Source organism: Heteronotia binoei, chromosome 13 (genome assembly GCF_032191835.1).
Source record: "Heteronotia binoei isolate CCM8104 ecotype False Entrance Well chromosome 13, APGP_CSIRO_Hbin_v1, whole genome shotgun sequence".
NCBI classification, from domain to species: domain Eukaryota; kingdom Metazoa; phylum Chordata; class Lepidosauria; order Squamata; family Gekkonidae; genus Heteronotia; species Heteronotia binoei.
In genome coordinates, this window is record NC_083235.1 from 7,125,676 (window position 1) to 7,267,344 (window position 141,669).

At 49.6% G+C, this 141,669-nt stretch overlaps 2 protein-coding genes and 1 non-coding gene across 3 annotated transcripts in view; 2 read left to right on the plus strand and 1 right to left on the minus strand.

Annotated features, from left to right (window-relative positions):
* Positions 1–8,845: 8,845 nt before the first annotated feature.
* Positions 8,846–8,916, minus strand: TRNAG-GCC (transfer RNA glycine (anticodon GCC)). Its single transcript has one exon. It is a non-coding gene; the product is annotated as a tRNA-Gly (tRNA).
* Positions 8,917–14,867: 5,951 nt separating this feature from the next.
* DNMT1 (DNA methyltransferase 1) lies at positions 14,868–120,880 on the plus strand. Its single transcript, XM_060251980.1, has 35 exons — positions 14,868–14,959; positions 28,235–28,277; positions 28,401–28,508; positions 29,753–30,035; positions 30,841–30,913; positions 32,811–32,904; positions 34,051–34,091; positions 36,557–36,608; positions 38,125–38,208; positions 38,304–38,413; positions 41,352–41,470; positions 44,185–44,277; positions 45,655–45,806; positions 48,588–48,775; positions 52,719–52,908; positions 57,104–57,201; positions 57,354–57,501; positions 61,072–61,187; positions 63,248–63,452; positions 67,034–67,167; positions 68,007–68,180; positions 71,247–71,468; positions 73,536–73,728; positions 76,038–76,122; positions 78,291–78,296; positions 79,637–79,771; positions 87,104–87,386; positions 90,693–90,834; positions 93,997–94,163; positions 95,749–95,926; positions 98,534–98,729; positions 107,109–107,272; positions 112,293–112,409; positions 114,049–114,139; positions 120,346–120,880. Exons 1-35 carry the CDS (start codon positions 14,913–14,915, stop codon positions 120,381–120,383), a joined length of 4,569 nt encoding a protein of 1,522 aa, XP_060107963.1. The 5' UTR covers positions 14,868–14,912; the 3' UTR covers positions 120,384–120,880.
* A 4,018-nt stretch (positions 120,881–124,898) lies between these two features.
* The window catches only part of EIF3G (eukaryotic translation initiation factor 3 subunit G), a 22,374-nt gene continuing 5,603 nt past the window's right edge, over positions 124,899–141,669 (plus strand). Inside the window, exons 1-8 of the mRNA XM_060251910.1 lie at positions 124,899–125,061; positions 129,060–129,109; positions 130,721–130,813; positions 132,053–132,141; positions 134,415–134,474; positions 136,270–136,374; positions 139,644–139,833; positions 139,930–140,037. Of these exons, the coding sequence (XP_060107893.1) occupies positions 125,042–125,061; positions 129,060–129,109; positions 130,721–130,813; positions 132,053–132,141; positions 134,415–134,474; positions 136,270–136,374; positions 139,644–139,833; positions 139,930–140,037 (715 nt within the window). The 5' untranslated portion in view covers positions 124,899–125,041. The remainder of the gene's footprint in view (positions 125,062–129,059; positions 129,110–130,720; positions 130,814–132,052; positions 132,142–134,414; positions 134,475–136,269; positions 136,375–139,643; positions 139,834–139,929; positions 140,038–141,669) is intronic.

The window sequence follows — 141,669 nt, forward strand, 5'->3', positions numbered from 1 at the left end:
GGGGGGGGGAGGTATCTTTTACTGCATCTGACATGGCTTGCAAAGAGGGTCTCCATCTTTTTAATGGCTCCAACATGCACCTAGAGTCGCCAACTTTCAGGGGCATCCCGGAGATGCCCCGGAATTACAGTCGATCCCCAGACCGTGCCACAACAAAAAGAAAAAGCTCTCCGTGTAAAATGCAATTTTAACTTCTTGTGAATAATAAGTATCAAAATACAAAACGAATAATATCAGTACATATCACCAAGTTAAAACCTCCTGCATTACTCAGTGCTCCTGCTGTCCTTATGTGGCTGAAAGCCACTAAATAACATTCAGTCTGGTATTAAAAGTAGGCGGTCCAATGGAGAACCAGTCCGCTTTGCAAGCCGTTTCGGAACATAAGAACATAAGATCTGTTATGTCTTGAAACGTAAGCTAATGTACCGCGTGCGATCGCTACAGAGGCGACCAGGGGAAACCCACGGGTCCCCGGATGTAGCTCGCTAGACACCCCGCCCATCAAGATCTGTGGCGGGAATTTAACTGGCCAGGATTGGACTGGTCAGACTGGGGGGCAGTTCCGGGAAATGTATATAAGCAGGACCCGGCCCGCGTGTTCTCTCTCTTGTAATGTACCACCAAATAAAGCATGTTGCCTTCAACCCGTCTCGTCACTCAGTACATTACAAGATCTCAGATCCTTCTTCCAGGGACCATTCTTATAAGTGTTGTACAATTTCCCAGGTCCAGTAGTGCCAAAAGAATTCCTAGCTTTCTCTAATTTGCACGCATAATAGCAGGAACGCCATAGTAAATCCTCATCAGCAATGCAGGCAATCCCCGGACCACAGCAGTCAGTTCCCCTGGCGAAAACAGAACAAAGTGAGGTAGGTGGGGGTGAGAGAGCTCTGACAGAAGCCGCCCTTTCAAGGACAACTCCTGCGAGAGCTATGGCCGACCCAAGGCCATTCCAGCAGCTGCAAGTGGAAGAGTGGGGAATCAAACTCAGTTCTCCCAGATAAGAGTCTGCACACTTAACCACTACACCAAACTGGCTCCAAATTAACACCAAACTAACTCCAAACTAACACGAAGTCCGGAAAAATTTGCAACCTACACTTGATGAATGAGTTGGAGGCGAAGGAGGGTGGGAAACTAGGAAAGGAAGGGGAAAGACACGTTCAGCCGCAGCGCAGGGGAAAATGTGGTGAGGTTGTTTGTCTCTCATCTTGGTAGGCGGCTGTGGGTCACACGTTCTACTCAGACAGACCTACTCAAAGGAGGTGGAAACAGTCTGACTGAAGCATACTTTAGTGCACTTTTCCAGAGCAGAGAATGACATTCTGGTCACTCCCACACGACTTAAGAGGCAACTTCTCCCTTGTCCAATTTCCATTTGACTTTGGAGCTTTCTGTTGCACTGTTTCCATGACAGACGATGAGACATGGCTGACCCCTGCTGGACACAGAGGATATCAAACTGTCTGCTTGAACAGCAGGTTTATGTATCCTACGCCTTTGCATCTAGAGCAGGGGTGTCAAACATGCAGCTGGGGGGGCCGAATCAGGCTTCCGGAGGGCTCCTATAAACCCCTCGAGCAACTGGCTCTTGTCTGCTTCCTTCTCCCTCTCTCTTGCTCCCTTCTACATCAGCTTGCTTTGCCAGGCTTGCTCAATCGCTTAAGAGCTACAGAGCAAAACCTCTATTTTCTCCATTAGCTGAGGTTTTTCTCTTGGGGAGGAAAGGGGGGGGGGAGAGAGCTTGCTTTGCTAGGCTCTCTCAATCGCACAGCAGAGCTACTGAGCCAAGCCTCTCTTCCTTCCGTCGGCTGAGGCTTCCCACCCCACCCCCCGCCCCAGTCCCATGGGGTAGGAAGGAAAGAGCCAGAGCTTCTTTTACCCAGTTCCCTGAATTCCATGGGAGAGATACAAAGAAAGCACCTTTAAGACCAACAAGTGCTAATGTTTTTAGGTTTTTTTTTTAAAACAAAAAAATCTTGAACTGTGTTTGTCTGTGTCCTTTATAAAGTTTATGGGAGGGATAAAGTCCTTTATAAAGTCCTTTATGGGAGGGACGGTGGCTCAGTGGTAGAGCATCTGCTTGGTAAGCAGAAGGTCCCAGGTTCAATCCCCGGCATCTCCAACTAAAAAGGGTCCAGGCAAATAGGAATGAAAAACCTCAGCTTGAGACTCTGGAGAGCCGCTGCCAGTCTGAGTAGATAATACTGACTTTGATGGACCGAGGGTCTAATTCAGTATAAGGCAGCTTCATATGTCCATATGTTTATATCTCTGCTAAAGGTTTAAAAAAGGGGGGGGGAGTCCCCTGTGCAAGCACCAGTCGTTTCCGACTCTGGGGTGACATTGCTTTCACAACGTTTTCACGGCAGACTTTTTACGGGGTGGTTTGCCCTTGCCTTCTCCAGTCCTCTACACTTTCCCCCCAGCAAGCTGGGTCCTCATTTGACCCACCTCGGAAGGATGGAAGGCTGAGTCAACCTCGAGCCGGCTACCTGAAAACCCAGCTTCCGCCAGGATCGCACTCAGGTCGTGAGCAGCGCTTAGGACTGCAGTACTGCAGCTTTACCACTCTGCGCCACGGGGCTACCTAATCTTAAATAAGTATACCTATGGGCTGGCCTGATATGACCCCGCCCAGCAATGTCTCATTTATGTCCGATCTGGCCCTCACAAACAAAAACGTTTGACACCCCTGATCTAGAGCCCTGTCTTTGTCATGTTCCCTCCCACTTTCCGACAGGGATATGAGAACTTGGGGATTTCCATTCCAAACTTGTATCCGATGAAGAGAGCTCGGCGTCTCAGTCAGAGAATCCGTTGCTTTTCAAAACCACTCCTAGGGTTGCCGCCCGCCCCGTCAGAAATCTCGTCCGACTGGTTTTGTTTGCCTCTTAGCTGTGTTCTTTATAGCTTGAACTCAGTGCCTGGGCACAATGCAGCTATTGAGTTGCCTCCATATTCAGATGAGCAGCCTCGCTGCCTTTTGCCGGGAGCGATAATTGCAACCTGAGGTCATGGCGTTCTGCTGTAACTATTTTTATCACCGGCCAGGACTTTAAGATTGAAAAAGGCTCCTCTTCCCCAAAAAATAATCAGTGTGGGCTGTTTACCAGTGGGGCGAGGCTGGCCCTGAAAGAGGAAAGTGGGGGGGCTCTCCTTCCTTGGAGGTTTTTAAGCAAGAAGCTAGATGGCCATCTGACAGCAAGGCTGAGTGGTAAAGCTGCAGTACTGCAGTCGAAGCTCTCTGCTCACGACCTGAGTTCGATCCCAGTGGAAGCTGGGTTCAGGTAGCCGGCTCAAGCTTGACTCAGCCTTCCGTCCTTCCGAGGTCGGTCAAATGAGTATCCAGCTTGCTGGGGGGGGGGGCGGACTGGGGAAGGCAATGGCAAACCACCACGTATAACGTCGTGATGCGACGTCACCCAAGAGTTGGAAATGACTGGTGCTTGCACAGGGGACTACCTTTACCTTTTATTTGTGAAGGTAAAGGTAAAGGGTAAAGGTAGTCCTTTGTGCAAGCACCAGTCATTTCCAACTCTGGGGTGACGTTGCTTTCACGACGTTTTCACGGCAGACTTTTTACGGGGTGGTTTGTCCTTGCCTTCCCCCAGTCATCTACCTTTTTCCCGCAGCAAGCCGGGGACTCATTTGACCGACCTCGGAAGGACGGAAGGCTGAGTCAACCTTCAACCGGCGACCTGAACCCAGCTTCCGCCAGGATCGAACTCAGGTCGTGAGCAGAGAACTTGGACTGCAGGACTGCAGCGTTACTACTCTGTGCCACGGGGCTCTTCTGGACTAGGTGGCCAAAATTGCTTAACGTAAGAGCCACATAGAATAAGGGTCAGATGTTTGAGAACCACAAGACATGAACATCATAGGGGGGAGGGAGGAAAATAGATGGGGGGAGGAGGGGGAGGTGAAAAGAAAGCAACTTTAAATGCATTCTCCAAGCTGCTGGCTGACTTGGCTTGGAGGAGCAGTTTAAAGAGACAAATGGCTTCTCCAAGGTGGTGGGGGCTTTGAGAGCCACAAAATATGTGTGAAAGAGCCACATGTGGTTCCCGAGCCGCAATTTGACCACTCCTGGACTAGATGGCCCTGGAGGTCCCTTCCAGCTCTAGGATTCTATGAAATCTGATGGGGAAAAGTACTGTCAGGTAGCCGCTGACTTATGCTGAATGTGTAAGGCCAGAGGCCCCATTGGTGTGCCTGCGTGCTCAAGGGAGCCCCCTGAAATCTGCCCCGGCACCCTCCGAGGAAGGAAGGAGGGAAGGGAGGAAGGAAGGGAGGGAGGAAGGAGGGAGGGAGGGAGGGAGAAAGGAAGGGAGGGAGGAAGGAGGGAAGGGAGAAAGGAAGGGAGGGAGGAGGGAGGAAGGAAGGAGGGAGGGAGGAAGGAGGGAAGGGAGGGAGGAAGGAAGGAAAGAAGGAAGGGAGGGAGGAAGGAGGGAAGGGAGGAGGGAAGAGAAGGAGGGAGGAAGGAAGGAAGGAGGGAAGGGAGTAAGGAAGGAGGGAAGGGAGGGAGGGAGGAGGGAAGAGAGGGAGGGAGGAAGGAAGTACCTCAGTTCTAAAATTTATATAAAACTCCAAGGGTTTGAATTTGGAGTACCGTGTGCAATTCTGGTCACTGCACCTCAAAAAGGATATTATAGCATTGGAAACAATCCAGAAAAGGGCAACTAGAAAGATTCAAGGTTTGGAACACTTTCCCTATGAAGAAAGGTTGAAACGCTTGGGGCTCTTTAGCTTGGAGAAACGTCGACTGCAGGGTGACATGATAGAGGTTTACAAGATTATGCATGGGATGGAGAAAGCAGAGAAAGAGGTACTTTTCTCCCTTTCTCACAATAAAAGAAATGGGCATTCAATTAAATTGCTGAGCAATCAGGTTAAAACGGATCAAAGGAAGTCCTTCTTCACCCAAAGGGTGATTAACATGTGGAATTCACTGCCACAGGAGGTGGTGGCGGCTACAAGCATAACCAGCTTCAAGAGGGGACTGGATAAAAATATTGAGCAGAGGTCCATCAGTGGCTATTAGCCACAGTGTGTGTGTGTGTGTGTGTATTGGCCACTCAGTGTGACAGAGTGTTGGACCGGATGGGCCATTGGCCTGATCCAACATGGCTCCTCTTATGTTCTTATGTCCTGATGGCACCTGTTTTGTGTGTGTATTGGCCACTGTGTGACAGAGTGTTGGACTGGATGGGCCATTGGCTTGATCCAACATGGCTCCTCTTATGTTCTTAGATGAAAGTGGGGTAATTTAGACGCGATCTTTCCTCTTGATAAAGTTCACAGCGGAGAAGGATATGCAAGACTGTTTCAACAACTTTTTCTGAACAAATACAACATCGTTTCTGCATTGGTAGATGGGGGGGGAACCTTTTTCTCACTGGATGGTATAACACAGAGTCAAAGTGGGCTATAGGAGAACCTCGAAACTGGTTCCAGGCAGGCCAAGGCAGCAGCCCCACCTGCTGGTGGCAAGGCAGTATTGCCCCATCTGTGTACCATTTAAAATGGCTCAAGGCTCTAACACAGGGGTGTCAAACACATTTGTTATGAGGGCCAGATGTGACATAAAGGAGACTTTGAGGGGCCGGGATATGTTCAGGGAACTGGGCAAATTAAGCTCTGACTCTTTCCTTCCTTCCCCAGGGGACTGGGGATGGGAGGAGCCTCAGCCAATGGAGAAAAACAGAGGTTTTGCTCTGTAACTCCTGAGACCTTGAGGGGCCGGGACATGTTGGGTTGGGCCGAGCCATGTCGGGCTGGGCCGCCTGTGTTCCTATTTAAGATTAGGTAGCAGAGATATAAATTTATAAAGAACACAGACAAACACAAATATATATTTTAAGAAAACTTAAAACTTGCTTAAAACATTAGCACCCATTGGTCTTAAGGGTGCTTTCTTTGTATTTCTCCCATGGGATCCAGGGAACTGGGCAAAGGAAGCTCTGGCTCTTTCCTTCCTTCCCCAGGGGACTGGGGAGGGGAGGAGCCTCAGCCAATGGAGAAAAATAGAGGGGTTTCCTCTGTAGCTCCTGTGCAATTGAGCAAGACTTGCAAAGCAAGCTGTTATGCAGAAGGAAACAAGATATAGGGTGTCCTGCCCCTGGTGGCCCCCGTCACGCCCCGCCATGGCCGCTACTCTCCTGGTGGCCTGGCTTGGGCCTGGGCCCGTTTAGGCTTCCCAGAGGTCTCGGGATGCGGGAGGACAGAGCTGGGTTACTTCACCCCTCTGTGCTCTTGTCCTTCCCGGCTGTACTTGGGCTCCTCCCTCTCTCTCGTTCGGCAGCCCTCTGGTTGCAGCAGCCTGTTTCCTCCCTGACCTCTCAGCCTCTGGCCTTTTATGCTGTCCTCGGCCCTCTCCCGTCCTCCCTGGCCCCACCCCCCGGATAGCTCCGCCCTCGCTTATAAGCGAGGATGCTGTGGTAGGGTTGCCAAGTCCAATTCAAGAAATATCTGGGGACTTTGGGGGTGGAGCCAGGAGACTTTGGGGGCGGAGCCAGGAGACATTGGGGTGGAGCCAAGATCCAGGCTGTGACAAGCATCATTGAACTCCAAGGGAGTTCTGGCCATCACATTTAAAGGGACGGCACACCTTTTCAATTCCTTCCTTCCATAGGAAATAATGAAGGATAGGAGCACCTTCCTTTGGGGCTCATAGAATTGGACCCCCAGGTCCAATCTTTTTGAAACTTGGGGGTTATTTTGGGGAGAGGCACTAGATGCTATACTGAAAATTTGGTGCCTCTCCCTCAAACAACAGCCCCTCCAGAGCCCCAGATAACCGCGGATCAATTCTCCATGATTTTCTATGGAATAAATCTCCATAGGGCATAATAGAGTTCCCAGCAGACACTTCCCTCCCCTCCCCCCGCTTTCTGATGACCCGGGCGGTATCTCAGGGCCCCTAGGGGTGTGGGAGGGGCTCCCGTTGGCGTCCCGTCGCAGCCGGGATGGGTCATAGGGAGAAGGAAGCAGATGACAGCCAGTTGCTCAGGGGCCTGATAGGAGCCCTCTGGGGGCCTGATTCGGCCCCCGAACTGCATGTTTGACACCCTTGCTCTAACATTTGGATCAAGCTGGTTAACCGTGTTTGTCTGTAGCAGCAAAAAGAGCTAGAGGCCAGAAGCATCGTAAAGACTAACAAAATTTGTAGCAGGGTAAGAGCTTCCGTGAGTCACAGCTAGAATGGGAGTCCATCTGTCCTCATGTCTCCCACCCTGGAGGTTCCCAACCCGTCAGCCCAACCCGCCACTTGCGGGTGACGTCATTGCGCCGGCGATGTTGCACGTTGCCACTCTAGGCGTTTCTGGGGGAACTCTATGGTTTCCCCAGACGCTCTAGCTATTTTTGAGGGCAAAACTCTATGGTACCCGTTGCCCCTCATGAACTTTTAAACATTATTTTGAGAATTTAATTTCTGTTGTGTACCACATTTTGGTCTCTGAATTTCCAACACAGTGTTGCCTCACACACGCAGGCGAACCGCAGGAGACAGCGGGTCACCTGACTAGGGAAAGACATAGCTGACCGCCTATTAAGAACTATGGTGCGAACTTTAACCATTCAGGATTGGACTGGACTTGGGAGGGGGTTGTTCCAGGTGCATGTATATAAATGGGGCCCTGGTCCCGCCATGTGTTCTTGTTGTATGGTCGCTAATAAAGTATTGTAGAGGTTGAACGTCTCCAAACCCAGTACTTTACAGTTTCCACAAAGACGTTCCGGAACTCCATTCCGCCACGTTCCCCGAGAAAAAAGCCCTGCCTGCTAGCCACTGATAAACCTCTCCTCTAAGAATCAGTCTCTCATTCTCTTTTAAAAGTATTTATACCTGGCAGATAATTCCACATTAATTGACTCACTGAATAAAGACATATTTGCCTCCTTGATGACTTCAGGGGAGCTCTTGCTGGGCTGTTTCTACACACACACACACAAAGCCCTGGTTACAACAACACGAAAGTATGTGCTGCAGGACAAAACAGTTCCGTTTATTTAAAACATCTTTAAAGCCATCCCTCCACCCTGCAGAACTCCCTGCGGTTTACAATAATAATAATAATAATAATAGCTTTTATTTCTATCTCGCCCTCCCCGCCTAGGCGGCTCAGGGCGGCTAACAACAGCTCATACGTTAACATAAATAATAAAACTTTGGATTTAACAATTAAAATTAAACATATAAAAACCAGTTAGTTAAATTAAAATACATAATTTAAGTTACATTATATGTATATATATATCTGGCAGCAATAAGACTGTTCTGGCGCAATGCAAAGAAAACAGCCGTTATTTAAGATTAAGAAAACCGCACACAAAAAAGACCACAATTTCAAAATCTCCAATTGGAACAGCCAATGGATTTTTTTTTACATGTCAAATTATTTATGGGGAAGTGGGAAGTAGCAGTGAATTCCCTGCATTGTGTAAGGAGCGGGGCTTTTTTTTGAGCAGGATCGCAATTCCAGCTCAAAAAAAACCACACACATATATTGGCTACTGTGTGACACAGAGTGTTGGACTGGATGGGCCATTGGCCTGATCCAACATGGCTTCTCTTATGTTCTTATGTTCATATGTCCCAAAGGACCCCAGGAAATGATTCTGCTGATGTATAACTTTTAAGCAGTATAAAACCTTGTGTTCTTTCTGTAATCGGGGTCAGATCCATATCTTCTGGAATGAGCTACATGGTCCTGATCCATGCGCATGTTATTTTAATAAAGACAAAGCTGTTTTCCTGATCCTGCCTCAGGCCTCATCTCTCACTGAACCAACCATCAATTGCCTACTGCGGGGGTTTTCCCTGCTACATCTTTTCTGGTGCATTGGCCGGGAATCGAACCTGGGCCTCCCGCGTGGCAGGCAAGAATTCTACCACTGAACCACCAATGCCCCGGCCAGCCATAGGCGGTGGCCGGGAGAGACCAGATTATTGGTAGGAGCTCCCGGCTTCATTTGGCTGACCGTCCTCTGTCTACCCCATCCTCGGCCGGGCTGAGCTGCAAGCCTAATCGGACCTGAAGAGGCGACAGGAACCAGCAGTGGTTAGAAGGCCTCTGGAGGGAGAGTATGAATCTTCCGGTTTGGGAACAGGACCCCTCTATTGGAGGCTGCTCGGTTACCGCCCGTCTCAGAGGGAAGACGGGACTGATCACCCCGTGGCAGCAACCTTTAAAAGCCTGCTGAAAAAAGGGAAGTGTTTTCCCTGCCAGCAGCCTTGAACCGGTGCCTGCCTAGTAGAAGAGCTGGGAAGGAATTTGTGGAATGTGAGAGTGCGCATGGAGTGTGGATGAGACGTGACATTTGCTGAAGGCAGCTGCCGTTTGTAGTCCAGTTCCCACTCAGGCGACTGCAGTGGGTGGCGAACGCAGGGAAGCGGTTGTTTGAGGCTCCTGTCATGTCACCCTCCCTCTTTTTTGTGTGTCCTAGCTGTCTTGTCTGTCTGGGGTCCCGGGCATGTTGAAAGGCTTGTTGGCCCTACAGTGCTATATGAGCAATGGGGTTAGCCAGTGGGCCAGACGATACGAATTTGGCCCGACTTCTCTGTTGACCTCCGATCCTACTGAGCTCTGGCCTAAGCTAAATGAAAGCCAAGAGTTCTTGGAGAATAGAGGATTTTTCTGTAAATACTGTAGCTCCAAGCCTGAGTCCGTGGAGTCGTGGTTGGAAGTTAAGAAGAAGTGTTTTAGCAATCAAGACATTAAATGACCCTTGAGAGATCTGGATCCCGGTGACAAGTAATGGGGGACATGTCATTGTCCCCCAACCATACCATAGGGGATAGAGGAGAGTGGAATTATCAAGACAGGTTCAAAAATCTAATTAGACCTTGGTTGAGTGGGTCTGGGACCTCACCTGACACCAACCTTTTGCGGTTGGAAGGCCAAGAGTAGCTTTGCCCCCATAGAAGTGTGCAAGTTTGGGAATATAGGACCTCTGCTCTCACTGCCTTGTTGCTGTATAGTCAAGATATTCACGACATAGGAACAATCAGTAGGTGAAGGCTTTGGTGGTTTGTGAGGCAAAAGGCAAGCCACCTGGCAGAGGCTTGGGCCCTTTGCGATCCAGATTGCTGCTTTGGGGCTTGGCCCGTGAGCTGGGTGAGAGAAGTGCTTCACGAGTCCCCTCAGTGGAACAGTTTTGTCTCCAGAGCATGTTGGAGGTGCCGACAAGAGACTAACTAGGGTTCCTGTGATATGTATGAAGTTGGTGCTGGGGTGTATACAGCTGTTGCGCTTGCAGGGGGACTAGCAGGTGGGGTGTTGTTGTTGTTTTTTTAATTCAGAGGTGGTGTGTAGGGAGAGGTCTTGACAAAAGCTCAATTGTAGCACCTTCCCCGAGAGGTAGGTCCTCGCAAAGCCTCCCTAATTCCCAAGGATCTATAACTTCCAGTGAATTCTGGTGGCAGGAGGCCTTTGTGCAAGGACTGCAACCTTGGAACCCCCAGGACATAGAATTAATAAAGGCTGCTTATAAAGAAGGTAATCGATTGCTTGTCGAGGCCCAACAAGAAATAATAGCCGCTAGAGAGGGGTCAGGGAACCCAGAGAGAGCAACTCGGCTATAGATGGTCAAGAAATTCTTTCAGGACTACGCATTCATCTTTTCTCTAATTGGTGCAGCTTGTTTAAGCTTTTCTATAATAGCCTATATCTGCCTTCGTCAATTGTGCCTTGCTCGCGCAGAAAGAGCAAAAGAAAGGAGAAGAGATGCTGCCCATAATATTGATTGTGCTACGGGAAGTGGCCTCCATCAGGCAGGTTTATTTATTTATTTATTTATTTATTTATTTATATTAAGATTTAATATAAATAAATCCAGAGCAGCGGTCCGAGCCAGAGCAAGGGGAGTCTTGTCATGCATGCCCCAGTGGGACAAACGTACCCGCTGGTGGTGACGCCACCGGTGCCAACGAGCCTGCAGGCGGCGAAAGTGATGCCATTTTCCCCAAACAGCGCCTAGTCTCGGGAGCACGCTGGGAGATCTCCTCCCCTCCAAGAGGCCGCTAAATTACTTTCCTATGGTCACACTCCTATCCTTCCTTTTCATGAGCCAATAATATATCCTTTTCATGAGCCAATAATATATCTCCAAGGTAGCTGATTTGTCCAAATGTTGGCTGTGTGCTCATACGCATGAAGCCAGAGGCGCCCTAAGCTGGGAACCCCTCCATGGCCCGGATTGGATTATATCATTTTCTAATTCTCCAGATCTGCACATAGGGTTTCAAACCTCTGGCCAGTGTGTCTTCCAGTGAACCAACGGGAGCATGATCTTTCGGAACCCCCATGATAGTTTTCGGGTGAAAAATGCAAGTGGCACCCTGATGTAGGATATTTGAGAGCAGAGGATTGTGAATATGTCCTATACCTAGACCCGAGTAAAGCCGGGTGGCAAACAAATGGTTCAAAGTATCTGGCATACTAGCAGACATTTGGGGAGGGACGGTGACTCAGTGGTACAGCATCTGCTTGGTAAGCAGAAGGTCCCAGGTTCAATCCCTGGCATCTCCAAAAAGGGTCCCGGCAAATAGGTGTGAAAAACCTCAGCTTGAGACCCTGGAGAGCCGCTGCCAGTCTGAGAAGACAACACTGACTTTGATGGACCAAGGGTCTGATTCAGTATAAGGCAGCTTCATATGTTCACACCAAGTGCAAGCAGAGTGATCCGTGGGAAAATTGCACAGGAGAAAATGCCGAAAAAGCTAAGTGGAATGGCATGCAGATCTGTCTTAATTGTTCAGTGACTGGAGAGCATAACTATACTTTACAACTGAATACCAGGGGCCTGGTGTGGGTGACAAATAGTGACAGCCCCACATGGGGAGGTTATTGCACCTCTGTCTGGTTCAGCAGTCTGGCGTACCTACACGTTTGTAACACATCTGCTCACCCCAAGATTCTAGCCCTGCTTGGTAACTGGTGCAATGACTCTTATACCCAAGCGGATGGGATATACACAGCCCTTCTGGGTGTCTATTGGGTTTGTGGAACTACGGGCTATAAGTATTTACCGATGTTCTGGAAAGGGATGTGCACGGTAGCCTACTTAACTGTTTCAGTTTACAAACGGGATGACATCATAGTGCACAAAGTGTTAAATCTTGGAAACCCGCTTAACCCAAAGCCCCCTAAACCTAGGGTACGCCGAAGTGCATTGGAAAGTGATTCCAATCACCTCCTGCAATCAGTAATACCCAGATGGGGAGTCCATGATTTGCACGTTTATACCAGGAACTTGTCCAAGATCCTGCAGGAAGGGTTAGAGAGCACTGCCTCATCCCTCTTTAGCTTGCAAAAGGAAATGGACGGCATATCTAATATAGTGCTTCAAAATCGAAGGGTCCTCGATCAATTGCTTTCAGAGCAGGGCGGAAGTTGTGCCTACCTCAGCAAGGTCTGTTGCTTTTATATTAATGAATCTAGCCAGATACTCACAAGTGTGAAAACCCTAAGAAGCCTGGTTAAGAGAGCTGAGAGTGATGATAAATAACTCGGGTGGAGAGTTGTTTAAGTGGCTAACCAGCTTGCTTCCAAATCTCAGCTGGTTGCGAGAAGGATTTATAATTTTCATTATCTTGATCTGTATTGTGTTCTGTGGATGTGCTCAGTGCCTCCCTGGATGTGCGCAAGCCTTGAAAAGAAGTTGTAAAGGTTTGCGAATCTCACATGAGAGGGTAGCAGTTGACCCTGTGTATGAAGTAATACTAACAAATCGTGGGAAGTATTTAGAGGATCAGGCTAAGCCGTGATAGATCAGACAAGCCTGAAAGGGGGGGAATGTGGCAGTTGTTAATTAAGGATAAAAATAAATTTGGCTATTGATAGGTAATTGATAAGTGAAAGGGTGAGATTGAACTGGTTGGACCAAAGAGAAGCAGATAAGCTTGCTTGAAGGGCGGTGTAAAAGGCGCTTCATGTGATGTGACATATGTCTGTTGTGTTGCGAAAAGCTGGCCTTTCTTGGAAAGTCCCAAAGGACCTCAGGAAATGCGACTGTGGTTAGCTAGCTAGCAAACTGATGTTATGAAAGGCAGCTTGCTGAAACATGAATATATGTATTGCACCCCGGGAGACGATTTCTGGAGAATCCCAAATCTGTTGTTTACTGAACCGGAAAGCTGCGGTTTAGCTTGTGTTAATGATAATGAAAGTTTAATACGGTCAAAGACCAATCAATTAAATACAAATAACTTAATAAGATACAGTCAGGCAATAGTAAAATGAGAATAAAACATACACAGTATAAAATATAATTAGGCAATACTATAATGAGAATAAAACATAGACAATATAAAATATAATTTCCTCCATGTAATGCCATGTATGGAAAGTACCAAAAAGGACTGATTGTGTCCTGCCTGTGTCTTGACGTGTTTCCAGTTTACTTGATTCTGCTGATGTATAACTTTTAAGCAGTATAAAACCTTGTGTTCTTTCTGTAATCGGGGTCAGACCCATATCTTCTGGAATGAGCTACATGGTCCTGACCCATGCGCATGTTATTTTAATAAAGACAAAGCTGTTTTCCTGATCCTGCCTCAGGCCTCATCTCTCACTGAACCAACCGTCAATTGCCTACTGCAGGGGGTTTTCCTGCTACGATACCATCAATGAAATTGAAATGAAACTGAATGGAATGTTTTCAACTGTATGAAATGTTTTAACGATTTTATTCTAACACTGTTGTTTTAACTGTTGTTAGTCGCCCCAAGCCCTTCAGGGGAAGGTGGGATACAAATGTAATAAAATAAATAAGAATAAATAAAATAAATGTTATGTTAATGTATATGTCAGGGGTGGCCAACGGTAGCTCTCCAGATGTTTTTTGCCTACAACTCCCATCAGCCCCAGCCATTGGCCATGCTGGCTGAGGCTGATGGGAGTTGTAGGCAAAAAAAATCTGGAGAGCTACTGTCGGCCACCCCTAGTATATGTTATATTAATAGACATTCCATTAATATAACATAAAATGCAGTAATGTGTAATACAACATGGTTATATTACATATATTTCACATTGTATGATTACACGTAATTGTATTTTATTTAATATTATTTATATTATTTTATTTATTTAATATTATTTATATTATTTTATTTATTTAATATCATTTATATGCATCTATTTATTTAATTTAACATTATCTATATGTATTATTTTTCCTTTATTTATTTAACACCATTTATATGTGTCTATTTATTATGTTGATCTAATATTATTTATATGTATTGTTTTATTTCCTTTATTTATTTAATATCACTTAGGTGTCTATTTATTTTATTTCGTATTACTTATACGCAGTTTTATTTCCTTCATTCATTTCGCATCATTTATATGTATCTATTTATTGTCTATTTGATATTATTTATATGTATTGTTTTATTTCCTTTATTTATTTAATATCATTTATATGTATCTATTTTTTTAATTTATATGGATTATTTTATTTCCTTCATTTCTTTAATATCATTTACATGTATTGTTTTTGAACTTTCGGCCTTCCCTCAGCCTTTTTTAATTTTTAATTTTATTTTAACGGCTCCTTGCAGCCGTTAGGAGCCGTTGCCGCCACCGCGCCCCCCCCCCTCTGCCGGCCACTTGGTACGCCCCGGTCGCTTCCCTCTCGGGGCCTCTTGGTCTCTCCCTCCCTCCAACCCCCCCCCCAGTCCCCAACTTGGTCGCGCCCCTTCCTGGCGGGCCTCTCTTGTGCCCCGTCAGCCTCTTCTTCCCTCCTCCCCCCCCCCGCGCCGCCGCCGCCAGTGGTCTCTCCCGCGGCTGGCCCCGCCCCCGGCTGCCCTCTTCCCCCTCCCTGCCCGGCGCGCGCGAAAAAAGCCTCCCCCCCGCCCGGCCGCCCCGTGGACCCTCCTCGCCCGCCTCGCCGCCCAGATGCCCGCCCGGGCCGCCCCGCTCACCCCCGAGGAGCTGCGCAGGCGGTGAGTCCAGGCCACGGCCCCTCCCTCGGTGCAGCCCCGGCACGGCGGGATCCCCCGGGAGAAGGGGGGGGGGCATTGCACTGGGAAATGGGGGGGCTGTTGCTACCCCCCCCCCCGGGTGCTGGAGCTGTCTCCTCTCTGCAAGACCCTGTCTCGGTCCCCCCCCAAAAAAGTAGGTGCTAGCCCTTCCCTTGCCCCCCTGGGGGAGAAGTGGGGTAGGGGGTCATTGCACTGGGAAATGGGGGGCTGTTGCTAGCCCCCCCCCCCGTGCTGGTGCTGTCTCCTCTCTGCAAGACCCTGTCTAGGTTTCCCCCCAAAAAATAGGTGCTAGCCCCCCTGGGGGAGAAGTGGAGGGGTCATTGCAGTGGGAAATGGGGGGCTGTTGCTACCTCCCCCAGGTGCTGGAGCTGTCTCCTCTCTGCAAGACCCTGTCTAAGTTTCCTCCCCTCTTCCCCCCCAAATAGGTGCTAGCCCCTTTTTTTGCCCCCCTTAAGGAGAAGTGGGGGGGGGTCATTGCACTGAGAAAAGGGGGGTATTTCTACTCCCCCCCCCCCTTCCTCGGGTGCTGGAGCTTTCTCCTCTCTGCCAAACCCTGTCTAAGTTTCCTCCCCTCTTCCCCCCCAAATAGGTGCTAGCCCCCTTTTTTGCCCCCCTTAAGGAGAAGTGGGGGGGGGGTCATTGCACTGAGAAAAGGGGGGTATTTCTACTCCCCCCCCCCTTCCTCGGGTGCTGGAGCTTTCTCCTCTCTGCAAGACCCTGTCTAGGTTTTCTCCCCTCTTCCCCGCCAAATAGGTGGTAGCCCCTTTCCTTGCCCCCCTTAAGGAGAAGTGGGGGGTTGTTGATGTCTCCCCCCTCTGCAAGTCCTGGGAAATGGGGGGCTATTGCTACCCCCCCCCCCCGTGCTGGAGCTGTCTCCTCTCTGCAAGACTCTGTCTAGGTTTCCCCCCCAAAATAGGTGCTAGCCTCTTGTCTTGCCCCCCTTGGGGAGAAGTGGGGGGTCGCTGATGTCCCCCCCTCTGCAGGTCCTGGGAAATGGGGGGCTGTTGCTACCCCTCCTCCTGGGGCCTGGAACTCTCTCTTCTCTGCAAGACCCTGTCTAGGTTTTTTCCCTTCTTGCCCCCAAAATAGGTGCTACCTCTTTTCCTTGCCCCGCTGGGAGAAAAGTGAGGGAGTCATTGCTGTCCTGTCCCCCCCCACCACAGGTTTTGGGTCTTGGGAATTGGGGGAGGGGTAGCAATAGCCCCCCAGGTGCTGGAATTGTCTCCTCTCTGCCAGCCCCCGTCTAGGTTTTCTCCCCTCTCCCCCCCAAAAGAGTTGCTAGCCCCTTTCCTTGCCCATCCTTGGAGAGAAGTGGGGAGGGGGGTCATAGCTCCCCCCCCAGCCTCTTGGCCTTGGAAAGTGGTGGCCTTATTGCCATCTGGGAAGTGGGGGGGCTGTAGCTGCCCTCCCTGTACCCGGAACTGTCTCCTCTCTGCAACCTCCCTTCTAGCCTCCCCCCCCCCTAAAAAACCCTTCCCTTTTCTTGCCCCCTGCATAAAAAGAAAGGGGTGTTTGCAATGGAGAGCCCCCAGCTTTGAGGGGAGAAGGAGGGGGCTTTCATAAGATAAGCCCCCACGCTGCTTATTGCCTAGTTGGGGCTCTGACACCCCCCCCCCCATGTGAGATTACCTGGGGGAGAGAGGTCTCTGTGCTCCTAGTGGCCTTTGCTGGCCTAGGAGAGGTTGATCCTCTCCTGTCATTTGTGTGTGGGGGTGGGGTTCTTTCGTTTGAAAGGGGGGCTTTAGTGCTGTGGACCCCTCCCGCTCCACTCCTCTGTCTCCCTTGGGCTTGTTTTCTCTGGGCTGCCCCCCTGTTATGTATCAATACTGGGGAGGGGTGGCTTCTTTATCAAGAATTGCCCCCCAATGGAAGCTTGGATCTCCCTTTTTCCTTAGCCTCTGTCTTTCTTCTCCAACTTTCTTTAGTAGAAACGCAAAGGGGGGGGGATTGCAAGCTCCTTCTTTGCCCCCCACCCAAAATCTCAAAGGCAGGGGGGGGGGGGTGTTTGTGTTGAAAAAACACTTTCCTTTGGGGTGCAAGTTGTTAATGTTTGGGGGGGTGCATCTATACACTTAAAAAAAGAATAATCGAACTCTTTTTCCCCCCCTCTAGTTCACTTCAAAAATGTAAAGTGGGGGGGGGATATGGAGTGTGGCCTCCTGTCAAAAAAAAATCTCAAAGGCAGCACATGTGCATTGAAAAGTGACTTTCCTTTGGGGAACTGAACTGTTAATACGTCTGTGGGAGATGGGGGTTTTTTTGGGGGGGGGAATACACGTATAGAGTTTATAAAGCAGCAAAACTGAGCCCTTTTTTTGGAGAGGGGGAATGTTCTCTGCAACGTTTTCAGGGGGCACCTTTCCTTCCCTCCTCCAGCGCCACCCAGGACAGGAAGTAGAAAAAGAGATTCTTTATCCGCTTGAAAGCGCGCCTTGGCGGGAACTGTCGGCGCTTGGCTCACGTAACATGCACAGTGGAGCAAGCCATGCTTAACACACCCTGACTTATGCATGAAACGGGGCGGGGGGTGGGGAGGCTAAGACTGTGGGTTGGGTACGTTGGCAGATTGCGAGCTTGCAGGGCGCCGGCCGCTGTGCCTTCCTTTTTGGCGCCTCTGGGAGCACGCTGCATTTCGATGGAGGCCATCCCTCCCCTGGGGGGGGCGGATTTGGGGGCCCGGCCAATCTTGACAATCGCTCCAAATAATTACTGGGTTTGCGTTTTAGTTATTTCCTCCAAAGCCAAATTGCCTTTGTCCTGGTTGCTTTTTGCGTGCCACGTTTTATTATCCTGCTGTGCCAGTGGCAAGAGTTTTGCAGTCCCCCCCCCCCTTCCCGCCAGCTTTGCTCCCGATCAGGTTTCTGAAGGGTGACCCCCCCCTTCCCTTGCACCTCCGTGGTAGAGTAAAACCATGGATTGTTCCCTCACATCCCCATGCATGCACAGGAAAGCTTATACTTTGGGGGAAAAAACTTCATTGGTCAAAAAGATGCCACTCACGTCCCCGTCCCCCCCCCCCCCATGACGTTTTTGAGACTTTGATCTTATCTCTGGAAATGTAGGGGAGAGATTGACATGGTCATTTAGAAAGGAGAATCCAGACGTCACTTCTTTTTTCCCTCCTCACCCAGAAGGAGAAAAAAGAATAGATTTGCTGCCCCTTAGTCGTGGGTCTCTTTACTTCTCTGATTAATCACTTTCTTCTCTTTCTCTCCGTGTCTCTTGAGGCCGGCGCGTTAGGTGAACTTGCAAAATGGAGGCCGGGGAGGTGTCCTTGTTAGAAGCGAGCTAGTTTTTCGTGTGCAGAGGCCGGTAGAGGGAAAGCATTCGGTTGCCTGCGAACCAGCCTTGCACCTGGAAGGCGACTCCAATGTGCGTCTTTCCCGCCGTCGCTGCCGCTGTGGATTCTGAGGCCTACTGCTGTAGCGTGCGCCGCATGGCCGTCTGCTTGCGTATCCGCTTCCTCTGAGAGCGACCCAAGCTGCGTCTGCACTGCTATTGTCTGCCGTCAGCTGGCAATCGGGGGGGGGGGGTGGCTGGCGTGTGTTTCTCTCTTGGGAGGGGCTCTTTTTAAAACTCTTTTTGTCCCGTTTTTAAATCCACAGCCTTCCTATGAGCATAACTCCTGAAGTGTGCATTCACACAGAAACTTGGACCTTAAAAAATTAGTGGTTGCTCTTAAAGGCGCCACTACACTCAAACTTTGATCTTTTGGCTTCGGACCAGCACTGCTTCCCCACCCAAAGCAAGCACTTCCAATGTACTTTCTTCAAACTAGAGTTGCTTCAGTTTTCTTCCCTTTTTTTTCTCACACACATACACAGAATCTTCATACCATCTCAGTTCATCCCATGCCAGTTTGGTGTAGTGGTGAAGTGCGCAGACTGGGAGAACCGGGTTTGATTCCCCACTCCTCCACTTGCACCTGCTGGAATGCCCTTGGGTCAGCCATAGCTCTGGCAAGGGTTGTCCTTGAAAGGGCAGCTTTTGTCAGAGCTCTCTCAGCCCCACCCACCTCACAGGGTGTCTGTTGTGGGGGGAGAAGATATAGGAGATTGCAAGCCACTCTCTGATTCAGAGAGAAGGGTGGGGTATAAATCTGCAGTCTTCTTATGGCGGAGAGGGTGGGGGGGAACAACCGTTCTGTTGCAGGAAACAACTGTAAAGTTTCCGACCTACTTTAAACTGCCTCTGTTTTAAAGTGAAGTTCTGTTTAGCTGCTTGGTTTTGCTAACAAACTTGCTTATAGGAAGTTGGTTTACACGTTTAGAGGCTGCTTTCGCTGTATATTTGCATTAGTGATTGGGGCGTGTCTATAGCACACTTCAGCAGTCTGTCTTTTGCCCAGGGATATCTAATGACTGATCTTAAGCTAATCAAAATTTCCAGGGCCTGTACGGGAATAAAGGACAATTGTTCTTGTTTCATCTGTCTTTGCCATGGGGCGGAGTCAGAAACACCAACCTGAGCTCGGTGCTCCGATCTATTGCTAACAATGCCAGAGAGCGCGAGAGAGAAATTACAGAGCTGTTAATCTAGATCAGGGGTGGCCACATGTAGCTCTTTCAGACCCGTGTGGCTCTCAAGCCCCTTCCCCATTGGCTGGCTTGGAAAAGGCATTTGTCTCTTTAGATCACTTCTCCAAGCCAAGCCAGTTGATGGCTGGAAGAATGCAGTTAAAGTTACTTTCTTTCCACCTCTCCCTCCCCTTCCTTCCCCACCTATTTACTTTCCTCCCTCCTTCCCTGTCTTGTGGCTCTCAAACAGCTGAAGCTCGTGTCTTGTGGCTCTCAGACATCTAATGTTTATTCTCTGTGTCGCTTACATTAAGCAAGTTTGGCCACCCCCCCGATCTAGATTCAAGTCCGGTATGCACTTGGAAGTTTATACCCAGAATTAAACTTTGTTGGTCTTAAAGTTGCCGCTGGTTTCGAAATTTGTTCTTCTTTTTCAGAGCGTAAGCTTTTGAGAGTCTCAGAGCTCCTTTCGTCGGGGCTTTTAACGTGTTGCCGTAAAACCCAAGAATCGTGAGGCATCTTGAAGGTTAACACGTTTATTATAAAGACGGTTTCCGGAAGTAACCATGTAGGCCTGAAGTGGAGCAGCTAGATTTGAGTCCAGTAGCTCCTTAGAAGCCAACAAGAACATATGAACCAAAGAACAGCCCAGCTGGATCAGACCGATAGTCCATCTAGTCCAGCACCGTCTCATGCAGTAGCCAGTCAGTTCCATTAGTCCTCCGGTCTGTGGACTGGTACTGGTCCGTGGCCTGTTAGCAACCGGGCCGCGAGTTGTATAATTATTTCGTTATATATTACAATGTAGTAATAATAAGAGTACAACATTGGATCGATGTCCTGGCCTCCGCTTTGAACGTCAGAGTCTCAGAGTGGCTCACAATCTCCTTTGCCTCCCCCCCCCCCCACAGAAGACACCCCGTGAGGTGGGTGGGGCTGAGAGAGCTCTCCCAGAAGCTGCCCTTTCAAGGACAGCTCTGTAAGAGCTACGGCTGACCTAAGGCCGTTCCAGCAGCTGCAAGTGGAAGAGTGGAGAATCAAACCCAGTTTTTCCAGATAAGAGAGCTCTGGCTGACCCAAGGCCATTCCAGCAGGTGCAAGTGGAGGAGTGGGGAATCAAACCCGGTTCTCCCAGATAAGAGAGCGATGGCTGACCCAAGGCCGTTCCAGCAGCTGCAAGTGGAAGAGTGGAGAATCAAACCCAGTTCTCCCAGATAAGAGAGCTCTGGCTGACCCAAGGCCATTCCAGCAGGTGCAACTGGAGGAGTGGAGAATCAAACCCGGTTCTCCCAGATAAGAGTGCTCTGGCTGACCCAAGGCCATTCCAGCAGGTGCGAGTGGAGGAGGAGGGAATCAAACCCGGTTCTCCCAGATAAGAGAGCTCTGGCTGACCCAAGGCCATTGCAGCAGCTGCAAGTGGAGGACTGGGGAATCAAACCCGGTTCTCCCAGATAAGAGAGCTCTGGCTGACCCAAGGCCATTCCAGCAGCTGCAAGTGGAGTAGTGGAGAATCAAACCCAGTTCTCCCAGATAAGAGTCTGCGGACTTAACCACCACACCAGACTAATAGAAATAAAGTGCACAACTGTATCATCCCGAAACCATCCCCCCGCCCCCGTCTGTGGAAAAATTGTCTTCTACAAAACTGGTCCCTGGTGCCAAAAAGGTTGGGAACCACTGCATTAGAGGTCTAACAACAGGGCAGAGAGACTGAGGCCATCCCCTGTTGCTGCCTCCTAGCTCTGGGATACAGAGGCTTCGTGTCACCTTGGCCTTTGATAGATTTATCCTCCATTAATCTATCTAATCCAGGGGTGGCCAAACTTGCTTAATGCAAGAGCCGCGTAGAATAAACGTCAGATGTTGGAGAGCCGCAAGACGTGAGCGCCAGGTGTTTGAGATCCGGAAGGAAGGAAGATAGATGGTGAGGAGAGGCGGAAAAGAAAGCAACTTTAATTTTAAATGTGTTCTCCAAGCTGCCGGCTGGCCTGACTTGGATGAGTGATTTCAAGAGAGAAATGGCATCTCCAAGCCAGCCAGTGGGGTGGCGGGGGGTTCGAGAGCCACGCAAGATGTGTGAAAGAGCCACAGTTTGGCCACCCCTGATCTAATCCCCTTTGAAAGTGTTCGTTCCTGTGACCCTCATTACATCCTCCAGCACCAAATTCCACCCACTCTGTGTAAAGTAGTCTTTCCTTTTGTCTGTCCTGATCCTACTGCCCTTCAGTTTCGTTCAAGTATTTGGGGAGAGGAAGAAAAAGTTATCTCTGCCAGCCCTTACCACCCCATTCATAATTATATAAACTTCTACCTTGCCCCCCCTCCCAGTAGTCTCTTTTCTAAACTGAAGAGTCCCAGACTCTTCCGCTTTTCCTTCTAAGGAAGGAAGACCTTTTAAGGAAGGAACACCAATCCCCCTTATACAGGTTTCCCTCCTCTGTGCTTTTTTTCAGCTCTGCAAAAAAGATAGCATTGGAAAAAGGGCAGAAAAGGGCAACCAGAACGATTCAAGGGTTCGAACATTTTCCCTATGAGCTTGGGACTCTTTAGCTCGGAGAAACGTCGACTGAGGGGTGACATGATAGAGGTTGACAAGATTATGCATGGGATGGAGAAGGTAGAGAGAAGTACTTTTCTCACTTTCTCACAATATAAGAACTCGTGGGAATTGCTGAGAAGTCAGGTTAGAACAGATAGAAGGAAGTACTTCTTCACTCAAAGGGTGATTATTACGTAGAATTCACTGCCACAGGAGGTGGTGACGGCTACAAGCATAGGCAGCTTCAAGACGGGATCACATAAGCATATGGAGCAGAGATCCATCAGTGGCTATTAGCCACAGCGTTTTGATGGAAATCTCTGTCTCAGGCAGTGATGCTCTGGATTCTTGGTGCTTGAGGGGGGCAACAGTGGAGGGCTTCTAGTGTCTGGCCCCACTGGTGGACCTCCTGATGGCACCTGGGGGTTTTGGCCACTGTGTGACACAGAGCGTTGGACTGGATGGGCCATTGGCCTGATCCAACATGGCTTCTCTTACGTTCTTATGTGACACAGTGTTGGACTGGATGGGCCATTGGCCTGATCCAACATGGCTTCTTATGTTCTTCTGTGATACAGAATGTTGGACTGGAGGGGCCATTGGCCTGATCGAACATGGCTTCTCTTATGTTCTTATGTGACACAGAGTGTTGGACTGGATGGGCCATTGGCCTGATCGAGCATGGCTTCTCTTATGTGACACAGAGTGTTGGACTGGAGGGGCCATTGGCCTGATCAAACATGGCTTCTTATGTTCTTCTGTGATACAGAATGTTGGACTGGAGGGGCCATTGGCCTGATCCAACATGGCTTCTTATGTTCTTCTGTGACACAGAGTGTTGGACTGGAGGGGCCAGTGGCCTGATCCAACATGGCTTCTCTTATGTTCTTATGTGACACAGAGTGTTGGACTGGATGGGCCATTGGCCTGATCTAAGATGGCTTCTCTTATGTTCTTATGTGACACAGAGTGTTGGACTGGATGGGCCATTGGCCTGATCTAAGATGGCTTCTCTTATGTTCTTATGTGACACAGAGTGTTGGACTGGATGGGCCATTGGCCTGATCGAACATGGCTTCTTATGTTCTTCTGTGATACAGAGTGTTGGACTGGAGGGGCCATTGGCCTGATCCAACATGGCTTCTTATGTTCTTTGACACAGAATGTTGGACTGGAGGGGCCATTGGCCTGATCGAACATGGCTTCTCTTATGTTCTTATGTGACACAGAGTGTTGGACTGGATGGGCCATTGGCCTGATCGAACATGGCTTCTCTTATGTGACACAGAGTGTTGGACTGGAGGGGCCATTGGACTGATCAAACATGGCTTCTTATGTTCTTCTGTGATACAGAATGTTGGACTGGAGGGGCCATTGGCCTGATCAAACATGGCTTCTTATGTTCTTCTGTGACACAGAGTGTTGGACTGGAGGGGCCAGTGGCCTGATCCAACATGGCTTCTCTTCTGTTCTTCTGTGACACAGAGTGTTGGACTGGATGGGCCATTGGCCTGATCTAAGATGGCTTCTCTTATGTTCTTATGTTATGCCTGCCTTTGCACGTGCAAAGGGAGGTGAAAAGCCATGTGAGACCCCAAAGCGAAAAGAAAAGTGGCTTTCATTGAACTCATAAGCTGAGTTGGTGGAGGTGAAGGTGCAGAGATGCCTGCCTAGTTCCGTGTGGCAGAAAAGTGTTGCTGAACGGTGCCCTTTTGGCTGGGCCCGAGGGGTGGGTGGAGCATTTTGTTCTTCTGCTTAGTTGACCCATCAGTGGCTCTTTGTGTGGAGTTGAGGTGGCGGCTCCCTGGAAACCGTCCAGAGCTTGTCTCAGTGAAGGGAAGGAAATTCCTCGAGTCCCTCGAATGGCTGCCCACGTCTCGGTCATGTTCCTGCATGTGCTGTTGTGTAGATGCGGCAGGGTAAGGCGGGTAATTCAAAGGCGGTCTTCCCTTTGAGGTCTTCTCTGGCTCCTGTCAGGGCTTGTGTGCCTGGGGCTATTATTTTTCAGGCCTGCGTGCCCTGTTGTTGCCAGTCCGGAGGAACGGGCTGGCGTCTGTGTGAGACAGGATGCTGGACTAAATGGATCCTCACTGGTCTGTCCCAATACGGCTCTTCTGATGTTCTTCTCATGGGAAGACCTCGGCCTCTCTGCCCTGTTATTGGCCCTCCAGAGGAACTGGGTGGCCACTGTGTGAGAAGGATGCTGGAGTAGATGGACCTTCACTGATCTGATCCAGCAGGGCTCTTCTGATGTTCTTCTCAGAGGAAGACCTCAGCCTCTCTGCCCTGTTGTTGGCTCTCCAGAGGAACTGGTTGGGCACTATGTGAGACAGGAGGCTGGACTAGATGGACCTTCACTGGTCTGATCCAGCAGGGCTCTTCTGATGTTCTTCTCAGGGGAAGGCCTCAGCCTCTCTGTCCTCTTGTTGGACCTCTAGAGCAGAGGTCCCCAACCCCTGGTCCATGGCCCAGTACCGGTTCATGGCCTGTTAGCAACTGGGCCGTGATTTGTATAATTATTTCATTATATATTACAATGTAGTAGTAATAATAATATGAAGACATTGGATAGCGGCGGCGAGGCTGCTACTAGGGCTCCCGAAGTGGGAGCACATACAGCTGGGGCTGCGCGGACTGCACTAGTTGCCAGTTACATACCGGATTCGTTACAAAGTGCTGGTTATTACCTTTAAAGCCCTATATGGCCGAGGACCTGCCTACCTGAGGGACCGTCTTTCCCCATATGAACCCCAGAGAGCACTGAGGTCAGCAGAGAAGAACCAACTGACCACCCCTGGGCTGAAGGAGGCAAAACTGCAGAGTACTCGTATGCGGGCCTTCTCTATCGTAGCTCCACACCTATGGAACCAGCTCCCGGAAGAAGTGCGGGCCCTGCGGAACCTTGAACAGTTCCGCAGGGCCTGCAAGACCATCCTTTTTGGGATGGCTTTTACCGATTAAATGACAGAGGGACTTGCCTAAGTGATCTTCGCCATCATGCTTATTGGAAATAGCACCAGAATGTTAATCTTAAATTAGACTGTTTTAAAGTTAGATATTGATTTTAAATACTTATTGGATAATCTGTTGTATTAGATGTTGTTAGCCGCCCTGAGCCTGCCTCGGCGGGGAGGGCGGGATATAAATTAAATGTTGATTGATTGATTTATATCCTGCCCTCCACTCCGAATCTCAGAGTGGCTCACAATCTCCTTTATCTTCCTCCCCCACAACAGAGCTGTGAGCTGGGTGGGGCTGAGAGGGCTCTCCCAGAAGCTGCCCCTTCAAGGACAGCTCCTATAAGAGCTATGACTTACCCAAGGCCATTCCAGCAGCTGCAAGTGGAGGAGTGGGGAATCAAACCCAGTTCTCTCAGATAAGGGACTGCACACTTAAGCACACATTTAACTACCACGCCAAAATAGAGTGCACCATCCACCTGAAACCATCCACCACCACCACCCCCGGGCCATGGAAAAATTGCTTTCCACAAATCCGGCCCCTGGTGCCAAAATGTTGGGGACCACTGCTCTAGAGGAACTGGTTGGCCTCTGTGTGAGACAGGAGACTGGACTAGATGGGCCCTTAGTGGTCTGACCCAGCAGGGCTCTTCTTATGTTCTTCTCAGGGGAAGGCCTCAGCCTCTCTGCCCTGTTGTTGGCCCTCCAGAGGAACTGGGTGGCCCCTGTGTGAGACAGGAGGCTGGACTAGATGGACCCTCCCTGGTCTGGTCCAGCAGGGCTCTTCTGATGTGCTGATGTTCTTCTCAGGGGAAGGCCTCAGCCTCTCTGCCCTGTTGTTGGCCCTCCAGAGGAACTGGGTGGACACTGTGTGAGACAGCAGGCTGGACTAGATGGACCCTCCCTGGTTTGATCCAGCAGGGCTCTTCTGATGTTCTTCTCAGAGGAAGGCCTCAGCCTCTCTGCCCTGTTGTTGTCCCTCCAGAGGAACTGGTTGGCCATTGTGTGAGACAGGAGACTGGACTAGATGGACCCTCGTGGTCTGACCCAGCAGGGCTCTTCTTATGTTCTATCAAGGCCTCAGTCTCTCTGCCCTGTTGTTGGACCTCCAGAGGAACTGGTTGGCCCTTGTGTGAGATGGGATGCAGGACTAGAGGGACCACTGGCCTGATCCAGCAGGGCTCTTCTGATGTTCTTCACAGGGGAAGGCCTCGGCCTCTTTTCCCTGTTGTTGGCCTGCAGAGGAACTGGTTGGGCACTGTGTGAGACAGGAGGCTGGACTAGATGGACCCTCACTGGTCTGATCCAGCAGGGCTCTTCTGATGTTCTCCTCAGGGGAAGGCCTCAGTCTCTCTGCCCTGTTGTTGGCCCTCCAGAGGAATGGGTTGGCCCCTGTGTGAGAGGAGGCTGGACTAGATGGACCCTCCCTGGTCTGATCCAGCAGGGCCCTATTGATGTTCTTGTGAAAGCTTCGGCCTCTCTACCTTGTTGTTGGTCCTCTAGATGGACTGGTTGGTCACTACGTGAGACAGGATGCTGGGCTAGAGGGGCTCCTGGTCTCACCCAGCAGGGCTCTTCTGATGTTCTTATGTGTTCTTCTGTCCACATTTGGTGGTGTTCAGGAAAGATTACGTGCCAGAAATGTCTTTCTCTTGCTGCAGGTAACATAAATTAAGGGGAACCTCCACATTCAGAGGTAGTAATCCTCTGAATCCCAGAGCCAGGAGACAGCATCAGGGGAAGGCTTCGGCTTCCTTGACCTGCTGTTGGACATATACAGGAACTGTTGGCCACAGAGTGAGACAGGATGCTGGACTAGATGGGCCACTGGTCTGACCCAACAGGGCTCTTCTGATGTTCTTATTCAGGGAAGGCCTCAGCCTCTCGGCCCTGCTGTTGGCCCTCCAGAGGAATGGTTGCTCACTGTGTGAGATGGGATGCTGGACTAGATGGACTGTTGGTCTAATCAAACAGAGCTCTTCTGATGTTCTTATGAAGGCCTTGCCCTCTATGCCCTGTTGTTGGCCCACCAGAGGAATTGGTTGACCACTGTGTGAGACAGGTTGCTGGACTAGATGGACGCTCACTGGTCTGATCCAGCAGGGCTCTCCTTAGGTTCTTATCAGGGGTTGGTCTTGGTCTTTATGCCCTGTTGTTGGCCCTTCAGAGGAACTGGTTGGCCACTGTGTGAGACAGGAGGCTGGACTAGATGGACCCTCCCTGGTCTGACCCAGCAGGGCTCTTCTGATTTTCTTCTCAGGGGAAGGCCTCGGCCTCTCTGCCCTGTTGTTGACCCTCCAGAGGAACTGGCTGGCCACTGTGTGAGACAGGAGGCTGGACTAGATGGACCCTCCCTGGTCTGATCCAGCAGGGCTCTTCTGATGTTCTTCTCAGGGGAAGGCCTCGGCCTCTCTGCCCTGTTGTTGACCCTCCAGAGGAACTGGTTGGGCACTGTGTGAGACAGGAGGCTGGACTAGATGGACCCTCACTGGTCTGATCCAGCAGGGCTCTTCTGATGTTCTTCTCAGGGGAAGGCCTCGGCCTCTCTGCCCTGTTGTTGACCCTCCAGAGGAACTGGTTGGGCACTGTGTGAGACAGGAGGCTGGACTAGATGGACCCTCACTGGTCTGATCCAGCAGGGCTCTTCTGATGTTCTTCTCAGGGGAAGGCCTTGGCCTCTCTGCCCTGTTGTTGGCCCTCCAGAGGAACTGGCTGGCCACTGTGTGAGACAGGAGGCTGGACTAGATGGACCCTCCCTGGTGTGACCCAGCAGGGCTCTTCTGATGTTCTTCTCAGGGGAAGGCTTAGCCTCTCTGCCCTGTTGTTGACCCTCCAGAGGAACTGGTTGGCCACTGTGTGAGACAGGAGGCTGGACTAGATGGACCACTGGTCTGACCCAGCAGGGCTCTTGTGATGTTCTTCTCAGGGGAAGGCCTCGGCCTCTCTGCCCTGTTGTTGGCCCTCCAGAGGACCTGGCTGGCCACTGTGTGAGACAGGAGGCTGGACTAGATGGACCCTCACTGATCTGACCCAGCAGGGCTCTTCTGATGTTCTTCTCAGGGGAAGGCCTCGGCCTCCCTGTGCTCTTGCTGGCCCTCCAGAGGAACTAGTTGGTAACTGCGTGATTCAGGATGCCAGACTAGATGGACCTCTGGTCTGATCCAGCAGGGCTCTTCCAATGTTTGTACAGTCTTAACGTTCTGCTTTGGTTTTTCAACAGGCTGAAAGACCTGGAGAGGGATGAAGATGGTCTCAGCGAACGGGTGAGTGTGAGCCTTCCCCCCCCCAGAGGGTGGCCGTTGTCAGTTACCCCCGCACACATCCATCCCATGAGAAGCATTTGTATTTGTTTGCAGCCGTGTAAAATATTCTGTCTTTGCCCTCAGGAGTGCATCAAGCAAAAGCTGCATCTGATGCACGGCTTCTTGCGAGTGGACATTCAGAACCAGCTGAAAGATCTGGAGACCAAGCTTCACCAAGAGGAACTTTCGGAGGTGAATTACTGTCAGCCTTGAGCAGGGCTCTTTTTTTGGTAAAAAAAAACCCCAGTGGGAACTCATTTACCTATTAGACCACACCCCCTGATGTCAACATTGTTTTGCACAGGGCCTTTTTTGTTATTTCCTAGTGATTCAGACCAACACGGCTGCTCACCTGGATCTAACCACTTTGTATAATTCATGTTCTCCACTGCTCTGAGTTGTTTCCAGTTTGGTGTAGTGGTTAAGTGTGCGGACTTTTATCTGGGAGAACCGGGTTTGATTCCTCACTCCTTCACTTTCACCTGCTGGGATGGCCTTGGGTCAGCCAGAGCTCTCTTATCTGCGAGAACCGGGTTTGATTCCCCACTCCTCCACTTGCAGCTGCTGGAATGGCCTTGGGTTAGCCATAGTTTCAAGTTGTCCTTGAAAGAACAGCTGCTGGGAGAGCCCTCTCCAGCCCCACCCACCTCACAGGGTGTCTGTTGTGGGGGAGGAAGGGAAAGGAGATTGTAGGCCGCTCGGAGACTCTGTCCTTGGAAGGACAGCTGCTGTGAGAGCCCTCTCAGCCCCACCCACCTCTCAGGGTGTCTGTTGTGGGGGAGGAAGGGAAAGGAGATTGTAGGCCGCTCTGAGACTCTGTCCTTGAAAGGACAGCTGCTGTGAGAGCCCTCTCAGCCCCACCCACCTCACAGGGTGTCTGTTGTGGGGGAGGAAGGGAAAGGAGATTGTAGGCCACTCTGAGCCTCTGTACTTGAAAGGGCAGCTGCTGGGAGAGCCCTCTTAGCCCCACCCACCTCACAGGGTGTCTGTTGTGGGGGAGGAAGGGAAAGGAGATTGTAGGCTGCTCTCTGTTCTTGAAAGGTCAGCTGCTGTGAGAGCCCTCTCAGCCCCACCCACCTCACAGGGTGTCTGTTGTGGGGGAGGAAGGGAAAGGAGATTGTAGGCCGCTCTGACACTCTGTCCTTGAAACGGCAGCTGCTGTGAGAGACCTCTCAGCTCCACCCACCTCACAGGGTGTCTGTTGTGGGGGTGGAAGGGAAAGGGATTGTGAGCCACTCTGCGTGGAGGGCGGGATATAAATCCATTATCTTCTTCCTCCTCGTTGTCCTCCTCCTCTTCTTCTCCTTCTTCCTCCACCGCCTCTTCTTTCTTCTCATCATTCTCCTCCTCTTCTCCTTCCTTCTCCTTTTCTCTTTCTTCTCCTTCTTGCTCCTCCTCCTCCTCTTTCTTCTTTTCCTTCCATCCTCCTCCTCCAGGAGCGGTACCTGGCCCAGGTCAAAGCCCTGCTCCCCAAAGAGCTCTCATTGGAGAACGGAGATGCCCCGGAACTCAGCCAGAAGCCCAACGGCTACACGGAGAACGGCACCTACGGCAGCGATGATGAATCCGAGAGGGCGTGCCGCAAGGGAGCAGAGGATGCCACCATGGAGACCGACGAGGCGGCTGGGTCTTCCTCCTCCTCCTCGGCCACTCTGGCCTCACCGACGGTCTCAAAAGCCCGTCGGGGTCGGAGGAGCAAGTCCAACAGTGAGAACAGAAGTAAGTGGCAATTTAGGGACTACCGGGGGGCGGCGGAGATGTCCGGTCTCGGCTCACCACCCTTTTCTTCTAGTTGGCACTTCCCTCAGAAGAGGGCTCAGGCCTCTATGGAAATCAAAGCTGCTGGCTTAGAATCATAGAGTTGGAATGGACCTCCAAGGTTATCTAGTCCAACCCCCTGCACAATGCAGGGAATTCACAAACACCTCTCCCCTCATGCACCCAGTGACCCCTGCTAGAGCCTAAAAGACCTTTTTTTGTAGAAAAAGCCCAGCAGGAACTCATTTGCATATCAGGCCACACACCCCTGACCTCACCATTGTTTCACGCGGGGCTTTTTTTTGCTAGAAGAAGCCAAGCACGAACTCATTTGCATATTAGGCCACACCCCCTGATCTCACCATTCTTTCATGCAGGGCTTTTTTGCTAGAAAAAGCTCGACAGGAACTCGTCTGCATATTAGGCCACACCCTCTAACCTCACCATTGTTTCACGGGGGACTTTTTTTGCTAGAAAAAGCCCAGCAGGAGCTCGTTTGCATATTAGGCCACACCCCCTGACATCACCATTGTTTCACGCGGGGCTTTTTTGTAGAAAGAGCTCAGCAGGAACTCATTAGCATATTAGGCCACACCCCCTGATGCCAAGCCAGCCGGAACTGCGTCCCTGCTCATAAGGAGCCCTGCCGAAATCTGGCAAGATCAGACTCGCCTCGGCCAACCAGGTCAGCCTTACGCGCTGGGAAAACGCCCGTGGCCGCAATGTTTGAAATATGTTTACAGCAACTCATTTTTTTAATGTGCAGGATCCTCCGGCAGTTCAAGGGTCACCCGCAGTTCTGGCAAGCAGCCCACCATCCTGGCCATGTTTGCCAAAAGGTGAGTAAGGTCAGCTCGGCATGTGAGGGCTTTTATGGCAGGGGTGGCCAAGGGTAGCTCTCCAGATGTTTTTTTTTGCCTACAACTCCCATCAGCCCCAGCCATTGGCCATGCTGGCTGAGGCTGATGAGAGTTGTAGGCGAAAAAAACATCTGGAGAGCTACCCTTGGCCACCCCTATTTTATGGGGTTTCTCTTTCCGTGCTGCTCCTGCGTCACATTTACTAGCTCTGGGTCCTCTTCCTTAATTTTATGTCCCCGCTGGCTGGTTACGTCGACGCAGGTAGCCTCAAGGTCGTGCCTTTTTTATTATTATTTAAGGAAAAGGGAGAGCAGGTTTGACAGAAGAGACAGTTGTGGGATTTGCTACCTCAGCAGGTTCCCCCCCCCTTTACAGGGTTCCAAGCAGGGGTGGAATTCTAGCAGGAGCTCCTTTGCATATTAGGCCACGCCCCCCTGATGGAGCCAATCCTCCAAGAGCTCCCAAGGCTCTTTTTTGTAAGCTCTTGGAGGACTGGCTCCATCAGGGGTGTGTGTGGCCTAATATGCAAAGGAGCTCCTGCTAGAATTCCACTCCGGGTTCCAAGTCTATATAGATTTGGGTGCAACATACAATAATAATAATAATAATATTTTATTTATATCCCGCCCTCCCCGCCGCGGCAGGCTCAGGGCGGCTCACAACATATAATAGATACATAATTACAATAGAAACATTATATCAATACAATATATAAGTCTTAATAGCTGCTATTTAAAACCATTGCAATTAAAACCATCGAAAGTTAAAAACTAACATTGACAGGTGCTATGTTCTAGATGTTCCCCTCTTGTAATTTATGATGGCCGTATGCAGTAGACTAAAATCCGCATTAAGAGAAGGCCAGTTGGAAAAGGGTAGTCTTGCAGGCCCTACGGAATTGAACAAGACTCCGCAGGGCCCGGCCTTCATCCGGTAGTTGGTTCCACCAGTGTGGAATGAGGGACTTTGGCCCAGTTGCTCTCCCCCTGCCTAACGTACCTCTCTGAGCAGTGGGCGCTGAAAACAGGCCGGAGGCAGAGCTGGATTAACAATTAGGCCAAGTAGGTGCTGGCCTATGGGCCCCCACACTTTTAGGACCCTGGGCTTGCTTTCACCCCCGGTTTCCCCCCCTGCTTGTAGACCTCCCAGCCTGCACACGCAGCCAGCAATTGAGCCGCTCTTTGCCCGACTGCCTGGTGCGGCTGCTGCGGTCGCCAAGTTTGCCTCTCTCTGCCTCTCCCGCCGCAGCTTTGCCAAAGGGGTTTTAAGAAGGTGGCTGCAGCGGGGGCCGTGGGCGACAGTGCGGGCACGCTGAGATCATTTGTGAGGGGGCCACCAAGATTTTGACTGCCTAGGGGCCTCTGCAGGGTTTAATCCAGGGAAGGGAAAGGAGACTGTAAGCCTCTCTGGGGCTCCTTCAGGTAGTGAAGAATGGGGGATAAATCCAATATCGTCTCCTTCTCGGACCGTTGCTCTTCTCTAATGCTACAGACAGACTAACACAGCTACCCATATTGATATAACTCCAACAGTATCTCTTCGGCATTTCTAGCGACATTCCCAGGATCCCTGGGAATCTACACAGCCAATCAGAAGCCTTGCCGAGCAAAAGACCCACCTAACCCCACCCACTTTCTAAAAGCCCTTGGCAGGCATCACTAAAGGTGCTGTTGGGGACCGTGGCTCTCCCAGGCACCATATTTGGGCACCCCCGGCCTACATTTTATCAGACTTGAACATCCTTTGCGAAACCCGTTTAGCTTTCTTGTTCCTCTTGATTTAGCGACCTTTGCCTCCCTCGTGCAAATAGTTACAAGAAACGTTTTCCCATACGGACTTTCTTTTTGGCTGTCCATTTTGTGGTCAGTCCCAGCAGCTCCACGAAAAGGAAATCAGAAGAGGTGAACGGAGAAGTGAAACATGAAATCAACGCAGAGCCAGAAGAAGAGGAGGAGGAGTCTGGGGAGAAGGTAAGGAGTCCCTAATCTCACACACACACACACACAAAATTGTAACAATTATTCCAAATTCTTGAAATACCCAGATGCACAACTTGAATTCTTCAGAAGAAACCTGTGGGACGATGGATACTTAGCATCTAGTAGATTAGGGATGGCCAAACTTGCTTAACTTAAGAGCCACATAGAACAAACATAGAACAAACAAAGGGAGGAACTGTGGCTCAGTGGTAGAGCATCTGCTTGATAAGCAGAAGGTCCCAGGTTCAATCTCCAGCATCTCCAACTAAAAAGGGTCCAGGCAAAGAGTCGTGAACAACCTCAGCTTGAGACCCTGGAGTGCCGCTGCCAGTCTGAGAAGACAAGACTGACTTTGATGGACCAGTATAAGGCAGCTTCATATACTCATATGATAGGGGAGGGATGGTGGCTCAGCGGTAGAGCATCTGCTTGGGAAGCAGAAGGTCCCAGGTTCAATCTCCGGCATCTCCAACTAAAAAGGGTCCAGGCAAAGAGTCATGAGCAACCTCAGCTTGAGACCCTGGAGAGCCGCTGCCGGTCTGAGAAGACAAGACTGACTTTGATGGACCAGTATAAGGCAGCTTCGTATACTCATATGATAGGGGAGGGATGGTGGCTCAGCGGTAGAGCATCTGCTTGGGAAGCAGAAGGTCCCAGGTTCAATCCCCGGCATCTCCAACTTGAAGGGTCCAGGCAAGTAGGTGTGAAAAACCTCAGCTTGAGACCCTGGAGAGCCGCTGCCAGTCTGAGTAGACAAGACTGACTTTGATGGACTGAGGGTCTGATTCAGTAGAAGGCAGCTTCATATGCTCATCAAATGTTTGAGAGCTACAAAACAAAGGGAGGGAGGGAGGAGATGAGAGGAGAAGTGGAAAGAAAGCAGCTTTAACTTTACATGCATTTGCCAAGCCGCCAGCTAGCTTGACTTGGAGAAGGGTTTTGAAGAGACAAATGCCTTCTCCAAGTCAGCCAACGGGGCAGTGGGGACTTCAAGAGCCACACAGTACGCGTGAAAGAACCACATGTGGCTCCCAAGCCGTATTGGATATAAGCTTGCACCTTGTTACGTTTATCTGTTTTACGTGAAAAAAGATCGCTGCCGCCTTAACGGGGCTTCCGTTTCATTTCCCTTTCAAGGACCAAGATGAGAAAAGAATCAAAATAGAAAACAAAGACACGTAAGTGCCCGGCCAGCAGTGCTTCCTCTTTCCACTGCCACGTCTTTCTAGCAAACGTCCTCGTAATTTGTAGCAACGTACAGAACAAACATCTGTTAACAGGGCTTCTCCAAAGAAGAACTGGTGCCATGCTGTCAAAATAGGACTGGCAGACAAATTAGATATTGAATAGAACTTTTATGACAATGAGGTTTCCAGTAGCATTTTATATGTATATTATATTTTGGGCGATATGAGTCACCTTTATACAATATACACTTTCAAATAAATTGTACACGTTTAAACAATAAACGTATGCTAAACTATGCCATATATCTACATTGCATGCGCAGGAATTAGCATTCTGTAATGCTGTAGATCGGGAGTGGCCAAACTCGCTTAGCGTGAGGGCCACATAAAATAAAATGTCAGATGTTTGAGAGCTGCAAGATGTGGAAGTCAGGTGGCTGAGCGAAAGGGAGGGGGGAAGCCAAACAGATGGGAGAGGGAGAAGTGGGAAGAAAGCAACTTTAACTTTAAATTGCATTATCCAAGTCACTGGCTGGCTTGGAGAAGTGCTTTCAAGAGAGAAATCAGTCTCCGGCATCTCCAACTCAAAAGGGCCCAGGCAAAGAGTCGTGAACAACCTCAGCTTGAGACCCTGGAGAGCCGCTGCCAGTCTGAGAAGACGAGACTGACTTGGATGGACCAGTGGGGGCTTTGAGAGCCACACAGTATGTGTGAAAGAGACACACGTGGCTCCCGAGCCACACTTTGGCCACCTCTGCTGTTGATCGTCTTGCTAGAAGGGGGATGACAAGTCCCATATGACTTACGGCAAACTCTTTCAAAGCAAGAGACGCTCAAAGGCAATCCCCCGTTGTGTCGCTCTAGGTGGCAACACTGGACTTCTTTGGTGGTCTCCCATCCAGATACTGACCAGCGCCAATCTCGCTTAGTTTCCAAGATCTGATGAGGTCAGGCTAGAGTTTCAAACTGCCAGACAATCATAGGATCTCCTGGCTATACCACACCCACTGCCATACAGTCATTATTATTAGTCTAGACACAGCATAGGCAGGCAGGTAACCCCTCCTTCCATTTCTTCATTGTTTGGGTCACAGGCTAAAGTGATAATAAGGCATAATAACTCACTGCCCTGTTGTTGGCCCTCCAGAGGAACTGTTTGGCCACTGTGTGAGACAGGAGGCTGGACTAGATGGACCCTCAGTGGTCTGACCCAGCTGGGCTCTTCTGATGTTCTTCTCAGGGGAAGGCCTCGGCCTCTCTGCCCTGTTGCTGGCCCTCCAGAGGAACTGGATATCCACTGTGTGAGACAGGAGGCTGGACTAGATGGAAATTGACAGTTTGAGCAAAAGTGTATTTGTACCCAAAGAATTATACCAAAATGGAGCATAGCAGCCAATAGTGGTGGAATGTCTGAACCAGGATGTGAAATGTTTACAATCTGGCTCTTTGGAGAGAGCCAGTTTGGTGTAGTGGTTAAGTGTGCAGACTCTTATGTGGGAGAACCGGGTTTGATTCCCCACTCCTCAGCGTGCACCTGCTGGCATGGCCTTGGGTCAGCCATAGCTCTGGCAGAGGTTGTCCTTGAAAGGGCAGCTGCTGTGAGAGCCCTCTTCAGCCCACCCACCTCACAGGGTGCCTGTTGTGGGGGAGGAAGATATAGGAGATTGTGAGCCGCTCTGAGACTCTAAATGGAGGGCGGGATATAAATCCAATGTCGTCGTCGTCTTCTTTCCTCCTTAATAATGGAAGGCCTTGTTAGTTGTTTTTTCCCAGTTTAAATAATTTTTTATTAATATTAATAAAACATTAACAACTCTAACATATACAACTCTAACAATATCTATAACGCTAGCTATCTCATTATGATTACAATATTAAGTTGAGAGACTTAATAGAATACAAAATTTATATATATTTTTCTGGTAGTTTACATAAAGCATTTTGTTGTTTTTGCACAAACTCAAAGAAATAAAACCATTTTTCTACAAACGTATTATTATCATTTCCGCTTTCTAGAACTTCAGATTGCTGGATGGTGCTTGCTATCTTGTCCATTACAATTACGTCCCAGATCTTCAAGAACCATCATCTTTTTGTAGGCAGTGCCTTTGATTTCGATTGATGTGCTATTAAAATTTTTGCTGCTAATATAAGGAGAGAGGTCAAATCAGCTTTATGTTTTGGCACCTCTTCATTTTTTCCAATAATTTAGTAAAATTGATTCTGGGGAGAAAGGGATCTTGTGATTTATAATTAATCCAATGGATGGTAGGATTTTTCCCCAGAAATTTAAAACCCTTGGACATTCCCAGCAACAGTGAATAACTCTCGAAAGTATGTCAGATATTGGGGTTTTGAACTGCTTCTTCTGTCTTTCAGAGTCTCTCTTTTCAAACATGGTCCATGTTAGGCTTGTGCTACCCTTTAACCTGGTTGTCTTGTATGTTTCTGCCCAGGCCTGAAGTCAAAGAAGAAGCCAGTCAGGTTAAAATTATACCGCCTGTTAAAGTAAGTAGCACATTTCCTTTCCTTTGGCTTTTTTAAAGAAAACCTGGCTGGAGCGAAGGATGCTTTTGGCATCTTTCTTATCCAAAAGGATAGTGTCAGCTGCCTTCTTCAACAAACCATTCACGAAGGGGCCATGGCTCAGTGGCAGAGCATCTTCTTGGAACGCAGAGGGCCCCGGGTACTGTCTCCAGCATCTCCAGTAGGTGGTGTGAAAGACCTCTACCTGAGACCTCGGAGAGCTGCTGCCAATCTAAGTAGACAGTTCTGGCGTTGGTGGATCAGGGGTCTGACTCAGTGTAAGACAGCCAGTTTTGGTGTAGTGGTGAAGTGTAGTGCGGACTCTTATCTGGGAGAACCGGGTTTGATTTCCCACTCCTCCACTTGCAGCTGCTGGAATGGCCTTGGGTCAGCCATAGGTCTTGTCCTTGAAAGGGCAGCTGCTGGGAGAGCTCTCTCAGCCCCACCCACCTCACACAGTGTCTGTTGTGGGGGAGGAAGGGAAAGGAGATTGTAGGCCGCTCTGAGCCTCTGTCCTTGAAAGGGCAGCTGCTGGGAGAGCTCTCACAGCCCCACCCACCTCACAGGGTGTCTGTTGTGGGGGAGGAAGGGAAAGGAGATTGCAGGCCGCTCTGAGCCTCTGTCCTTGAAAGGGCAGCTGCTGTGAGAGCCCTCTCAGCACCACCCGCCTCACAGGGTGTCTGTTGTGGGGGAAGAAGATAAAAGGAGATTGCAGGCCGCTCTGAGACTCTGTCCTTGAAAGGGCAGCTTCTGGGAGAGCTCTCTCAGCCCCACCCACCTCACAAGGTGTCTGTTGTGGGGGAGGAAGGGAAAGGAGATTGTAGGCCGCTCTGAGCCTCTGTCCTTGAAAGGGCAGCTGCTGGGGGAGCCCTCTCAGCCCCACCCACCTCACAGGGTGTCTGTTGTGGGGGAAGAAGATAAAAGAGATTGTAGGCCGCTCTGAGCCTCTGTCCTTGAAAGGGCAGCTGCTGGGGGAGCCCTCTCAGCCCCACCCACCTCACAGGGTGTCTGTTGTGGGGGAAGAAGATAAAGGAGATTGTAGGCCGCTCTGAGCCTCTGTCCTTGAAAGGGCAGCTGCTGGGGGAGCCCTCTCAGCGCCACCCACCTCACAGGGTGTCTGTTGTGGGGGAAGAAGATAAAAGGAGATTGTAAGCTGCTCTGAGACTGATTCAGAGAGAAGGGTGTGGTATAAATCCTGATACAGACAAACGCCATGCCTGATTATGTCTTCATGCTGTTAATAGCCTTCAGGCAGCAAATGTGTGTTTCTGGTTCATCCAACTTCACCCTCTTAAAGGACGAAGTGCCAACCTTGTGAAATCCTTTGAAAAACTTGTAAAAATCTACTGCTGTTGTTTGCGGCTTTTAGCTTGAATATTTGAGCCAGCGCAGTGTAAAATTTAGCGTACCAGACTGGAACACACTATTAGCTACGGATTTCAGCCACTCTGGACAGATTGTGGCGTTGACGGCCCCTGCTGTGTCCCCCCTCTTCCAGACCACCCCTCCCAAGTGCGCCGACTGCAGGCAGTACCTGGACGACCCCGACCTCAAGTTTTTCCAGGGGGATCCTGATGATGCAGTAAGTATCCCACCAAAGACGCGCCACGGGGCAAGAATCCCGCGTTGGCCCATTCGGTGTCAGAAATCAACAGGCAGCGCGTTCTCTCTCCCCAGCTGGACGAGCCAGAGATGCTGACAGACGAGCGCTTGTCCATCTTCGACGCCAACGAAGACGGCTTTGAGAGTTACGACGACCTGCCCCAGCACAAAGTGACGTCCTTCAGGTGAGCTGATTCGCTGTAAGGCTGGGCTCTGTGACCTTCTTGAGCCCGTGGGCATCCTTGGAATTCTGCCGCAGCTGGGTAAGCAGAGCCACAAAACCATCACGGCAGGAGGTAGAATGCCTGCCCAGGCTTACCTTCAGTCACACAGTGAAGATCCGTTTGCTGTGGTAGCAGCTGTAGCCGCAGCAACCTTTAAAAAAAAAAATCTGCCCAGCCAATCTGAAGCCTTGCTGCCCACTTTCTAAAAAACACTTGAAAAGGTGTCACAGATTCAACAAACCCAAACAGCTGTGTTCAATGACGCTACGAAGAGTATACAATGTCCCAAAAAATATATTCAACAAATGCATACAATATTGCAGGGGTGGCCAACGGTAGCTCTCCAGATGTTTTTTGCCTACAATTCCTATCAGCCCCAGCCATTGGCCATGCTGGCTGGGGCTGATGCGAGTTGTAGGCAAAAAACATCTGGAGAGCTACCGTTGGCCACCCCTGCAATATTGGTATACTGGCACAATCCTTGTTATAGAAATTCTTTTCGTAGTAAAGCCCTTCCAGCCAAACAATGCTCACAGTTGTCTTCAGATGAATATATATTCTTGGAAAGCAGCCTCAAAATATAATTCCACACAAATAGCCTAAGATTATAATTCCGCACACTACGCGATTTCCAGATTTTGAAGCACGTTGCAGTTCGTGGCCCTTCCTCAGGTAAGTTCTATTTCCTTCAAGTGAAAATTCTGTTCACATACTCATTCCAAACACATATAAAGAAAAAAATTGTGTATAACTTCCTTTCGGGGTCCCCATTAACGACGTTACTCAGTTTACCAGCTTCACATAATTCAAAGTTTGGGTCCTATCCCTCCACTGAGAGGCTGTTTGAATTAAGGGCTTTATTACAAAAAGAATTTCTGTAACAAGGATTGTGCCAGTATACCAATATTGTACACGTTTGTTGAATATATTTCTTTGGACATTGTATACTCTTTGTAGCGTCATTGAACACAGCTGTTTGGGTTTGTTGAATCTGAGATATCTATACTGTACTCCCCCAAGTAGAGGAGTCTTTAGAGAAGAAGCACGCTCATGTTTTAAGAAATTTGGCTGTCGCCACGAGCCAATCATGGGGTCGTGACTGTGATCTGGGAGACCCAGGTTTGAATCCCCACTGAGCTCTGGAAGCTCGCTGGGTGACCTTGGGCAGGTGGCATGTTCTCAGACTAATCTACCTCATAAGGGTTGTTGTGAGAGTAAAAGGGAGGAGAGGAAGGAAAGGAAAAATCCCCTGTGCAAGCACCAGTCATTTCCGACTCTGGGGTGACGTTGCTTTCACAACGTTTTCACGGCAGACTTTTTACGGGGTGGTTTGCCACTGCCTTCCCAAGTCTTTTACACTTTCCTCCCAGCAAGCTGGGTACTCATTTTAACGACCTCGGAAGGATGGAAGGCTGAGTCAACCTTGGACCGGCTACCTGAATCCAGCTTTTGCTGGGATAGAACTCAAGTCATGAGCAGAGAGTTCAGACCACAATACTGCAGTACTGCTGCTTTACCACTCTGCGCCACGGGACAAAGACAAGACAGGAATAAAATAAACAAGGAAAGGAAAGGTCCCCTATGCAAGCACCAGTCGTTTCCGACTCTGGGGTGACATTGCTTTCACAACATTTTCACGGCAGACTTTATACAGGGCGGTTTGCCATTGCCTTCCCCAGTCTTTTACACTTTCCCCCCAGCAAGCTGGGGACTCATTTGACCGACCTCGGAAGGATGGAAGGCTGAGTCAACCTCGAGCCGGCTACCTGAACCAGCTTTCGCTGGGATAGAACTCAGGTCGTGGGCAGAGAGTTCAGACCACAGTACTGCAGTACTTCTGATTTACCACTCTGCGCCAATGATGCAGAAGCCACTTTGGGTCCCCATTGGGAAGAAAAGCAAGATATTAAATAAATAAGATTATTAGTCACAAGGAAACCTATTCCTATACCATCTACTGGAATCGGGCTGCAGAAATGTTGGTTAATCATGGGTATGGAAAAATAGCCATTTGTAAGCAGCTAAAAGGAGGCAACGGATGGGCACAAAGATGGTCTTTGTTCATAAATTATTGGAGCAAAATGTAACGAGGACAGCAGACTCCACTCGCAATTCTTAGTAGTGTATGCTTCAGCATAAAGGTCCTTTAAGCCAGAGATCAAATTTAGTAAAAAAAAAAAGGTAAGTCCCCTGTGCAAGCACCAGTCATTTCCGACTCTGGGGTGACATCGCATCATGACATTTTTACAGGGCGGTTTGCCATTGCCTTCCCCAGTCATCTACACTTTCCCCCCAGCAAGCTGGGTACTCATTTTACCGACCTCGGATGGAAGGCTGAGTCAACCTCAAGCCGGCTACCTGAAAACCCAGCTTCCGCCGGGATCGAAGTCAGGTCGTGAGCAGAGAGCTCAAACTGCAGTACTGCAGCTTTACCACTCTGCGCCACGGGGCTTTTTGAGATCAAATTTATTTCCTTTCTAATCAGGAGATTTATTTATTTATTTATTTATTTATTTTATTTGAGATTTATATCCCGCCCTTCCCACGAATGGCTCAGGGCGGCTTCCAACAATAAAATTTAAACAATTTCAAGTATAAACAGTTAAATATTTAAACAGTTAAAAACATTAAAAACAGAGTAATTCAGTTTCCTGTAAACAGATGGCTGGCCAGTTACCTCAAGTTGTCATCCTAGCTAAATATAGGCTAGGTATGGGCTAGCCGGAAGTATGAATTGTTATAAAATCTGCGGCAGTGATTAGAACTATTATGAATTGTTTATTGTGTAATAGCAATTCTCTTTGTTAATTTCTTTTCTTTTCTTTTTTGTGTAAATACTCTCTATCAATATCTTTCATCATTTTTTTTTTAAAAAAAAATCTCAACTTTTTCTGAACAGCGTTTACGATCGTAAAGGTCACCTGTGTCCTTTTGATACCGGCCTGATAGAACGAAATATCGAGCTCTACTTCAGCGGCACCGTGAAGCCCATTTACGACGATAACCCCTGCCTGGATGGTAAGCGTAGCTGTTTTTGAGGGTCGCCCTTTGTTGGAGAGCCAGTTTGGTGTAGTGGTTAAGTGCGCGGACTCTTATCTGGGAGAACCGGGTTTGATTCCCCACTCCTCCACTTGCAGCTGCTGGAATGGCCTTGGGTCAGCCATAGCTCTCACAGAATTGTCCTCGAAAGGGCAGCTGCTGTGAGAGCCCTCTCAGCCCCACCCACCTCACAGGGTTTGATTCCCCACTCCTCTACTTGCACCTGCTGGAATGGCCTTGGATCAGCCATAGCTCTCGCAGGAGTTGTCCTTGAAAGGGCAGCTGCTGTGAGAGCCCTCTCAGCCCCACCCACCTCATAGGGTTTGATTCCCCACTCCTCCACTTGCAGCTGCTGGAATGGCCTTAGGTCAGCCATAGCTCTCACAGAGGTTGTCCTTGAAAGGGCTGCTGCTGTGAGAGCCCTTTCAGCCCCACCCACCTCACAGGGTTTGATTCCCCACTCCTCCACTTGCACCTGCTAGCATGGCCTTGGGTCAGCCATAGCTCTGGCAGAGGTTGTCCTTGAAAGGGCAGCTGCTGTGAGAGCCCTCTCAGCCTCACCCACCTCACAGGGTGTCTGTTGTGGGGGAGGAAGGTAAAGGAGATTGTGAGCCGCTCTGAGACTCTTCGGAGTGGAGGGCGGGATATAAATCCAATATCTTCTTCTTGGGGAATTTTTCTCCCTCTCCCCAAATACTAGAACAGGGGTGACCAAACTTGCTTAATAATAGAGCCATATAGAATAAATATCAGGTGCTTAAGAGCCACAAGACAGGGGTACTTGCTTTCAGCTGCTAGAACATTGTATGCGCAGTTGTGGAAGCAAGAAAAAATCCCAGAGAAATGGGATTGAATTATAAAAGTTATGACATGGCGTGAAATGGACAAATTAACAAGAATATTAAGAGACTATGATTTAGAAACTTTTCAGACAGGGTGCAAAAAGTTTAGAAGATATGTAGAAAAAGAGTGGAAAATAAAAGGACACTGGACAATTTTTGATAATGATTAAGTTTTAAAAAGAAGAATATAAATTTTATAGTTAAGGGTACCTTTAAATGAGTTTTAATAGTTAAGGGTACCTTTAAATATTTGCATTTTAAGTAAATAACATTGGCGGGGGTCAAGTAACGGGGGGAGGGGTGGGTGGAAAGTAATATATGGGGTAGATAATTTTTTAAAAGTTGTTAGATACAGATTTATTACCATATGTTACCAATAAAAATTGTGTTTTAACATTAAGAGCCACAAGACGGGAAGGAAGGAAGAAATTAAGAAAGGAAGGAAGGAAAATAGATGGAGGGAGAGAAAGGTAGCAATAAACAACTTCAACTTTAAATGCATTCCCCAATCCACCCCCTGGCTTTGCTTGGAAAAGCGATTTAAAGAGATAAATGGCTTCTCCAAGCCGACCAACAGGCTGGACTAGATGGACCCTCCTTGGTCTGATCCAGCAGGGCTCGTCTGATGCTCTTCTCAGGGGAAGGCCTTGGCTTCTCTGCCCTGTTGTGGGCCCTCCAGAGGAACTGTCTGGCCCCTGTGTGAGACAGGAGGCTGGACTAGATGGACCCTCAGTGGTCTGATGCAGCAGGGCTCTTCTGATGTTCTTCTCAGGGGAAGGCCTTAGCCTCTCTGCCCTGTTACTGGCCCTCCAGAGGAACTGGCTGGTCACTGTGTGAGGCAGGAGGCTGGACTAGATGGACCCTCAGTGGTCTGATGCAGCAGGGTTCTTCTGATGTTCTTCTCAGGGGAAGGCCTTAGCCTCTCTGCCCTGTTACTGGCCCTCCAGAGGAACTGGCTGGTCACTGTGTGAGGCAGGAGGCTGGACAAGATGGACCCTCCCTGGTCTGATCCAGCAGGGCTCGTCTGAGGTTGTTCTCAAGAGAAGGCCTCGGCCTCTCTGCCCTGTTGTTGGCCCATCAGAGGAACTGGTTGGCCGCTGTGTGAAACAGAAGGCTGGACTAGATGGACCCTCACTGGTCTGACCCAGCAGGGCTCTTCTGATGTTCTTCTCAGGAGAAGGCCTCGGCCTCTGCCCTGTTGTTGGCCCTCCAGAGGAACTGGTTGGCCCCTGTGTGAGACAGGATGGAGGGCAGGCCTGTCACAGAAAAGATTTCCAAGCTTTCTAATAGACTAGGAGTGCCCCTCCTCCCTCAGGAGCTTTCCCGCTAAAAAGATCACCTGACTGGGAGGAGGGGTGCTACTCCCCCAGTTCTCTCCATGCCGCTACCGGAGAACCTAAGGCACGAAGTTACAAAGAGTTCACAGAGGGGTAGGAGGGAGGGATATGTGTCAGCACAGATCACTCGAGGAACAGTGGTGACAGGTAAGTGCCACCCCATTTTCATCTTCGTGGCATATAGGAACCAGCTTGGTTAGAGCTGCCCCCTGAGCATTTCTCCTCTGCTCTAATCAAAGCTGATTGCATTTTGCATTATGCCTCTCCATCCCGACTTCCTTTTTTGCAACATGCCTCCCACCTTTGGACTGGGGTACAAGGACTCGGAGACCTCCATTCCTGCTTACATCTGATGGAAGTATCTTTGATTCTTGAAAGCTCAAACCCTAAAAATCTTGTTGGTCTCTTAGGTGCTCCTGGATTTGAACTCGGCTTCTTTTAAGTTGAGGGCTTGCTGATGGGCATCTAGGGAGACCCAGATTTGTGTTGACCTCTTCCTGCTTCTTTGATTCAGGCGGTGTCCGGGCTAAGAAGATGGGTCCCATCAACGCCTGGTGGATTACCGGCTTCGACGGAGGGGAGAAGGCTTTGATTGGCTTCACCACAGGTAAGGCCACAGGAGGAGGAGGATCGGTTTGCCTTCACTGCAAGCAGCGGTTAATTGTGTCCGCACTGGGTTTTGCATCTGCCCTGCTTGTGTGCCTCTCAAAGGGAAAGCCTCTCAAAATAGAAGAAGACGGCATTGGATTTATATCCCGCCCTCCACGCCAAGTCTCAGAGCGGTTCAGAGTGTCCTTTATCTTCCTCCCGCACAACAGACACCCTGTGAGGTGGATGGAGCTGAGAGAGCTCTGACAGAAGCTGCCCTTTCAAGGACAACTTCTATGAGAGCAGTGGCTGACCCAAGGCCATTCCAGCAGGTGCAAGTGGAGGAGTGGGGAATCAAACCCGGTTCTCCCAGATAAGAGTCTGCACACTTAACCCCTACACCAAACTGGCTCAAATAGGGCAAAACCATTTCACATGAGGGAAGTGCGCAAACAGTTTTCAGTTCTGAGCCTTTCCAAGTGATTCCTTGAGGGGTAAATGCTGTGTTCATATGTTCTTATGGGGTGAACTTGATGTAAGTGAATTTGAGGCTGGGTCCGTTCCTTAGACCAGGGGTCCCCAATCGGTACCAATCCATGGCCTGTCAGCAACCAGGATGAGAGTTGTATAATTATTTCATTATATATTACAATGCAGTAAAAATAATAAGAAGAAATTGGATTTATATCCTGCCCTCCACTCTGAATTTCAGAATCTCAGAGCGGCTCACAATCTCCTTCTTCCTCCACAACAGACACCCTGTGAGGTGGGTGGGGCTGAGAAAGCTCTCCCAGAAGCTGCCCTTTCAAGGACAACTCCTGCGAGAGCTATGGCTGACCCAAGGCCATCCCAGCAGCTGCAATTGGAGGAGTGCGAAATCAAACCCTGTTCTCCCAAATAAGAGACTGCACACTTAACCACTACACCAAACTGGCTCTTGAGGGAGGGAGGAAGGAAAGAAGGAGACAGAAGAGATTGGATTTATATCCTGCCCTCCACTCTGAATTTCAGCGTCTCAGAGCAGCTCACAATCTCCTTTATCTTCTTCCTCCACAACAGACACCCTGTGAGGTGGGCGGGCTGAGAGAGCTCTCCCAGAAGCTGCCCTTTCAAGGACAACTCCTACGAGAGCTATGTCTGACCCGAGGCCATCCCAGTAGCTGCAATTGGAGGAGTGCGGAATCAAACCCGGTTCTCCCAGATAAGAGTCCGCGCAGTTAACCACCACACCAAACTAATAGAAATAAAGTGCACAATTGTATTATCCCGAAAACGTTGACCTCCCTCCCCTGGTCCGTGGAAACATTGTCTTCCACAAAACCAGTCCCTGGTGCCAAAGAGGTTGAGGACCGCTGCCTTAGACCCCCCCCCCCCCACGTCTTCTTTGTGCCCCCAGCTTTTGCCGATTACATCCTGATGGAGTCGAGCGAGGAGTACGCCCCCATCTTCGCGCTGATGCAGGAAAAGATCTACATGAGCAAGATCGTGGTGGAATTCCTGCAGAACAACCCGGACGTCAGCTACGAGGACTTGCTGAACAAGATCGAGGTCAGTTTGGCACAGGAGGAGCTCCGGATTCCAACCCCCCCACCCCGAGCTGGTTGAAGCAGTAGGAAGCCCAGCTTAACAACCACCAAACGGCCCTCCTGTGGGGACGGGAATGGGCAGCCTCCATTTCTCCCCAGATGTATATTTAAAGCTGTACAGCAAAGGGTCGCCGAAATGGTTCCCGCGGGGCACCGTGACACCTGCCACCGCCCTTCATGGTGCCCACCAAAAAGTTTTCAGGAAGTGCCAGCAGAACTCCTTAACGGCCATTGAAGATTTGCCAGGTACTGCCAGTTGAGCATTTCTTAGCTCAACAGGCAGAATTGGGGAGGGACCATGGCTCAGTGGCAGAGCATCTGCTTGGGAAGCAGAAGGTCCCAGGTTCAATCCCTGGCATCCAACTGAAAAGGGTCCAGGCAAGTAGGTGTGAAAAACCTCAGCTTGAGACCCTGGAGAGCCGCTGCCAGTCTGAGTAGACAAGACTGACTTTGATGGACTGAGGGTCTGATTCAGTAGAAGGCAGCTTCATATGTTCATATGTTCAGTTATGCATTTGCAAGGTGGTTTTTTTTTTTTAAAAAAAAAGAAATGTTCATTTTTAAAAGCATGCTGAGAATCATAGAATCATAGAGTTGGAAGAGATCCCCCCAGGGTCATCTAGTCCAACCCCCCTGTCAGATGGCCATCTAAAGGTAAAGGTAGTCCCCTGTGCGAGCACCAGTCGTTTCTGACTCTGGGGTGACGCTGCTTTCACGTTTTCACGGCAGCCTTTTTTATGGGGTGGTTTGCCGTTGCCTTCCCCAGTCATCTACACTTTCCCCCCAGCAAGCTGGGGACTCCTTTGACCGACCTCGGAAGGATGGAAGGCTGAGTCAACCTGGAGCCGGCTACCTGAACCCAGCTTCCGCCAGGATCGAACTCAGGTCGTGAGCAGAGGGCTCCGACTGCAGTACTGCACTCTGTGCCACGGGGCTGGTAGATGGCCATCTAGCCTCTTTTTAAAAACCTCCAAGGGAGGAGAGCCCACGCCCTCCCGAGGAAGCACATTCCACTGAGGAACTGCTCTGTCAGGAAGTTCTTCCTACTACTGAGCTGGAAACTTTTTTGATGTGATTTCAACCCGTTGGTTCTGGTCTGACCTTCTGCGGCAACAATTCCGCACCCTCCTCTCGATGACAGCCCTTCAAGGACTTGAAGATGGTGATCCTGTCACCTCTCAGCCGCCTCCTCTCCAGGCGAAACAGGCCCAGCTCCTTCCGCCTTTCTTCGTTATAGGGCTTGGTCTCCAGTCCCATCACAAGCAGAGCTCCTGCCTGAAACGTTAAAGAGTTTCAGTCAGTTTTCGGCACGGCCGCCCTCCCGGCCCTGAGCCCCACTTGCTGGGAATAGGAGGAGGATAAAAGTCTAATACAGGGTGGCCAGACTTGGGAGCTACGTGTGGCTCCTGAAGTCCAAACCACCCCATTAGTGAGCTTGAAGAAGGCATTTCTCTCTTTAAATCACTTCTCCAAACCAAGACAGCAAATGGCTTGGTGAATGCATTTAAAGGTGCTTTCTTTGCGCCTCCACCTCCCTCCCCCCTTCCTTCCTTCGTTCTCTCAAACAATTGATGCTCATGTCTTGAGGCATGATACTTATTCTGTGTGGCTCTTACATTAAACTGGAAGAGCCCCATGGCGCAGAGTGTTAAAGCTGCAGTACTGTAGTCCTAAGCTCTGCTCATGACCTGAGTTCGATCCCCAGCGGAAGCTGGGTTTTCAGTTAGGTGGCTTGAGGTTGACTCAGCATTCCATCCTTCCGAGGTCAGTAAAATGAGTCTCCAGCTTGTTGGAGGGAAAGTGTAGATGACTGGGGAAGTCCATGGCAAACCGCCCCGTAAAAAGTCTGCTGTGAAAACGTTGTGAGAGCAACATCACCCCAGAGTCAGAAACGACTGGTGCTTGCACAGGGGGACCTTTCCTTTTCCTTATGATGTTTATAAGAGCCCCGTGGCACAGAGTGTTAAAGCTGCAGTACTGCAGTCCTAAGCTCTGCTCACGACCTGAGTTCGATCCCCGGCAGAAGCTGGATTTTCAGGTTGCCGGCTCCAGGTTGACTCAGCCTTCCCTCTTTCCGAGGTCGGTCAAAGGAGTCCCCAGCTTGCCGGGGGGGAAAGCATAGACAGCTGGGGAAGGCCATGGCAAACCACCCCGTAAAAAGGTCTGTCGTGAAAACATTGTGAAAGCAACGTCACCCCAGAGTCGGAAACGACTGGTGCTGGCGCAGGGGACCATTCCTTTTCCTTATGATGCTTATAAGAGCCCCGTGGCACAGAGTGTTAAAGCTGCAGTACTGCAGTCGGAGCCCTCTGCTCACGACCTGAGTTCGATCCCCGGCAGAAACTGGGTTTTCAGGTTGCCGACTCCAGGTTGACTCAGCCTTCCCTCCTTCCGAGGTCGGTCAAAGGAGTCCCCAGCTTGCCGGGGGGGAAAGCGTAGACAATGGCAAACCACCCCGTAAAAAGGTCTGCCGTGAAAACATTGCAAAAGCAACGTCACCCCAGAGTCGGAAACGACTGGTGCTTGCACAGGGGACCTTTCCTTCCCCTTACATTAAACAAGTTTAGCTACCCCAGTCTAATCTATAGATTAATTTTGTGATTGGCTCCGCCTCCCGCAACGGGCATGTTTGTGGTTCCACCCACCCCCTGAGTCAGGTTCCCGAAGGTGCCCGCTGGCTCGAAAAGGCTGGGGGTGCCCTGCTGTACAGTAAACTCTGCTGCATCGCTGTCGTTGTCTCCAGACGACCGTCCCTCCCGCCGGCCTGAACTTCAACCGCTTCACGGAAGACTCCCTCCTGCGGCACGCTCAGTTTGTGGTGGAGCAGGTGGAGAGCTACGACGAGGCAGGAGACAGCGACGAGCCCCCCGTCCTCATCACCCCCTGCATGAGGGACCTCATCAAGCTGGCCGGAGTCACCTTGGGGAAGAGGTAGGGTGGACTTCTTTGGAACGCCTGTCTCGGGGCCGACTTGCAGGGAGGTTGCTACATGTCGTACTAGGTCTTGCTTTCGCACGGAGGGTAAAGCACGGGGCTTTGTGGATTTGTCCTGGCTGCAGCCAGGAGCTTATATGGGTGAACGCCCCTCCGGGCAAAGAGATATGAAACAGAGCTGGAAGGGACCCCCCAGTGGTTATCTAGTGCCAGGGGTAGGGAACAGTGGCTCTCCAGATGTTTTTTGGCCTACAGCTCCCACCAGCCCCAGCCATTGGCCATGCTGGCTGGGGCTGATGGGAGTTGTAGGCAAGAAACATCTGGAGAGCCACTGTTCCCTACCCTCCTCCTACCTGGCCTGGAGGAAAACTCCTTCCCCATCCCAAGAACCCTGATGTGCTATCTTTCTGAGGGCAGGGAATATACTTTTATGAAGGAATGCCAACACAGCAGTTTGAGTGTTAGACTTCAAGGATTTGGGAGATCCAGGTTTGAATCCACCACTCTGCCACCAGGAGGTGCTATGGCTCAGTCTTTGCTTGGCATGCAGAAGGTCCCAGGTTCAATCCCCAGCATCTCCAGTTGAAAGAGATGCTGGAAAACTGGGCTAAAATCAATGAAATGAATTTTAACAGAGATAAATGTAAAATCCTGCAATTCGGTAGGGAAAATCCCATGCATAGTTATAGGACGGGAGAGAATATGCGAAAAGGATCTAGGGGTCTTAGTGGATCATACCCTGAACATGAGTCAACAGTGTGATGCGGTGGTTAAAAAGGCAAATGCAATTTTGGGCTGTATCAACAGAAGTATAGTGTCCAGATCATGTGATGTGATGGTATCGCTTTACTCTGCTCTGGTAAGACCTTCACCTAGAGTATTGTATTCAGTTTTGGGTACCACATTTTAAGAAGGGTATAGACAAGCTGGAATGGGTCCAGAGGAGGGTGACAAAGATGGTGAGGGGTCTGGAGACCAAGTCCTATGAGGAAAGGTTGAAGGAGCTGGGGATGTTTAGCCCGGAGAAGAGGCGGCTGAGAGGTGATAGGATCACCATCTTCAAGGACTTGAAGGGCTGTCCTAGAGAGGATGGTGTGGAATTGCTTTCGGTGGCCCCAGAAGGTAGGACCAGGACCAGAAATTAAATCAGAAGAGTTTCCGGTTTAACATTAGGAAGAACTTCCTGATTGTTAGAGCGGTTCCTCAGTGGAACAGGCTTCCTCTTTGGGAGGTGGTGGGCTCTCCTTCCTGGCAGGTTTCTCAACAGAGGCCAGATGGCCATCTGACACCAATGAAGATCCTGTGAATTTAGGGGGAGGTGTTTGTGAGTTTAGAGCAGTTCTTCAGTGGAACAGGCTTCCTCCACAGGATGTGGTGGGCTCTCCTTCCTTTGAGGTTTTTCAACAGAGGCTGGATGGCCATCTGACAGCAATGAAGATCCTGTGAATTTAGGGGGAGATGTTTGTGAGTTTAGAGCAGTTCTTCAGTGGAACAGGCTTCCTCCTCGGGAGGTGGTGGGCTCTCCTTCCTTGGAGGTTTTTCAACAGAGGCCAGATGGCCATCTGACACCAATGAAGATCCTGTGAATTTAGGGGGAGGTGTTTGTGAGTTTAGAGCAGTTCTTCAGTGGAACAGGCTTCCTCCTCGGGAGGTGGTGGGCTCTCCTTCCTTGGAGGTTTTTCAACAGAGGCTGGATGGCTACCTGACAGCAATGAAGATCCTGTGAATTTAGGGGGAGGTGTTTGTGAGTTCAGAGCGGTTCCTCAGTGGAACAGGCTTCCTCCTCGGGAGGTGGTGGGCTCTCCTTCCTTGGAGGTTTTTAAACAGAAGCTAGATGGCCATCTGACAGCAATGAAGATCTGTGAATTTAGGGGGAGGTATTCGTAGGTTTCCTGCATTGTGCAGGGGGTTGGACTAGATGACCCTGGAAGTCCCTTCCAACTCTATGATTTTATGAAAGGACCAGGCAGGGGGTGATGGGAAAGACTTCAGCCTGAGACCCTGGAAAGCTGCCACTAGTTTGAGTGGACAGTACTGAACCTGATGGACCAAGGGCCTTATTTCTTATAAGGCAGTTTCTTAATGTATGAAGCTCGCTGGGTGACCTTGCTCCACTCAAGTACTCTCAGCTTCACCTGCCTTGTCATGAGGATAAAACGGAGAAGGGGGGAGCGACGTAAGGTGGGGAGAAGAAAGGCCGGGGTATAAATGGATGGAATATGGAGGAGCCTTCGACCATGTGACTTACTGGCCACCATACGAGAAGGCTGACCAGCTCAATAAGAATAAGCCCTAAGTCGTTGCCCTGTGTTTTCATGAATTGGCTGGGTACCATCTGAAGAAATGTCAGTACATATCTCCCTCATTCGCAAAAGAACAAAATGAATGCATCTGTGAGTGTGAACATGAGAAGCCATGTTGGATCAGGCCAGTGGCCCATCCAGTCCAACACTGTTACACAGTGGCCAAAACCAGGTGCTGTCAGGAGGTCCATTAGTGGGGTCAGGACACTAGAAGCCTGTGCCCCCCCACCCCCAGCACCAAGAATTGGCGCTTGGGGCTCTTTAGCTTGGAGAAACGTCGACTGCAGGGTGACATGATAGAGGTTTACAAGATAAAGCATGGGATGGAGAAAGTAGAGAAAGAAGTCCTTTTCTCCCTTTCTCACAATACAAGAATTCGTGGGCATTCAATGAAATTGCTGAGCAGTCAGGTTAAAACGGATAAAAGGAAGTCCTTCTTCACCCAAAGGGTGATTAACATGTGGAATTCACTGCCACAGGAGGTGGTGGCGGCTACAAGCATAGCCAGCTTCAAAAGGGGGTTAGATAAAAATATGGAGCAGAGGTCCATCAGTGGCTATTAGCCATAGTGTGTGTGTGTGTGTATATATGTAAATTTTCTTTTGGCCACTGTGTTACACAGAGTGTTGGACTGGATGGGCCATTAGCCTGATCCAACATGGCTTCTCTTATGTTCTTAATACAGAGCATCTCTGCCCCAGACAGACTTCCATCTATACCCTGTGGCTAATAGCCACTGATGGACTTCTGCTCAATATGTTTATCCAACACCTTCTTGAAGCTGACTATATTTGTAGCCGCCGCTACCTCCTGCGGCAGAGAATTCCACGTGTTAATCACCCTTTGGGTGACGAAGGACTTTTATCCGTTGTAACCCGACTGCTCAGCAGTTTCATGGAGTACCCACGAGTTTTCATATTATGAGAGAGGGAGAAAAGGACTTCTTTCTCTACTTTCTCCATCCCATGCATAATCTTGTAAATCTCTATCATGTCACCCCGCAGTCGACATTTCTCCAAGCTAAAGAGCCCCAAGCGTTTCAACCTTTCTTCATAGGGAAAGTGTTCCAACCCTTTAATCATTCTAGTTGCCCTTTTCTGCACTTTTTACCAATGCTAAAATATCTTTTTTGAGGTGGGGTGACCAGAATTGTACACAGTACTCCAAGAAGATCTGGTTCTGCTTGATTGGTTGATTTTATTCACAAAATATGTATTTCCTCCTCCCCTTTTCTTCCCTCACATGGCCACCCAGGCAGCTAACAATTTAAAACGTAACCCGATTCATATCATATTTTAAAACGCATTAAAACAACGATGTCAGAACACAGCGGATAAGAAATAGGGATCACTGAGGGAATACAAAACAGGGAGGGGGGAGCGTCTTCACCTGCTGGCAAACGATGGCAACAGAAGGGGACAGGTGGGCATCTATGGGGGGGAAGTTACAAAGCTTCGGAGCCGCAACCAAGAAGGCTCCGTCCTGCGTTGCCATCATCTCAAAAGGCAGGGTATCCAAAGCAAGGCCTTCATAGATGACCATCGCCGTCAGGCCTGTTCATGGGGGATTTGGCGGTCCTTCAGTTGCGTGCAAAGACCCGGAGCATGCAGTTTTCACCTCTTGTCTCCCCCTCCCAGGCGAGCTGCGAGAAGGCAGGCCATTCGGCACCCCACCAAAATCGACAAGGACAAGGGCCCCACGAAGGCCACCACCACCAAGCTGGTCTACCTGATCTTCGACACCTTCTTCTCTGAGCAGATTGAGAAGAATGAGAAGGAGGAAGACAAGGAGAACGCCATGAAGCGCCGGCGCTGCGGGGTCTGCGAGGTAGAGTCAGACAAGGGGCTGTGGCACCGTGGCAGAGCCTCTGCTTGGCATGCAGAAGGTCCCAGGTTCAATCCCCAGCATCTCCAGTTAAAAGGACCAGGCAGGAGGGGATGGGAAAGACCTTGGCCTGAGACCCTGGCTCAGTGGCAGAGCCTCTGCTTGGCATGCAGAAGGTCCCAGGTTCAATCCCCAGCATCTCCAGTTAGAAGGACCAGGCAGGAGGGGATGGGAAAGACCTTGGCCTGAGACCCTGGCTCAGTGGCAGAGCCTCTGCTTGGCATGCAGAAGGTCCCAGGTTCAATCCCTGGCATCTCCAGTTAAAAGGACCAGGCAGGAGGGGATGGGAAAGACCTTGGCCTGAGACCCTGGCTCAGTGGCAGAGCCTCTGCTTGGCATGCAGAAGGTCCCAGGTTCAATCCCCAGCATCTCCAGTTAAAAGGACCAGGCAGGAGGGGATGGGAAAGTCCTTGGCCTGAGACCCTGGCTCAGTGGCAGAGCCTCTGCTTGGCAGGCAGAAGCTCCCAGGTTCAATCCCCGGCATCTCCAGTTAAAAGGACCAGGCAGGAGGGGATGGGAAAGACCTTGGCCTGAGACCCTGGCTCAGTGGCAGAGCCTCTGCTTGGCATGCAGAAGGTCCCAGGTTCAATCCCCAGCATCTCCAGTTAAAAGGACCAGGCAGGAGGGGATGGGAAAGTCCTTGGCCTGAGACCCTGGCTCAGTGGCAGAGCCTCTGCTTGGCAGGCAGAAGCTCCCAGGTTCAATCCCCGGCATCTCCAGTTAAAAGGACCAGGCAGGAGGGGATGGGAAAGACCTTGACCTGAGACCCTGGCTCAGTGGCAGAGCCTCTGCTTGGCATGCAGAAGGTCCCAGGTTCAATCCCCAGCATCTCCAGTTAAAAGGACCAGGCAGGAGGGGATGGGAAAGACCTTGACCTGAGACCCTGGCTCAGTGGCAGAGCCTCTGCTTGGCATGCAGAAGGTCCCAGGTTCAATCCCCGGCATCTCCAGTTGAAAGGACCAGGCAGGAGGTGATGGGAAAGACCTTGACCTGAGACCCTGGCTCAGTGGCAGAGCCTCTGCTTGGCAGGCAGAAGCTCCCAGGTTCAATCCCCGGCATCTCCAGTTAAAAGGACCAGGCAGGAGGGGATGGGAAAGACCTTGACCTGAAACCCTGGCTCAGTGGCAGAGCCTCTGCTTGGCATGCAGAAGGTCCCAGGTTCAGTCCCCACCATCTCCAGTTAAAAGGACCAGGCAAGAGGTGATGAGAAAGACCTTGACCTGAGACCCTGGCTCAGTGGCAGAGCCTCTGCTTGGCATGCAGAAGGTCCCGGGTTCAATCCCCAGCATTTCCAGTTAAAAGGATCAGGTAGCAAGAGATGAGAAGACCCTGGAGAGCCGCTGCCAGTCTGAGTAGACAATACTGGAGTCTGATTTAGTATAAGGCAGCTTCAGCTGATATTCAGTTTGGCATAGTGCCAGTTTGGTGTAGCAGTTAAGTTCACAGACCTTTTTATCTAAGAGAACCAGATTTGATTCCCCACTTTTCAAATTACCTGTCATTTCCTAGGACACCAAATTTCTGTTGTCCAAGCGATTCTTTCTCCCATTACGCTCTAATCTAGACACTTAGACATCTGAAACACTTCCAGACTAGGCAGGACACAAGCTCTTCTGCCCCCGTATCTCCAGAACTTCTGTTCCACAAAGCAGAACAGTTCACACCTCATATACAACTGTTTCCTTCCTGGTATATTCCCAGGGCTCCTGCATCGCTCCAAGGTGAATGGTTGCGGCTTCTGCTTATCTTGCCCTTTATTTCATTTTATTATTATTATTATTATTAAGTTTAATTTATACCCCGCCTTCTCCGCAAGCGGACTCAGAGGGCAGCTAACAATCAGTTCAGAATTTCAGACAATAAATACAATTAAACGATCAAACTTCAAACAATAAACACCATTAAAACATTTTAAAAACATTTTACTGTGCTGTTAAATAACTACCTAGGTGGGATTGTCCTTTTCGTTGTTGTTGTTCAGTCGCACAGTCGAGTCTAACTCTTTGCGACCCCCTGGACCAAGTCACGCCAGGCCCTCCTGTCTTCCACCATCCTCCGAATTCTGCTCAAATTCATGTTTGTTACATCACTAACGCTGTCCAGCAATCTCCTCTTTCGCCGTCCCCTTCTTCTTTTGCCTTCTGTCTTTCCCAGCATCAGGGTCTTCTCCAGCGAGTGCTCCCTTCTCATTTGGTGGCCAAAGTATTGGAGCTTCAGCTTCAGCATCTGACCTTCCAGGGAACATAAGAGAAGCAATGTTAGATCAGGCCAATGGCCCATCCAGTCCAACACTCTGTGTCACACAGTGGCAATATATATATACACACACATACAGACATATACATACACTGTGGCTAATAGCCACTGATGGACTTCTGCTCCATATTTTTATCTAAACCCCTCTTGAAGGTGGCTATGCTTGTGGCTGCCACCACCTCCTGTGGCAGTGAATTCCACATGTTAATCATGTACTTCCTTTTATCCGTTTTAACCTGTCCGCTCAGCAATTTCATCGAATGCCCACGAGTTCTTGTATTGTGAGAAAGGGAGAAAAGTAATTCTTTCTCTACCTTCTCCATCCCATGCATAATCTTGTAAACCTCGATCATGTCACCCCGCAGTCGACGTTTCTCCAAGCTAAAGAGCCCCAAGCGTTTCAACCTTTCTTCATAGGGAAAGTGTTCCAGCCCTTTAATCATTCTAGTTGCCCTTTTCTGGACTTTCTCCAATGCTATAATATCCTTTTTGAGTTCAACAGTCTGGGTTGATCTCCCTTAGGACTGATTGATTGGATCTTCTTGCAGTCCGAGGGACTCTCAAGAGTCTTCTCCAGCACCACATCTCAGAAGCATCTATCCTTCTGCGCTCGGCCTTCCTTATGGTCCTGCTCTCACAATCATACATTGCTACTGGGAATAAAGGATTGTCCTTTACTAACAGTTAAACCCGTAGTAGTTCCAATAAATCAGTAGTGCAGGTGGCAGTCCTCTCCCGGTTTACGTGCCAAAGGCCTGTCGAAATAACTCGGTTTTGCAGGCCCTGCAGAATTGAGAGAGGTCCCGCAGGGCCCACATGGCCTCCGGGAGAGCATTCCATATTTCAGGGGCTGCCACGGAGAAGACCCTAGACCGTGTAGAACACAGCCTGGCCTCCCTTGGTCCGGGGATGGGCAGTAGATGTTGCATCCCTGAACGCAGTGCTCTCTGGGGAACATGTGGAGAAAGGGAGGGACGGTGGCTCAGTGGTAGAGCATCTGCTTGGGAAGCAGAAGGTCCCAGGTTCAATCCCCGACATCTCCAACTAAAAAGGGTCCAGGCAAGCAAGCATGAAAAACCTCAGCTTGAGACCCTGGAGAGCCGCTGCCAGTCTGAGTAGACAAGACTGACTTTGATGGACCGAAGGTCTGATTCAGTATAAGGCAGCTTCATATGTTCAAGGCGGTCCCGAAGATAGACAGGCCCCCGATCATATAGGGCTTTAAAGGTCAATACCAACACCTTGAAATGGACTCGGAACACAACAGGTAGCCAGTGCAGCTCTTTCAGCACTGGCTGAATGTGCTCCCATCGAGGGAACCTCGTTAACAGCTGCGTTCTGCGCTAGCTGCAGTTTCTGAGTCAGGGTCAAGGGCAGCCCCATGTAGAGAGCATTACAGTGATCTGTTCTTGAGGTGACCATTGCTAGGTCATCGTGTTCCAGGGAAGGGGCCAACAGCCGAGCCGGCCAGAGATGGAAAAAGGCGGATTTGGCAGCGGCTGCATCTTGAGCCTCCATTGTCGAAAAGGACTCAAGAAGCACTCCCAAGCTCTTGACCTTTGGGGCCGGTTTCAGCGGCACCCCGTCAAGAGTTGGCAAAGGGATCTCCCTTCCGTTTCTGTTTCATAGTGTGCGCCTCCTTCTCTTTGCAGTCCAGGGGGTCGGTTTTGTGTTTGAAATAGTATCTGAGTGTCGCGAGTTCCCATTTAGTGCTCTTCGAAAGTTTGTCAGGTTGTCTTCGTGGCTGAATAGACCTTTTTTTCCCCTGCTGAAGCAGACCGGTGGCGTGCCCCCCAGAAGCACACCGGCCACACTCGCTCCTCCTGACTCAGTTTCCTTGCGATGTCCTCCTGCCTTCACCTCTCATCTCCTTCCCTTCCAGGTTTGCCAGCAGCCTGAGTGCGGCAAATGCAAAGCTTGCCAGGATATGATTAAGTTTGGCGGCAGCGGGAAATCGAAGCAAGCCTGCCTGCAGAGGAGGTAATCTTTTAAAATTTCATTTGCTGAAATCTTCAATACGTGGGTATCTGGAGGGGAAACCGGGATGATTTGGCGGGGGGTGGTTGTTGCCGAACGGTTGAGGCCACAGTTCTCTGCTGCTGGTGCTGCATATTTTCATATTTTGTTGTAAGATGTCCCAATTTGGCGGTGAAAGAAGCCGACGAAGACGAGGAGGTGGACGACAACATCCCCGAAATGCCCTCGCCCAAGAAGATGCTCCAAGGAAGGAAGAAGAAGCAAAACAAGAGCCGGATCGCCTGGGTGGGAGATCCTGTCAAGGTAATCGGGCTGGGGAGAAAAACCGGCAGGCGTTCGGCCGTTTGGAAAAGGGAGGCGTTTGAAGTTCTGCTTTTGAAGCGGCTGTTCGTCGCGTGGGAGGAGTCTTTTGGATGCCATAGCTTGAAACAGCTGTGTAGTTTTGCGTCGTTTAGAACAGTTTGAGTCCGGGAGCACTTTTAAGACAAACAATTTTATTCCAAATATAAGCTTTCATGTGCGAGCACACTCTTCAACCTGGACTCAAACTTTGAGACTCTTCGGAGTGGAGGGCGGGATATAAATCCAATATCTTCTTCTTCTTCTTTGTTCCGTTGCTTCAGACCAGAGGTGGCCAAATTGTGGCTCTTTCACACATGCCATAAGACTCTTGAAACCCCCACTGCCCTGTTGGCTGGTGGCCTGGAGAATACATTTAAAGTTAAAGTTGCTTTATTTCAACCTCTGTGTTCCTCCTCCCTCCCCCATCTCTCTCCCTTCCTTCCTTCCTTCCTTCCTTCCTTCCTTCCTTCCTTCCTTCCTTCCTTCCTTCCTTCCTCCCTCCCTCCCTCCCTCCCTCCCTCCCTCCCTCCCTCCCGGCTCTCAAACATCTGACATTCATATCTTGTGGCTCTCAATGTGACATTTATTCTACGTGCCTCTTGCATTAAGAAAAAGGAAATATTGGATTTATATCCCTCCCTTCACTCTTGGTGCATTCACACTACACTAAATAGTGGAAAAAGAAAATTATAAGGGAGATTACAATATTACAAACGCAAATGAGACATTTGTTAAATAAAGAACTGGAATGGAATCTGAAAAGATTGCAGCAGAAATCTTTCGAGGGAGCAAACAAACCCGGAAAGTATATGGCCTGGCAACTGAAGAAAAAGAGAGAAAGTAAAATTATTAATAAAATTGTGTTGGATGGAAGAGAGGTGGTAGATCAAGAAGCAATAAAAAGAGAATTTTTAAGTATTATGCCAAGTTATTTAAAGGTTAAAATAAGGAAAGAAAAGATGGATGAGTACTTACAAAAGATAAAAATAGCACCCTTAGCAGAAAATATGCGAAAAGTTTTGAACGATCCAATTGAAAAAATAGAAATTGAAGCAGCAATTAATGCAATGAAAAATGGAAAAGCACCTGGGCCAGATGGATATACAGCTAAATTTTTTAAAACCCTCAAAGAGGAGTTAATCCTGAAACTTCAGAAATTGATGAATATGATAAGAACAAAAGGGAAAATACCAAATACGTGGAAGGAAGCTGTTATTTCACTGATTCCAAAGGAAGATAGAGATGTTACGAATGTAAAAAATTATAGACCAATTTCATTATTAAATAATGACTATAAAATATATACAAGAATCTTGGCAGAACGGTTTAAACAATATTTGATAAATTTTATAAAGGAAGATCAAGCGGGGTTTCTTCCCAAAAGGCAAATAAGAGACAATATCAGAACTGTTGTAAATATTGTAGAATATTATGAAAGACATCCAGAAAAGGAAGTAGCATTATTTTTTGCGGACGCAGAGAAAGCATTTGACAATTTAAATTGGGATTTTATGTTTGCAGTAATGGAGAAAATGGAGCTGGGAGAAAGCTTTATAAGAATGATAAAAGCAATATATACTGAACAGCGTGCAAGGCTATGTATAAATGCAGATCTTACAGAAGCCATGACAATTAGTAAAGGTACAAGACAAGGTTGTCCACTTTCCCCACTGTTGTTTATAATGACTCTTGAAATATGACTGATGCAAATTCAAGAAGATAAAGAAATAGAAGGATTAAAAGTAAAAGGATTTACTTAAAAATAGCAAAAATCTGGATGTAAAACGCATTATTTAGTGTAATGTGAATGCACCATCTGAGTCTCAGAGTGGCTCACAATCTCCTTTACCTTCCCACCACCACCCACAACAGACACCTTGTGAGGTGGGTGGGGCTGAGAGAGCTCTCCCAGAAGCTGCCCTTTCAAGGACAACTGTTACAAGACCTATGGCTGACCCAAGGCCATTCCAGCAGGTTCAAGTGGAGGAGTGGGGAATCAAACCCTGTTCTCCCAGATAAGAGAGCTCTGGCTGACCCAAGGCCATTCCAGCAGGTGCAAGTGGAGGAGTGGGGAATCAAACCCGGTTCTCCCAGATAAGAGAGCTATGGCTGACCCCAAGGCCATTCCAGCAGCTGCAAGTGGAGGAGTGGGGAATCAAACCCGGTTCTCCCAGATAAGAGAGCTATGGCTGACCCAAGGCCATTCCAGCAGCTGCAAGTGGAGGAGTGGGGAATCAAACCCGGTTCTCCCAGATAAGAGAGCTATGGCTGACCCAAGGCCATTCCAGCAGCTGCAAGTGGAGGAGTGGGGAATCAAACCCGGTTGTCCCAGATAAGAGAGCTCTGGCTAACCCAAGGCCATTCCAGCAGCTGCAAGTGCAGGAGTGGGGAATCAAACCCGGTTGTCCCAGATAAGAGAGCTCTGGCTGACCCAAGGCCATTGCAGCAGCTGCAAGTGGAGGAGTGGGGAATCAAACCCGTTCTCCCAGATAAGAGAGCTATGGCTGACCCAAGGCCATTCCAGCAGCTGCAAGTGGAGGAGTGGGGAATCAAACCCGTTCTCCCAGATAAGAGAGCTATGGCTGACCCAAGGCCATTCCAGCAGCTGCAAGTGGAGGAGTGGGGAATCAAACCCGTTCTCCCAGATAAGAGAGCTCTGGCTGACCCAAGGCCATTCCAGCAGGTTCAAGTGGAGGAGTGGGGAATCAAACCTGGTTCTCCCAGATAAGAGAGCTATGGCTGACCCAAGGCCATTCCAGCAGCTGCAAGTGGAGGAGTGGGGAATCAAACCTGGTTCTCCCAGATAAGAGAGCTATGGCTGACCCAAGGCCATTCCAGCAGGTTCAAGTGGAGGAGTGGGGAATCAAACCCGGTTCTCCCAGATAAGAGAGCTATGGCTGACCCAAGGCCATTCCAGCAGCTGCAAGTGGAGGAGTGGGGAATCAAACCCGGTTCTCCCAGATAAGAGAGCTATGGCTGACCCAAGGCCATTCCAGCAGCTGCAAGTGAAGGAGTGGGGAATCAAACCCGGTTCTCCCAGATAAGAGAGCTCTGGCTGACCCAAGGCCATTCCAGCAGCTGCAAGTGGAGGAGTGGGGAATCAAACCCCTTTCTCCCAGATAAGAGAGCTCTGGCTGACCCAAGGCCATTCCAGCAGGTGCAAGTGGAGGAGTGGGGAATCAAACCTGGTTCTCCCAGATAAGAGAGCTCTGGCTGACCCAAGGCCATTCCAGCAGGTGCAAGTGGAGGAGTGGGGAATCAAACCTGGTTCTCCCAGATAAGAGAGCTATGGCTGACCCAAGGCCATTCCAGCAGGTTCAAGTGGAGGAGTGGGGAATCAAACCCGGTTCTCCCAGATAAGAGAGCTCTGGCTGACCCAAGGCCATTCCAGCAGCTGCAAGTGGAGGAGTGGGAAATCAAACCCGGTTCTCCCAGATAAGAGTCCACGCACTTAACCACTACACCAAACTGACTCAATGTAGTTGTTGACCCCTACCGCGAAGGTAATCTTTAAATTTTTCTGAACTACAGAGTGATGGTAAGAAGAACTATTACCAGAAGGTGTGCATTGATTCAGAGACGTTGCAGGTGGGCGACTGTGTCTCCGTCAGCCCCGACGACCCCACAAAACCTCTTTACTTGGCAAGGTGCGTGCTCTTGGGAATAAACGTGCATCCTTCAGAGTCGACATGGGAACGTGTTAATTCCTCTACCCCAAAATTCTAGAGCGTGAGGGCATCCGATGAAGGTGATGGGCTGTAGGTTCAGGACTGACAAAAGAAAATACTTCTTTACACAGAGAGCAATTAAAATGTGGAATTTGCTGCCACGGGATGTAGTGATGACCAGCTTGAAAAGGGGATTAAATAAAGTCACGGTGGATAAGTCTATCAATGGCTACTAAGGGGCACCCTAAATCTCTGATTCCCAGATCCAGGAGGCAACGTCAGGAGAAGGCCTCAGCCTCTCTGCCCTGTTGCTGGCCCTCCAGAGGAACTGGTTGGCCAGTGTGTGAGACAGGAGGCTGCACTAGATGGACCCTCCCTGGTCTGACCCAGCAGGGCTCTTCTGAGGTTCTTCTCAGGGGAAGGCCTCAGCCTCTCTGCCCTGTTGTTGGCTCTGCAGAGGAACTGGTTGGCCAGTGTGTGAGACAGGAGGCTGGACTAGATGGACCCTCCCTGGTCTGACCCAGCAGGGCTCTTCTGAGGTTCTTCTCAGGGGAAGGCCTCGGCCTCTATGCCCTGTTGTTGGCCCTCCAGAGGAACCGGTTGGTCGCTGTGTGAGACAGGAGGTTGGACTAGATGGACCCTCCCTGGTCTGACCCAGCAGGGCTCTTCTGAGGTTCTTCTCAGGGGAAGGCCTCAGCCTCTCTGCCCTGTTGCTGGCTCTGCAGAGGAACTGGTTGGACACTGTGTGAGGCAGAATGCTGGACTAGATGGACCCTCTCTGGTCTGATCCAGCAGGGCTCTTCTGATGTTCTTCTCAGGGGAAGGCCTCGGCCTCTCTGCCCTGTTGCTGGCCCTCCAGAGGAACTGGTTGGCCAGAGTGTGAGACAGGATGCTGGACTAGATGGACCCTCCCTGGTCTGATCCAGCAGGGCTCTTCTGATGTTCTTCTCAGGGGAAGGCCTCAGCCTCTCTGCCCTGTTGTTGGCCCTCCAGAGGAACTGGTTGGCCACTTTGTGAGATGGGGTGCTAAATTAGATGGACCTCCACTGGTCTGTTCCTGCAGGGTTCTTCTGATGTTCTTATGAAGGCCTTGGCTTGTCTGCTCTGTTGCTGGCTATCCTGAGGAACTGGTCGATCACTGTGTGAGACAGGATGCTGGACCAAATGGACCAGTTTTGGGCACCACATTTTAAGGAGATAGACAAGCTGGAACTGGTCCAGAGGAGGGCAACGAAGATGGTGAGGGGTCTGGAGACCAAATCCTATGAAGAAAGGTTGAAGGAGCTAGGTATGTTTAGCTTGGAGAGGAGGCGGCTGAGAAGTGATATGATCACCATCTTCAGGTCCTTGAAGGGCTGTCATATAGAATATGGTGTGGAATTGTTTTCTGTGGCCCCAGAAGGTAGGTCTAGAACCAGTGGGTTGAAATTAAAAGAGCTTCCAGCTCAACATGAGGAAGAACTTCCTGACGGTTAGAGCGGTTCCTCATTGCAACAGGCTTCCTCCTCGGGAGGTGATGGGCTCTCCTTCCTTGGAGGTTTTGCAACAGAGGCTAGATGGCCATCTGACAGCAATGCAGATCCTGTGAATTTAGGGAGAGGCGTTTGTGAGATTCCTGCATTGTGCAGGGGGTTGGACTAGATGACCCTGGGGGTCCCTTCCAACTCTATGATTCTATGACTATTGGTCTGGTCCAGCATGGCTCTTATGTGCTTACCCTGTGTGTGTGGAGACATTGAGCTTAGAACTGCAAAATAGATGCTTTGAAGGGTGGACTTCATAGTATTTTGGCAACTCTGAGTAAAGGGGCAGTAATACTGATCTGTCTTATTGGGGTTGTCAGGATGACTGAAGATCTTCCGGTACCTTTTACCCATTTGCCCGGAAACAGGAGGTAGAACCCAAATGCCGCTTCCCCATCCCGTGTGCTTCAAGGCTGACAAAACAAGCACTGCAGACCGCATAAGACCCTCTGTTCAGATCCTCCTTGGAAACTCATTCTCTCTTTCTCTCCTGCCCACCCTCCCCTATTTCCTTAGAATCACCGCCATGTGGGAGGACGCCAACAACGAGCCCATGTTCCACGTCCACTGGTTCTGCCGTGGTACGGACACTTGCCTGGGAGCGACCTCCGACCCTCTGGAACTCTTCTTGGTGGACGAATGCGAAGACATGCAGCTGGCCTACATCCACGGCAAAGTCAATGTCATCTATAAAGCTCCTTCGGAGAACTGGGCCCTGGAGGTGGGTTACAGTCCGTGTTCCCTCTAAGCCAGGGGTGGGGAACCTTTTTTCTGCCAAGGGCCATATGGATATTTACAACATCATTCGCGGGCCATAAAAAATTATCAACTTAAAAAACAGTACTCCGCCGAGGGAGAAGGATTCAGGCCAGCACTATTAATGCAAATAATTGTTTTTTCTATTTGAAGTCATGTGAGGAGAGCCTAATCTGGCCCACACACACACACACGCCCGGCCTGCTTCCCTAGGCAAATGCATAGGGAACTCAGCAGGAACTCAGTAGCATATTAGACCACATCCCCTAATATTAGCATATTAGGTCACACACTCATTGGCATATTAGCCCATACCCTCTGGGACAATCAAGCGGAAACGGAACGGTGACAGTAACTTTTCCAGGCCCTGCAGCAATTCTGGTCGGCCAGCAAGGCCCCCGGGAGGCTGCCGCTCAGTACATCTGGGCCCTGTGATCCCTGCCTGGCCCTGGGGAGGCTGCTGCACAGCGTGGCTGGGCCCCACGATCCTCTCTAGCCAGCCAGGCCCCAGGGAGGCCGCCACATGGCTCAGTTCAGGCCAGCAATCCCTGAGGGCCACACTAAGTGACCTCGAGAGCTGTATATGGCCCTCGGGATGGAAGTTCCCCACCCCTGCTCTAAGCCAGGGGTGTCAAACATGTAGATTAGGGGCCAAATCAGGCCCCCAGAGGGCTTCAATCAGGCCCCAGAGCAACTGGCTGTCATCTGCTGCTTTCTCTCTCTCGCTTCCTTCTGCATCACAGCTTGCTTTTGCAAGGCTTGCTCAACTGCACAGGAGCTGTAGAGCAAAACCTCTATTTTCTCCATTGGCTGAGGCTCCTCCCTTGGAGAGGAAGAGGGGACGGCAGAGCTTGCTTTTCTTTTTCCCAGTCTCTCTCAATCGCACAGCGGAGCTACTGAGCCAAGCCTCTCTTCCTTCGCCTGCCCAGTTCCCTGGATCCCATGGGAGAGATACAAAGACAGCATCTTTAAGACCAGCTAATGTTTTAAGCATGTTTTAAGGGGGGGGGTTGTTTGTGTTTGTCTGTGTCCTTTATAAAGTTTATATCTCTGCTACCTAATCTTAAATGGTACACACATGGCCTGCCCAAGAAGGTCGCATTTATAGCAGATCTGGCCCTCATAATAAAGGAGTTCGACACCCCCGCTCTTAGCTGTGGAGTCTTTTGAGCAAAAATTCTGCTCTGTGAGCGACTGGCGTCAAAGTTGTGATCGACCGCATAAATTAGTTTGCTCTGTGTTGCAATGAAGACTCTTGGCGCGAGTAGTTTGAGGAGGGAATGCGTTCAGCCTGCAGTCTTTATTTTATATATGTCCGCCAGCTATTCAAAACCATTCTCGTCTCAAAATACAATGACAAAATAGAGCGTCACGGGGAAGTCTGGCTTGGGAGCTAACATCTCGCTTAGTCCGCAAGAGTTTACGATAGTCTGGATGTTGCTTCCCAAAGTAACATTGTCAGGAAAAGAGGAAACAGAAGGCACACTACGACGTTGAAGGTTGCTGGGTTTTTTCCCAGAGATTTGCAAGCTTGGCAAATCTCTTGATAGCTGGTCATTAGGTCAGGACCTGATTTTCCCAGGTTTTTGGGATACAAGTAGCCATTCTCATTACATGATATCGACAGCTCTGGGGCCATTTTTCCTGAGCTAAGGCAAAAATGCATGCGCTGGAGGCCAAAAATCTGAGCTCGCTCAGCTTGGAGGGAACACTGGTTATAGCGTCGCTGGAGGCGGCGTAAAGACATCGCTGGAGGCAGCGTAAAGATGTACTAAATAAAATATCACTCAACGCACAGCAGCCAAGAAGGTCTGAGCGCCTGCTCCGGCTGCAACGCCACTGAGGATGTTCTCCGCAGCTGAGAACGAAACGTCTGGAAGGAAAACTTTCTCCAGTAGAACACGGCACTTGATCCCGAAAGATTCTACAAACCCTAATAAAATATCTAGCTTTGCAGGGTTACCGTGAGCAATCCCGTTTCTCTCTCTGGCTGGCTGGGCAAACCTCTGCCACAATAACCTTCTGAGATCCGAGTCATGCCCCGTCTGTCACTGTCGCAATCAGGAAAGGCTCGAGCGACGTTGCAGCAACAGCGGCTGCTGCAGTGTTGTATTCTAATGCTGAAATCCTAATAGGGCCACATCATGCTGCCATATACTGAAGCTAGACGTGTAATGTACAAATGTTAGGCCTGTAAGGAAGCCACCTTTTATTCCAGCTCGTCTTTTGGATCTAAATCGCTCCTTTGTACCTGAACAGATTGCAGCTCTGACTGCTGCCTGAAAGTAGTATTGTACTGCTGAAACTCAGTGCTGCAAAACTGTTGTAAACCGCTGGGACTCAGCGGTTCGGGCATGGAGCGTTCTGACACGAAGGGCTACTGCTTCTGAAAAACGCAACGGCGCTGCTTGTTTTAATGTAGAAGTCTAGTCCCGTGGCGCAGAGTGGTAAAGCTGCAGTGTTGCAGTCGGAACCCTCTGCTCGCGACCTGAGTTCGAGTCCAGCGGAAGCTGGTTCAGGTAGCCGGCTCGAGGTCGACTCAGCCTTCCATCCTTCCGAGGTCGGTCAAACGAGTCCACAGCTTGCTGGGGGGAAAGCGTAGAGGATCGGGGAAGGCAATGGCAAACTGCCCCGTAAAAAGGTCTGCCGTGAAAACGTTGTGAAAGCAGCGTCACCCCAAAGTCGAAAACGACTGGTGCTTGCACGGGGGACCTTTCCTTTCCTAAGTCTTGTCCAGAACTGAGATTCCAATGGCCCATCTAAATCAGGGGTGTCAAATTCATTTGTTATGAGGGCTGGATCTGACATAAATGAGACCTTGTTGGACCAGGCCATGTAAGTCATAAAATGTAATGCCAAGTAGCAGAGAGGTAAATTTTATAAAGGACACTGACAAACACAATTTTTTTTTCTAAAAAAACTTAAACATGCTTAAAAACCTTAGCACTCGATCTTAAAGGTGCTTTCTTTGTATCTCTCCCATGGGATCCAGGGAACTGGGCAAAGGAAGCTCTGGCTCTTTCCTTGCTTCCCCAGGGGACCAGGAGGGGGAGGAACCTCAGCCAATAGAAGGAAGACAGGCTTGGCTCAGTAGCTCTGCTGTGCAATTGAGAGCGAGCCCGGCAAAGTAAAGTCTCTTCTCCCCCCCCCTCCCCAAGGGAGGAGCCTCAGCCAATGGAAAAAAATAGAGGCTTTGCTCTGTAGCTTCTGTGCGATTGAGCAAGCCTGGCAAAGCAAACTGTTGTGCAGAAGGAAGCGAGAGAGGGGGAGAAGGAAGCACAAGGGACGGCCAGCTGCTCTGGTGGCTGATAAGAGCCCATCAGGCCCCCAGGCCACATGCTTGACACCCCTGATCTAAATCAGTATTATCTACTCAGACCTCTCAGCAGCTCTCCAAGGTCCCAAGCAGAGGTCTTTCCTCTTCACCTGGGTCCTTTTGAATGGAGAAACCAGGGACTGAACCTGGGATACCTTCTGCATGCCAAGGAGATGTTTGCCCCTGCGCTGTAGTCCTGCTTACGTGATCTCGCCCCTTTCGTCTTATAGGGAGGGCTCGATATGGAAATCAAATTGGTGGAAGACGACGGCAGGACGTATTTCTACCAAATGTGGTACGATCAAGAGTACGCCAGGTTTGAAACTCCCCCGAAGACCCAGCCGTCCGAGGACAACAAATACAAGTGAGTGTCACAGAGTTGATTTTATTATTTGTTATAACGGTTACATTCCTACCTTTTGTGGTGGTCCGAGGAAGTTTACAGTGATAGTTAAAACGTCGCCGGCTGACCCATGACTCAACTTTGGAGGCTGCAGCTGGCTGTTAATGGAGCTACCTGTACGGGAGCACATTCAACCTGGGCTGAAAGCGCTACACTGGTTGCCTGTGGCGTTCCGGATTCGCTTCAAGGTGCTGGTTATAACCTTTAAAGCCCTACCCTACATGGCGAGGGACCTGTCTACATCCGGGACTGACTTTCCCTGTACATACCCCAAAGAGCACTACGTTCAGGGTCTCAAAATCTCCTTAAGATCCCTGGACCAAAAGAAGCTCGATTGTCCACCACCAGAGCCAGAGCGTTCTCAGTAATAGCCCCCCACTTTGTGGAATGCCCTCCCCGAAAACATCAGGGCCCTGCAGGACCTGCCACAGTTCCGCAGGGCCTCTAAGACTGAATTATTCAAACTCGCCTTCAACCGTTAGGGGGAGGTAGCTATTGCCTTACAGCACCGACAGTCTCACTGCACTAATATAATGGAAATTAGAAACTTGCCATCTTGGACTTTTAACGAATGGAATGATGGATCGTTAATAGGTATGTAAATGTTTTATTATATATTGTGGGGGGAGAGGTAAAGGAGATTGTGACTGCTCTGAGATTCAGAGTATAGGGTGGGATATAAATCCAATATCTTCATAAAATATTTATTATAAATTTTGTATTAACATATACCAGTAATTCTGGCTGTAAAACTATTTTTGCTGTATTTCCGGGCCCCCATAGTCTTTGTTTCTTCCTAGGTTCTGCATGAGCTGCACTCGCTTGGACGAAGTGAGGCAGAAGGAGATTCCCAAGGTCCTGGAGCCTCAGGAGGAGGCGGAGGGGAAGATGTACTATGGGGTGGCAACCAAGAACGGGGTGCAGTACCGAGTGGGGGACGGAGTCTTCCTCTTGCCGGAGGCCTTCTCGTTCAGGTGGGTTCTCGAAGCGACCGGATGGGGGCGCGGGGTAAGGAAGGCAGGGTTTCCGGTCAGCCAAAAGCAGCGTGCAGATCACTTTGCATTGTGCGGAGGGGTGGCTCGTTTATTGATCAGGCTGGAACGGGGTTTTCTCTTATTAGCTTTGTGGGAATTTTTGTCTTTGGGGTGCTGTATCTGAATCCCAATGATGGGTGCTCTGACCCTTACCTTACCAGCTTTTTAGGAGTTTTATCTTTAGGGACACTAGATATGAATCCCAGTGAAATTTTTCATTATCTCCAAGCAGAACTTTTTCCATTTGTTTGAGGTGGGTGGGACTGAGAGAGCTCTTTCAGAAGCTGCCCTTTCAAGAACAGAGCAGCCTACAATCTCCTTTATCTTCCTCCCTGACAACAGACACCCTGTGAGGTGGGTGGGGCTGAGAGAGCTCTCCCGGAAGCTGCCCTTTCAAGGACAACTTCTGAGATACCTATGGCTAACCCAAGGCCATTCCAGCAGCTGTAAGTGGAGGAGTGGGGAATCAAACCCCGTTCTCCCAGATAAGAGAGCTATGGCTGACCCAAGGCCATTCCAGCAACTGCAAGCAGAGGAGTGGGGAATCAAACACGGTTCTCCCAGATAAGAGTCCGCGCACTTCCCCACTGCACCACACTGGCTCTAAGTGGTGAGGAAGCTACCCAGCCTGGAGCGGACTTGAAGTGGCAGGCTGCAATACGGTAGTATAGGTCAGGGATGGCCAAGGGTAGCTCTCTGCATGTTTTTTTTGCCTACAACTCCCATCAGCCCCAGCCAGCATGGCCAATGGCTGGGGCTGATGGGAGTTGTAGGCAAAAAAAAAACATCTGGAGAGCTACCGTTGGCCACCCCTGTTATAGATAGTTGTTGTTTTATCTTTAGGGACGCTAGATATGAATCCCAGCGAAAGCAGCTTTGACTCTCTTACCAGCTTTTTAGGAGATTAGCAAGGCTACCCTCAGAAACGGTCTTTAGCCTTTTTTATGACCTGTTTCTGTTTTATAGATAGTGGTTGTTCCGTGCGTGGAGCGTTTGTTTACTTATATTCCGCCCATTCCTCCATTGGGGGCTCAGAGCAGTGTACATCAAACAGAAATAAAGTCACGATAAAACCATAATAAGACCAATTGGGGAGGGACGGTGGCTCAGTGGTAGAGCATCTGCTTGGGAAGCAGAAGGTCCCAGGTTCAATTCCCGGCATGTCCAAAAAAGGGTCCAGGCAAATAGGTGTAAAAAACCTCCGCTTGAGACCCTGGAGAGCCATGAATGGGGCTGTGGCTCAGTGGTAGAGCAGCTGCTTGGTAAGCAGAAGGCCCCAGGTTCAATCCCCGGCATCTCCAACTAAAAAGGCTCCAAGCAAATAGGCGTGAAAAACCTCAGCTTGAGACCCTGGAGAGCTGCTGCCAGTCTGAGTAGACAAGACTGACTTTGAGGGACCAAAGGTCTGATTCAGTATAAGGCAGCTTCATAGGTTCATTCGTCAAACTGCCAACAAAATTGTTCAGCAAGACGACACGACAGCAAGGTGGTATAGCGCAAAGTAGTACCACAATACAGCACCACAGTACAGTAGAGCATCGTCAGACATAGTCTTTGTGCCACTTTAATGGCTTGCGTTACAATGCTGCGGATTTGAAGTGCGAGCCCCTCGAACAGGACTCTGAAGAGGCGGCGTGAAAGTATTCTAAATAAAAGAAATATTAAACAGCAAACCTTATTGAAGGCAAACAGCGTTCCGTAGTGTGTGCCAAACTAATTAGCAATCAATTAGCTGTAATTAGTCAAACAGTTGGCACGCTAGTTGGTCGATGTACCAATGTGGTCCATATTGATTGGCGAGGGCAAACTTGATCAGTGATGCTTTTGGAGATTAGGGCACATCTCTTCTGTTTGTCAAGGGTGATTCTGGTATGTTACTGTGTCAGTGAACAAAGGAAGCAGTTAAATACGAACCAGCCTTTCCTTCTAAGAGCGAGTGGCAGCTTTTGGATAAATTTGCACGTAAGCGTCCAAAGGGCATGCCGTTGAGGCTTGAATAATTTGTATTCGCATCGAGTCACGAACTGAACAAGACCATTCAAGCTTTCAAAGGCAAAGCAGTTTTAAGTTTCAAAAAAATGGGTGCAGTTCTGACAGTTTCTTAACTATGTGCACCAGCTCCAACCCTCACTTCCTTTTCTGGACTTCCTCATCATCAGACAAGCCTTTATTGGCAAGTATGGACATTGACAGTAGAAGATGGGCCACATTACATATTAGGAGAGTACAGAGTCCATGCAAAGTAAGATTAGAAGTACAAGATAAAACCAGAAACTGTTCTGGACTTGTGTTTCCTCTCTGGAGAGCCAGTTTGGTGTAGACTCTTATCTGGGAGAACCGGGTTTGATTCCCCGCTCCTCCACTTCCAGCTGCTAGCATGGTGTTGGGTCAGCCATAGCTCTGGCAGAGGTTGTCCTTGAAAGGGCAGCTGCTGGGAGAGCCCTCTCCAGCCCCACCCACCTCACAGAGTGTCTGTTGTGGGGGAGGAAGGGAAAGGAGATTGTGAACCGCTCTGAGACTCTGTCCTTGAAAGGGCAGCTTCTGGGAGAGCTGTCTCAGCCCCACCCACCTCACAGGGTGACTGTTGTGGGGGAGAAAGGGAAGGAGATTGTGAGCTTTTCTGAGACTCTGTCCTTGAAAGGGCAGCTTCTGGGAGAGCTCTCTCAACCCCACCCACCTCACAGGGTGTCTGTTGTGGGGGAGGAAGGGAAAGGAGATTGTGAACCGCTCTGAGACTCTGTCCTTGAAAGGGCAGTTTCTGGGAGAGTCCTCTCAGCCCCACCCACCTCACAGGGTGTCTGTTGTGGGGGAGGAAGGGAAAGGAGATTGTGAGCCGCTCTGAGACTCTGTCCTTGAAAGGGCAGCTTCTGGGAGAGCTCTCTCAGCCCCACCCACCTCACAGGGTGTCTGTTGTGGGGGAGGAAGGGAAAGGAGATTGTAGGCCGCCCTGAGACTTTTCAGAGTGGAGGGCGGGATATAAATCCAATATCATCTTTTTCTCTCCAGTCTGAGGCTGGCCAGCCCCGTCAAGCGCCAGAAGAAGGAAGCGGTGGACGAAGAGCTGCACCCAGAGCATTACCGCAAGTACTCGGAGTACATCAAAGGTAGCAACCAGGATGCGCCAGAGCCATACCGCATCGGCCGCATCAAAGCCATCTTCTGCAACGTGCGCAGCAACGGCCGCCCCAATGAAGCGGAAATCAAACTGCGGGTCTACAAGCTTTACAGGTGAACAGCTGCCTGCGTGGTCCGGTTTCCAAAGCACACGGATCAGTCTTGAAGGAATAGGTCTTGGAACCCTACAAATGAGACTCTTCCCTCCCACCGGCCACCGTTTTAAACTTGCGTGCAGAAACAGAGCAGCTGCCCCTTACTGAGTCTCTGGGAGAGAAGGTATCCAAAAGGCGAGCAATGATGTGTTGTGCTCTCCGGTGGAGGTGGAACGTGCCGTCACGTCATGGCGGCCCTCTAGGGCAAGGGCGTCAAACTCATTTGTTACGAGGGCCGGATCTTCACCTTTTCGGGCTGGGCCATGGGCATCATAGAATGTAATGCCAGGTAGGGGAGATGGAAACGTCATAAAGGACATCCTTTTTGAGGTAGTCACAGCACCTCAGAAAGGATTTTATAGCATTGGGAAAAGTCCAGAAAAGGGCAACTAGAATTATTAAAAGTTTGGAACACTTCCCCTAGGAAGAAAGGTTGAAACGCTTGGGGCTCTTTAGCTTGGAGAAACGTCGACTGTGGGGTGACATGAGAGAGGTTGACAAGATTATGCATGGGATGGAGAAAGCAGAGAAAGAAGTCCTTTTCTCCCTTTCTCACAATACAAGAACTCGTGGGCATTCGATGAAATTGCTGAGCAGTCGGGTTAGAACAGATCAAAGGAAGTCCTTCTTCACCCAAAGGGTGATTAACATGTGGAATTCACTGCCACAGGAGGTGGCTGCGGCTACAAGCATAGCCAGCTTTCAAGAGGGGATTGGATAAAAATGTGGAGCAGAGGTCCATCAGGGGCTATTAGCCACAGTGTGTGCGCGCACGCACGTATATGTTTGTGTGTGTATGTGTGTGTGTGTGTGTGTATATATAGATTGGCCACTGTGTGACACAGAGTGTTGGACTGGATGGGCCACTGGCCTGATCCAACATGGCTTCTCTTATGTTCTTATGTGACACAGAGTGTTGGACTGGATGGGCCATTGGCCTGATCCAACATGGCTTCTCTTATGTTCTTATGTGACACAGAGTGTTGGACTGGAGGGGCCACTGGCCTGATCCAACATGGCTTCTCTTATGTTCTTATGTGACACAGAGTGTTGGACTGGAGGGGCCACTGGCCTGATCCAACATGGCTTCTCTTATGTTCTTATGTGACACAGAATGTTGGATTGGAGGGGCCACTGGCCTGATCCAACATGGCTTCTCTTATGTTCTTATGTGACACAGAGTGTTGGACTGGAGGGGCCACTGGCCTGATCCAACATGGCTTCTCTTATGTTCTTATGTGACACAGAGTGTTGGACTGGAGGGGCCACTGGCCTGATCCAACATGGCTTCCCTTATGTTCTTATGTGACACAGAGTGTTGGACTGGATGGGCCATTGGCCTGATCCAACATGGCTTCTCTTATGTTCTTATGTGACACAGAGTGTTGGACTGGGTGGGCCATTGGCCTGATCCAACATGGCTTCTCTTATGTTCTTATGTGACACAGAGTGTTGGACTGGGTGGGCCATTGGCCTGATCCAATATGGCTTCTCTTATGTTCTTATGTGACACACAGTGTTGGACTGGATGGGCCACTGGCCTGATCCAACGTGGCTTCTCTTATGTTCTTATGACACAGACAAACACACACACTCGGCCTAATCCACCTCACTGGCTTGCTGAGCCTCAGCCAACAGAAGGAAGAGAGCCTTGGCTCAGTAGCTCTGCTGAATGGTGGTTCTAATGAGAATGAGAGTAGAGCGCTGGATATAAGATAAATCATGTTTGATGACCGAATAAGCTTTTGCTGGTGATAAAGCATGGAAGCGAAACGGGAAGAATAAAATCAATCGATCCCCTCGCACTGCACTGTGGCTTGAAGCGACTGCAGAAATATCGTTTGAAAGCAGCCCAAGAAAGAGAGCTTATTTGGTGTTCGGTTCGTCAAAGGTTTATGGGAGAGGCTTGTTTGCGGAATCAAGGAAGCTCAGTGCATTTTCTATTTTCTTTGGCGCTCCGGAGGGTTGGTTCCCCGTCCCCCTTTCCTCCTGCCAGAAGGCAACATTCAGTCTTCTCTCTCCCCAGGCCAGAGAACACCCACAAGTCCGTGAAAGCCAGCTACCACGCGGACATCAACCTGTTGTACTGGAGCGACGAAGAGGCCACCGTGGAGTTCAGAGACGTCCAGGGCCGCTGCACGGCGGTGTATGGGGAAGACCTGACGGAGTGCATCCAAGACTACTCGGCCAGCGGCTCCGATCGCTTCTACTTCCTAGAGGTGACCTTTCTCATGGTGTAGCTGGACCCCTGCAGTGTTTGTTTCTCTGTTTTATTTACTTAAAACGTTCGCTAGCAACCCTAATGGGGGTCTGAAGTCTGTCTGACTGATGCCCCAAACCCACCCTTGGGGGCAATTGCTTCACCACAGGAGGTACCATCTGGATAAACTGATGTGATCACCATCTTCAAGTACTTGAAGGGCTGTCCGATAGAGGATGGTGTGGAATTGTTTTCTGTGGCCCTGGAAGGGAGGACCAGAACCAGTGGGTTGCAGTTAAATCAGAAGAGTTTCCAGCTCAACATTAGGAAGAACTTCCTTACAGTTAGAGTGGTTCCTCAGTGGGACAGGCTTCCTCCTTGGGAGGTGGTGGGCTCTCCTTCCTTGGAGGTTTTTCAGCAGAGGCTAGATGGCCACCTGACAGCAATGAAGATCCTGTGAATTTAGGGGGAGGTGCTTGTGAGTTTAGAGCAGTTCCTCAGTGGAACAGGCTTTCTCCTTGGGAGGTGGTGGGCTCTCCTTCCTTGGAGGTTTTTCTACAGAGGCTGGATGGCCATCTGACAGCAATGAAGATCCTGTGAATTTAGGGGAGGTGTTTGTGAGTTTAGAGCGATTCCTCAGTGGAACAGGCTTCCTCCTTGGGAGGTGGTGGGCTCTCCTTCCTTGGAGGTTTTTCAACAGAGTCTAGATGGCCACCTGACAGCAATGAAGATCCTGTGAATTTAGGGGGAGGTGCTTGTGAGTTTAGAGCAGTTCCTCAGTGGAAGAGGCTTCCTCTGGAGGTGGTGGGCTCTCCTTCCTTGGAGGTTTTTCAACAGAGGCTAGATGGCCACCTGACAGCAATGAAGATCCTGTGAATTTAGGGGGAGGTGTTTGTGAGTTTAGAGCAGTTCCTCAGTGGAAGAGGCTTCCTCTGGAGGTGGTGGGCTCTCCTTCCTTGGAGGTTTTTCAACAGAGGCTAGATGGCCACCTGACAGCAATGAAGATCCTGTGAATTTAGGGGGAGGTGTTTGTGAGTTTAGAGGGGTTCCTCAGTGGAACAGGCTTCCTCGAGAGGTGGTGTGCTCTCCTTCCTTGGAGGTTTTTCAACAGAGGCTAGATGGCCCTCTGACAGCAGTGAAGATCCTGTGAATTTAGGGGGAGGGGTTTGTGAGTTTAGAGCGGTTCCTCAGTGGAACAGGCTTCCTCCTTGGGAGGTGGTGGGCTCTCCTTCCTTGGAGGTTTTTCAACAGAGTCTAGATGGCCACCTGACAGCAATGAAGATCCTGTGAATTTAGGGGGAGGTGTTTGTGAGTTTAGAGCAGTTCCTCAGTGGAAGAGGCTTCCTCTGGAGGTGGTGGGCTCTCCTTCCTTGGAGGTTTTTCAACAGAGGCTAGATGGCCACCTGACAGCAACGAAGATCCTGTGAATTTAGGGGGAAGTGTTTGTGAATTTCCTGCATTGTGCAGGGGTTAGATGACCCTAGAGGTCCGTTCCAACTCTGTGATTCTATGAACTCACGACTCTTGGTGTAGGGGTTACGAAAGCCAGTTTGATGCAGTGGTTAAGACTGGCAGACTCTAATCAGAACTGAGTTTGATTCCCACTCCTCCATGTACAGCCAGCTGGGTGACCCTGGGCCAATCGCAGTTCTAATTTTAAACGGCAACCCGACACTAGGCAATTATGAACAAAGATGCCACGCAGTGGTTCAGCTCAAGGTCCGTTCCAGGCGAAGACCCCAGAATTCGTTTTCTCCGTTTCAATTTTATAACATCTTCAACAATGGAATGAGCTTAAAGGAATTGTTCTGGACCTCAGTGTTCACGGAAATTACTCCTGAATATTTTTACTTCGTATTTGTGAAATTCCAATATTAGTCTTACGGTGCTTTCCGCCCAATTTCAATCATTTCCCATTTTAAGTTAAATTAATTTCATAGGAACCCGTCTTTCAGTCTGTGTAACACACACACCCAACTACTGTTCTCTCAGAGCTCCCTCAGCCCCACCTACCTCACGGGATATCTGTTGTGGGGAGGGGAGGGGAGGGGAAGGAGATGGAGAGCCTCTCTGAGACTCCTTTGGGTAGCAAAGGGCAGAGTTCAAAATCAACTCTTCTTCTTGTAATATTGTAAGCCGCCCTGAGCCCGCGTGCGGGATAGGGTGGGGTATAAGATGAAAAATTAAATTAAATGCTTCTTCTTTGGTTCTGTCTCCTTCCTGTTGGTGTTCTTCGGGCTTTAGAGGAGCCCTTCGGAAGTAGCATCTTTCGAACAGCCCCGATTCGGTGGCAAATTTTGTTTTAATTTCATCTTTTTTTTCCCCCAGGCATACAATGCGAAAACGAAAAGCTTTGAAGACCCTCCGTATCATGCCCGAAGTTCTGGAAACAAAGGGAAGGGGAAAGGGAAAGGTGAGCAATCTTAAGATTTCTTTAAAAATACATTTTCAGTCTCTCCCTCCTTTTCACTCCCCCCCCCCCCAGTCCCCAAAGCCCTCGTTTGAGCACAGCATACCTTAGGGAGACCGAAAGCAGGGCTCTGTCTAGACCAGCCTGAAAAAACAAATCCAAATACCCCCCCCCCCAAAAGACAAATCTGCTTGCTTCCCTGCCAACGTTTGCATTAAGAATAGCTTTTTCGACCCAAAATAGCATTCTTTGTGTTAGGCTTTTTGCACATTTTTATTTATTTACTTATGAAGAAGAACAAGAAGATGATATTGGATTTATATCTCGCCCTCCACTCCGAATTTCAGAATCCCAGAGCAACTCACAATCTCCTTTATCTTCCTCCCCCGCAGCAGACACCCTGTGAGGGGGTGGGACTGAGAGGGCTCACACAGCAGCTGCCCGTTCAAGGATAGAGTCTCAGAGTGTCTCACAATCTCCTTTATCTTTCTCCCCCACAACAGACACCCTGTGAGGTGGGTGGGGCTGAGAGGGCTCTCCCAGCAGCTGCTCTTCCAAGGACAGAGTCTCAGAGCGGCTCACAATCTCCTTTCCCTTCCTCCCTCACAACAGACACCCTGTGAGGTGGGTGGGGCTGAGAGGGCTCTGACAGAAGCTGCCCTTTCAAGGACAGAGTCTCACAATCTCCTTTATCTTCCTCCCCCACAACAGACACCCTGTGAGATGGGTGGGGCTGAGAGGGCTCTCCCAGCAGCTGCCCTTTCAAGGACAACCTCTGCCAGAGCTTAACACCTTTCTTATGCCTTCCACCCAGTCAGGATTCCCAAGGGGGAAAGATTCAGACATTCCAACAATTAGAAACAACATCTGAAAACGATAAAATATTTCAGTAAAAACACACAAACACCAGACCCAGGAAGGAAGGCCGGTCATCATTACTGAGGGTACTTCCTCAGACAGAACAGAATTTTTTTCAGAGGGAGACAGATGAATCTCTCTAGGGAGGCAGTTACAAAGTTTTGGTGCCATAACCAAAAAAGTCCTTCCTCCCTAGTCATTAGGCGCTGCCGGAATGATTCAAAGGCTGCTGTCTCCATTTTCCACTGTGAATATCAGAGCATAAGAGAAGCCATGTTGGATCAGGCCAGTGGCCCATTCAGTCCGACAATCTGTGTCACTCAGCAGGCAAAACCCAGGTGCCTCCAGGAGGTCCACCAGTGGGGCCAGGACACCAGAAGCCCTCCCACTGTGGCTCCCCAAGCACCAAGAATACAGAGCATCACTTTTCCCAGACAGAGTGTTCCATCTACACCTTGTAGCTCATAGCCACCAATGGACCTCTGCTCCGCATGTTTATCCAACCCCTTCTTGAAGCTCTCTGTGCTTGTAGCCGCCTGCGGCAGGGAATTTCCCATGTTAATAATTCCTTGAGTGAAGAAACGCTTCCTTTTATCTGTTCTAAGCCTACGTTTTCGTTGTCAGCAAGTTATCGTATTGTGAGAAAGGTAGTACTTTCTCTACCGCCTCTATCCCATGCATATTTTTTAAAAAATAATTAAATCGTATTATATAGCAAACAAAGTTACAATGGGTCTCTATATAGCAGACGTTAGGATAGTACAGCATAATTTTGTGACGATTTTTCTGGGTCAGGTGAAGTCGAGTAGCTGCTTCACCATTGGCCTGCTCATGAGGATTTTGCCACTGGCTCAAGTTGTTTGTTAGTTTGTTAATTTAATTGGATTTATATCCGGCCCTCCCTGCTGAAGCAGGATCAGGGTGAGTCACAGCAATGAAATATTTACAGTACTAAACTTTAACCATTAAAACATTAAACGATACAAACGATTAAAACATAAGAGAGCCAGTTTGGTGTAGTGGTTAAGTGTGCGGACTCTTATCTGGGAGAGCCGGGTTTGATTCCCCACTCCTCCACTTGAACCTGCTGGAATGGTCTTGGGTTAGCCATAGCTCTGGCAGAGGTTGTCCTTGAAAGGGCAGCTTCTGTCAGAGCTCTCTCAGTCCCACCCACCTCACAGGGTGTCTGTTGTGGGGGAGGAAGGTAAAGGAGATTGTGAGCCCCTCTGAGACTCTGTCCTTGAAAGGGCAGCTTCTGGGAGAGCCCTCTCAGCCCCACCCACCTCACAGGGTGTCTGTTGTGGGGGAGGAAGGGAAAGGCGATTGTGAGCCGCTCTGAGACTCTTTGGAGTGGAGGGCGGGATATAAATCCAATATTTTCTTCTTCATCTTCTTCTTCTTCAAAACAGTTTGGTGCCAGTGTTAAATTCCAGTATCTTCAGCCCTCTTGGGTATCCTCATACATACACTGCCAGTTGAAGGCGAGTTGAAACAAAGTTGTCTTACTGGCCTTGCGGAACTGCACAAGGTCCCACAAGGCTCTTACTTCTTCTGGGTTCCACCAATAGGGGGCCGCTGTAGAGAAGGCTCGCTCTCTGGTGCTCTTCAGTCTCGCCTCCCTCAGCCTTCAGAGATCGATAACAGATTCTGTGTCCCAGATCGAAGTACCCTCTGGGGGACATATGCACTGCTGGTTGCCTTTTGACTGATTTTCCTGTCTTTCTGTTACTGCCACAAGTCATTTGAACATAAGAACATGAGAGAAGCCATGTTGGATCAGGCCAGTGGCCCCTCCAGTCCAACACTCTGTGTCACATAAGAACATGAGAGAAGCCCTGTTGGATCAGGCCAGTGGCCCATCCAGTCCAACACTCTGTGTCACATAAGAACATGAGAGAAGCCATGTTGGATCAGGCCAGTGGCCCATCCAGTCCAACACTCTGTGCCACATAAGAACATGAGAGAAGCCATGTTGGATCAGGCCAGTGGCCCATCCAGTCCAACACTCTGTGTCACATAAGAACATAAGAGAAGCCATGTTGGATCAGGCCAAGGGCCCATCCAGTCCAACACTCTGTGTCACATAAGAACATAAGAGAAGCCCTGTTGGATCAGCCCAATGGCCCATCCAGTCCAACACTCTGTGTCACACAGTGGCTCAGGGCGGGCTACATCGTAAGAACGGTCCATAGTAAAACCAGTAAAAAAAAATTTAAAATATAAAATCTAAGATTACAAAGATTAAGATGGCATATTCTGCCTCACAGATATATATATATACACACACTGTGGCTAATAGCCACTTTGGGGGCACCTCTAGGGATGTGGAATAAAAAAAGTACTACATAAGGCGTTCTCAACCTTCTGACACCGATGGCTGCCACAAAATGGCCGCCGCAGGAGGCAGAGTCAGCTGCTGCGGCTCACCTTCAGTCACACAGCGAAGATATTTGTGGTGTGGTGACAGCTGCTGTTATTTTTTTAAAAGGACATTTAAAAAAATCTGCCCAGCCAATCAGCAGTCTTGCTAGGCAAAAGCCCCACCTGGCCCCGCCCAGTTCCTAAAAGCACTTGGTGGGTGCCAGGAGAGATGCCATTGTGCCCACAGGCGCCATGTTGGGGTCCCCTGTCCTAACTAAACATCTGTTTTCTGACGCAGGCAAAAGCAAAGTGAAATCGTCAGGGGCGTCCGAGCCCAGCGAACTCGAAGCCCCCGAGATGAAGCCCCCGAAATTGCGCACGCTGGATGTTTTCTCGGGCTGCGGAGGCTTGTCGGAAGGGTTTCACCAAGCAGGTAAGGCTGTTGTTTGAAATGGGGTGGGGGGTGTTTTATTTATTTATTCGTTTTATTCGATTTTTAGCCCACCCTTCCCGTAGAACAGGCTCCAGGAGGGCTACATCGTGAGAACGGTCCATAGTAAAAACAGTAAAAAAACAATTTAAAATATAAAATCTAAGATTACAAAGATTAAGATGGCAGATTCTGCCTCACAGATGTGACCTGTTGTCCAAGTCCAGCAGATCTTGTAGCATTGGGATGGAACATAAGAGAAGCCATGTTAGATCAGGCCAATGGCCCATCCAGTCCAACACTCTGTGTCACAGAAGAACATAAGAGAAGCCATGTTGGATCGGGCCAATGGCCCATCCAGTCCAACACTCTGTGTCACATAAGAACATAAGAGAAGCCATGATGGATCAGGCCAGTGGCCCCTCCAGTCCAACACTCTGTGTCACATAAGAACAGAAGAGAAGCCATGTTGGATCATGCCAATGACCCATCCAGTCCAACACTCCGTGTCACATAAGAGAAGTCATGTTGGATCAGGCCAGTTGCCCATCCAGTCCAACACTCTGTGTCGCATAAGAACGTAAGAGAAGCCATGTTGAATCAGGCCAGTGGCCCATCCAGTCCAATACTCTGTGTCAGATAAGAACATAAGAGAAGTCATGTTGGATCAGGCCAATGGCCCATCCAGTCCAACACTTTGTGTCAGATAAGAACATAAGAGAAGCCATGTTGGATCAGGCCAACGGCCCATCCAGTCCAACACTCTGTGTCACATAAGAACATAACAGAAGCCATGTTGGATCAGGCCAATGGCCCATCCAGTCCAACACTCTGTGTCAGATAAGAACATAAGAGAAGCCCTGTTGGATCAGGCCATAATAAGAGGTAGCAGAGTGAGAATAATGAAGGAGCTACCCAAAGAAGTGATAAACGACAGGAGAACATATAAAAAGTTGACAGAAAAACTGAAAGACAATGGCACAAGGTACAGATGGATAATCCCTGAGGGTTTGAGCTTTGAACTTCAGGGGAAGAGAGTAACAATTACAAATGCTAGAGAGTTGAGATTTTTTGAAGAAAATAAGGAATTTGCACCATGATGGATTACAAATTACTGTCTTGGAATGTTAATGGACTAAATTCACCACAAAAAAGAAGGGCAACTTTTCATTGGATTAAGAAGCAAAATTGTAACATAATTTGTCTGCAATAAGTCCACATCAAACAAAAGGATTATAAATTTTTATGGAATAAACAATTGGGAAGGGAATTTTTTTCATTAGCCAAACAGAAAAAAAGGGGAGTAGTCATTTATGTTAAACAGGACTTGGAGCCAAAACTGATGTTTAAAGATAAAGATGGAAGATTTGTAGCAGTGGAAATAACATCAAATGGGAAAAAAATGCTGTTATTGGGACTATATGCACCTAATGGTGCAAAAGATGTTTTTTTTAAAGATATTATACAACAACTAGATGAGTTGACCTACGATCAAATACTCTTAATGGGAGATTTTAATGGAACAGTTGAGAACTCATTGGATAGATCCGGAGGGAAAAAAAACAGCGTGAAAGAAGGGAAATTGCCAAAGTCTTTCTTTGAGTTAGTTAAACAGGAAAACTTGGAAGATATATGGAGAAAGTTTAATCCTGAAGTGCGGGACTATACTTTTTTTTCTGCAAGACATAAGACCTTTTCTAGAATTGACATGCTGTGGGGAACTAGAGACTTAGGCCTTATAACAAAGAAGATAGATATTTTGCCTAAAATCGGTGCCGACCATAACCCAATAATGTGGATTACAAAATTGTCCAAAAGACTGAGAAGATGGAGACTGAATGAAGATTTGCTACAGAATAAAGAAACAGTGTCTTTCCTAGGAAAAGAGACTAAGGAATTTTTCCAAATGAATGATAAAGAAGATATTGACTTCCAGACGGTCTGGGATACTTATAAAGCAGTAATGAGAGGGTTGTTGATTACATTGAACAACAAAGATAAAAGGGAAAAAGAAAAACAATTATTGGACATTCAAAATGAAATAAAGAAAAAAGAAGGTGCGTTGAGGAAAAGACCAGGGAAAAAGAAGATTCTAAGGGAAATATCAATATTACAAACTCAACTAAGACATTTACTAAACAAAGAAGTGGAATGGAACTTGAAAAGGCTTCAGCAGAAATCGTTTGAAGGAGCAAATAAGACGGGGAAATACTTGGCGTGGCAGCTGAAAAAAAAGAGAGAAAACAAAACAATTAGTAGAATTGTAATAGATGGAAGAGATGTAGTTACTCAAGAGGGAATAAAAAGAGAATTTTTTAAGTACTATGCCAAGTTGTTTAAAGGTGTTGAAGTAAAGAGAAAAAAGATAGATGAATATTTACAGAAAATAAAAATTGAGCCTTTAACTGAAAATATGAGAAAAACTTTGAATGACCCAATTGAAAAAATAGAAATTGAAGTAGCAATCAATGTGATGAAGAATGATAAAGCTCCCGGGCCAGACGGTTATACAGCCAAGTACTTTAAAACTTTTAAAGATGAATTAATACCAAAATTACAGAAGCTGATGAATGTAATAAGAGCTAAAGGGAAGGTACCAAATACATGGAAAGAAGCGGTTATTTCTTTGATACCTAAAGAAGAAAAAGACGTTACAAATGTGAAAAATTATAGACCAATCTCACTTTTGAACAATGATTATAAAATATTTACAAGAATTCTGGCGGAACGACTTAAGCAATATCTGATAAATTTTATAAAGGAGGATCAAGCTGGTTTTCTTCCCAAAAGACAAATAAGAGACAATATTAGAACTGTTGTAAACATTGTAGAATATTATGAAAGACATCCAGAGAAGGAAGTAGCACTATTCTTTGCGGATGCAGAAAAAGCATTTGATAATTTAAATTGGGACTTCATGTTTGCAGTGATGAAAAAAATGGAGCTTGGAGAGAGCTTTATAAGGATGATAAGAGCAATATATTCTGAACAAAGGGCAAGGTTGTGCATCAACGCAGATCTTACAGATGAAATGAAAATCAGTAAAGGTACTAGGCAAGGCTGCCCGCTTTCGCCATTGTTATTTATAATGACTCTTGAAATTTTACTGATGCAGATTCAAGAAGAAAAAGTTCTAGAAGGATTACAAATAAAAGGATATACCTATAAATATAGAGCATTTGCGGATGATATAATGTTTATAAATGAAAATCCCTTACAAGCTACACCGTTGTTGTTAATGAGAATACAAGAGTTTGGGGAGTTGGCGGGATTTTACATAAATAAAGAAAAATCAAAAATTTTATGTAAGAATATGCAGAAAAATAGACAGCAAGAACTACAAAGATTAACGGGTTGTGAAGTTACCTCTAAGGTAAAATACCTAGGGGTAGAGATAACAATGAAAAATATTGATCTGTTTAGGAACAACTATGAAAAACTCTGGCGCAAAATAGAAGAAGATATGCTAAAGTGGAACAAGCTCAATCTGTCATTGTTGGGCAGAATAGCTGCAGTAAAAATGAATATCTTACCAAGGGTTATGTATTTGTTCCAAACCATCCCCATTGTGAAAGATGCTAAGCAATTTGATAAATGGAGAAGAAAAATCTCGGAATTTGTGTGGGCCGGAAAGAAACCCAGAATTAGAATGAAAGTCCTGATAGATGCAAAAGAAAGAGGTAGATTTCAATTACCAGATTTGAAACTGTATCATGAAGCAATTTGTTTAGTATGGTTGAAAGAATGGATAACGTTATTAAATAAAAAACTTTTAGCGCTAGAAGGCTATGGGAAAAAATTTGGCTGGCATGCCTACTTGTATTATGGGAAAAAGAAGATGGACGGTCTTTTCTCTCACCATTATATAAGGAGTAGCTTACTAAATGTGTGGATAAAGTACAAGAAATATGGCGATGAGAGAAGACCTTTGTGGATAGTGCCGGCGGAAGTGATAAAATTAACGGCCAAAACAGTTAAGGAAAAACAACTATCATACAACCAACTACTAAAAATACAAAGTGGGAAAATAGAAATGAAAACTGCAGAAGAATTGAATTATAAATATGATTGGTTTCAAATGCAACAAATAAAAAGTTTGATGGAGAAGGATGTAAAAGCGGAAGGAATAAGGAAAGAGCAAACAGAAATGGAAAGAGTTCTGCTTGGAGATAATGAGAAATTAATTTCAAAAGTGTACAAATTACTTTTACAATGGACTACAGAAGATGAAGTAGTGAAATCTCAAATGATAAAATGGGCAATTAATGTAAATAAAGAAATAAAGATGGAATCTTGGGAACATTTGTGGAAAAACTCTATGAAACTCGCAACATGTCATAGTATTAAAGAGAACTGTTTTAAGATGATGTATAGATGGTACATGACTCCAAAAAAATTAGCAAAGATGAACAATAAGATGCCAGATAGGTGTTGGAAATGTAAAAAGCATGAAGGCTCTTTCTACCATATGTGGTGGACTTGTGAAAGAGCTAAAATGTTTTGGCAGATGATTCAACAAGAGATATCTAAGATCCTAGGATATGAATTTAAAAAAGAAGCAGAGACATTTCTGCTGGGATTACAAATGAAGAATTTTCCAAAAGAAGATAGAACTTTAATATGGTACTTGCTCTCAGCTGCTAGGACATTGTATGCGCAGTTGTGGAAGCAAGAAAAAATACCAGAAAAATGGGACTGGACTTTAAAAGTTATGTCATGGAGTGAAATGGATAAGCTAACAAGAAAATTAAGAGACTGCGATTTAGAACTCTTTAATCGGGAGTGGAAGAAATTCAGAAGATATGTAGAAAAAGAGTGGAAAATAAAAGGACACTGGACAATTTTTGAAGATTAAGACCTTTAAGACAAGAATATAACTTTTGAAGGGTTTTTTTTCTTTCTTTCTTAATCAATTTTTGTTTTTTCTTGATAGTTAAGGTACCTTTAATATCTGTTTTCTAAAAAATAACACTGGCGGGGGTCAATTATTGGGGGGTGGGGTGGGAGGAAAGTAAGATGTGGGGTAGAATGATGCTTTTATCTTAAGGTTTTTTATAAGCTGTAGAAATAGTTCTACTACCATGTGTTACTAATAAAATTGTTTATACACACAAGAACATAAGAGAAGCCATGTTGGATCACGCCAACGGCCCCTCCAGTCCAACACTCTGTGTCACATAAGAACATAAGAGAAGCCCTGTTGGATCAGGCCAGTGGCCCCTCCAGTCCAACACTCTGTGTCACATAAGAACATAAGAGAAGCCCTGTTGGATCAGGCCAATGGCCCCTGCAGTCCAACACTCTGTGTCACATAAGAACATGAGAGAAGCCCTGTTGGATCAGGCCAATGGCCCATCCAGTCCAAAACTCTGTGTCACAGAAGAACATAAGAGAAGCCATGTTGGATCAGGCCAACGGCCCATCCAGTCCAACACTCTGTGTCACAGAAGAACCTAAGAGAAGCCCTGTTGGATCAGGCCAGTGGCCCATCCAGTCCAACACTCTGTGTCACATAAGAACATAAGAGAAGCCCTGTTGGATCAGGCCAGTGGCCCATCCAGTCCAACACTCTGTGTCACATAAGAACATAACAGAAGCCATGTTGGATCAGGCCAATGGCCCATCCAGTCCAACACTCTGTGTCACACAGTGGCCAATATATGTGTGTGTGTATATATACATACACACCCACATATACATTAGGGGGGGAGGCTGGGGGAATGAGTGGGGGGAGGCCGGTGACAAGTGACACCCACTGCCTCAGCTGAAAGCCTGGTGAAGGAGCTCTGTTTTACAGGCTCTGCAGAATTGAAGCAGATCCCGCAGGGCCCGGATCTCCAGGGGGAGCTCATTCCATCAGTCAGGGGCCAGATGGACATCTCTGGGGCCGGGTATTACTAGACGTTGTTGGTTTGCTGACCGTAAGGACCTACGGGGCTCATACAGGGGGAGGCGGTTCCGAAGGTGTGCTGGCCCCTGGCCCTATAGGGCTTTAAAGGTTAGTACCAACACCTTGAACCGGATCCGGTACTCATTGGGTAGCCAGTGCAGTTCACGCAGCAGTGCAGCAGTGTTCTGCACCAGCTGGAGTTTCGAGAGGAGGGCCAAGGGCAGCCCCACGTAGAGAGAGTTACAGTAATCTAGCCTGGAAGTGACGATTGCATGGGTCACTGTGGCCAGGTCGTGGGGGAGTCGAGATACGGGACCAGCTGCCTGACCCGCCTCAGATGGAAAAAGGCCGATCTGGCAGTGGTGGCAACCTGGGCCTCCATAGTTAGAGAGGCATCCAGAAATACCCCCAAGCTCTTCACCCTCGATGTGGGCATCAACGGAGCCCCATCAAAGGTTGGGAACCTGATCTCTGATCCCAGCCCCCTATAGCCTCTAGGCACAGCACCTCCGTCTTCGATGGATTCAGTTTCAGCCGGCTCTGTTGCAACCAATCAGCCACGGCTTGCTCACGACCTGAGTTCGATCCCAGCAGAAGCTGGTTCAGGTAGCCAGCTCTAGGTTGACTCAGCCTTCCATCCTTCCGAGGTTGGTAAAATGAGGACCCAGCTTGCCTGGGGGGAAAGTGTAGATGACTGGGGAAGGCAATGGCAAACCACCCTGTAAAAAATCTGCTGTGAAAACGTGAGAGCAACATCACCCCAGAGTCGGAAACGACTGGTGCTTGCACAGGGGACTACCTTTACCTTTTTAAAACCTTTATGCATATATTTTGACATTTGCCCTTATATTGGGTAAAGGTGCTTATATACAGAACCATAGATAGGTGGTGTGTACTTTGGTTTTGACATTTTTAATCCATAATTAAAATATACTGTATATTTTATAATAGCCGTGTGTGTTCAGCTTCACTCAGTTGTTTTTTTTGTGTCATCCTTTTTTTTGTTACCCTTCCTCTACTGGGAGAGTTGTACGTTCCCTCCCTTTTTTGGTCCAATCTCTAACCATTAAAGAGCCCTGTGGCACAGAGTGTTAAAGCTGCAGTACTGCAGTCGGAGCCCTCTGCTCACGACCTGAGTTCGATCCCAGCAGAAGCTGGTTCAGGTAACCGGCTCCAGGTTGACTCAGCCTTCCATCCTTCCGAGGTTGGTCAAATGAGTCCCCAGCTTGCCCGGGGGGAAACGTAGCTGACTGGGGAAGGCAATGGCAAACCACCCCGTAAAAAGTCTGCCGTGAAAACGTTGTGAAAACAACGTCACCCCAGAGTCAGAAACGACAGGTGCTTGCACAGGGGACCTTTCCTTTTCCTTTCCTAACCATCATACAACACTGGCTTCCAGTATAAAGCTATTTTTTGTTGTTGTTCTGTTTTTCTCCCAACATCAGAAGTCTCTGAGACCTTGTGGGCCATTGAGATGTGGGAACCGGCCGCACAGGCCTTCCGCTTGAACAACCCCGGCACGACGGTCTTCACGGAGGACTGCAACGTCCTGCTGAAGCTGGTGATGTCAGGAGAGAAGACCAACTCCCTGGGCCAGAAGCTGCCGCAGAAGGGGGACGTGGAGATGCTGTGCGGGGGTCCGCCCTGCCAGGGCTTCAGCGGCATGAACCGCTTCAATTCCCGGACCTACTCGAAGTTCAAGAACTCCCTGGTGGTCTCCTTTCTCAGGTGAGCATGACAGTACTGTTTTTCTTGTTGTCGACCATTGGGAGACCATGGCTCAGTGGTAGAGAAGCCATGTTGGATCAGGCCAATGGCCCCATCCAGTCCAACACTCTGTGTCACAGAAGAACAGAAGAGAAGCCATGTTGGATCAGGCCTATGGCCCATCTGGTCCAACACTCTGTGTCACATAAGAACAGAAGAGAAGCCATGTTGGATCAGGCCTATGGCCCATCTGGTCCAACACTCTGTGTCACAGAAGAACATAAGAGAAGCCATGTTGGATCAGGCCAATGGCCCATCCAGTCCAACACTCTGTGTCACATAAGAACATAAGAGAAGCCATGTTGGATCAGGCCTATGGCCCATCCGGTCCAACACTCTGTGTCACAGAAGAACATAAGAGAAGCCATGTTGGATCAGGCCAATGGCCCATCCAGTCCCACAGTCTGTGTCACATAAGAACATAAGAGAAGCCATGTTGGATCAGGCCTATGGCCCATCTGGTCCAACACTCTGTGTCACAGAAGAACATAAGAGAAGCCATGTTGGATCAGGCCAATGGCCCATCCAATCCAACACTCTGTGTCACATAAGAACATAAGAGAAGCCATGTTGGATCAGGCCAGTGGCCCATCCAGTCCAACACTCTGTGTCACATAAGAACATAAGAGAAGCCATGTTGGATCAGGCCAATGGCCCATCCAGTCCCACACTCTGTGTCACATAAGAACATAAGAGAAGCCATGTTGGATCAGGCCTATGGCCCATCTGGTCCAACACTCTGTGTCACATAAGAACACAAGAGAAGCCATGTTAGATCAGGACAATGGCCCATCCAGTCCAACACTCTGTGTTACACAGTGGCCACAAAAAAACCCCCCAAGTCACTGTTTCCTCAACAGCAATACCCTTTCTTCCCCACAATATGGAAACAATACCTCTCAAGGGGTCCTTTTGTAGAAAAAGAGGTGCCGGATATCATTAGCACAACTCATTTGTATGACACATTCGCATATGCCATACACCCCTGACATCACCAGATGGGTTTTTTTTGGAGGGGGGTGGTGGTTAAGAAAGAAAGCACAATAAAATTTAGAAGTTCCGGAGCTCCGCTCCTGTGAGCTCCTGCCCAAAACGAGACCTCCCACTCCCACAGGGTTGTTATTCTAAGGATTGCAATGAGATATTGCAGGGGTGGCCAACGGTAGCTCTTCAGATGTTTTTTGCCTACAACTCCCATCAGCCCCAGCCATTGGCCATGCTGGCTGGGGCTGATGGGAGTTGTAGGCAAAAAAAAACATCCGAAGAGCTATCGTTGGCCACCCCTGTGATATTGCAAAGCACTATAGATGCTAAAAAAAACCTTATACCCAGGCTGTGCTTTTAACCATTCACAAAACCTGCACCAAGAAGGGGAAGGGTTCTGCTGAGCTGCTGCTGTAATCCGTCTTGCGGTGTGAACTGGCAGAGACTAACTAACCAAGAGAGAGATCTCGGGGTCGTGGTGGACAACTCACTGAAAATGTCAAGACAGTGTGCGATTGCAATAAAAAAGGCCAACGCCATGCTGGGAATTATTAGGAAGGGAATTGAAAACAAATCAACCAGTATCATAATGCCCCTGTATAAATCGATGGTGCGGTCTCATATGGAATACTGTGTACAATTCTGGTCTCTGCACCTCAAAAAGAATATTATAGCGTTGGGAAAAGTGCAGAAAAGGGCAACTAGAATGATTCAAGGGTTGGAACACTTTCCCTGTGAAGAAAGGTTAAAATGCTTGGGACTCTTTACCTTGGAGAGACGTCGACTGTGGGGTGACACGATAGAGGTTTACAAGATTATGCACGGGATAGAGAAGGTAGAAGAAGATATTGGATTTATATCCCGCCCTCCACTCCGAAGAGTCTCAGAGCGGCTCACAATCTCCTTTACCTCCCCCCCCCCCCCCACAACAGACACCCTGTGAGGTGGGTGGGGCTGGAGAGGGCTCTCACAGCAGCTGCCGTTTCAAGGACAACCTCTGCCAGAGCTATGGCTGACCCAAGGCCATGCTAGCAGGTGCAAGTGGAGGAGTGGGGAATCCTCCCTTAACCACTACACCAAACTGGTTCTCCAGGTAGAGAAAGAAGTACTTTTATCCCTTTCTAACAGTACGAGAACTCGTGGGCATTCAATGAAATTGCCAAGCAGTTGGATTAGAATGGATAAAAGAAAGTCCTTCTTCACCCAAAGGGTGATTAACATGTGGAATTCACTGCCACAGGAGGTGGTGGCAGCTACGGGCATAGACAGCTTCAAGAGGGGATAGGATAAGCATATGGAGCAGAGGTCCATTAGAGGCTATTAGCCACAGCATATTGTTGGAACTCTCTGTCTGGGGTAGTGATGCTCTGTATTCTTGGTGCTTGGGAGGGTGGGCACAGTGGGAGGGCTTCTAGCCCACTGGTGGACCTCCTGATGGCACTTGGGGTTTTTTGGCCACTGTGTGACACAGAGTGTTGGACTGGATGGGCCATTGGCCTGATCCAACATGGCTTCTCTTATGTTCTTACGGGCCACTGGCCTAATCCAACATGGCTTCTCTTACATTCTTAAGTCTGAGGCAGTGATGCTCTGTATTCTTGGTGCTTGGAGGGGGGCACGGTGGGAGGACTTCTAGTGTCCTGGCCCCATTAGTGGAGCTCCTGATGGCACCTGGGATTTTGGCCACTGTGTAACACAGACTGTTGAACTGGATGGGCCACTGGCCTGATCCAACATGGCTTCTCTTATGTCCTGATGGCACCTGGGGTTTTTTGGCCACTGTGCGACAGAGAGTGTTGGACTGGATGGGCCATTGGCCTGATCCAACATGGCTTCTCTTACATTCTTATGTCTGAGGCAGTGATGCTCTGTATTCTTGGTGCTTGGGAGGGGGGCACAATGGGAGGACTTCTAGTGTCCTGGCCCCATTAGTGGAGCTCCTGATGGCACCTGGGATTTTGGCCACTGTGTAACACAGACTGTTGAACTGGATGGGCCACTGGCCTGATCCAACATGACTTCTCTTATGTCCTGATGGCACCTGGGGTTTTTTGGCCACTATGCGACAGAGAGTGTTGGACTGGATGGGCTGTCGGCCTGATCCAACATGGCTTCTCTAATGTTCTTATGGGAACTGTTGCAAAACCTGGTCTGGATTTGGAAGGTGGGAAGGGATTGCTGGGCCTTGCATTGACCACCTATTTAAAGTCTCTGACAGAGACGGGCGACCTGGTAGAAAAAGTCTATGCTGGATGCCGATGTCTGCCCTCTCTCATTTCCCAGCTACTGCGACTACTACAGGCCGAGGTTCTTCCTGCTCGAGAATGTGAGGAATTTTGTTTCCTTCCGGCGCTCCATGGTGCTGAAGCTGACCCTGCGGTGCCTCGTCCGGATGGGATATCAGTGCACTTTCGGAGTGCTGCAGGTACAGCGGGCAGGAAGCCTGGCAGGGGGAGGGGGACACATCTTTCTACCTAGGCTTTGAATTGGAGGGGAGGCAGCACGGCACAGCGGATCTCACAAGCTAAGCAGGTCTGCTCTAGTCAGTGCTTGGATGGGAGGCCACCCAGGAAGGCTCTGCAGAGGAAGGCAAAGGCAGACCACCTCTGCTGGGATGGGAGACCACCAAGGAAGACTCCGCAGAGGAAGGCAAAGGCAGACCACCTCTGCTTCTCCCTTACCTTGAAAGCCCCTTGCTGGGGTCTCCATAAGTTTGAAGCTAAGCAGGGTTGGTACTTGGATGGGGGACCACCAAGGAAGGCTCTGCAGAGGAAGGCAGTGGCAAAATTGCTTCTCAGTTGCCTTGAAAGCCCTTTGCTGGGCTTGCCAGAAGTTGAAAGCTAAGAAGGGTCAATACTTGGATAGACCACCAAGGAAGGCTCTGCAGAGGGAGGCAATGACCAACCACCTCTGCTTCTCACTTGCCTCGAAAGCCCCTTTCTGGGATCACCATAACTTGGAAGGTCAGCAGGGTCGGTAGTTGGATGGGAAACCACCAGGGAAAACTCCACAGAGGAAGGCCATGGCAGGCTGCCTCTGCTTCTCACTTGCTTTGAAAGCCCCTTGCTGGGGTCGCCAGAAGCTGGAAGCTGAGCAGGGTCAGTACTTGGATGGGAGACCACCCAGGAAGGCTCTGCAGAGGCAGGCAATAGCAGACCACCTCTGCTTCTCCCTGGCCTTGAAAGCCCCTTCCTGGAGTCGCCGGAAGCTAAACAGGGTCAGCTCTTCGATGAGAGATCACCCAAGACAGGCAGAGATGCTCTGGCATTGCCTCCCTCCGCACAGCAGCCCTGGACTTCCCGAACGGTCCACCATCCGAGCATTAAGCAGAGTCAGCCCCGCTTAGCTTCTAAGACGTGCCGACAATTTGTTAGCTTGGGCCATCCAGATCAAGGCAAGAGATGAGCAGAGGTGGTTGGCCATCGCCTGCCTCTGTGTAGCAACCCTGGACTTCCTTGGTGGTCTCCCATCCACGTACTAACCAGGGACAAGCCTGCTTAGCTTCCAAGACTGATGAGATCAGCCTAGCATGGGCCACTCAAGTCAGGACGTTGGCTTTCATACAGATCCCCAAATCCACAACCAAAGGTCTTCTTGGTTTGCCTTGTTCCTCAGTGATAAGAAGATGATGATGATATTGGATTTATATCCCGCCCTCCACTCCGAAGAGTCTCAGAGCGGCTCACAATCTCCTTTCCCTTCCTCCCCCACAACAGACACCCTGTGAGGTAGATGAAAATATTGGATTTATATCCCGCCCTCCACTGCGAAGAGACTCAGAGCGGCTCACAATCTCCTCTACCTTCCCCTCCCCCACAACAGACACCCTGTGAGGTAGATGAAGATATTGGATTTATATCCCGCTCTCCACTCCGAAGAGTCTCAGAGCAGCTCACAATCTCCTCTACCTTCCCCACTCCCCACAACAGACACCCTGTGAAGTAGATGAAGATATTGGATTTATATCCCGCCCTCCACTCCGAAGAGTCTCAGAGCGGCTCACAATCTCCTCTACCTTCCCCACCCCCCACAACAGACATCCTGTGAGGTAGATGAAGATATTGGATTTATATCCCGCCCTCCACTCCAAAGAGTCTCAGAGCGGCTCACAATCTCCTTTTCCTTCCTCCCCCACAACTGACACCCTGTGAGGTGGGTGGGGCTGAGAGGACTCTCCCAGCAGCTGCCCTTTCAAAGACAACTCTGTCAGAGCTATGGCTGACCCAAGGCCATTCCAGCAACTGCAAGTGAAGGAGTGGGGAATCAAACCTGGTTCTCCCAGATAAAAGCCTGCACACTTCACCACTACACCAAACTGGCTCTGCTTGTTTCTCAGCAGGAAGCCAGTGTCATCTGGGTTTTTTTCTTTTTTAAAAAATATATGATAAGTTTATTTTTTTTTTAATTCCAAGTCATACAAAACTTTGTTGGATGTAGTATCAAGTAGATTCATTCCATACACAACAGAATTCTACTGCGCATAAAGCAAAAAGGTAAAGGTAGTCCCCTGTGCAAGCACCAGTTGTTTTTGACTCTGGGGTGCCGTTGCTTTCACAATGTTTTCATGGCAGACTTTTTACGGGGTGGTTTGCCATTGCCTTCCCCAGACATCTACGCTTTCCCCCCAGCAAGTTGGGTACTCATTTGACCGACCTCGGAAGGATGGAAGGCTGAGTCAACCTTGGGCCAGCTACCTGAACCAGCTTTCGCCGGGATAGAACTCAGGTCATGAGCAGAGAGTTCAGATCACAGTACTACAGTACTGCTGCTTTACCAATGACAAAGGAAAAGGAAAGGTCCCCTGTGCAAGCATCCCCCCCACTCCCCAGCAAGCTGGGGACTCCTTTTACCGACTACCTGAAAACCTAGCTTCCGCCGGGATCAAACTCAGGTCATGAGCAGAGCTTAGGACTGCAGTACTGCAGCTTTACCACTCTGCGCCACAGGGCTCTTCTGTGCATAAAGTACTATGGTATATATAACTTTGTTGAACGTCTTTATTTAGCACATAAGCTAACGTCCAGTTTGCCAATAATTCCATCAATACATAAATAAATAGATATTTATTTTATTTATTTATTTCGATTTATATCCCGCCCTACCCACCAAAGCGGGCTCAGGGCGGCTATAAATATATAAATAAATATCTTATTAAGGATAAATTAACTGATAATTGGGCTAGAATTTTTGACTCTTAAGCTAAGAATAATGCCTTCCTCCGCCCCAAGCCAAATGAAAGGGAATATTTAAATAAAAAGAGAAAGAGAGGAAAGCATAAGTTAGAAAGAATTATAGTGAGAGAAACTGAAGGTAAATTGTGTTAATAGGTGAGATGTTTTTAGATCCAGTATATTCCAGAAACGGAAGCCCCTTTCCTTCAAAAGATGTGACCTTGAGGTAAATGTCGGCCAAGGAAAGTTGTGCCGTGCTCTTCTCCATTATTAAAATGCCGCAGATTGTTGTAAACTGAGTAATGTGAGAAAAGTACGGTATTCAAACCAGAGAATGGCGAGTCTTCAGCTGGGACTCCGAGTTGTGGCGTGCGGCCCTTGAGGTAACTCGTGTCCCTGCGCCTTGCTCCTTCCAGGCTGGTCAGTACGGCGTGGCCCAGACGCGCCGTCGAGCCATCGTTTTGGCGGCAGCTCCTGGCGAGAAACTCCCCATGTTCCCGGAGCCCCTGCACGTGTTCGCTCCCCGGGCCTGCCAGCTCAGCGTGGTGGTGGACGACAAGAAGTTCGTTAGCAACATCACCAGGTAATTACAACCTGTCCTAAACGGCGATTTAAAAAAAAAAAATTAAAATGGATGTTAGACATTCTACCTTATGCATTTTATTTCTGTCGCGAGCTGCCCTCGAGTTCCTTAGAGACCGACACGCTTCTGAGATACCTGACAAAGGGAACTTGAACTCTAGAAAGTTCGTACTCCAAGGAATCTTGTGGGTGTCCGAGGTTCAACGGGACTTGAATCCAGATCAGGGGTGTCGAAACTCATTTGTTATGAGGGCCATATCTGACATAAATGAGACCTTGTTGGGCCGTGCCGTGTGTGTACTATTTAAGATTAGGTGGCAGAGATATAAACTTTATAATGAACACACACAAACACAAATATATTTTTTAAAAAAAGAACACCTTAAAATGTGCTTAAGACGTTAGCACTCGTCAGTCTTAAAGGTGCTTCCTTTGTATCTCTCCCATGCAATCCAGGGAACTGGGCAAAGGAAGCTCCGGCTCTTTCCTTCCTTCCCCAGGGGACTGGGGGGGGAAGTCTCAGCCCATAGAAGAGAGGGAGGCTTGGGTCAGTAGCTCTGCTGTACGATTGAGAGAGCCTGGCGTGGGAAAGCTCTAGCTTCCCCCTTCCTCCCCAAGGGAGGAGCCTCAGCCAGTGGAGAAAACAGAGGAAGCCTTGGAAAAGCAAGCTGTTATGCAGAAGGAAGTAAGATATAGGGAGAAGGAAGCAGATGACAGCCAGTTGCTCAGGGGCCTGATAGGAGCCCTCCAGAGGCCTGATTCGGCCCACGGGCCTCATGTTTGACACCCCTGGTCTAGATCTTGGGGAGTTTCAGAGGGCGGATGTGTTGGTCTGCAGTAGAAGAGTTAGATTCAAGTCCAGTGGCTCCTTAGAAACCAACAAAAGTTTCAGGGCCCGAGCGTTCGAGAGTCAGTGCTCCCTTCACCAGATACAAGCAGGAATGGAGCTCCCTTAGCACCTGAATCTGACCCGGGGAGCGTTGACTCTCAGACGTTTGCACCCCAAAATAATCTGGATGGTCTCTAAAGTTCCCCACTGGACTTGGATCTAGCTCTCGTGCAGCAGACCAACACGGCTACCTCCTGAGACTCTCCCAAGCCTGCCACTGAACTCAGCTTTTCATATCGCGGGCCATCTTCTTTTTGGAAGAAGATTTTTTTGGATTTATATCCCGCCCTGTACTCTGAGTCTCAGAGTGGCCTACAATCTCCTTTCCCTTCCTCCTGCACAACAAACACCCAGTGAGGTGGGTAGGGCTGAGAGAGCTCGGACAGAAATTGCCCTTTCAAGGACAGAGTCTCAGAGTGGCCTACAATCTCCTTTCCCTCCCCCACAACAGACACCCTGTGAGGCGTGTGGGGCTGAGAGGGCTCTCACAGCAGCTGCCCTTTCAAGGACAGCTTTGCCAGAGTTATGGCTGACCCAAGGCCATTCCAGTAGCTGCAAGCGGAGGAGTGGGGAACCAAACCCGGTTCTCCCAGATAAGAGTCTGTGCACTTAACCACTACACCAAACTGGCTCTCCTTCTCCTTCTTTGGAGAAGGAGCAGCCGGGCAGTTAACAGCTTCTCTCTGCTTTGCTCTAGGACCTACTCAGGCCCCTTCCGGACCATCACAGTGCGGGACACTATGTCCGACCTCCCCGAGATCCGGAACGGAGCCTCGGCCCTCGAGATCTCCTACAACGGGGAGCCGCAGTCCTGGTTTCAGAGGCAGATCCGAGGCTCCCAGTATCAGCCCATCCTCAGGGATCACATCTGTAAGGTGAGGCGCTTTCTGAACTCTTGTTATTGATGGGGGGGGTGGAGACGGGTACCACTGGGGGAAGTCACACCACAGCTTCCCGGGGAGTCACGGTGACGAGAGCTGTCCTGTTGACTTCTGAAACACAGTCTGGTCGCTTCCACATAATTCCAAGGGAGTTTCTAGTCCTCGTGTCCGTGGAAAAGAAGGATCTGTGCTCCTCTGAGAACTGGGGTCTTCTGGGTACTCGGTATGGGGGGAAAGAAACTACTGAAAAAACCCCATGGAGGACACCGTAAGATCACATTGCCACTGCTTCTCCAGTGCCCCAGTCATTGCTGAGGGAGACCCCCCTTGGCAGCTGTTGCTATTCAGGGCTTTTTTTTGTAGCAGGAACTCCTTTGTGCCTTAGGCCACACACCCCTGATGTAGCCAATCCCCCAAGAGCTCTTCGTGCAGGGCCTTCAATAAGCTCCAGGAGGATTGGCTACATCGGGGGGGGGGGGGTGGCCTAATATGCAAAGAAGCTCTTGCTAGAATTCCACCCCTGCATATCCCTGATGTAGCCAATCTTCCAAGAGCTTACAGGGCTCTTCTTACAGGGCCTACTGTCAGCTCCAGGAGGATTGGCTGCATTAGGAGGGTGCAGCCTAATATGCAAAGGAGCTCTTGCTAGAATTCCACCCTTGCATATCCCTGATGTAGCCAATCCTCCAAGAGCTTAAAGGGCTCTTCTTACAGGGCCTACTATAAGCTCTTGGAGGACTGGCTACATGGGGGGGGGTGGCCTAATATGCAAAGGAGCTCTTGCTAGAATTCCACCCTTGCATATCCCTGATGTAGCCAATCCTCCAAGAGCTTAAAGGGCTCTTCTTACAGGGCCTACTGTCAGCTCTTGGAGGATTGGCTACATCGGGGGGGGGGGGCAGGTGTGACCTAATATGCAAAGAAGCTCTTGCTAGAATTCCACCCCTGCATATCCCTGATGTAGCCAATCCTCCAAGAACTTACAGGGCTCTTCTTACAGGGCCTACTATAAGCTCTTGGAGGACTGGCTACATTGGGGGGGGTGTGGCCTAATATGCAAAGGAGCTCTTGCTAGAATTCCACCCTTGTATATCCCTGATGTAGCCAATCCTCCAAGAGCTTACAGGGCTCTTCTTACAGGGCCTACTGTCAGCTTTTGGAGGATTGGCTACATTGGGGGGGGGGGGGGCGGTGTGACCTAATATGCAAAGAAGCTCTTGCTAGAATTCCACCCCTGCATATCCCTGATGTAGCCAATCCTCCAAGAGCTTACAGGGCTCTTCTTACAGGGCCTTCAGTAAGCTCTAGGAGGCTTGGCTACATCAGGGGTGTGTGGCCTAATATGCAAAGGAGCTCTTGCTACCAAAAAAAAAAAAATCCCTGTTGATCCTTATTTTTGACAGCAGCTTGGGCATTTGGCAGCACACATTTTATTCTTTGACGCACAGCGTTTTTAAGGAGAGCCCGGTGAAATCCTGCACCGATAAGGTGCAAGGGCTTGAGAAACAAGATACAATTACATTGCTTTTGTGGGGGATCTGTGAAAGAGTTGGAAAGGGCTCGTCCAGGCCATCTAGTCCAACCCCCTGCTCAGTGCAGGATCTTCGGTCAAGTGGGAAGAGCAGTCGAATCACAGCCAACTTCTTTTGACCCCCCCACAAGAGTCTTCAAGATAGGTAATGAGCGAGGTAGCTCTGCTGCGCGATTGAGCAAGCCTTGCAAAGCGAGCTGTGATGCAGAAGGAAGCAAGAGAGAGGGAGAAGGCAGCAGATGACAGCCAGTTGCGCGGGGGCCTGATTCGGCCCCCCATCTGCACGTTTGAGACCCCGACTAGGTCAAGTGGGAAGAGCAGTCGAATCACAGCCAACTTCTTTTGACCCCCCCCCCCAAGAGTCTTCAAGATAGGTAATGAGCGAGGTAGCTCTGCTGCGCAATTGAGCAAGCCTTGCAAAGCGAGCTGTGATGCAGAAGGAAGCGAGAGAGAGGGAGAAGGCAGCAGATGACAGCCAGTTGCGCGGGGGCCTGATTCGGCCCCCCCATCTGCACGTTTGAGACCCCGACTAGGTCAAGTGGGAAGAGCAGTCGAATCACAGCCAACTTCTTTTGACCCCCCCCCCCCCAAGAGTCTTCAAGATAGGTAATGAGCGAGGTAGCTCTGCTGCGCGATTGAGCAAGCCTGGCAAAGCAAGCCGTGATGCAGAAGGAAGCAAGAGAGAGGGAGAAGGAAGCAGATGACAGCCAGTTGCCCGGGGGCCTGATTCGGCCCCCCCATCTGCATGTTTGAGACCCCGACTAGGTCAAGTGAGAAGTGCAGTCGAATCACAGCCTACTTATTTTGAACCCCCCCCCCCAAAGAGTTTTCAAGGCAGGTAAGGAGCAGAGGTGGTTTCACGTTACCTGTGTCTGCACAGCAGCCCTGGACTTCCCTGGCAGTCTCCCATCCCAGTCCAACCCTGTGCCAACGCTGCTTAGCTTCCTGACGAGACCTGGCTCACCTGGGCCGTTCTGTCATGGCGTGGGAAGGGTGGCATGGCGTGGGAAGGGTGGCATCTGATGCCTGGAGAGCAGAGATTGCAAGAGCCTCGGTCTTCACCTTCCTAGGATATGAGTGCGCTGGTAGCCGCCCGGATGAGACACATCCCACTCGCTCCGGGCTCGGATTGGCGCGACTTGCCCAACATCGAGGTCCGCCTCTCTGACGGCACGACCACCCGGAAGCTGCGCTACACGCACCACGATAAGAAGAACGGGCGGAGCAGCTCGGGAGCCCTGCGAGGCGTCTGTTCCTGTGCCGAAGGTACGAGGTGGGGGGGTTTCAGGCGGAATTTTGTGATAAGGTTGTAGATGGACGGTCTCTATAAACTGGTCCTCTCAGTCTGGAAGGATTCAGATCTTCTTCGTGGTCTCTGTGCAGTCCCACACATGGGTTTTCCCGCTGGAACGAACCCGACCTCGGAGAATTCAAAGCTAGCCTTAGGCGTTATTTTTGGCGCGCACTTCCTCCCGCCCTGGGGAGCAGGCATCCACTGCGCATGCCTGGAGCGGGGGGAAGGCGCTCCACCCACCAGTTTCTTTCCGACCGCCGCCCGGGATAGTCCTTCCTCGTTGCGTCTCCTCTCAACTAGCCTCCTCAACTGTCTTTTCTCCGTTACCGCTAACGTCTTCCTTCATTTTTCCCCACGTTTACTTCTGTCTGGTATAGTATAAAAAAAAAAAAAAAAAAAAAAAAAATTCTTGTTATATCCTCCTGTTTCCTTTATCTCTCCCCTTTTCCTCCTTCCCCCCCCTCCCCCCGGGCGTATGGAAGGAAAAGTACTTAAAATCACTTTTAAAAAGTGTATTCGCTGTGGGACTAAGATCCCCTCCTCAGACGGCCACGCTTTGTGCCTAATTTGCCTGGGCGACACCCACAGGATTGACGCTTGTGCTCACTGTGCCCAGTTCGGCAAACAAGCTAAAAAGAACCGCGCCGCTAGACTGAATAGTCACCTACTGACCCAATCTCTGCGCCCAGCTATGTCTCAGTCTTCTGATCCGCAGAAATCTCCACAGAGGGTCGGTACGGTCCAGGCAGCTTCTGTGGCTATGACTCCCAGGAAGCTTAAGCCCTCAAAACACCCGAAGAAGCACCATGAATCCAAGAAACAACATGGTGACTCGACGGGAAAAGAGAAATTTTCTTCGCCTCACCAGTCAGCTTCGGATGCGAAAGCCGCCTTAGCGGTCTCTTCACTCCGAGTGCTCACGGCTCCAACACCGCCTCCAGTCCTGACTCCGGTAGATGCTATCGAATCCGAGGTCATCCGAATTGGCTCTCGTTCGCCTTCAATACAGGAATTCCTACCGGAGGACCTCTTGGCGAAGGAACCTACACAGCCATCTTCACAGCTTCTTCAGCAACAGCAACTGCAGCAGCAAAAAGCTCTACAGCAACAGCAACTGCAAAAACAGCTCGACCTTGACTCCTTCCGGGACGTTACTGTCCCTCGTACCTACAAGGACGCTATGGTGTCTCCACTTCGCTTCGACTCTCCACGCCATCGAGACCACGCACCCGATAGACGTCACGGAAGATCACTCTCTAGGGACAGACATCTGGCGTCCCCTAGAATGAAGCACCGGTACCAGACATCCCCATACCGGGAGAAGACCACACGATACCGTGAGCGATCCCTCAGTAGAGACGAGGGGAGTCGGTACTATAGCAGATCACGCTCTCCATCCCGCTGCTCCTATCCGCGCTATACACCGTCAAGATCCCCTTCTATAGAATCCTACCGCACCCGTAGACACCGTGACTCACGGCACCAGGATGTGGGACATCGAGAAGGGTACCACGGCCGGTATCAACGACACGACTCGTCTAGGTACCAACAACAAGACCCGGCACGGTACCAGCAGCAGAAGGAATTGGGCCGGTACCAACCACAGGATTCAGCACGGTACCAACAACAGCACAGCCCAACACAGTACCAACAACAGCAAAGTCAAGCACGGTACCAACAGCAGCAAAGTCCAGCACGGTACCAACAACAGCAGAGTCCAGCACGGTACCAACAACAACAAAGTCCAGCACGGTACCAACGACACCTGTCATCTCGCTCCGAACATGCGGTATCGCCTCGCCATCGAGTTCCAGTCTCTCCTACACCATCAACATCTAAGCTAACTAAACCGCCCTTACCACCGGATCCCGAGGATCCACGGGACGAAGACGAGTCAGACCTTGAGGCTTCAGACTCTTCACAGTCCTTATCTCAGCCGGCCTCCCCAGCCTCTGACATAGTCAAGCCTGCAGATCTCTCTCCCTCAGAAGGGGCCAAGTCCTATTTGGACCTCATAACCGACATGGCCACAACTTTGAACATTAAGTTAACCACCGACCTTCCCAAGGTTACCGATGTCGTCCACGATTTGATCAATGCAGACCTACCTGCTACTTCATCATTGCCCATGCTTCCAGTCCACTTAGAGGCCCTCAAAGAGGCATGGGATAAGCCAGCCTCTATACCACCAACATCCAAACGTGTCGAGTCACTGTACAAAATTCACGCCCCGGAGTCAAAATTTTTGTTTAACCATCCAGCGCCTAACTCTATGATTGTGCATTCGTCGTCAAAAACTAAGCAAACACGCCACCCTGTACCACCGGAGAAAGAGGGGCGTAAACTGGATACACTGGGGAGAAAACTTTATTCGATCTCCACAGCATCAGTAAAAATCAATAATTATATGGCTCATTTTGCGGCATATGCACACAACATTGCTACACAGCTCACCGCTCTGGTACCATCGCTACCTGAAACATCACAACGACAAGCCACCAAACTGCTAAGAGAGCTCAATCGTCTTAGCAAGCAACAGATTAACACTGTTCGTCACTCAGTCGGATGCACATCCAGATCAATGGCAACTGCAATAGCTCTCAGGAGACACGCCTGGCTTCGCTCGTCCTCCTTACAACAGGACATTAAGTATAAAATAGAAGATCTCCCATTTGATGGGCAGGGCCTGTTTAATGCCACCACGGACGACATCCTTACCACCGTGGATGACAGTAGGAAGAGAGCGAAACGACTGGGGGTAACCCAACAGCAACCTCAGGGTAACAGGCAGAGACCTTGGAGGACCCCCTTTTACAAGCGCACCAGATCTCCTAAGCAATCTGATTACTGGAGAAGAAGGGCACCCCCTGCGAAGCAACCCTTCCAACAACGCCAAAGACCGCAAGCTCCCAAAAAGACCACTCCTCCAAACAAGCAGTCTCTTTGACTTCACCTCCTCCACTCCCAGACTCCTCCCCTTCCTATCGACCTGGCAGTCCATAACAACGGACTCTTGGGTTCTGCAAATTGTAAAGAACGGTTACTTCATAGAGTTCACCTCACAACCAAAGAACTCGCATTTCCTCGTAACGCCCCCCTCACAGGCTCTAAAAGACGAAATCAACATCCTTCTGGCCAAACAGGCCATAGAGCCAATCCCCCCCCAATACCATCGCACGGGGTTTTACTCCCGGTACTTTCTGGTACCGAAGAGAGACGGGGGCCAGCGCCCAATCCTGGACTTACGCAGACTAAACAAATACATACGCCCCACAAAATTCCGTATGATTACCCTACAGTCCACACTGCCACTCATTCCCAAGGACGCGTGGATGGCCCTGATAGACCTGCAGGACGCGTACTTCCATATCACCATCAGCAGCTGCCACAGAAGATTCCTGAGGTTCGCCATAGGGGATGCCCACTACCAATTCAGGGCACTCCCCTTCGGCCTATCAACCGCACCAAGGGTCTTCACAAAATGTATGGCAGTGGTAGCAGCGTTCCTCCGTCAGCGGGGCATAGCCCTTTACCCCTATATAGACGATTGGTTGATGGTGGGAGCCTCGGAAGAGCAGCTCAAGGACCACGTTCAAATAACACTGCATCTCCTCACTACCCTAGGGTTGCAGGTCAACCACCAAAAGTCTCAACTCTCCCCCTCGCAGACAATACAATTCATCGGGGCATATCTATCCACCACAGACCATATGGCATACTTACCCATGGACAGGGTCACGACTATCCAAACCCTGGCCAACAGTATAATCTCCCATCCGACGCAAACAGCTCTCGTGTTTCAGCGCATGTTGGGTCTGATGGCAGCAACAACCGCTGTTCTCTCGTATGCTCGGCTCCACATGCGACCTCTTCAACTGTGGTTCGTCAAAACCTTTCACCCACAGCGCCAATCACAACGGACGCTACTTTCAGTTCCCAACCACATTCTGCCATCCCTACAGTGGTGGACAGGCCAGCACAATCTTCTACAAGGAATGCCATTCCTGAAACAATCACCTTCAACTGTTGTCACCACAGATGCGTCGAGGTGGGGGTGGGGAGCTCACCTCGATTCTCTGATGGCCCAAGGTCAGTGGACGGCGAACGAAAAGCTCCTGCATATCAATTGTCTCGAGCTCCTTGCTGTTCACAGGTCACTGAAATCCTTCCTGCCATCTCTGCACGGTCGCCACATACAAATAGCATCGGACAATGTGGCGACTGTGTTTTATATCAATCGGCAAGGAGGGACCGCGTCCTCCCGTCTCTGCAAGATGGCACTACGCTTGTGGCATTGGAGCATCGCTCACAAAATCCATCTGACTGCAGTGCACCTACCAGGAGTGCAGAATACGCAAGCAGATACTTTGAGCAGGATGACAGTGAACGATCACGAATGGTCTATCAACAGGAAGTATCTCCTCCCTGTCTTCACTATGTTTGGTGTCCCAACCATAGATGTCTTTGCGTCCCCGGACAACGCTCAATGCGAAATTTTCTACATGAGAGGACCCCCATCCTCCCTGTCACCAGGGGATGCGTTCCTACAAATGTGGAATGGCCCACTTCATTTCCTTTTTCCACCGATCCCGCTCATAACAAGGACAATTCAGAAATTGCAGCTGGACCACACGAACTGTGTCTTAATCACTCCTTGGTGGCCGCGCCAGGCGTGGTTTACCACTCTACTCCTCCTATCCAACAGGACTTATCACTGCTTCCCGCCGGTACAGGATCTTCTGTCACAACAGAAGGGCAGGGTCCTACACCACAATCCTTCAGTCCTCAAATTGACAGCTTGGAGGATCAGTTTTTAGGTTTTCCTGACGATGTCAGACACATCCTTCTGAACGCCAGGAAGCCTTCTACTAGGAAATCCTACACTGCCAAATGGAAACGCTTTACTCAATATGCCATGCGCAATAATTTCCACCCTGCGTCCTCCTCCATCTCGCAGATCCTTACTTACACCGTCTCTCTTTCGGAATCTGGCCTCACTTACTCCTCACTTAAGGTGCATCTGGCCGCCATTTCCGCCTTCCACCAGAGCATAGAGGGCCGCACAGTATTCGCACATCCTGTTACGAAATCCTTCTTGAAGGGAATTCTCCACCTTAAACCGCCGACGAGGCAATTCTGCCCTACATGGAGTTTATCTGTCGTGCTCAGTCAATTGATGAAGCCCCCCTTCGAACCAATGGGGTCTATCCCCATGCACCTCTTATCGTGGAAAACAGCCCTGCTAGTTGCACTCACCTCAGCTAAAAGGGCCAGTGACATTTGCGCTTTTCGATCTGATCCGCCCTACACTGTCTTTCATCACGACAGAGTGGTTCTGAGGCCGGACCCAAACTTCTTACCTAAAGTGGTGTCACCCTTCCACCTCCAAAGTGTAACCACTTTACCATCCTTTTTTCAACACCCCTCGGACTCGGGACAGAAATCTCTCCATAACCTCGACGTGCGTCGAGCCCTTGCCTTCTATTTGGACAGGACTGCTGCATTCCGTAAAGATACTGCATTGTTCGTTTCCTACGGAACCCACAAGAAGGGACAGAAACTCTCTATACAGAGACTGTCTAAGTGGCTGGTTGAAGCTATATCACTTTGTTACAAGTTAGCTAAACAACCAGCTCCAGAACCTCTAAGGGGTCACTCTACTAGGGCACTAGCCACATCCTCCGCCTTTGCGAGGGGCATACCCGTTGAAGACATCTGTGCAGCAGCAGTGTGGTCTTCATCGTCCACCTTCGCCACGCATTATGCTATGGACATTCATGCACGGCGAGATTCTTCCTTCGGGCAAGCCGTACTCCGCTCCATTTTCAACTGAGATGCCATGCTCTCCAATGGTGAGTGGGAGTACCTTTTACTCATCTGTTATGTATAACCTAACTTCTGAAATTTCTCTTTCAGAAACAGCACCCACCTCCGTGCAGGTTAGCTTATCAGTCACCCATGTGTGGGACTGCACAGAGACCACGAAGAAGATAAACAGGTTGCTTACCTGTAACTTATGATCTTCGAGTGGTCATCTGTGCAGTCACACACGCCCACCCATCCGTCCCCGCTGCTGTTTATGCGATTCTACATTTCTCAGACTATCTTGCACTTAACAGCGGCTGGAAAGAAACTGGTGGGTGGAGCGCCTTCCCCCCGCTCCAGGCATGCGCAGTGGATGCCTGCTCCCCAGGGCGGGAGGAAGTGCGCGCCAAAAATAACGCCTAAGGCTAGCTTTGAATTCTCCGAGGTCGGGTTCGTTCCAGCGGGAAAACCCATGTGTGTGACTGCACAGATGACCACTCGAAGATCATAAGTTACAGGTAAGCAACCTGTTTTTATTTTGGGAGTGTTTGGCGTGTGTGTTGCCCTAGTCACCTTCTGGAAGAATTACAGTGACAGGTGGAACTTTATTTTGCAAATTGTTCCCTGATTTGTTTCTCCCACACTGGGGTCCCCAACCTTTTTGAGCCTGTAGGCACGCAGGAAAATCAGAAGAGCCCTGCTGGATCAGACCAGGGAGGGACCGCCTAGTCCAGCATCCTATCCCACACACTGGCCAGTCAGTTCCTCTGAAGGATCAACAACAGGGCAGAGAGGCTGAGGCCTTCCCCTGAGAAGAACATCAGAAGAGCCCTGCTGGATCAGACCAGGGAGGGTCCATCTAGTCCAGCCTCCTGTCTCACACAGAGGCCAACTAGTTCCTCTGGAGAGCCAACCACAGGGCAGAGAGGCCGAGGCCTTCCCCTGAGAAGAACATCAAAAGAGCCCTGTTGGATCAGACCAGGGAGGGTCCATCTAGTCCAGCCTCCTGTCTCACAACCAGTTCCTCTGGGGGGCCAACAACAGGGCAGAGAGGCCGAGGCCTTCCCCTGAGAAGAACATCAGAAGAGCCCTGCTGGATCAGACCAGGGAGGGTCCATCTAGTCCAGCCTCCTGTCTCACAACCAGTTCCTCTGGGGGGCCAACAACAGGGCAGAGAGGCCGAGGCCTTCCCCTGAGAAGAACATCAGAAGAGCCCTGCTGGATCAGACCAGGGAGGGTCCATCTAGTCCAGCCTCCACAGAGGCCAACTAGTTCCTCTGGGGGGCCAACAACAGGGCAGAGAGGCCTAGGCCTTCCCCTGAGAAGAGCATCAGAAGAGCCCTGCTGGATCAGACCAGGGAGGGCCCATTTAGTCCAGCCTCCTGTCTCACACAGTGGCCACCCAGTTCCTCTGAAGGGCCAACAACAGTGCAGAGAGGCTGATGCCTTCCCCGAGAAGAACATCAGACGAGCCCTGCTGGATTGGACCAATGAGGTTCCATCTAGTCCAGCTTCCTGTCTCTGACAGTGGCCAGTCAGTTCCTCCAGAGGGCCAGCAACAGTGCATAAAGGCCACTGGTGTTTCCTCCTGGTTCTCGGTTTCAGAGGTTGACTGCTTCTGAATGTGTATGCTCTCCTAAACTAGTAGCCACTGATAGACTTATCCTCCATGAATCCTCCTCAAATCCCCTTTTATTCCTGTGGCCATCGTTACATTCCCTGGCGGCAAATTCCACATTTTAATCACTCTGTGTAAAGTAGTGTTTCCTTTAGCTCATAGTGAATCTACTGGCATCAGCTTCCTTGGGTGCCTACTTTAGGAACTCTGACACGGGGTAGTGGCCAGGACTACAATGGGAGGTGGAGCAACACAGAGAGAGAGAGAGAGAGAGAGAGAGACAAGACATTTTTAAAACCACGCATGGGAAAGGAGAGGAAAGAGAATAAAACCCACACTGCAGCGGCAATTGCCACTGAAGCAATGATACTTTAACCTTCAGAGCCAATGAGGAGAGGAGAAGAGATTGGATTTATACCCCACCGTTTGCTAGCCAAAGTAGTTTCCGAGGGGCTTACAAATCTCCTTTCCCTTCCCCTCAGTGGACATTCTGCAAAGCAGGTGGGGCTGAGAGAGCTCTGACAGAAACTGCTCTTGAGAGGAACAACTCTGTGAGCACTTGTGGCAGACCCAAGATCACGTCAGCGAGTGTACGTGGGGGAGAGGGGAATCAAACCCGGTTCTCCCAGATAAGAGTCTGCGCGCTTCGCCGCGACACCAAACTGGCTCTCCAGTGGCTAATCAGAAGCCTTGCTGAGCAAGAGCCCCACCCGCTTTCTTAAAACACTCAGCAAGCTCCAAGGAATATTTTGGGCAGGCGCCATTGGGGATCCCTGCGCTGAGGCTTCTTGTCCCCCGAAGCAGTTTGCAGGGAGCGTTGGAAAGATTGGGGGAAGTTGGACTCCAGCCTCTTTTGTCTCAGGCATTCGGCTGTGTTGACGTTGAGCCCCCGCCCGCCAAGTTGTCTGAGTTCTCTTCTGCTCTCCAGGCAAGCCTTGCGACCCGGCGGACCGGCAGTTCAACACCCTCATCCCTTGGTGCTTGCCTCACACCGGGAACAGGCACAACCACTGGGCCGGCTTGTACGGCAGGCTAGAATGGGACGGTTTCTTCAGCACGACGGTCACCAATCCAGAGCCAATGGGCAAGCAGGTAAGGAAATGCCCGCCCACCCCACCCCCCCTCAGTAGAGCGCATGTTTGCCATGCAGTGAAGCCACACCCAATTAGAGAAGTCCTGTTACGTATTCAGACAATTAGAAGATACTGGATTTATATCCTGCCCTTCACTGCATCTGGGAGAGCCAGTTTGGTGTAGTGGTTTAGTGTGCGGACTCTTATCTGGGAGAACCGGGTTTGATTCCCCACTCCTCCACTTGCACCTGCTAGCATGGCCTTGGGTCAGCCATAGCTCTGGCAGAGGTTGTCCTTGAAAGGGCAGCTGCTGTGAGAGCCCTCTCCAGCCCCACCCACCTCACAGGGTGTCTGTTGTGGGGGAGGAAGGGAAAGGAGATTGTGAGCCGCTCTGAGACTCTTCGGAGTGGAGGGCGGGATATAAATCCAATATCTTCATCTACCTCACAGGGTGTCTGTTGTGGGGGAGGAAGGGAAAGGAGATTGTGAGCCGCTCTGAGACTCTTCAGAGTGGAGTGCGGGATATAAATCCAATATCTTCATCTACCTCACAGGGTGTCTGTTGTGGGGAAGGAAGGGAAAGGAGATTGTGAGCCGCTCTGAGACTCTTCGGAGTGGAGGGCGGGATATAAATCCAATATCTTCATCTACCTCACAGGGTGTCTGTTGTGGGGGAGGAAGGTAAAGGAGATTGTGAGCCGCTCTGAGACTCTTCGGAGTGGAGGGCAGGATATAAATCCAATATCTTCATCTACCTCACAGGGTATCTGTTGTGGGGGAGGAAGGGAAAGGAGATTGTGAGCCGCTCTGAGACTCTTCAGAGTGGAGTGCGGGATATAAATCCAATATCTTCATCTACCTCACAGGGTGTCTGTTGTGGGGAAGGAAGGGAAAGGAGATTGTGAGCCGCTCTGAGACTCTTCGGAGTGGAGGGCGGGATATAAATCCAATATCTTCATCTACCTCACAGGGTGTCTGTTGTGGGGGAGGAAGGGAAAGGAGATTGTGAGCCGCTCTGAGACTCTTCGGAGTGGAGTGCGGGATATAAATCCAATATCTTCATCTACCTCACAGGGTGTCTGTTGTGGGGGAGGAAGGGAAAGGAGATTGTGAGCCGCTCTGAGACTCTTCGGAGTGGAGGGCGGGATATAAATCCAATATCTTCATCTACCTCACAGGGTGTCTGTTGTGGGGAAGGAAGGGAAAGGAGATTGTGAGCCGCTCTGAGACTCTTCGGAGTGGAGGGCGGGATATAAATCCAATATCTTCATCTACCTCACAGGGTGTCTGTTGTGGGGGAAAAAGGGAAAGGAGATTGTGAGCCGCTCTGAGACTCTTCGGAGTGGAGGGCGGGATATAAATCCAGTATCTTCATCTACCTCAAAGGGTGTCTGTTGTGGGGGAGGAAGGGAAAGGAGATTGTGAGCCGCTCTGAGACTCTTCGGAGTGGAGGGCGGGATATAAATCCAATATCTTCATCTACCTCACAGGGTGTCTGTTGTGGGGGAGGAAGGGAAAGGAGATTGTGAGCCGCTCTGAGACTCTTCGGAGTGGAGGGCGGGATATAAATCCAATATCTTCATCTACCTCACAGGGTGTCTGTTGTGGGGGAGGAAGGGAAAGGAGATTGTGAGCCGCTCTGAGACTCTTCGGAGTGGAGGGCGGGATATAAATCCAGTATCTTCATCTACCTCAAAGGGTGTCTGTTGTGGGGGAGGAAGGGAAAGGAGATTGTGAGCCGCTCTGAGACTCTTAGGAGTGGAGGGTGGGATATAAATGGAATGTCTTCATCTACCTCACAGGGTGTCTGTTGTGGGGGAGGAAGGTAAAGGAGATTGTGAGCCGCTTTGAGACTCTTCGGAGTGGAGGGCGGGATATAAATCCAATATCTTCATCTACCTCACAGGGTGTCTGTTGTGGGGGAGGAAGGGAAAGGAGATTGTGAGCCGCTCTGAGACTCTTCGGAGTGGAGGGCGGGATATAAATCCAGTATCTTCATCTACCTCAAAGGGTGTCTGTTGTGGGGGAGGAAGGGAAAGGAGATTGTGAGCCGCTCTGAGACTCTTAGGAGTGGAGGGTGGGATATAAATGGAATGTCTTCATCTACCTCACAGGGTGTCTGTTGTGGGGGAGGAAGGGAAAGGAGATTGTGAGCCGCTCTGAGACTCTTCGGAGTGGAGGGCGGGATATAAATCCAATATCTTCTTTTTCTTCTTCATCTGTGTAGTTGTAGCGTGCAACATTTCGTTAAGCCTTGCGTTAATGCAACACAACCTATTCATTTTTTTTTTTTCACTTGTGGTTATATTTGAATGGTGGTCAGCAACGTTCCCTCTAAGCTGCAGAGTCTCGTGAGCAAAAATTCTACTTTGTGAGCTCCTGGCATTAAAGCTGTGAGCTACTGCATGAATTAGTGTGCTCTGGGGCCCTCCTTCCTGAGCTAAGACAAAAAGGTGTGAGCCGGAGGCTAAAAATCTGTGAGCTGGCTCACACTAACTCAGCTTCGAGGGAAGACTGGTGGTCAGGGAAATTGACAAATGTTGGTCAGGGAAATGAAAAACAAATTTTAGCGGCGACCCTGGCTACTGAGAGTGTACCGGATTCGCTTCAGGGTGCTGGTTCTTACCTTTAAAGCCCTATGTGACCGGGGTTCTGCATTCCTTAGGGATCGCCTTTCCCTGCACATGCCCCAGCGAGCACTTCGGTCCGGGGCTCAAAACCTGTTGACAGTTCCCAGCATCAGAGGGTGGGGAGGGCGGGATAGAAATCAAATAAATCAAATCAAAAATAAACAAACCCTGCATTCCCAATGCTGTTTTCCCCACAGCTACCACCCCTCTGCATATCGCACCTCATCCTATCAAGTTGTCATTCACCTGTTATTGCCATTCGGCATCTGAAATCACCCCACTCTTCAAGGAGAGCCAATTTGGTGTAGTGGTGAAGTGCATGGACTCTTATCTGGGAGAACCAGGTTTGATTCCCCACTCCTCCACTTGCAGCTGCTGGAATGGCCTTGGGTCAGCCCTAGCTCTCTAATCTGGGAGAACCGGGTTTGATTCCCCACTCCTCCACTTGCAGCTGCTGGAATGGCCTTGGGTCAGCCATAGCTCTGGCAGAGGTTGTCCTTGAAAGGGCAGCAGCTGGGACAGCCCTCTCAGGCCCACCCACCTCACAGGGTGTCTGTTGTGGGGGAGGAAGGGAAAGGAGATTGTAGGCCGCTCTGAGACTCTGTCCTTGAAAGGGCAGCTTCTGGGAGAGCCCTCTCAGCCCCACCCACCTCACAGGGTGTCTGTTGTGGCGGAGGAAGGAAAAGGAGATTGTAGGCCGCTCTGAGACTCTGTCCTTGAAAGGGCAGCTGCTGTGAGAGCCCTCTCCACCCCACCCACCTCACAGCATGTCTGTTGTGGGGGAGGAGGGAAAGGAGATTGTGAGCTGCTCTGAGACTCTTTGGAGTGGAGGGCGGGATATAAATCCAATATCATCATCTTCTTCTAAGACAGAAGGACAGACGGACTCAAATTCCTGCATACCGCCTTTCCCTGTATATGCCCCAGCAAGCACTTTAGTCCGGGTCCCAAAACCTGTTGACAGTTCCCAGCGTCAGGGAAGCGAGGCGTCACTCAACGAGAGCCAGGGCCTTTTCCGCGGCTGCCCCTAGCTGGTGGGATGAGTTGCCGGAGGATGTCAGGGCCCTGCGAGAACTCCCACAGTTCCGCGGGGCCTGCAAAACGACACTCTTCCACCATGCTTTCCCATAATGGCAACTTCTACAGCAACGGATTAGGCCCATAAACCAGAAACTTAAGCATCGCTCTGGATTTCTTACCACGCTATGGCGATCTGGGGTCCCTTTGGAGCATCTAATACCGACCATCCAGTTATGTTGCTACCATTGAAAACTTAACTGTTTGTATGAACTGTTGCCCTAGCACCTGTTGATATTGATGTTTTAATAATTGTGCCTTCGGTGGAGAGGGCAGGATAGAAATTATACACATTGGGGAGGGACGGTGGCTCAGTGGTAGAGCATCTGCTTGGGAAGCAGAAGGTCCCAGGTTCAATCCCTGGCATCTCCAAAAAAGGATCCAGGCAAGCAGGCATGAAAAACCTCAGCTTGAGACCCTGGAGAGCTGCTGTCAGTCTGAGTAGACAATACTGACTTTGATGGACTAAGGGTCTGATTCAGTATAAGGCAGCTTCATATGTTCATATGTTCACCATAAATTGTGCCACAACAAAGAAGAAACTCTCCATGCAAGTCACAATTCAAAGATACAATTCTGACTTGTTATGAATAATAGGTATCAAAATACAAAAAGAGTGTCAACAGTACGCAGCATCTCAGTCATGCCCAAAGTTAAAACCTCATAAGTTCTACAAGGCTCCTACTGTCAACAGATGCGATGACGATATGAACATCTGAAGCTGCCTTCTACTGAATCAGACCCTGGGTCCATCAAAGTCAGTATTGTCCACTCAGACTGGCAGCGGCTCTCCAGGGTCTCAAGCTGAGGTTTTTCACACCTATTTGCCTGGACCCTTTTGAGTTGGAGATGCCGGGGATTGAACGTGGGACCTTGTGTTTACCAAGCAGATGCTCTACCACTGAGCCACAGTCCCTCCCTGTCCTTATGTGGCTCAAAGCCACTATATTATATTCAGTGCATTGTTTGAGAGAAAAGGTCCAAAGGAGAACCGGTCCGAAACAGCTTGCAAAGCGGACCGATTCTCCGTTTGACCTTTTTCTCAAACATTGCACTGAATATAATATAGCGGCTTTGAGCCACATAAGGACAGTAAGAGCCTTGTGGAACTTAGAAATTTTAACTTTGGGCATGACTGAGATGCTGCATACTGTTGATACTCTTTTTGTATTTTGATACCTTTTATTCATAACAAGTCAGAATTGTGTTTGACACGGGGAGTTTTTTCTTTGTTGTGACTTAGCCGCTCCTCCGTGGTCCCGTCGATACTGTGCTGCCATAAATTGCGTCAATCTTTAAGGTACTCCTGGACTCTTAACTCTTTCTTTTTAGGGCCGCGTACTTCACCCCGAGCAGCATCGAGTCGTGAGTGTGCGGGAGTGTGCTCGGTCCCAGGGGTTCCCGGATACCTACAGGCTGTTTGGAAACGTACTCGACAAACACAGACAGGTAGGGTCACCCTCCTATGCTCTGTTCTAGGACAATTCTGCCGCAGGCCCCGGAAAGCCACTGAGGTTACCTGGAATAGCTTTTCTCTGGATTTCCAAGCCGACCTCGCTGTCCTTTCAGATTTCTGTAGTAGTCCTGATCAGTGTTCCTCTAAGCTGTGGAGTCTTGTGAGCAAAAAAATCTACTTTGTGAGCTACTGGAATAAAGTTGTGAGCTGCTTGCAATAAAATTGAACCAAGCAGGAGTCCGGTTGCACCTTTTAAGACCAACCTGTTTTTGTTTAGAACGTCAGCTTTCGTGTGCTCTTAAGCACGCTTCATCAGACGAGGAATCCAGCGCGGTGAGCAAAGCCGTACAGAGCTGAGGGGAGCCGTACAGAGCTGGTAGGCAGTGGCCCAGAATGCAACACGGTACAGATTTAAGAACCAATGACAGTGAAGTGAAATTATCTGGTAGGCAGTGGTTTAGAATGTAAAATGGTACAATGACAGAACAGTAAAATTAACAAATTGAGCAAACCTTTGATCCGAGTGGCATGAAATATGCAGTAAAAATATGCAGTAAAATTGCTCAATTTGTTAATTTTACTGCATACTGCTGTTTTGTTGCTTTTGCCTGCTCCTGCTACTCAGACCAAAGGTTTGCTCAATTTGTTAATTTTCCTGTTCTGTCATTGTACCATTTGACATTCTAAACCACTGCCTACCAGATAATTTCACTTCACTGTCATTGGTTCTTAAATCTGTACCATGTTGCATTCTGGGCCACTGCCTACCAGCTATGTACGGCTCTGCTCAGCTCTGTAGGGCTTTGCTCACTGTGCTGGATTCCTCGTCTGAGGAAGTGTGCTTAAGAGCACACGAAAGATGACGTTCTCAATAAAAATTGGTTGGTCTTAAAGGTGCAACTTGACTACTGCTTTGTTCAACTGCTTCAGACCAACACGGCTGCCCGCTTGCAATAAAATTGTGAGTTGCTGCATACATTACTTTGCTCTGGGGGCATTTTTCCTGAGCTAAGACAAAAATGTGTGAGCCAGAGGCTAAAACACTACGAGCTGGCTCACGCTAACTCAGCTTAGAAGGAACACTGCTCCTAGTGTGTTGCTTATTAGATGGCTCATCCCATTTATTGCGTTGATTTCTGTTGTGAATGAGAATGGTGGGCTATAGAAAACCTAAATTGTGATGTGACAGTCTGTAGCTAGACACGTCCTGGAGCAGGGGTGTCGAATTTTGTTAGGAGGGCTGGTTCTAACAGAAATGAGACCTCGTTGCGCCGGGTCATGTCAGGTTGAACCAGGCCGTATTAGGTGTACCTATTTAAGATTACGTAGCAGAGATGTAAACTTTATATAGGACACAGACAAACACAATTTTTACAAAATTTTAAACTTAAAACATTAGTACTTGTTGGTCTTAAAGGTACTTTCTTTGTATCTCTCCAGTGCAATCCAGAGAACAGGGCTAAGGAAGCTCTGGCTCTTTCCTTCCTTCCCCAGGGGACCAGGAGGGGGAGGAGCCTCAGCCAATAGAAGAAAGAGAGGCTTAATTGACTTAATCTCTTCCAGCTCACAAACTGCGTAGGGTAATCCTCTTCTCTTTCTCCTCCCACCCTGACGGCCTGTTTCTCCTTGCAGGTGGGTAATGCAGTGCCTCCACCCCTGGCGAAAGCCATCGGACTCGAGATCAAAGCGTGCGTGTCGGCCAAAATAAAAGAGGATGCTACAGGTACGTTCTGGGCTCCCTCTGGTTTGAGCGTTGCATTTCTCACGGGAGGGGCCGTGGCTCAGTGGCAGAGCCTCTGCTTGGCACATGGAAAGTCCCAGGTTCAATCCCTGGCATCGCCATCTAAAAGAACCAGGCAGGAGGTGATGAGAAAGACCTTGGCCTGAGACCCTGGCTCAATGGCAGAGCCTCTGTTTGGCATGCAGAAGGTCCCAGGCTCAATCACCAGCATCTCCAGTTAAAAGGACCAGGCAGGAGGGGATGGGAAAGACCTTGGCCTGAGACCCTGGCTCAGTGGCAGAGCCTCTGCTTGGCATGTAGAAGGCCCCAGGTTCAATCCCCGGCGTCTCCAGTTAAAAGGACCAGGAAGGAGGTGATGGGAAAGACCTTGACCTGAGACCCTGGCTCTATGGCAGAGCCTCTGCTTGGCATGCAGAAGGTCCCAGGCTCAATCCCCAGCATCTCCAGTTAAAAGGACCAGGCAGGAGGTGATGGGGAAAAAACCCTGGAGAGCTGAGTGGACAATACACTGATTCAGTGTAAGGCAGTTTCATGTGTTCCCCACATGCTGGCTCTGTGTGTGTGGAATCTCACTCTCACTCTGAGAGATGCAGAGAACATGGAGGATGCCTTACCTTATTAATGTGGGGGGGGGGGTTAAGCAGGCAGGAGGGGATTTGGGAGTGCAACAAAAACAGGGGCTGCTTCATTCTGTTGTATTGGGAAATGAGAGTGGAGAAGGAGGGCACTTCTCTCAATCCATAAGAGGGGGAGGGCTGCGTATGAGCCTGATCAGCACAGAGGTCCGTGTGCTCCTTTGACTTGCCCGCCACTCCACAGGTGGACCAGAGCCTGACTACGTCTGCTTAGAAGCCCAGAAAAGTAGAGAAAGAGGTCCTTTTCTCCCTTTCTCACAATACAAGAACTCGTGGGCATTCAATGAAATTGCTGAGCAGTTGGGTTAGAACGGATAAAAGGAAGTCTTTCTTCACCCAAAGGGTGGTTAACTTGTAGAATTCACTGCCACAGGAGGTGGTGGCTACCAGCATAGCCAGCTTTAAGAGGGGATTAGATAAATATATGGACCAGAGGTCCATCAGTGGACTGGATGAGCCATTGGCCTGATCCAACATGGCTTCTCTTATGTTCTTATGTGACACAGAGTGTTGGACTGGATGGGCCATTGGCCTGATCCAACATGGCTTCTCTTATGTGATACAGAGTGTTGGACTGGATCCAACATGGCTTCTCTTATGTTCTTATGTGACACAGAGTGTTGGACTGGATGGGCCATTGGCCTGATCCAACATGGCTTCTCTTATGTGACACAGAGTGTTGGACTGGATGGGCCATTGGCCTGATCCAACATGGCTTCTTTATGTTCTTATGTGACACGGAGTGTTGGACTGGATGGGCCATTGGCCTGCTCCAACATGGCTTCTCTTATGTGACACAGAGCGTTGGACTGGATGGGCCATTGGCCTGACCCAACATGGCTTCTCTTATGTTCTTATGTGACACAGAGTGTTGGACTGGATGGGCCATTGGCCTGCTCCAACATGGCTTCTCTTATGTGACACAGAGTGTTGGACTGGATGGGCCATTGGCCTGACCCAACATGGCTTCTCTTCTGCTCTTACGTGACACAGAGTGTTGGACTGGAGGGGCCATTGGCCTGATCCAACATGGCTTTTCTTATGTTCTGTTTTTGACATTTAAAGCTGCAGGTGTTGCACAGATCTGCAACACTGGATGTCTTTGGCCAACAAAGACATCCAGCCAAAGTCCAGGTAATGGAGGAAGGGGGGGTGAAGTTTATTGCAATAAACAAAGAGCGGAGCTAAGCCAAAGCCTGCAGTACCAAGCTGCTCTGCCCCCTTTCAGAGTGGGCAGTACTTTATATAGCGGGGGTGGCCAAACTGTGGCTCAGGAGCCGCACGTGACTCTTTCATGGATTTTGTGGTTCTCGAAGCCCCCACTGCCCTGTCAGCCAACTTGGAGAAGGCGTCTCTCTCTTTAAATCACTTCTTCAAGCCAAGCCAGCCAGCAGCTTGGAGAATGTCTTTGCGGTTAAAGTTGCTTTCTTCCCCCTCTCCTTTCCCCATCATCTATTTGCCTGCCTTCCTTCCTTTCCATCTTTCATGTCTTGCGGCTCTCAAACATCTGACGTTTATTCCATGTGGCTCTTTAAGTTAAGCATGTTTGGCCACCCCTATTATATCGCCTTGATGACACATTGGCACATGTTGGCATCTACACATACTTATTGGCTGCAACAGCCAGCATCATTTCATCATGAGAGCCAGCTACACACTACTAAAGCTCTTTCCAGACTGGCATCAGTTCACTGGCCAGAATTTGTGTCACAGAAAGAAATTCTACTTCGTGTTCCAGAAGCAGATAAATCCATTTGGGCTCTTAAGAACCCATTATTTCTATCGTTGCTTAGAGACACAGTAGAAGTGCAGTAAAGCATAGTGCAAGTTATGTTTCTGTTATAGATAAGGCTGGAATGTTGGTAGCTGTTCCGTCTTCTCAGTCAGGCCTAGCTGTGTGTTATCCCTTAAAGGCTGTTCCGTCTTCTTCTCAGTCAGGCCTAGCTGTGTGTTAACCCTTAAAGGCTGTTCCGTCTTCTTCTCAGTCAGGCCTAGCTGTGTGTTAACCCTTAAAGGCTGTTCCGTCTCCTTCTCAGTCAGGCCTAGCTGTTTGTTAACCCTTAAAGGCTGTTCCGTCTTCTTCTCAGTCAGGCCTAGCTGTTTGTTAACCCTTAAAGGCTGTTCCGTCTTCTTCTCAGTCAGGCCTAGCTGTTTGTTAACCCTTAAAGGCTGTTCCGTCTTCTTCTCAGTCAGGCCTAGCTGTGTGTTAACCCTTAAGGATGTTACTGAAGCATGCTTGCAGCCAGGGCTCTTTTTCTAGCAGGAGCTCCTCTGCGTATCGGGCCATGCACCCCTGATATAGTCAATCCTCCAAGAGCTTAGAGGGCTCTTAGTACAGGGCCTACTGTAAGCTCCAGGAGGATTGGCTGCATCAGGGGGACGTGGTCTAATATGCAGCGGAGCTCCTGCTAGAAAAAGAGCCTTGCAGCCTTCCTACCCAAAGTTATGGCCCCCCACAAGGCTTGGCACCAGAGTATCTGAAGGACCGTCTTTACCCACACATTCCTGGCCTGGCGCTAAGACTGCAAGGGGAGGCACTCCTGATTGCCCCATCCATCAAAGAAGATCATTTGGCGAGTACACGGCTCAGTGGCTCAGTGGTAGAGCATCTGCTTGGGAAGCAGAAGGTCCCGGGCTCAATCCCTGGCATCTCCAAAAAAGGGTCCAGGCAAATAGGTGTGAAAAACCTCAGCTGGAGACCCTGGAGAGCCGCTGCCAGTCTGAGAAGACAATACTGACTTTGATGGACCAAAGGTCTGATTCAGTATAAGGCAGCTTCATATGTTCATACGTACATGAGAGGGCCTTTTCAGTGGCAGCCCCGCAATTGCGGAACAGCCGTCCCAGGGAGGTGCACTCAGCCCCTTCACCCTTGATCTTTCAGAGGCAACTATAAGACAGTTTTTATTCAGGACTGCGCTTGATTAAACTGCGGTTTTGAATTTGGTTTTATGTTTTGCGTGTTCCCTATTCTGTGCATTGTACTAATAACGTAAGCCGCCTTGAGATCAGAGAGGAAGAAAGGCCACTAATAAATGTTTTTTGAAAAAAATAAAAATACAGATTTGAATGAAGAGACACAGAACTGCCTTGTAGTGCATCAGACTCTAGGTCTGTTGAGATCAGTCTTGTCTGCTCAGACTGGCAGCAGCTTTCCAGGGACTCAGGCCGAGGTCTTTCCCATCACCTCCCACCCGATCCTTTTAACTGGAGACGACAAGGATTGAGCCTGGGACCCTCTGCACTTCAAGCAGATTGTGTTCAGTTTGGGGCACCGCATTTTAAAGAAGGTGTCTTACTGGAGCCTTCATTATCAATGGAGGCCCAGATAACAGCCACTGCCAAGTCAGCATTCTTCCATCTGAGGCGGGCAAAGCAGTTGGCCCCTTTCCTGGAGCGTCGGGACCTAGCAATGGTGATCCATGCGACGGTCACCTCACGATTGGACTACTGTAACGCCCTCTACATGGGGCTGCCTCTGTGCCGGACCCGGAAGTTACAGCTAGTGCAGAACGCGGCGGCCAGGCTGTTGCTCGGTCTCCCAAGATGGGAACATGTACGGCCGGGGCTACGCGAACTGCACTGGTTACCGATTGTATACCGGGTCCGGTACAAAGTGCTGGTTATTACCTTTAAAGCCCTATATGGCCGAGGACCAGCCTACCTGAAGGACCGTCTCTCCCTGTATGAACCCCAGAGAGCACTGAGGTCAGTAGGAAAGAACAGACTGACTACCCCTGGGCCAAGACAAATTAAACTACAGAACACTCGCTCTCGGGCCTTTTCGGCCGCAGCCCCATATCTCTGGAACCAACTCCCAGAGGAGGTGCGGGCCCTGCGGAACCTTGATCAGTTCCGCAGGGCCTGCAAGACCACCCTTTTTAAATTAGCTTATGAATAACTGAATTATATCGACAACGAAGAAAATCCGCCATCAGCACCAACTAGAAGAGCGTCAAGGATAGCGTTATAATATGTTTAGTTAATTGTTTTAATCAGGTTTTTAAGGTTAACTTAATGTTTAATTTAATGTTTCTAATGTAACTGTTTTATTGTTGGTGTACCATTGGTCATCGTATTGTTAGCCGCCCTGAGCCTGCTTCGGCAGGGGAGGGCGGGGTACAAATAAAATTTATTATTATTATTATATTATTATTATTAAGGATCTAGACAAGCTGGAAGGGGTCCAGAGGAGGGCGACGAAGATGGTGAGGGGTCTGGAGATCAAGTCCTATGAGGAAAGGGTGTAGGAGGTGGGCATGTTTAGCTGGAGAGGAGGCGGCTGAGAGGTGATAGGATCACCATCTTCAAGTCCTTGAAGAGCTGTCATATGGAGGGTGGTGTGGAATTGTTTTCTGTGGCGCCGGAAGGTAGGACCAGAATCAAGGGGTTGAAATTAAATCAAAAGAGTTTCCAGCTCAACATTAGGAAGAACTTACTGACCGTTAATGCGATTCCTCAGTGGAACAGGTTTCCTCGGGAGTTGGTGGGCTCTCCTTCCTCGGAAGTTTTTCAACAGAGGCTAGATGGCCATCTGACAGCAATGAAGATCCTGTGAATTTAGGGGGAGGTGTTTGTGAGTTTAGAGCGGTTTCTCAGTGGAGCAGGCTTCCTCGGGAGGTGGTGGGCTCTCCTTCCTTGGAGGTTTTGAAACAAAGGCTAGATGGCCATCTGACAGCAATGAAGATCTTGTGAATTTAGGGGGAGGTGTTTGTGAGTTTCCTGCATTGTGCAGGGGGGTGGACTAGATGACCCTGGAGGTCCCTTCCAACTCTATGATTCTAGGTTCCGACCCTAGCTAGGAGACAACAATACCTCACTGGTGAACCTCCTGATAGCACCTGGGTTTTGGTCTGAATGGGCTATTGGCCTGAGCCAACATGGTTCCAAACTGGAGAGCCAGTTTGGTGTAGTGGTTAAGTGTGCGGACTCTTATCTGGGAGAACCGGGTTTGATTCCCCACTCCTCCACTTGCACCTGCTGGAATGGCCTTGGGTCAGCCATAGCTCTGGCAGAGGTTGTCCTTGAAAAGGCAGCTGCTGTGAGAGCCCTCTCAGCCCCACCCACCTCACGGGGTGTCTGTTGTGGCGGAGGAAGGGGAAGGAGATTGTGAGCCGCTCTGAGACTCTTTGGAGTGGAGGGCGGGATATAAATCCAATATCTTCATCTACCTCACAGGGTGTCTGTTGTGGGGGAAGAAGGGAAAGGAGATTGTGAGCCGCTCTGAGACTCTTCGGAGTGGAGGGCGGGATATCAATCCAATATCTTCATCTACCTCACAGGGTGTCTGTTGTGGGGGAGGAAGGGAAAGGAGATTGTGAGCTGCTCTGAGACTCTTCGGAGTGGAGGGCAGGATATAAATCCAATATCTTCATCTACCCCACAGGGTGTCTGTTGTGGGGGAGGAAGGGAAAGGAGATTGTGAGCCGCTCTGAGACTCTTCGGAGTGGAGGGTGGGATATAAATCCAATATCATCATCTTATTATTATTATTATGTTCTTAATCCCTTTCTGGGATTTTCACCATTGGTTATACTTTGTCCCTCTCTACAGAAACCATCGAACGGGAAAAGATGGACATCTCAGATTAAACGCCCTCTTCCTTCGACTCTTCGGATCCAAGACATGAACACCCAAACATGCACTGATAGTTTTAATTCTTGGTCATTGTTTCTGGGTTTATTTTTATTTTATTTTTTTCTTCCTTCTGGACTCGCTGAAAGCTCTTGGGCAGAGGGAGGGGGAAGTGTATTTCTTTTCTTCTTATTATTTGTCTCTGTTCAGCCTGTATCCGTGAGCAGTGTTTGTCTCCTTCCAAACCGTTTCGATGTTGCAAATTATCGACACAAGACCATTCTCGAGTGATCAATTGTACAGTGCCTGCCACTTCATTGCGTGTGTGTGTGTGGGCGTGTGTGTGTGTGTGGGCGTGCGTGCGTTTGGGGAAGGGGAAAAGTTAAAGGACAATGTTTTTATTATGCATTGTATTGGAAAACTTAATCCACCACTTTATACAAGTGGAAATTAATACTTTATGTAGTTTTTATATGTTGTAATATTTCTTCCAATAAATCTCTCCTATAAATTATGTGGAGCGGCATCCCTGACTTCCTTTCGGTGAATGATTTTGCTTGTCTCGTGCGTTTTGACTGTGATCCGTACAGCGGCGGTCCCCAAACCTTTTTGGCACCAGGGACTGGTTTTGTGCAAGACAATTTTTTCCACAGACCGGAGGGGAGGGGCATGGTTTCGGGATGATACAATTGTGCACTTTGTTTTGGTATGGTGGTTAAGTGCATGGTCTCTTATCTGGGTTTGATTCCCCACTCCTCCACTTGCAGCCGCTGGAATGGCCTTGGGTCAACTATAGCTCTCGCAGAGCTGTCCTTGAAAGGGCAGCTTCTGGGAGAGCTCTCTCAGCCCCACCCACCTCACAGGGTATTGTGGGGGGGAAAGAACAAGGAGACTGTGAACTACTCTGAGACTCTCAGATTCAGAGTGAAGGGCAGGATATCAATCCAATGTCTTCTTCTTAGCCAGTTTAGTGTAGTGGTTAAGTGCATGAACTCTTATCTGGGAGAACCAGGTTTGATTCCCCACTCCTCCACTTGTAGCTGCTGGAATGGCCTTGGGTTAGCTATGGCTCTCACAGAATTTTCCTTGAAAGGGCAGCTTCTGGGAGAGCTCTGTCAGCCCTGCCCACCTCACAGGGTGTCTGTTGTGGGAGAAGATAAAGGAGATTGTGAACTGCTTTGAGACTCTCAGATTCAGAGTGAAGGGGAGGATATCAATCCAATATCATCTTCTTAGAAAGCCAGTTTGGTGTAGTGGTTAAGTGCATGGACTCTTATCTGGGAGAACCGGGTTTGATTCCCCACTCCTCCACTTGCAGCTGCTGGAATGGCCTTGGGTCAGCTGTAGCTCTGACAGAGGTTGTCCTTGAAAGGGCAGCTGCTGTGAAAGCCCTCTCAGCCCCACCCACCTCACAGGTGTCTGTTGCGGGGGAGGAAGGTAAAGGAGATTGTGACCATTCTGAGACTGAGATTCAGAGTATAGGGCAGGATATAAATCCAGTATCTTCTAGAGAGTCAGTTTGGTGTAGTGGTTAAGTGCACGGACTCTTATCTGGGAGAACCGGGTTTGATTCCCCACTCCTCCACTTGCAGCTGCTGGAATGGCCTTGGGTCAGCTATAGCTCTCGCAGAGCTGTCCTTGAAAGGGCAGCTTCTGGGAGAGCTCTCTCAGCCCCACCCACCTCGCAGGGTGTCTGTTGTGGGGGAGGAAGATAAAGGAGATTGTGAGCCCCTCTGAAATTCAGAGTGGAGGGCAGGATATAAATCCAATGTCTTATTATTATTACTGCTACTGCTACTATATTGTAATATACAATGAAATAATTATACAAGTCACGGCCCAATTGCTAACAGGCCACGGACCGGTCCTGGTACCCAGCCCGGGGGTTAGAGACCCCTGCCATACAGGACTGAGACCCAGCAATGAACATACAAAATAGCCTTATACGGCAGGGGTGGCCAATGGTAGCTCTCCAGATATTTTTGCCTACAACTCCCATCAGCCCCAGCCATTGGCCATACTGGCTGGGGCTGATGGGAGTTGTAGGCAAAAAAAACATCCGGAGAGCTACCGTTGGCCACCCCTGCTCTACGGAATCTGACCATTGGTCCGTCAGGATCACTATTGTCTACTCCAAGGGTGTTGAACATGCAGCCCGAGGGCTAGATCAGGCTCCCGGAGGGCTCCTATCTGGGCCACAAGCAACTCAGTTTGGTGTAGGGGTTAAGTATGCAGACTCTTATCTGGGAGAGCCGGGTTTGATTCTCCACTCCTTCACTCGCAGCTGCTGGAATGGCCTTGGGTCAGCCGTAGCTCTTGCAGAGGTTGTCCTTGAAAGGGCAATTTCTGTCAGAGCTCTCTCAGCCCCACCTACCTCACAGGGTGTCTGTTGTGGAGGGAGAAGATAAAGGAGATTGTAAGCCGCTCTGAGACTCTGATTCAGAGAGAAAGGCTGGGTATAAATCTGTGGTCATCTTTTCACTGTCGTCATCTTCCGTCTCTGTCTCTTGCTTCCTTCTGCATCGCAGCTTGCTTTGCCAGGCTTGCTCAATCAAGCTACAGAGCAAAGCCTCCGTTTTCTCCATTGCCTGACCAGCACACGAAGCAGCTTATGTACAAAAGCTTGCAATGCCTAGTCATTTTCATGTTTTCCCCTGGGTCTTAAGCTCAAAGCATTCACCATGAGATTTCTGTAATGAATGCCAATAAATCAAAAGTAGGTTTCCAACTCAGAAACACCTGAACAGCATACTCAAGACTGCTACAGCACAGACATCGTCTCCAGATTTTGATGCAATAATTCAGAGCAAGAAGCGACAGTTATCAGAAACTGTTAAACAAACGAAATATTGTAAGAGTGCTAATTTTTAACAAAATAAAGTTTTAAAAAAACTCTACTTGTGTTTGTGTCCTTTATAAAGTTTATATCTCATCTACCTGGCATTACACTTTATGTCACGCGTGATCCAGCTTGGAAAGGTCTCATTTATGTCAGATCCGGCCCTCATAACAAATGAGTTTGACACCCCCGGTCTAGGTAAAACAAAAAGACATGTATTTCCTAGTTCTTGTCCTCCTGATATACTTTGCCATTTCATCCTTTGTATTAGTTTACACTCTTAACCCACCAACTACATGTATTTCAGCCCACTATCCCCCTTGTCTGAAGAAGTGTGCGCGCACATGAAAGCTGACATTCTGAATAAAACTTGGTTGGTCTTAAAGGTGTGACTGGACTCCCACTTTGTTCTACTGCTTCAGACCAATCCGGCTGCCCGCCTGAATCTACCTGAAGTAGAGGCAGTGCTTCGCTTTAGCCAGGGGTGGCTAAACTTGCTTAACATAAGAGCCACATAGAATAAGCGCCAGATGTCTGAGAGGCATAAGACATAAGAACATAAGAGAAGCCATGTTGGATCAGGCCAGTGGCCCATCCAGTCCAACACTCTGTGTCACATAAGAGCATAAGAGAAGCCATGTTGGATCAGGCCAGTGGCCCCTCCAGCCCAACACTCTGTGTCACATAAGAGCATAAGAGAAGCCATGTTGGATCAAGCCAGTGGCCCATCCAGTCCAACACTGTCACACAGTGGCCAAAAAGCCCAAGTGCCATCAGGAGGTTCACAAGTTGAGCTAGAAGCCCTCCCACTGTGCCCCCCCCCCCCAAGCACCAAGAATACAGAGCCCCAGACAGAGATTTCCAACAATAGGCTGTGGCTAATAGTCACTGATGGACTTCTGCTCCATATCCCCTCTTGAAGCTGTCTATGCTTATAGCCACCACCTCCGGTGGCAACAGATTCCACGTGTTAATCACCCTTTGGGTGAAGAAGTCCTTCCTTTTATCCATTCTAACCCAACTGCTCCGCAATTTCATTGAATGCCCACGAGTTCTCGTATTGTGAGAAAGGGAGAAAAGGACTTCTTTCTCTACCGTGGAGGTTTTTAAACAGAGGCTAGATGGCCATCTGACAGCAATGAAGATTCTGTGAATTTAGGGGAAGGTGTTTGTGAGTTTCCTGCATTGTGCAGGGGTTGGACTAGATGACCCTAGAGGTCCCTTCCAACTCTGATTCTACCTTCTCTATCCCATGCATAACCTCTATCATGTCACCTGGACGCGCTCCAAGCGAAAGAGCCCCGAGCGTTTTAACCTTTCTTCCTAGGGACATGAACATCAGACGTTTGAGAGCTGCAAGACGCGAGCATCAGATGCTTTGAGAGCCACAAGACAGGAAGGAAAAGAGGGAGGAGAGCAAATGGAGGGGGGAGGAGAGAGAGGTGGAAAGAAAGCAACTTTAAATGCATTCTCCATGCTGCAAGCTGGCTTGGCTTGGAGAAGTGCTTTAAAGAGCGAAATGCCTTCCCCGAGCTGGCTGAAGGGCCGCTGGGAGCTTTGAGAGCCACGCGCGGCTCCTGAACCCCTGGCTTCAGCTTCCCTCTGCGCCCGCCTTCTTTCTCCTCTTCCAGCCTGCTTAGGCCCCGCCCCCGTCGCGAAGCCCTCCGGCGGCTAAGTTTGGCCCTTCAGCTTCGCCGTCCCGCGCACGGTTGCGCTTTTTTTCCCAGGATCCCTCGCGGCTCCGGAAGTCGTCCGGCCTGCTGGGCGTGGGAGAGGAGGCCGCGTTGGAGGCCTGCGCTTTCCTGCTGGGGCCGGGGCTGCTGCGGCTTGGCGACGATGCCGACCGGGGACTACGAGTGAGGAGAGGGACGGGGAGGGACGGAGAACGTGGGAATGGGGCGCGGGTGGGGAGGACACGTGTCCACATGGGCTAGGGTTGCCAATCCCCAGGTGGGAGCAGGAGATCCCTCCGGTTTGGAGGCCCTCCCCCCGCTTCAGGGTCGTCGAAAGCGGGGCAGCGGGGGGAATGTCTGCTGGACACTCCATGATTCCCTAGGGAGACTGATTCCCATAGGGTATAATGGAGAATTGATCCACGGGTGCCTGGGGCTCCGGGGGGCTGTTTTTTGAGACAGAGGCACCAAATTTTCAGCATAGCATCCGGTGACTCTCCTTCAAATATCCCCCAAGTTTGCAAAAGATTGGACCAGGGAGTCCAGTTCTTTGAGCCCCCAAAGAAGGTGCCCCTAGCCATTATTTCCAATGGAAGGAAGGCATGCAAATTAAAAACGAGACCGATTCCCATATTTTTTATTTTATTTCATTCGATTGATATCCCGCCCTACCTCACCAAAGCGGGTAGGGTATAATAAATGGAGAATTGATCGGCAGGTATCTGGGACTCGGGGGGGGGGGGTGCTGTTTTGTGAGGTAGAGGTGCCAATTTGCAGCAGAGCGTCCAGCGCCTTTTCCTAAAACACCTTCCAAGTTTCAAAAAGATTGGAAAAGGAGGTCCAGTTCTATGAGCCCCCAAAGAAGGTGCTCCTATGCTTCATTATTTCCAATGGAGGGAAGGCAATGAAGAGGTGTGCTGTCCCTTTAAGTGTGATGGTCAGAACTCCCTTTGGAGCTCAGTTATGCTTGTCACAGCCTTGCTCCTGGCTCCACCCCTAAAGTCTCCCAGCTCCACCCCCAAAATCCCCAGATGTTTGTTGAATTGGACTTGGCAACCCCTAACCTGCAGTACTGCAGTCGGAGCCTCTGCTCACGACCTGACTTCGATCCCAGCAGAAGCTGGATTCAGGTAGCCGGCTCGAGGTTGACTCAACCTTCCATCCTTCCGAGGTCGGTAAAATGAGTACCCAGCTTGCTGGAGGGAAAGCGTAGATGACTGGGGAAGGCAATGGCAAACTACCCGGTAAAAAGTATGCAGTGAAAAGGTTGTGAAAGCAACGTCACCCCAGAGTCAGAAACGACTTGTGCTTGGGGTCAGGGGACCTTTCCTTTAACCTGGGCAGATGGGGGAGGGGAATGGGGGACTGGGTTAGAGGAACCGCACTGGAGGGAGGGGGGAGGTTCCGGGGGAATCTGACCTGGGAAATGTTCCAAGTTTCAATAAATAATGGCAATATTTAAGTCAGGTTAGCCAATTTGGAGGAGTATTCTCAAAAGGAAGGTAAATGGATATTTCCAAGCCTGGGTTGCATAGGGTTGCCAACCTCCAGGTGGGGGAAAACATAGAAGAGTGTGAAAAATTGAGGTGCAAAGAACAAATACAACTTGTGTAACACAGCTTAATACAAGGATTACGCTCTTCACAAACATATCAGTGCTTAATTGCACTCTGCAATATGTTGAGTATTTATGTTAACGGCCAGATTTAAACAGCCATTACTTCTGCATGAAATAGGCAAAGTTTGCAGTATACTTGACCAACAAAGTCAACAGTTATCAAAGATTTCAGGTTTTCACGGCTGGTAACATCATCAGGGTTTGTAGACTCTTTCGGGCTCAAGTGCCGTGTTCTACTGGAGAAAGTTTTCCTTCCAGACGTTTCGTTCTCAGCTGCGGAGAACATCCTCAGTGGCGTTGCAGCTGGAGCAGGCGCTCTGACCTTCTTGACTCAATGCACAGCAGCCAAGAAGGTCAGAGCGCCTGCTCCGGCTGCAACGCCACCGAGGATGTTTTCCGCAGCTGAGAACGAAACGTCTGGAAGGAAAACTTTCTCCAGTAGATCACGTTACTTGAGCCTGAAAGATTCTACAAACTCTAAAGTCAACAGTCCTTGAATTAAGCGTAGGTTTAGAAGAATGAATCAAAGGTTGTTTTTCTGTTGGTTGCATACAGAAGTAATTGCTGTTTAAACCTGGCAAACTTTGCATGTTTTTCTTAGAAGTCTTGTTCAAAAGTTGATTGTGGTGTTTTCCCTTTAAACGCCGTTAACATAAATACTCAATGGAGAGCCAGTTTGGTGTAGTGGTTAAGTGCGCGGACTCTTATCTGGGAGAACCGAGTTTGATTCCCCACTCCTCCACTTGCACCTGCTAGCATGGCCTTGGGTTAGCCATAGCTCTGGCAGAGGTTGTCCTTGAAAGGGCAGCTGCTGTGAGAGCCCTCTCCAGCCCCACCCACCTCACAGGGTGTCTGTTGTGGGGGAGGAAGGTAAAGGAGATTGTGAGCCGCTCTGAGACTCTTCGGAGTGGAGGGCGGGATATAAATCCAATATCTTCTTCTTATCTTCAATATATTGCAGAAGCCAAAGATCCATTTGACTGGAGGGTGGATCCTATGGCGTTGTACCCTAATGAGGCCTCTCTCCTGTCCTCAGACTCCACCCCCAAACATCCAGGAATTTCCCAAACCAAAGTTGGAGACCCTGGTGTAAAAGCATGGTTTTGACTTTATTGATTTAAAAATTCCTGTTTGGGGCTTTTTTGCCACGAGCCACCAAAACGGCTTACAATTTTTTTTGTATTACTGATATTGTGTCTTTCTCACTGGAAGTCAGGAAATGAGGCAGTCAACACAACCAGCATGACGGGACATTCAGTAAACAGTGAATTGCCTTTGGGTTGTAGAACCAGCCACAAGTCTGAAAAACACAACGGAAGCAAAGGAAGCGGAACATTAAACGATACAAATATTATACAACAGGATCCAGCCCACGCGAGCTATACTCAGTAGTACAGACCACAACCCCCATATGTAACAAAATATTTTAACCCACTCCCCCAAAATACTCCTCGCTGAAGCAACTCAAAACAGAGCTTGCACACATACAAAGACATAAACACCATTTTTTTTAATTAGCCGCTCTTATCAGGATTGACTGCGGCACAAGAGCCCCGACAACTATAGCCAAACAGGTTGTATTTACACACGCGGGGTGAAGATATTTCCATAGCGTTAGAAAACGTTCTGTGTTGGAAAACTTTTCACCCCACATCACTGGGCGGAAGGAGTGAAGCGAGGCCTTGTTGGGCTGGAAGGGAGAGCCTGCAAACGAGTGGAAGAGCAGGATGGCCTAGTCCTTCCTGAGGCACTCAGGTCGTGGCTGGCCCGCTGTCTGGCAGCTGACTGCTCATGTGACTGAAAGTGCCTCTGAGCAAAAGCCAGTCTTCTGTATAGAGAAGGCCATTGTATCAAGACGAGCCGTTCTTTCAGGGTGGTTCTTTATAGATGATATGATAAATTTATTGTCATTGTTCTCAAAAAAGGAAAATGAGAGCAACGAAATGAGGTGCTCTTCCACAAACATACCAACACATCAGCACTAAAGAAAAGACATATACATAAACCATTTAAATACATCTAAAACAAATAACCATTCATGACCCTACATTTAGCCTACATCTAAAACAAATAACCATTCATAGCCCTGCATTTAGCCTAACCACAGCACTTGGATAGAAGCTGCCCTTAAATCTATTTGTCTTAGCCTTCAACACTCTATATCGTCTGCCCGACGGTAAGATCTCAAATAGCAAGTGGCCCGGATGTGAAGGGTCCTTTAAGATCATTTGTATCTTCCTTTTACATCCCATATTATACAGATCCACCAATGAGGGGAGAGAGCATCCACAAATCTTCTGTGCTCTTACCATCACTCTTTGGAGCACCCTTCTCTCTGCTTCTGTGCAGCTCCCAAACCACGCGCAGAGGCTATAAGATATAATGCTCTCAATGGAACTTATGTTTAACTGTATAGGTTTCCCCTCCCATTACGTGGGCTCGCTGCAGAAGGAACCAAGTGGTAAACAGCTAGCGAGGGCTTGCAAAGAGCATCTTCTGGGATATGGGGATTCAGAAGAGAGGCGTCTGAGAACAGATCCTTAATCTCTTGCCTCTATTTCAGCTCCAAGCCCAGTTGGGCAGACCAAGTGGAAGAAGAAGGAGGAGACGATGGTGAGGAATTGCTTTCGTTGGCAAAACGTGTGGATGCGGAAAGCTACAGGATGACCACAGAGCTCCTATCCCCCGCCCCCATTTCCTGTAAAAACTCTTCAGAAAAATAACATCGCTTTGGTGGCCCCTGCCCACCACAGTGTGGGTCTTACTATCTCTCACTCATCTTCCCCAGTGTATCGTTAGGTCACCCCTCTTCTTCACTGCGCTTGGGCTGTTCTCTGGGAGAGCTAAGGCTCCGCTCCCCATTGCAGCCATTTTATGAGAGCCTGTGTCAGAATTCCAAAGATACCCACACTGGAAAGAATTGGGGGTCCCTGATATATATGCAGTCTTCTCCGAAAATATATGAAAAAAAAGAAATGCATGGCACTAAATAGAAGACCGTAGAGTCTCAGAGCAGCTTACAATCTCCTTTATCTTCTTTCCTCACAACAGACACCCTTTTAAGTGGCTGGGGCTGAGAGAGCTCTGAGAGAAGCTGCCCTTTCAGGGACAGCTGCGAGAGCTGTGGCTGACCCAAGGCCATTCCAGCAGCTGCAAGTGGAGGAATGGGGAAGTTCTCCCAAATAAGAGTCCGCACATTTAATCACTACACCAGGGGGAGGCCAATGGTAGTTCTCCAGATTTTTTTTTTTTTGCCTACAACTCCCATCAACCCCAGCCATTGGCCATGCTGACTGGGGCTGATGGGAGTTGTAGGCAAAAAAAGTCTGATCAGCAATGCACCTTGCTAGAGTGGCAGCTGCACAGAATCTGGCAACTGTATCCGAGGTTCAGGGCCTGAAAGGAGGCCTGCCAGTGCCCCAGTCTTCCCAGGGCTTTTTGGAAGATAGATGTAGTAAATAGACACCGTGAGATCATTAGAGAGCCAGTTTGGTGTAGTGGTGAAGTGTGCGGTCTCTTATCTGGGAGAACCGGGTTTGATTCCCCACTCCTCCACTTGAACCTGCTAGCATGGCCTTGGGTCAGCCAGAGCTCTCGCAGAGGTTGTCCTTGAAAGGGCAGCTTCTGGGAGAGCTCTCTCAGCCCCACCCACCTCACAGGGTGTCTGTTGTGGGGGAGGAAGGGAAAGGAGATTGTGAGCCGCTCTGAGCCTCTTTGGAGTGGAGGGCGGGATATAAATCCACTATCTTCTTCATTACAGAAGGAATAGTATAGCGATGTGCTTCATTTTTCCAAGCTAAAGACCCCGAACCTCTTTAACCTTTCTTCATAGGGAAAGTGTTCCATCCCCTTCATCATTTTTGTGGCCCTTTCGTGCACCTTTTCCAATGCTGTAATGCAGGGGTGGCCAAGAGTACCTCTCCAGGTGTTTGGGTTTTTTTGCCTACAACTCCCATCAGCCCCAGCCATTGGCCATGCTGGCTGGGGCTGATGGGAGTTGTAGGCAGGAAAAAAAAAAAAAGGTCCGGAGAGCTACCCTCGGCCACCCCTGTTGTAATGTGTTTTTGGAGGTGCAGTGACCAGAACTGCAGTGGCCTCCCTCGGCAGCTAGGAATACTGTTTGCACCTTTCCCTGATTTGTGAAAGGACAGCGAAGCATTTTTCTAAACCGTGGCCTCCTTTATTAGAGTCCCGCTGCTGATGCGCCTTTGCTTCCCCCCACAGACAAAAGCATCACCAGCGAACTACTGAAAGACATTCCCCTGAGTGGGGTGCTTAGCGCGGAACGAGCCGCTGAGCCGGAGCTGGTGAAAGGAGGTAAGAACCGACCGTCTAGCTCAAGGGTGGCCATGCTGGGGCTCTTTCACACATACGGTGTGGCTCTCAAAGCCCTTAGCAGCCAGCTTGGAGAAGGCCTTTCTCTCTTTAAATCACGTTGCCAAGCCAGCCGGCAGTTTGAAGAATGGATTTAAAGTTGCTTCCCTGCCTCCCTTCCCTGGCCTCCCTCCCTCCCTCGAACCTCTGATGTTCCTGTCTTGTGGCTCTCAAACATCTGGCATTTATTTATTTATTTATTATTTGAAGATTTCAGGTTTTCATGGCTGGTAATATCATTAGGGTTTGTAGAATCTTTCGGGCTCAAGTGCCGTGTTCTACTGGAGAAAGTTTTCCTTCCAGACGTTTCGTTCTCAGCTGCGGAGAACATCCTCAGTGGCGTTGCAGCCGGAGCAGGCGCTCAGACCTTCTTGGCTGCTGTGCATTGAGTGCAGCCACTGAGGATGTTCTCCATAGCTGAGAACGAAACGTCTGGAAGGAAAACTTTCTCCAGTAGAACACGGCACTTGATCCCGAAAGATTCTACAATCCCTAATATTATTTATTTGTTCGATTTATATCCCGCCCTACCCCACCAAAGCGGGCTCAGGCGGCTTACAATACAGAATGCTAACAGCAAATCAGTTTAAAATACATTAATGATTATACAATAAAATACATTAAAATACATAAAACTCGCATCAATATACTATGCTATGCTACCTCTTCCTTAAGTCAACTCTTCAAGTATTCCAGCGTTCAATATTCTGATGTTCATAAGTTTAAATATTCAGGCATCCCGGTATCGGTCAGTTGTATGCCAACCGGAAGAGGGCTGTTTTACAGGCCCTGCGGAACTGTTCAAGGTTCCGCAGGGCCCTCACCTCCTCCGGGAGCTGGTTCCACCAACGGGGCTGCAATCGAAAAGGCCCTGTCTCTGGTCGCTTTCAGACGGGCCTCCTTTGGCCCAGGGATTATAAGGAGGTTCTGAGACCCCGATCTCAGCACTCTCTGGGGAACATGTGGGGAGAGACGGTCCCTAAGGTAGGCAGGTCCCGGGCCATAAAGGGCTTTAAAGGTCATAACCAGCACCTTGTACCGAACTCGGTATTCTATGCAGTTCTTAAATTAAGCAAGTTTGGCCACCCCTGGTCTAGCTGGGTTTATATCTTGGGAAGGGGCTGGATCCTGGGGGTGGCAGAGCCCATCATCATCCTCTCTTTCTTCTTTCTTCATTCACAGAACCCCTCCCCTCCCCCAAGGAGCTGATCAACGGCAATATCAAAACAGTGACCGAATACAGGGAAGAGGAGGATGGGCACAAGGTGAAAGTGAGTGATCCGTCTTTCTTTGCCACACAGCTGACTTCTGTCCCGGTTTGAAGCTGCTGGTCCCGCCAGCTTCCCGCTCTCGTCTTTCAGACAGAGGGAGGCAGTCTCCGCAAACAGGAATGGGTTTTGGGTGGACCATTGAGGGGTGACAGGAGCCCCGTGGCGCAGAGTGGTCAAGCTGCAGCACTGCAGTCTGAGCTCTGTGTTCGTGTCCTGAGTTGGATCCCAGTGGAAGCTGGGTTCAGGTAGCTGGCTCCAGGTTGACTCAGCCTTCCATCCTTCTGAGGTCGGTAAAACGAGGACCCAGCTTGCTGGGGGGAAAGTGTCAAAGACTGGGGAAGGCAATGGCAAACCACCCCGTCAAAAGTGTGCCGTGAAAACGTTATGAAAGCAACGTCACCCCAGAGTCGGAAATGACTGGTGCTTGCACAGGGGACCTTTCCCTTCCCTTTCCCTTCCTGCCTGCCTTCCTTCTTTCCTGTGCAGAGTGTTAAAGCTGCAGTACTGCAGTCGGAGGCCTCTCCTCACGACCTTAGTTCGATCCCTGGCGGAAGCTGGGTTTTTAGGTCACCGGCTCCCGGTTGACTCAGCCTTCCATCCTTCCGAGGTCGGTAAAATGAGGACCCAGCTTGCTGGGGGGAAAGCGTAGAGGACTGGGGAAGGCAATGGCAAACCACCCCATAAAAAGTCTGCCGTGAAAACGTCATGAAAGCAACGTCACCCCAGAGTCAGAAACGACTGGTGCTTGCACAGGGGGGCTACCTTTTTTACCTTTACTAGAGGTGTGACTGGGCCCGTAAGGACCACCATCAGATAAAAAGTAACTAGAAAACCAAAAATGAGCTAAATTGCCTGATGGTCATGATCCCACCTATTAATTTATTTAATTAATTTATTTATTTAATTGTTGATTTCTATTCTGCCCTTTCCCACGAGCAGGCTCCGGGCGGATAGCGACAATTATAAACGACAAACCAAAGCCATAAAATACAATAAAACAAACAGCGTATATAGCAATTCTTTGAGTAGCACCACAGTGTCGTTTGTAACTGTTTTTAACATGGTTTACGTTTATCGGTCTGTAATTCTTGGTTGATTCTTAGCTGCCCTGAGTCCGCTTGTGGAGAGGGCGGGATTTAAATCCAAAGTAAATAAATAAAATAAACCCTTAGACTGGCAGCTGGTCTCCAGGGTCTTAGACAGGGGTCTTCCACATCGCTGGGAATTAAACCTTTAACTGGAGAATGCACATTTAACTGGAGACACTGGGGATTGAACTTGGGACCTTCTGCATGCCAAGCAGAGGCTCGGCCACTGAGCCAGGGTCTCGGATCAAGGTCTTTCCCATCACCTCCTGCCTGGTCCTTTTAACTGGAGATGCCGGGGATTGAACCTGGGACTTCTGCATGCCAAGCAGAGGCTCTGCCACTGAGCCAGGGTCTCAGGCCAAGGTCTTTCCCATCACCTCCTGCCTGGTCCTTTTAATTGGAGATGCAGGGGATTGAACCTGGGACCTTCTGCATGCCAAGCAGAGGCTCTGCCACTGAGCCAGGGTCTCAGGACAAGGTCTTTCCCATCCCCTCCTGCCTGGTCCTAACTGGAGACGCTGGGGATTGAACCTGGGACCTTCTGCATGCCAAGCAGAGGCTCTGCCACTGAGCCAGGGTCTCAGGTGAAGGTCTTTCCCATCCCCTCCTGCCTGGTCCTAACTGGAGACGCTGGGGATTGAACCTGGGACCTTCTGCATGCCAAGCAGAGGCTCTGCCACTGAGCCAGGGTCTCAGGTCAAGGTCTTTCCCATCCCCTCCTGCCTGGTCCTAACTGGAGACGCTGGGGATTGAACCTGGGACCTTCTGCATGCCAAGCAGAGGCTCTGCCACTGAGCCAGGGTCTCAGGTGAAGGTCTTTCCCATCCCCTCCTGCCTGGTCCTAACTGGAGACGCTGGGGATTGAACCTGGGACCTTCTGCATGCCAAGCAGAGGCTCTGCCACTGAGCCAGGGTCTCAGGTCAAGGTCTTTCCCATCCCCTCCTGCCTGGTCCTAACTGGAGACGCTGGGGATTGAACCTGGGACCTTCTGCATGCCAAGCAGAGGCTCTGCCACTGAGCCAGGGTCTCAGGTCAAGGTCTTTCCCATCCCCTCCTGCCTGGTCCTAACTGGAGACGCTGGGGATTGAACCTGGGACCTTCTGCACGTCATGCATGCGCTATAGCACAGAGCCCCAGCTCCTCTCCAGAACACAGTGTGACCAACTTTTTGCTGCATTTGGCAGATTATTCGCACATTTCGGATTGAGACCCGGAAGGCGTCCAAGGCCGTGGCGAGGCGAAAGGTGAGTAAGGAAGTGAGGATGGCACCTTCTCCCCTACCCCCAAAAATTCAAGGATCTTGTTTACATAATTTCAACCCCACCTAAACTTAGAGTACCATGGAAAGCTTAGAAAACACGAAGTGCACACAAACACACACGAAGCTGCCTTGTATGAAATCAGACCTTGGTCCTACTCTGACTGTCAGCTACTCTCCAGAGTCTCAGGTCAAGGTCTTTTCCATCCCCTCCTGCCTGGTCCTTTCAGCTGGAGATGTTGGGGATTGAACCTGGGACTTTCGGCATGCCAAGCAGAGGCTCTACCACTGAGCCAGGATCTCAGGTCAAGGTCTTTCCCATCCCCTCCTGCCTGGTCCTTTTAACTGGAGATGCCAGGGATTGAACCTGGGACTTTCTGCATGCTAAACAGAGGCTCTCTGACCACTGAGCCAGGATCTCAGGTCAGGGTCTTTCCCATCCCCTCCTGCCTGGTCCTTCTAACTGGAGATGCCAGGGATTGAACCTGCGACCTTCTGCATGCCAAGCAGAGGCTCTGCCACTGAGCCAGGGTCTCAGGTCAGGGTCTTTCCCATCCCCTCCTGCCTGGTCCTTCTAACTGGAGATGCCAGGGATTGAACCTGCGACCTTCTGCATGCCGAGCAGAGGCTCTGCCACTGAGCCAGGGTCTCAGGTCAGGGTCTTTCCCATCCCCTCCTGCCTGGTCATTTTTACTGGAGATGCTGAGGATTGAACCTGGGACCTTCTGCATGCCAATCAGAGGCTCTGCCACTAAGCCATGGCCCCTCCCCTTTTAGTAATAAACGTGATTTTGCTTTATACTGAATTAGTCTCTAATAACTTGATCTGCCAAGATTGGCAGCTATTCTCCAGGGTCTTAGACAGAGGTCCTTCGCATCACTTCCTGCCGTATCTTTTCAAGTGGAAATGCCAGGGATTAAACCCAGGGCCTTCTGAGCATTAAGCAGAAGCTCTTCCGCTGTGCCATATTCCCTCTCCATGCCAGTTTGCTGTCATGGGGTTTGATAGGAAGTCTTGTATGCTTCCATTAATGTGAAGCCTTTCTGTTGCTTTCGTACACTGTGGGGGACTGGAGCTCTTAAGAATCCGTATAGACCAGGGGTGTCAAACATGCAGCCCGGGGGCCCAGTCAGGCCCCCAGAGGGCTCCTATCAGGCCCCTGAGCAACTGGCTCTCGTCTGCTTCCTTCTCCCTCTCTCTCGCTTCCTTCTACATCACAACTTGCATTTGCCAGACTTGGTCAATTGCACAGGAGCTACAGAGCAAAGCCTCGGTTTTCTCCATTGGTTGAAGCTCCTCCTGTGTGTGTGTGGGGGGGGAGGGATAGTATTTCTCAATTGCACAGCAGATGAACCGATCCTCTCTCCTTTCTATTGGCTGAGGCTCCTCCCCCTCCTGGTCCCCTGGGGAAGGATGGAAAGAGCCAGAGCTTCCTTTGCCGCGTTCGCACAGGAGAGATACAAAGAAAGCACCTTGAAGACCAAGCGCTAAATTTATATCCCTGCGACACACATGGCCCGACCCGGCAAGAGCTCATTTATGTCAGATCCGGCCCACGCAACAAATGATTTCGACACCCCTGGTGTAGACTGTGACATTGTCTTGGCAGCTTTTTTAAATTCCTGTTTATTTTTCAAAGGAGCACCTCCTTTGCGCTTATCTCCGTTGAGTTCCTGAGCAACTCGCTCTGCGTTTGAGATCTACTGACCTCCGTCTAGCCTGTCGGTGATCGCAAGTGAAACCGGAGGCTTGACTTCCTTTCTTCTGTTCCGTCCCTTAGAACTGGAAGAAGTTCGGCAACTCGGAATATGACGCTCCGGGCCCAAACGTGGCCACGACCACCGTGAGCGATGACGTCTTCATGACTTTCATTACCAGCAAGGAGGTGAGTACCGGAGCAGTAGGGAAGGGACGGTGGCTCAGTGGTAGAGCATCTGCTTGGGTAGCAGAAGGTCCCAGGTTCAATCCCTGGCATCTCCAAAAAAAGGTCCAGGCAAATAGGTGTGAAAAACCTCAGCTGGAGACCCTGGAGAGCCGCTGCCAGTCTGAGAAGACAATACTGGCTTTGATGGACCCAGGGTCTGATTCAGTAGAAGGCAGCTTCATATGTTCATCTAGTGTTGATCCAAAACATCAGAACAAAGCTTTATTCTGGCTATAAGCTTGTGTGTGTGCCTGCCCACTTCTTCAGAGAACAGCAAAACAGAAGAGGAGGGTGTTGCGTGTTTTGTTGTTGCTGCTTTGTATTTTGTGGGTCTGCCCTATCTTCCTGCAGATTTAAACGCACAAGATGAGAATGCCAAAAAGCCCATAGACGTAAAGTGCTTTGAATGAAATATACTTAAAAAAAAAAAAAACAACCTCAGGACTTCTAGCAAACTTAACCAAATGTGGTCCTGAATAAAACTGTCTTCAGCTCCTTTGTAAAGGTCAAAAGCGAAAGCTAGGCGCGCCTCCTTAGGGAGGTTCTTCCGTAATCATGGGGCTGACAGTGAAAAGGCCTTGTCTAGTGTGCCCGCCAAATGAGCTTGTTTGAGAGGTGATACGATCACCATCTTCAAGTGCTTGAAGGGCTGTCATCTAGAGCGGGGTGGTCAACGGTAGCTCTCCAGATGTTTTTTGCCTACAACTCCCATCAGCCCCAGCCAGCATGGCAAATGGCTGGGGCTGATGGGAGTTGTCGGCAAAAAACATCGGGAGAGCTACCGTTGGCCACCCCTGATCTAGAGGATGGGGCAGAATTGTTTTCTGTTGCCCCAGAAGGTAGGACCAAAGCCAATGGGTTGAAATTGAATCAGAAGAGTTTCTGGCTCAAAAACAGGAAGAACTTCCTGACCGTTAGAGCAGTTCCTCAGTGGAACAGGCTTCCTCCTTGGGAGGTGGTGGGCTCTCCTTCCTTGGAGGTTTTGAAACAAAGGCTAGATGGCCACCTGACAGCAATGAGGATCCTGCGAATTTAAAAAGGTAAAGGTAGTCCCCTGTGCAAGCATCAGTCATTTCTGACTCTGGGGTGACGTCGCTTTCACGTTTTCACGGCAGACTTTTTACGGGGTGGTTTGCCATTGCCTTCCCCACTCATCTCCACTTTCCCCCCAGCAAGCTGAGGACTCATTTTACCCACCTCGGAAGGATGGAAGGCTGAGTCATCCTCAAGCCGGCTAGCTGAGCCAGCTTCCACCGGGGATCAAACTCAGGTCGTGAGCAGAGGGCTCCGACTGCAGGACTGCAGCTTTACTACTCTGTGCCACGGGGCTCTGTGAATTTAGGGGGAGGGATTTGTGAGTTTCCTGCAGTTCCCTGGAGGTTCCTTCCAACTCTATGATTCTGTGATTAGTGAGAGGATCAGAAGGGCCCTTCGCTATTTTTTGAATTCCTGGACAGAGACGTGTGGGTAAACGTGGTCCTTCAGATGCCCTGGTTCCAAGCCACATAGGATTTTGAAGGTCAAAACCAACGTCTTTAATTGGGCTCGGGAGCAGATTGGCCATCACTGTGATTGTTGTGTTTTTGTATTGGGGGGCAGAGGCCAAGCGCTCTGGTTGCTTTCCATCCCTTTGGAAGCACGTTGCCTCACCTAGCCGGGGCCCTCGCTAAAGCTTGGCTATGTGACCCTTGGGTTGCTGGAGAGCCAGTTTGGTGTAGTGGTGAAGTGTGCGGACTCTTATCTGGGAGAACCGGGTTTGATTCCCCACTCCTCCATTTGCAGCTGCTGGAATGGCCTCGAGTCAGCCATACCTCTCGTAGGAGCTGTCCTTGAAAGGGCAGCTTCTGTCAGAGCTCTCTCAGCCCCACCTACCTCACAGGGTTTGATTCCCCAATCCTCCACTTGCAGCTGCTGGAATGGCCTTGGGTCAGCCATAGCTATCACAGGAGTTGTCCTTGAAAGAGCAGCTTCTGGGAGAATGAAGGGTGGGATATCAATCCAATATCTTCTTAGAGAACGAAGGGTGGGATATCAATCCAATATCTTCTTAGAGAACCAGTTTGGTATAGTGGTTAAGTGTGCGGACTCTTATCTGGGAGAACTGGATTTGATTTCCCACTCCTCCACTTGCACCAACTAGCATGGCCTTAGGTCAGCCATAGCTCTGGCAGAGGTTGTCCTTGAAAGGGCAGCTGCTGTGAGAGCCCCCTCCAGGGTGTCTGTTGTGGGGGAGGAAGGTAAAGGAGATTGTGAGCCGCTCTGAGACTCATCGGAGTGGAGGACGGGATATAAATCCAATATCTTCTTCTTCTTCTCTCTCAGCCCCACCCACTTCACAGGGTGTCTGTTGTGGGGGAAGAAGATGAAGGCGACTAAGCTGCTCTGAGATTCAGAATGAAGGGTGGGATATCAATCCAATATCTTCTTAGAGAACCAGTTTGGTGTAGTGGTTAAGTGTGTGAACTCTTATCTGGGAGAACCAGATTTGATACTCCTCCACTTGCAGCTGCTGGAATTGCCTTGGGTCAGCCATAGCTCTCGCAGAGCTATCCTTGAAAGAGCAGTTTCTGTCAGAGCTCTCTCAGCCCCACCCACCTCACAGGGTGTCTATTGTGGGGAAAGAAGGTAAAGGAGATTGTAAGCTGCTCTGGAACTCTGAGATTCGGAGTGGATGGCAGGGTATAAATCCAATACCTTCTTCTTGAAGAGCCAGTTTGGTGTAGTGGTTAAGTGTGTGGATTCTTATCTGGGAGAACCGGATTTGATTCCCCACTCCTCCACTTGCAGCTGCTGGAATGGCCTTGGGTCAGCCATAGGTCTCGCAGAGCTGTCTTTGAAAGAGCAGCTTCTGTCAGAGCTCTCTCAGCCCCACCCACCTCACAGGGTGTCTATTGTGGGGAAAGAAGATAAAGGCGACTTCTTGAAGAGCCAGCTTGGTGTAGTGGTTAAGTGTGTGGACTCTTATCTGGGAGAGCCAGATTTGATACTCCTCCACTTGCAGCTGCCGGAATGGCCTTGGGTCAGCCATATCTCTGGCAGAGGTCGTCCTTGAAAGGGCAGCTGCTGTGAGGGGCCTCTCAGCCCCACCCACCTCCCGGGGTGTCTGTTTTGGGGGGAGAAGATAAAGGAGACCGTAAGCCGCTCTGAGACTCTGATTCAAAGAGAAGGGCAGGGTATAAACCTGCAACCTTCTTCTTTCAGTTGCTCACTTAATCGTATCTTTTTGTCAGGACTTGAACTGCCAAGAGGAGGAAGACCCCATGAACAAGCTGAAAGGGGGGAAGATCGTGTCCTGCCGTATCTGCAAGGGCGACCACTGGACCACTCGCTGCCCTTACAAAGACACTCTGGGCCCCATGCAGAAGGAGCTGGCGGAGCAGCTGGGGCTGTCCACAGGCGAGAAGGAGAAGGTGCCAGGAGGTGAGCAGGGGCGGGGGGACCACCGAAGGGCCCACAGATGGGGAAGAAGCTGGGGCTTGGCCCCCCTCTCTAAAGCAGCCCCTCTTGTTCCTGCAGAACCCGAGCCAGTCCAAGCCCAGCAGAGCAAGACCGGGAAATATGTGCCTCCCAGCCTGAGGGATGGAGCCAGCCGCAGAGGGGAGTCCATGCAGCCCAACCGGAGAGGTAGGTGGCGTCCAGGCGGAAGCTCCAGACAACTGTTGCCATTGGTGGCCAGCAGTTTGGGCCCATTTCTTTGCACTGTGCATGCTTTGCTTTGCTTGGAAACTTAACCTAAGAGAAGCCATGTTGGATCAGGCCAGTGGCCTTTCCAGTCTAACACTCTGTGTCACACAGTAGTGAAAACCCAGGGGCCGTCAGGAGGCCCACCAGCGGGGACGGAACTCCAGAAGCCCTCCCACTCTTGCCCCCCAACCACCAAGAATACAAACCAGCACTGCCTCAGACATAAAAACATAAGAGAAGGCATCTTGGATCAAGGCAGGGGCCCCTCCAGTCCAACACTCTGTGTCACACATTGGCCAAAAAACCCAGGTGCCATCAGGAGGTCCATCAGAGGGGCCAGGACACCAGAAGCCCTCCCACTGTGCCCCCCAAAGCACCAAGAAGACAGAGCATCACTTGCCCCAGACAGAGAGTTCCAGCCAGTGTTCCCGCTAAGCTGAGTTAGAGTGAGCTAGCTCATAGATTTTTAGCCTCCAGCTCCTAGATGACTGGGGAAGGCCATGGCAAACCACCGCGTAAAAAGTCTGCCGTGGAAATGTTGTGAAAGCAACGTCACCCCAGAGTCGGAAACGACTGGTGCTTGCACAGGGGACCTTTCCTTTTTCCTTTCACTCTGAGTGGAGCCCCGTGGCGCAGAGTGGTAAAGCTGCAGTACTGCAATCCTCAGCTCTGCTCACAACCTGAGTTCAATCCCCGGCGGAAGCTGGGTTTTCAGGTAGCCAGCTGGAGGTTGACTCAGCCTTCCATCCTTCCGATGTCGCTCAAATGAGTCCCCAGCTTGCTGCGGGGGGAGTGTCATGACCAGGGAAGGCAATGGCAAACCACCCCGTAAAAAGTCTGCCGTGAAAACGTTGTGAAAGCAACGTCACCCCAGAGTCGGAAATGATTGGTGCTTTCACAAGGGACCTTTCCCTTCCTTTCACAGATTTTTGTCTTAGCTCAGGAAGGATGACCCCGAGAACACAATACATTATGCAGTAGCTCACAATTTTAATGCCAAGAGCTCACAAAGTAGAATTTTTGCTCACAAGACTCCGCAGCTTAGAGGGAACATTGGTTCCAACAATACACTGTGGCTAGTAGCCACTGATGGACCTCTGCTCCACATACTTATCCATTCCCCTCTTGAAGCTGGCTATGCTTGTAGCCGCCACCACCTCCTGTGGCAGCAAATTCCTTGTGTTAATCATTGTTTGAGTGAAGAAGGATTTCCGTTCATCCGTTCTAACCCGACTGCTCAGCAATTTGCCGCACAGTGGCGAAAACCCAGGGGCCACCAGGAGGCCCACCAGCAGGGCCAGAACTCCAGAAGCCCTCCCACTCTTGCCCCCCAAGCGTCAAGAAGACCAGAGCATCACTGCCCCAAACAGAAGTGTTTAATCTGTATCTTGTTGCTGAAAGCCCCTGATGGACCTCTGCTCCATATTTTTATCTAAACCCCTCTTGAAGGTGGCTATGCTTGTGGCCGCCACCACCTCCTGCGGCAGTGAATTCTACGTGTTAACCCTCCTTTGGGTGAAGAAGGACTTCCTTTTATCCGATCTAACGTGACTGCTCAGCAGTTTCATGGAG

Coding starts and splice junctions, on each gene's coding strand:
- DNMT1 (XM_060251980.1), top strand. CDS start 14,913: ATGCCCGCCCGGGCCGCCCCGCTCACCCCCGAGGAGCTGCGCAGGCG. Junction 57,202..57,353: donor CAAGCCTGCCTGCAGAGGAG/GTAATCTTTTAA, acceptor TTTTGTTGTAAG/ATGTCCCAATTTGGCGGTGA. Junction 67,168..68,006: donor TCCGAGGACAACAAATACAA/GTGAGTGTCACA, acceptor GTTTCTTCCTAG/GTTCTGCATGAGCTGCACTC.